The following is a 144179-nucleotide window of genomic DNA, read 5'->3' as shown; positions in this document are numbered from 1 at the left end:
TGTCATTTTGCAACTTTTGAATTTACTAAACCTTTTGTGATTACTTTATTCCATATGCCGAACGAAGCAGACTATTTCTATTTTACTCAGGTACTTTTTTACTGCTAAACTTGAACTGTTGGCGGTGAGGCCCTTTTCATATTTTCCTGTTTTGGAGCCGGAGATTCGCCATTGTCATCTTGCAGTCATGGCAACGCGTCTTTAGATGCATGCGTCTTTTACAGTGCGCTTCCTCCATCTTCAGCGCATTGATTTCTTTGAAAGGTAAGTTTCACAATCCGTATGCCCATGAACAGACGTGTTTTTCACGACTGTTTCAGAAACGGATTTTGAATTCTCTTTTTTTTTGTCACATCATGGGCACTGACGAAGAGTGTGACTTTACCTTTCATTTTTAAGCGTTATGCTCCTTTTAAAATCTACGATTTTATTTCCACGGCATTTACTAAACCTTTTGTGATTACTTTATTCCATATGCCGAAGCAGACTATTTCTATATATATATATATATATATACAGTGGCGTAACTACGGGGGGGCATGGGGGGGCACGTGCCCCCCCAATCGGCTGACCAAAAAAAAAAAAAAAAAAACGGGGTAAAGGAGAAAAAGAGGGAGAAAGGAAGAGAAACTAAATGGGAAAGAATACATTATTGTTCATTATAATGAAAACCTCCCGTTTTCAAGTCAATATACACCAAACTGCCAAATATATTTCCTCGCACTTCGAGTTATTATTGTTTTATGTACAATAGTATGCTTCTTTTTCATGACTACTTAAAGTGATTGCCCCATTTTAAGGTCTTAATATAAAACATTTCCTGTCCGTGCTTACGTTCGCAGTAGTGGATTGGTGAAATAATGTCTGCTCTCCATGAATTCCTAGAATCAGTCCTTAAAATGTCCCTTTTTCTAATCTGAATATAAAAAAATTTCAGCTCGCGCTTCGCGCTCGCATCATTTTGGTTAGTTAACTACGTATTGTCTTCGTGAATTCCTACAAACAAGCCTTATATATGCCCCTCTTCAGGTCTGAATTTCCTAAATTTTCAGCTCAGGCTTCGCGCTCGCAAGATTTGATTAGTGAGATGGGTATGTTAATCATGATTACAAGTTCTTTATGTGCATGTTTAGATGGAATTCTAACAAAATCAGCAAGCGCTTATTGGCACTCGCATTAGATGACTATGGTGAGACGTGTATACTCTTAATGGATTCCTAAAATATAGTCCTTAAAATCTTCCTGTTTTGGGGTCAATATCTACAAAAATTTCAGCTCGCGCTTCGCGCTCGCATTATGTAGCGAGACAGGTACGTATCATGATTACAAAAGATTGATTATAATGTCCCTTTTTATGTCTGAATATCAAAAATGTTAAGCTCGCGCTTCGCGCTCGCATTATTTGACCAGTGAGAGACATATCCGTTTAATGGCACTGTCCTTAAAATGTCTATTAGGTCAGTATACCTGGCAACTGGGTGCGCTTTGCGCGCTCACTTAGTGACTCAAAATTTTTGCTGGTGCCCCCCCCCAATGCCGTGACCCACGGTACGCCACTGTATATATATATATGAGCTTTATTGTATCCCTGAAGAAGACGTGGGATTTACGTCGAAAATTTAGACTTGAAAATGAACTCTGTTGGAACTAGTATAATGCATTACCTCTTTGCCTCTTATATATATATATATATATATATATATATATAGTGTGAAAGAAATGGATGAAGAGAACAATGGTAGGTGTAGCTTAAATCAAGGTTCCCCAGAGCTATCTACCCTTTTGGAAAAATTGGTGATGCCGAAAAAATGTCTCTGCCGGGAATCGAACCCGGGCCCCCAGCTTTGAACGCCGGTGCCTTAACCACTAGACCACAGAGACGGGTTAGTGGCTAGGGCGACCCCGATCCGATTGACCGTCAGATAGACAGATTTTCGACACCATACCAATTATATATATATATATATATATATATCGAGAACCTTGATTTAAGCTACGCCTACCATTGTTCTCTTCATCCATTTATTTCACACTATATATATATACATGTATACATATATGTACTGTATGTGTGTAAGGGTGTGTGTGGGAGGGTGCGTGCGTGTGTATGTGTGTATGAACACAATGAATCAAGTTTCTCTTCTTGAGTAAACACAAAGAAATAAATACAGAATCAGAATCCTTTAAAAATAACTATCATGTGAGATAGTGTTAGATACAACACCCACTGGCATAAGAAGTTGCCCATTACGGCAGCTTAGGAGAACTTAAGGGATCGAGAAATCTGTATACTGTGAGTTAATTTTTGATCAAAATATGGCGCCGGACGCATCACTTTCCATTGTAATTGCAATCATCATGGAGTATGATTAGTCTTTCATCAACAAAATAGCCTTCGACATTTTCAGAACACTTGACCAAGTACTTGACGTACTCAAGACATGAATAATGTGCATGAACTTGAATAGGGAGATTATTGTAAGCATCATCCTACAAGTATATTTTAGATATTGTTTTGTGTTTAAAAAAGATGAATCTCGGTGTAACATTTTTTTCTTTCAAGATGACTGTGCTACTAGTATCAAGGAGTTAGCCAGGGAATCCTTTTTTTCAGGTTTCCGTAGAATAATATTGAATACGTTATCCGGCTTCTCATTCGCTTCGTGAACTTAAAGATTATTCGTTTCGTTTTTATTCATTTATTTTATTTCAATGTGGGGTGTTAAACCAATATTTAAAAATAAATACAGATTATCATAGTGGGAGGAAAATGGATTTCTTTTTTATTAATGAAAAATCCGCATCAACCCCCTCTCTTCCTATCTCACCTCTCTTCTCCTCTAATCCCCTCTTTTCCACTCCCCTTCCTCTCCTTATCCCAGCTCGTCTAAATTCCTGTATCATTAATATTCACTTGTCTCCCCTGAGGTATGTATGATTAAAAAAAATGACTCGCACTCACGTCCCTGCCCTCACCATTCTTGATTACTTCTAAAAAAAAGGAGGACCAGTTTCAGCTCATTTTTTAACAAGCCAAGCAGGGCTAATTGAAATGGGGCCTATATTTAGGTGTATCTGGAATGTAACCTCAATTCCACAATCTAAAAGATATATTAAAAGAATTATTATACAGCGCCTATCAAAATTTCTCTAAGCGCTTTACATCACAAAACCTAACTACTTAACTTGATAAACTAAACTCACTTATTAACTACCTTACATAACTAAACATCCAACGTAACTACCTTACATATCTAAACTACCAACTTAACTACGGGCATATTAACTGTAAAAATTATCTCTTCTTTTGCTCCTCCTCCTCCTCCTACTTCTTCTCCTCCTTCGTCTTCTCCTCCTCCTATCTAGGCTTCTTCTACTTCTCCTCTTCCTCCTCCTCCTTCTCTTTCTTCTTCTTTTTTTCTTTTTTTTCTTCTTCTTCTTCAAGCGCGAGCTGGAATTTTATGTAATGACCTGAAATAATAATAATAATAATGATAATAATAATATTCCGCATTTATATAGCGCTTAATACATCGGAACGACGTCTCTAAGCGATTTACAGACATTATTACCCCGGTCATCGGATCTTTGCATGCCCGCATACAATGTATGCACCTTCTCCACTCCCTGGGGAGCATTCCAACAAGAGTTCCAAGACTCAATTGCTAGGCATACTAAATAGGCTTTCACATCCTACCGGGTACCCATTTAACACCTGGATGGAGAGTGGCAAAGTGTGGATTAACGCCTTGCCAAAGGACGCTAGGCCATGGTGGGATTCGAACGAACGACCCTCGGATTACAAGGCGAGAGTCAGAACCGCTACACCACGACGCTTCCATAAGATATTAATGACTGTTTTCAGTGACTCATGAATAAGATACATAATTATCTCACCAATCAAATAATGAGACCGCGAAGCGTGAGCTGATTTTTTTTTTAGATTCTTACCTGAAAACTGCAGAGGTTAAGAAATTTGGTTGAAATTGGAGGAAAAAAGGGAATCATTTTTTTCAACGAATGCTAGAAACACAATGTTTAATTTGAGTGGAAACTGGACTTGTATCTCGAGTAAGTCATGTATAGGTCGTACAATGACTTATGACATATTATGATCTCGAGATGGCCTCAGAGTCCGGGCTCAGAGTTTAACGCGTCACATCTCTTCTTCGTCAATACGATACTTAAATTGGCACTAATCTCTAGTTGAGGCACTCTCTGTGTACATGCATTATTCATTCCCAGAAAAGTAATGTGAAAGTTTGATTTTAGAATGAGAAATTTGATTGCATTACTCTGTCACTGTGTGTGATTTACACGGATATTTCTTTTCAATCTAAGTGTGTATAAGTGCGCAGCTATCATAGCCATGATCGAAAACATCTCTATCTGAACGCCGCCATGGATATACATTAGGCATGTTGGGTAAAATGATGAAGTCATGTGCACACTTTCCTTTTTCTTTTGCTATTTCATAAAATCGTAATTATTTTATATTTTCATACGTGCATGTGTGCACCAACAAAATATGCTTCAGCAAGGAGTTGGTAACTCCTTGGTTTCAGCAATGGTCGTCTTACACATTAAATCAGTTGCCAGTCCATTTTGTTTTCATTCATGGTGGACAAAATCTTAATAAATACAATTTCATGTAATGGAATGCAAAATAATAAGTGGGGGTATCATCAGCTTGATATTTATTAAGAAACCCATGGATTAACTGTTACATTGAATTAATGCAATTCTTTAAAATGTCATAATTTTTTTATTTCTCGTCCGATTTTGATGAAAACTTTCAGTGTTTCGTTTGTCTAATTTCACTTTATGATCTGTTCATATAAAATCATTTTCAGTCTGGGCTATCCTTTTAAAAAAATGAAGGAAGACATGGATGGATTGTATTTGGAATAATCTAGGAGAGGTTTTGTTGATACAGCAAGCGTTTGATTTTGAAGGTGATGCCGATGATGACCAGGAGATTAATTTATTTTAACGAGTTTGTGGGATAGGCAGGGCCGTCGCTTGGCATTTTGCAGTGGTGGTGGTGGTGGTGGTGGTGGAATGGGGGGGGGGGGAGCCCCTTGATTACTGACACTCGGTACCGACGGGAATACCGATTACCGACGACCATGAGTCATAGAACTGCTCCACATTCTAATCAGCCCCACTGTTTTCCATCATTCCCAGGGACAGATTCAGCTTTCACCATTACGATGAGCATTGTTAATGTACTATAACCTGTGCTCGCAATATTTGATTAGTGAGATACGTATCATGTTCATGATTACAATGACTATACAAAAAAGTTTTCATGTGTTTAGGCATGTTAGGTGTAATTCTAACAAAATCAACAAGCGTTTTGCACTCGCATTAGATGACTATGGTGATGCTATCTATGGTCACAAATCCCTTTACGAACACCGTTCGAACGATTTTTATGAATAGCAATAAATGTTATGAAATCTTTCGTGCAGTGTTCGTAAGGTATTTGTGACCATAGAATATGATATGTCCTTTAAATGTTCCTGTTTGGGGGCAATATATACAAAAATTTCAGCTCGGGCTTCGCGCTCGCATTGCATGCTTAGTGAGGTGGATACGTATCATGATTACAAAAACTTGCTTATAATGTCTTTTTTAGGTCTGAATATAAAAAAGTCTTCAGCTCGCGCTTCGCGCTCGCGTTATTTGATCAGTGAGATAGATATCCTTTTAATGGCACAGTCCTTAAAATATCTCTATAAGGTCGTACCTGTCAATCACGCGCACTAGTTGACTAAAAAGAAATTGCTGGTGCTCCCACCATGCCATGACCCACGGTACGCCACTGCCTGACGGGAGGGGGGGGGGGCGCCATTTTCCAAAAGTTCACAAGGGCGCCAAAATTAGGTCGGGGCCTCCGGGTTGCAAAATCCTGGATACGTGCCTGATATACATCAAATATTGCGAGCGGAAAGCGCGGGCTGAAAAATAATTATATTTTACCTGAAAACTTCATATTCTAAGCACTTTTTGTAACCATGAATAGGATGGACATGTAAGCCCAACAATAATCAATTCATGTGAGCGCGAAGCGCGAGCTTTTAATTTTAATGTAATGGCCCGAAATAAGATAGTAATGACCGTTTTGGTTCTAGGACAATTACCCCCCGGACAACTACCCCCCTGACAATTACCCCCCGAGGACAATTACCCCTGGACAATTACCCCCCGGACAATTACCCCCGAGGATATTTACCCCCGGACAATTACCCCCTGGACAATTGACCCCCGAGGACAATTACCCCCCGGACAATTACCCCCGAGGACAATTACCCCCTGGACAATTACCCCCCGGACAATTACCCCCTGGACCATTACCCCCCGAGGACAATTACCCCCTCGGACATTCACCCCCAAACAATTACCTCTGAGGACATATACCCCAAGACAATTACCCCCAGAAAATCCCCCCTTCTCTCCGGCATCGATGTTAGAATCAAGCGGGACCCATTGTAAGTCTTGGTCGGTGGCACAGTTTTTCGAAATATTTTCTACTTTATCTTATGTTAATAACTTTCTCTCTTATATTGCTCATTCTCCTTTTCTCTCTCTCTCTCTCTCTCTCTCTCTCTCTCTCACTTTCTTCTTTTTTCCTTGCTTTTTCCTTTTTTCTTCCTTTTCCGTCTTTTTTCTTCCTTTTTTTTGTTTAGCAATGCCTTCTGCATCATGAAAAATGGGGGTGGGGGCTTGCTCCCCAAACCTCCCGTTTAGCTACCCATATATACATCAGAAAATATGTAAACTGGCTCTCATACTAAGTTTTCATAGAACAATTGAACATTCATGAAAGGACACGATTAGACATAATAATCACAAATGCCTAATATCTCTGATTCCAACTGATCTGATTTTTCTTTATTTATTTTGGGTTTGATTTCAGGAAAAAATCAGGCAAATAGATAAAACGTTAAAAAGACACCTTCACAGGTAAAAATATTGAAAGTCGATAACGCAACCATCAACACTAAAACTGACAAGTAGGACCTATAAACCTGTTAATTCAAAACAATTCAACTAACGAGAAGCTAAGAATTGTGAAACAATTGGTGCACATTCCAGATTAAGATGTGGCTTTAGTTTATAACTTAAAACAGTAAGCTAAAAAAAAAACTTTATGCAAAGATAATACACACAAGAACACCTTGTAATTTTACCATTTAGGCCCTAAATGGTAAACTTAAAAGGTGTTCATGTGTGTATTATTTTAGATTGAAAGCAATTAAATGTTAAAGAAGGAAATTAAGTACCAAAATAACTAAATTGTAAACAGTATGACATAATCAAATACAGTGTTTTTGCATACAAATTGGCAATCATGATAGTGTTAAGCATATACAATTCGTTTAAGGGGCAATTAAGGACGGTTTGTGAGAATTTATAAAGAAGTAGGCCTATACATAATTATACTAAACAATAGGAACTTCGCAAATCAAATAATGCGACCGCGCAGTGTGAGCTGAAAATATTAATATTTAGACCATAAAACGGACATTGTACAGAGCTCTTGAAAAAATCAGTTTGTAAATGAAAAAATAATGAAATCTCGATATCCGAGCTGAATTATATTTTGTATATTGACTTCAAAACTTGCGAGCGCGAAGCGTGACCGAAAATTTCATATACTGTAGTGACATAAAAACAAAGTCTTCCCCTCACCCTATTTTATTCACTCCTCTTATTTTCCTATTCTTTTTTCTTCTATCCGAGTCCTTCCCCTTCTTTTTTTTCTTTCTTTCTCCCCCTTTTTTTGCTCCGCCACTGCGAAGATTGCCAAAACGAATGATCTTGTGCTACCGTGACATAAAAATTATGATAGAATTCTGGGTTTCGTAAAGATTTGCAGATGGAGCTCACTTTTTACGGCTTACTTACTGCGTTCGTTTGATTCCAAGATACTCGAAAATGCGTTGAGTATTTCTTACGTCAAACGTACGGCCGTCGTATGACTTTGCGCACTCCCTTTGTCTAGAAAGTTATTGTCCCCAGGGGGAGGGTAATTGTTCCCGGTGGTAATTGTCCTCGGGGGGTAATTATCCGGGGGTAATTGTCCGGGGGATATTTTCCGGGGGTAATTGTCCTCGGGGTAATTGTCCGGTGGGGGGAGGTAATTGTCCTCGGGGTTAATTGTCCGGGGGGTAATTGTCTGGGGGTAATAATCTAGGGTAATTGTCCGGGGGGTATTTGTCCGGGGGTAATTGTCTGGGGGGTAATTGTCCTCGGGGGTATATGTCCGGGGGGGGGGGTAATTGTCCTCGGGGGTAATTGTCCGGGGGTGATTGTCCTCGGGGGGTAATTGTCGTCAGGGGGTAATTGTCCGGGGGTAGTTGTCCGGGGGGTAATTGTCCTTGGGGGTAATTGTCCAGGGGGTAGTTGTCCTGATACGGACCGTTTTCAGTGACTAATGAATAGAATACATATTTCACCAATCAAATAATGGAGTGCGAAATGTCAGATGAAGCTTTTTGAGATTGTCACCTGAAAACTGGAGAGGTTAAGAACTTTTTGCTACTATAGGATGCAGTGGCGGATCCAGGGGGGTGGCGCAGGGGGCGCGCGCCCCCCCCCCCCCTAATATTTGAGCGGCGCCGAAGGTGCCGCTCAAAAAAAAATAAAAGAAAAGTAAAAGAAAGAAAAGGCGCTGCTTGAAAAAATAAAAATAAAGGAAAGAAAAGAAAAGGCGCCGCTTAAAAAAATTATACACTGATATAATATTAGCAACAGTAAGGAAAGACTATCCCCAGCAAAGCACAATCATATCATCTTCCTTATCTTTTCTTTAAACTACCCTTTTCAATAATCAGCGCCACCTTAATCTAAATCGGCGCCGGACAAGAATAATCAGCGCCAGTCTAGAAAAATCGGCACTGCCAGAGTCTTAACCGGCGCCGGTCAAGGATAATCTGCGCCACCTAAATCTAAATCGGCACCAGATAAAATAATCGGCGCCATCTGGTTATAAATCGGCGCCGGTACAGAAAAATCGACGCTGCCTGAGTTCTTAACCGGCGCCGATCACGGATAATCAGCGCCACCTAAATCTAAATCGGGGCCGGACAAGAATAATCAGCGCCATCTGGTTATAAATCGGCGCCGGTAAAGAAAAATCGGCGCTGCCTGAGTTCGTAACCGGCGCCGATCAAGAATAATCAGCTCCACCTAAATCAAAATCGGCGCCAGGCAAGAATAAACGGCGCCATCTGGTTATAAATCGGCGCCGGTAAAGAAAAAATCGGCGCTGCCTGAGTTCGTAACTGGCGCCGATCAAGGATAATCAGCGCCACCTATATCTGAATCGGGGCTGGTCAAGAATAATCAGCGCCATCTGGTTATAAATCGGCGCTGCCTGAGTCTTAACCGGCGACCAGGACGATCAAGAATAATCAGCTCCACCTAAATCTAAATCGGCGCCGGACAAGAATAATCAGCACCACCTGGTTAAAAATCGGCGCCAGTCAAGAATAATCGGCGCCTCCTGGTTCTAAGTCGGCGCCAGTCAATTATGAATTGCCGCTGCCTGAATCTTACGTGACGTCGGTAAAAATAATCAGCACTACTTGTTGTAAATCGGCACCGGTCAAGAATAATCAGCGTCCCCTGGTTTCAATAAATAGGCGCCGGTAGAATAATGAAGAAGGGCCTATTGCCAACCAAATCTAGATCGGCGCCGGTCAAGAATGATCAGCGGCACCTGGTTATATATTTTATTGTTGAACAGTTGCCCACAGAATGACAGATGTCATGAAATCTTTAATTTATTTTAAAAATCCCAGAATCATACAAAAGCGTAGAGCAAATCCTTTAATTTTGATCTTATTTCCAATGCTTTAATAAAAAGAAGGTCAGTAACTTTTCTTCTTTACACATTCCACATTGTGCCACCTCTATGGCCTTTAGTTTAAGACAGCTACTATAGTGTTTTATGAAGATGATTCGATATTTTAGCCCAAAACTTTGCTAAAACCCGTTGCTAGTACCGGGAGTGTATAAATACGCAACCAGTCGTATATTGAGATTGAGCTACACAACTCGTTTTTTATTTAAAATCGTGCTTAAATTATCCGCTTCTCAGATTGGAATATAAAAAATTTCAGCTCGCGCTTCGTGCTCGCATCATTTCTGTAGCAAAACCCCATACTTTTCATGATTAAATAGGTGAATAGAATGTCCCCTTTTCAGGACTAAACGTCAAAAGAACTCCCGCTTCGATTTGCAATAATCTTTTGCTGGATATAATCTTGTTCTTTATTACAAACGTCCATTAAACTGTCATTTTTTTTCAGATCGAAATATCAAAATTTTAAGCTCGCGCTTCGCGCTCGCATCTATTGTTTTTTTAGATACCCATCTTAATCATTGGTACAAAAAAATGCATAGAATATCAAGCTTTCTGGTCAGAATATAAAGAAATTTCAGTTCGCCCTCGGCACTCGCATTATCTGTGTAGTGAGATATGTATCCTCCTCATGAGTTACTACAAACAGTCCTAAACAGGCACCTTTTTCCTGTTTTCAGGTCAGTATACTAAAAAATTTCAGCTCGCGCTTCGCGCTCGCATTAATTTGTTGGTGAGATATGTGTTTCTATCTCATGAGTCATATAAATATATATATATATATATGCATTGTGTGTGTGTGTTTGTGTGAGTTTGTTTGTTTTGTGTGATATCGAGCGCCTTTGGAAAGTTGATTCATGATTTTGCCCCCCGAATCTTAAAAAAAGGATCGACGCCCCTGTGTATATATATATATACATATAGTAAAAAAAACTTGTACCTCTATTATAATATACAAAAGTATTGGCCTCATCGCAATAAAAGGGTTAATACACGAGATTTTGAAATCGCACATAACATGCATAATTTGTGTTACTTTTTGCTTGTTCCTGTCTTTAATAAGTTTTTCAATCTCTCTCTATATATGTTTTAGAAAGATAATATGTTTAAATTGATGTATATTTCTGTTATAATGAGATATGTTTAAGTGGACTTCAGGGAATGGTCGTACGCAGCAAGGGAGAAGGGGGGGGGGGGCACATTCGCGATCTGCTGTTGTGAAAAACAATTTTTTTTCCTTAACATTTCATGAAAACTATGAAAAATGTGCAAATTTGAGATATGTGCATAAAATTTTCGAGTCTTGCCCCCCCCCCCGGAAATATCATCTGCGTGTGGTCATGCAAAATGGCATGATTGGAAATCCTACATTTTGAAAAGAGCATTTGACAGGGTCAGACTTTACCCCTTTTTCAACATTTTCTTTTATGGCGCCGGTGAAGTGCAAAAATATGTGCGCCGCTCGGCAGTGCGCCCCCCCCCCCCCTTTCGCCAAAAGCTGGATCCGCCTATGGGATGGGTAACTAATCAAACAATGCGAGCATGAAGCGTGAGTGGACATTTTAATATTCCTACCTGGTAAAGGTAATTTAAAGCATTTTTTGTAACCATGATCCGGATATGTTTATAACTAATAAATTTATGCGAGTGCGAAGCGTACGTGTGCTGTGATTTTGTTAGATATCGATTTGACAACTGGACAGTTCGAGCGGTATTAAAGCTGAAAGCGCTAGACGATTTTTTTTTAAATACATATATTCAGACCTAAAACAGACATTCGAAGCAATGCACCAACAAGACTGGTATAACTGAACAATTGATGCAAGCGCGAGCTGATTTTTTTGGGCGAGTTACCCCTCAACCGGAACATTCTAATCACTGTCGGTACAGAGAGCTCCTAACATTCGTATCGCGAAATAATCACGACAATTTAGGGATAAAGAGTGCAATATATATTTACCCACAATGATGTTTATCTTTTTTTTTCAAATATGCCTGTCTATGCCTACTTTAGTCGTAGGATAGAGAATGCCATTTATATCATTTATTTATATGCTGGATTGAAAGCTCAGTAAAAGAGTGTCCGCTCAATGCTGGGGCTCAACGAGTTAGAAGAGCAATAACATTACTTCAGGAGGGCGCCAAAGCATACTGAATACGTCGTCATGACAACGGGGATGCTGTCGATGAATCGAATGGCAACGTGACAATTGACTATAATGCGATGTTAAAATGTTTTTCAATCAAGTGACAAGGTCTACATATAGGGGAAACGAGGAAAGAGAGAGCGTTTAATGGAGGGGGGGGGGGAGTAGAGGATATGAGAGGGTTAGGGTTAAGGAGGATAAAGAATCTAGAAAGGACCAATGAGCATCAGATTATATTGTATAATAATAACTTTACTTTCTTATGTTTTTCATGAAGTAATGATTCTCTTATGGGTTTCATTCGTTCTCTTTTATTTCTTTTAACGTGATAATTCATAATACCAATTTCAGACCCTAATCCTTTTCGATTTCATTTTGAAATATGTGAATCGTTTTCCATAAAATTTGTTGTCAATGGAGTTACATCGATATTTAGAATGACTTCCTCTCATCTTATCTCCCTTTCTGCTGACGATACAAATATACTGTTCAATTGTAAAGATCTAACTTCTTTGCAAGAACAAGTAATAACATCTCTAAGCTGTGCATGTTGTCACAGCCTTCCAGGCAATGGCTATTTTTTAAACCCCGTAAATGACTAAATGCAACTTCATTATTTTCAGTTATCGTAATAAACAATATGGCACTGAGAATTAAATAGTATTGACATTCCTAAGATTGAAAAAAAAAATCTTGGTGTAACCATTGATTCAAAGTTAACTTGGAAATTTTACATACAAAATTTTGAGAAGAAAATATCAAAGAATATTATTTCCAGAATATATCAAAGATTATTATATCAAAGAATATTATAGTAATAATACGGACGTTTCAAAGCGCTCAGAAAGAAGAAAAGAAAGAAGAATAAAAGTACAAAATATCTAAGTCAAAGAACAACAAAGAAACTGAAAGTGAAACCACCATTACGAAAATAAATTATACATACAAATATAGAGATAATCGGCGAAATACAACTTAAATATAGCAGACCGATAATCATGTGAGTAAATTCAAATAATCCTAATAATTATTATATCAAAGAACATTATTTCCAGTTACTTTTTACTAGCTGATATATTATTGCAAATGTTGTATTCCACGCTTGTATTGCATTATTTGTCTAATATTGTAACTTAGTTTCGTGAAGTACTTTTCAGTCTAACCAAAATAGACTAGTTACAAAACAAAGTAAACTAGTTAGAAGTTAGAATCATAGCTGGAGTAAGCCCAAGATCAAACATTAACACATTATAGTCAGATTTTTAGCTGCTTACTTTAAAAGATATTACAACCTACCAGCAATGTATTTTTATTTATCAGTGTATCAATCGGCTTATGCCTGTTCATTTTTCTCAGTTGCCTTGATACAAATCAGAATTTATATAAATACAATACACACTCCTCTTCAGTGATACATTTGCCAAGACACATGACGTGTTTTAGTCTATTCGTTTTATAGGTCCGAAAAAGTGGAACAATTTAGCTAAAGACATCAGAAATGCACTAACTTTGAATTTCTTTGACAATATACTAAATAAAAAAACTTACATCTGGTCCATAAATTCAGTTATTTGCTTACTTTCAGTTGTGGGATGATTGGTTTGACGATTTATTTATGGTTTTATTCAATATAATGTATATAAAGTTGCCGTCCCCCTTGTAATGTATTTGTTTGGATTGAGTTCTTTTAGTTCTTTTTAATGTATAATGTTTTTAAGACATATTATGATCACTGCATGTTATATACTTATCTTATCTGTCATATTTTATGCTTTTGATTGTGAGCTCACATTGTTAGTCTTCGGACTCTTTAATGAGTATATTTTAATAACACCGAATCGAAGTTGAATGTGACGGTGCTCTCGTCACATGCTCTGCTTACTGAGCTGCTACCACCATTATATTATAACTTTTATCAATGTATTAACGCTTTTATCTTTGAATATGTTTTTAAGCAGCGGTGCCTAATCTAACAAAAATGACGTAGAGGCTGCCTTCATCCTAAGTCTTGATTGGGTACATGACCAAACACTTGAGTTGATTGATGCTTCCAGTAGAGTGGACAAAATTTCATGCATTTATAGTACTCATTTTAAAAGATCGATATTGATACACATTCTCAAAGAGTTATTTCATCTGAATATTTTATCTTCATATTGAAATAATTATATATTTGTCATGATCAATATGCACAGAATGATGCACAGCATTATTATAGATAATCAAATACGCTCCTCTGATCACACCTTTCATTCCGGACACACCATCCCGAACTTTGAAATAGCCATGTGCAGTCACAAAAATGTGCCCTACCTTTTAACCTTACATTTTGGTAACTGCACATTTGGCATTTTATAGGGCAGTATACATGTATTAATGTGGGCAGTATTAACGTTTGGTAAGTTAAAACTTTGGTGGGTGTTTCATTTTATACCAATTAATCTTAGGACATCTTTTTTATAATTTGCATCTAAGTTAAAGCACAAGTCCACCTCAACAAAAAGTTTATTTGAATAAAAGGAGAAAAATCCAACAAGCATAACACGGAAAATTTCATCAAACTCGGATGTAATATAAGAAAGTGATATTTTAAAGTTTCGCTTACTAAAAAGCACACAATTATATGCACATCCTGGTCGTTATGCAATGAGCAGACTGATGATGTCACCCACTCACCATTTCTTTTGTATTTTATTACATGAAATATGAAAATTTTCTCCTTATTGTAATGTGAAACAAAAATTTGTTCCTCTCTGAACATGTGGAATTACCATTATTTGAACAGTTTATGTTAAGTCAAATTTGTCCTTATTGTCAAATCGGTAAAACTTGAAATGAATAATTCAAACAATAAAAAACACACAAGAAATAGTGCAGGGAAATCATCGACTCCCTTATTTGCATATCACAGAGTTGTGCATAATTATGTTTTGTGAAAAATAAGCGAAACTTTAAAATGTCATAATTTTCTTATTTTATATCCGATTTTGATGAAATTTTCAGTGTTATGCTTATTTCATTTTTCTCTATCGATTCAAATCAACAATTTCTGGTGTGGACTTGACCTTTAATGAGCATTTATGTTTGATGTTTTTATGTAGTGCTATGTGTGGGTGTACTTCTGACCCGGGGGGCCACTTACATTGACGAGTGGATACCATGCGTGACCCAAAAAACAGGTAAATAGGATGTCTTTTTCAAGATAGGGCACGTTACGTACGTAACGTAATAAGGGTGTCAAAAACACTAAAATAATGAAAAAAGGGTATCTATTTCGCTTGGAAATTTACGTGTTTAGGGTCAAATTTGTGAGGGTATAAACAATCAAGACTAAAATGTTTTTATAAAGGATGTACTTTTTGCCCCAGGAGTCAACACTACGTGCCTAGAGTACGATTTGCGCGAATTGGGCTGTACTAAACCCAATGATGTAGGTAAAGGTAAAACCGACGTCCGTGTTTGAAATATCGCTGTACTTGTTTAGGGGTACAATTCAGGGAATACTTGCCAATTTAGTATCGTTTTGTTTCCAATACTCGTTAAGGGTTGGGTTTCACACGCCAATACCTGTTAAGGGGTGCATTTTCAGATTATGGAAAAAACGTGTTTAGGGTGCTTTTTGAGATCTCATGGTCGGGCATGGTATCCACTCGTGAATGGAAGTGGCCCCCCGGGACTTCTGACCAACAACTATCACCCCTGCTCATGTAATCTAAAATTTATCCATGTTCATGATATGTTTTATAATTTGGTCAAAGAAAGTAAGGAAACTAATGAAAGAAAAAAAGGAAAGGAGTGAAGAAAAGAAGGGAAGGAAAAAAGGAAGAAAGCAAGCAAGAAAGAAAGCAAGCAAGCAAGCAAGAAAGAAAGAAAGCAAGCAAGAAAGAAAGCAAGCAAGCAAGAAAGAAAGCAAGCAAGAAAGAAAGCAAGCAAGAAAGAAAGAAAGAGAGAAATAAAGCAAGAGAGAAAGAAAGAAATGGATGGGAGGAAGAAAAAGAAAATATCAATAAAATATATGAATTCTTGTTATCATCATCCTCAATATCATTTTATATCAATAATTATCATAATAGTAAAAAATAAATAAAAATTGCTGTTTGTTAGTTACGAATGGTGACCTTTCCTTGCAGTAAATGATATACACCAGATTTTACTTGGTGTTGATAGTTGCAAATGATATAAACCAGATTTATTTCACTTGGTATTGATAGTTGCTGATATACACCAGATGTAATTTACATGTACTTGGTGTTGATAGTCCCTAATGATATAAACCAGATTTATTTTACTTGGTGTTGATAGTTCCTAAGAAAGGGTCATCAGTCATTCATAAAGGTGATGTTACTTAACAAACAGCTTTCGAAAAAAAGATACTTAACATGAATGGAATGTAATTATTCAAACATGCCTCCCATGAGAGCATCTATCGAGATTACTTGTCTTGCTATTTGTGATTACTAAGGTCTATTCATTACTGATACACCATGTCAAACATAAATGGCTACATTATAAAAAGCTACTCACAGAATAACCTATATAAAAACTTCACTGGTGTTATCAGTAACTATATTTATTGCAAAATAAACATCCCAGAATAGAATAACTTTTTAATAATCAATATAAAAATAAAAATGATCATTATAACATGACTTTCTTTGATATAAGGAGAAATCACAATATACAATTCAAGAGTTATTGATGCCAACACCGGAATGACGAAAATTAAAAAAAAGTGTGCATTTTGCAGTTTATCATTTACAAAACTTTGCAATATACAACTCGTGCGGCCCACAAAAAACGAAACCAAGGTTTAGCGATGATTTATCATAACTTAATCATGAATACAATAGACAAATGCATTGTAAAGCTTAGAATGTTTATACTTCTAGCTGGTTTAACATACAAGATTTCTCACCCACACATGAGTAAGTAAGAACAATTTGAAGAAAGGATAGCCAAAAGTCATTTGGCAGGGTATCAAAATTTCAAAAAGAAAATCACATGCCTAAAAAGTTCAATATCTGCTCTTTAATTAGATAGCTAAATCGCAGAAAATGGTAAAGAAATAAAGTTATGTTTCTTCGAATGATTGTATTTCCATATAATTTCATGAAACATAAGTGTTTTCACCGGGTTCCCATCGAAGCTATCGTACGGTTAACAAAATACTTTCTGCATGGCTGTTCGTCAACAAAACAAAATGTCAAGTCTATAAGTTTTCCCGTAAAACCTCTTTATTTTATGAAATTACTGAAATTAAAGCCTTATTTCAAATAAACAGATCTTTGTTATTTCTTGACCGTTTTCTGTATTTGAGGTATCAAATTAAAGAACAGAAATCGAACTTTTTTAAAATGTGATTTTCTTTTTGAACTCAGACACTGCCCGCCAAGTGACCTTTTTTGTTTCCTTTCTTCAAATTGTTTTTTCTCACTTATGCATGAATGAGGAATAATCTAAGTTATTTCAAATGAAAGAGGAGACTCTAAGCTTTACAATGATAGGTCAATTGTCTATAGTATTTGTGATTAAGGCATGATAAATCATCGATAAATCTCTGTTTCGTTTTTTGTGGGACGCACTGTATATTCAAAAGGCAATGAATATTCACATACATATGGCATATCATTTTCAAATGTTATAATCCATCTCAAATTTTAAAATCAGTAACAAATAATTAAAACCATGTAAGGAGTGAACACAACTTGAGTCAAGTTGGGTGAAAACTGCTCAATAAAATGGTTTGCACACAATGGTGATCTTTATGGACAAGTTTTCTTGTACACATGATTTCTGTAGAACTAGCAAATGTAATATCTAGAGACAGGTATCTGCTAAAAGCATGTTTGATCTGTCATTCAAAATAAATCAATTTCTGCTTTTGTTTGTGACATAATTATATTATTGATAGTAATATATGTTTTTACAAGGAAAATTATCGCTGTTTGCGGGGCATTGGAAGGGAAGATAAAATGATCTGTGTGCGGGGGCATTCGAAGGGAAGATAAATTAATTACTCATCTGCTTCCAGAAACAAAAATGCAAATAGCTTGCTACTGCTAATATTAATCAATCAATTGTAGATTTCAAAATCTGAAAGATTGATATGATTGGCGGTAAACTTTTTCAAATACCCTGTGCCAAATCAATGAGGTAAAACAAAACATCTTTCATAAAGTAAATATGAGGTGTAAATGAAATTGTTAGAAGAAATTGATTGTACGAGGCATTCAGTGTAAGATGATCACCCCAAAGGCATGGGTTTGGGTCCAATAAGTTTGTACCTGTAGGCAATGGAAGACAGGACCATTTCACTGATATTTCTTGTAGTAACTACACCAAATTACAATCTGTCATGACAACTTTCAACTGTAGATGGCAGTACAATTAATACATATATATCTATAGAGCCATATATTAATAGAGGGTAAAATACTGTTCATTTTATTTAATTTGGTGGTGCTCATGACTTTCAAAGCAATATCAACATTCCACTCAGTCAATTGATTTATTTCAAATAATTACAGTTCATGTATGTACAAATCATTTACCCTAATATGCAAGGGGGGGGGGGGGTTACTGAATCCGCCCCACAAAATTTTTCACAATAAATCGCGATAGAGTGAAATTTTTCTACTGCGCTGCTCGCCGACTTTTTACTTTCGAATCTCGCACAACTTTTGAGACCAGATTTGCGATGCAAATTAATCAATTCTTTGTCACATTATGAAACCCGAGACTGTTTTGGCAAACTATAAAATTATTTCATAACAGCAAGTTCTTTTTAAAATCAATGAAAATTATTAAAATGAAGGATCAATTTGGCCAATTCAAATACATATTTATTGACTTTTACTGGTAGGCAGCCATGTAGTAGGGGTAAGGTTAATGCCCATAGGCTTAATAAAGGATTGGGATCTACAGTTTACCAGTCAGTTGTCAAATTAGATCAATTGAAATTCATACTTATACAGTAAGACATGAGAAGAAAGCCTGAAAGATGTATAGAGTTGTGCAAAGTATTTACCCTGTAAAACACATATGATAAAAAAGCCAGCGATTGTTAATGATCTTTTTCCCGTGTCAATCGGGCGCCAATAATGTTAAGCTCAGGAGATCATCAGAGAAAACTGATTACAATCATGAGTACATTAATAAAAAGAATATTAATAGTAACTAGAATTTTAATTCGTCATGAGGACGAATTAGGTGATCTGTCTCTGATTTCATGATCACGAAGACAATCAGCATGTTTATTGACATCAATACGATGATCATATTGAAAACTAAACTTCTATTACAAAAAGAACAAGATGAATACTCTTGAAAAGAGAGAAATGAGAAACTTTGGAAAATAGATGTAAATGATACACATGGTACATGTTATATTAAAAGGATTTTTAAAACTATTTTATTGTGCAATGTTTTAACTTATATACCTTGTAATGGTCATGAAGGACCATTTGTGAAATGTTGAAAAGAAAGAAAAAAAAAAAAAAAATCTCATGTTCACCCCTGGGTTCCAACCCTCGACCTTAAGATTGCAAGTCTGATGCCTTATCGGCTGAGCTACACTATTTCCCATAGACTTTTACACATAAGCACTATTTCCCATAGACTTTACACATAGCAAATTGAGAGGATCTCAAATCCAATTTTGCAAGTGAAATACGGGCATGATCTCGGCATCTGATCAGAAAATGAAGACCACATTTGCGATAGCTTATAATCTCAGCTACAACATACTTCAAGCTCAGAGAAAACCGACAAAAAGAAATGGAGATATGGCTCGCGAAATAGAAGAATGTAAAATCCAGTTTTGAGAAAAAGTCATTTCCCATAGAGATTGCACACAAAATGAGCGAAAATGACATGCCTCTATAACTTGCCATTTTTTAGGATGATTCATTCCTTTAAAATCAAATATAGCCATCAAATTAAAAAGAGTATGTCCTCAGCTACAATATATAAGAAACTGAGCGAAAATTGACCAATATTTATGGAGTTAGAGTCAAATTTGCATAATTATGATGACGTCATAGGTAGCAAAGTGGTAATTTTGAGTTTCGACGCCATTTTGATGACGTCATGATAAAATTAAGGGTCAAATGTGGCATGAAATCATATCTCCCATCTATACACTATTGGAATATGAACAAAAAATCGGGGGTCAACGGACTATCTAAAGAGCTATAATGAATTTTGTATAGGCATGTTTTTGCACATATATTGTCTATGGTTAGTGCGCGCGTGCTGTAAACTTTGATGGAGGCTTATTCCGTGATTACTTGTCGTAAAAGGTTGATCAAGGTATCAAATTACTCAGAATTATATAATCAATGCATTGATATAAAGAAAATGGCGATCCTATGTTGTATAGTGCCGTTACGCGCGAGAACGCGCGCGTAACCGTGCTTAAACCGTGAAATGCTTAAAATGACCTGATTCGTACTCTACTTTGGTCAAAAAGTGATTTTGAGCATTTTAAAATTTTGACGCGCGCGTACGCGCACGTCGTTACCTTTACATGACCTTTAATGACATGGACAGTTGACCCTTGACCTGAAGTTACTGTGATGTAAATATTATTAATTTTTGATAATTGATAATGAAGATATGATTGATAATGTGATTTTACAAAATGGCGTCAAGATGACGTCATGATGACCTTTTGACCTTGAACTTGTCTTATACACATCACATGATAAGTCCCCATATCTGATAATATTCTGAAGATAATTAATGATGTAGATTTGGAGATTTTGTGCTAACAAGCAAAGGGTGGAAAATAAAAATAAATAATAAATAAATAAAAAAGAAAATTCGTACGAAATTAATAGTTGATCTGTCGACTGACAGATCACCTAATAACACTGATAGAAGTACTAATTGTAAAAACAACATTACTAAACAAAATAGTCATAACGATAATAGCAGTAGGCTAATAATAGGAAGAAATAGTAATGGTAGTAACGGCGGCAGGCGAAAGTAAAAGAGGAAATGGACGCCAAATTGCGCGATGATCTTGGGATAGTGCGTTCATAGGGAGATGCAGCGCGCGCGCAGGAAAATTGTGTACTGTATATTCGGCGTGCTGGTTCATCGTAATGAACAAGGAAATCAAATGAGTATATCCCAGTTATTGATAGTAAATTACATTAACAACACTGCACTTAAATGTTTAATTTAAGTTTCATATTATGAATATGATTATCATTATCAAACACATTGTCAAAAAAGTACATGTATGATTAGAATTAAAAGATTGAATATTTTCCCAACCTCTTAAGAAAACAGAAAATGAATAAAATAAAAGAGCAAAATATATAATCAAAGGCAAGAAAAGAATTAATGCAATAGTCTGATAAATACAATATAACAAGATGTGCTAGAATAAGTAAAGTTAATCTCAAAGGAATAGCAGCAGCTCTTAAAGTAAATTAACGCTATAAATTACATGACTTTATACAATCATTTGGTATTCTCAGGCTTATATTGATTTAAAAAAATAAAGAAAACAAAATACCGATAGACAGACAGAAAAAAAACCCACTGAAACTTTAATCAAAATTGGACAAGTTAGTTGGATAAAGCAATGGATGAGTGGATATTATCTACCCCAACTTATTTACTTGTATCTTATCACATGAATTCACATTTACTCAAACTCTGTCCCCCAAAAAGATAAAAATAGGAGTAACTACTGATCACTGCTGCAAATTATATTGTTACAAAGGAGACATAATAAATACATGTATGAAAATACAAATAATTATGATTTTATATAATTACTTGTACATCAAAAAGGAAAGTGGGAAAATGAAAATAAAATATTGTCAAAATATGAAAATGCAATAGCTTTGTTCTTTTTTATTCAGACGGAATGTTTTGCTTGTTTAATGTTTACCTATATATTTAGGTATCAATTTGAGCATGGGGTGCCTGTTAAGTATAGTATACAATAATAAAACTATACTGACATAACAAAAAATGAAAGTTATAAATGCAAAGTTGATAAAGCATGTATAATGATACTATATTACTGCCTCAACTAACATTGGTCTCAAATAGTATAATTGAATTCTCTTACAAATACAATACAAAGAAATTAATGTAATTCTGTGAATAACAAAAAAGAATAATGGCTAACATACTATTAAATGCACTTGTGCTAAGGCACAGTTAAAAATAGATATCCTCTTGTAATGCAATATAGACAGAGATCATGTCACCATCAACTTTGGTGAAATAAAGGTCACAGCAAATTCAAAGATCTGATACAATAAATGAAGAATGAAAATCATTTCAAACAATTACGAAAGTAGCTTTTCATTGTAAAATGTTGAAAAATGCAGTGACATCCCTTAACTTATTTCTTACCTTAGGCTTAACTATTGGTTTTACTCACTTTGATCACCATGGCTTAGTACTACTGTTCCAATATCATTATCATTAGTGAATGCTACAGAGGTACTGCTCTTTTCATCATGCATGTCATCATCATTGCTAGACAGTGTGTTGTAGCTGATGGTTTTGGGGTCTTGTCTACTTTTAATGAAGAGATGAGTAGATGTAGTATCACTGGATGACTTGGAACCATATCGTAAGGTTATGATATTGATGGTAATCAGGATGATGAGAGCACCTACCCACTGAAAGAACAACATTTAAGAACAAAAGTTCTATAATTAACTCACATTCATAAAAAAATATTATACGATGTAATTTTTCTGTGAGAAATAATATAAGAGCTCATTATGCGCATGAACGGTTAACTATGTTTTTCACATGGCAATCTTGCTGTACATGTATTTGGTGAATTTGGCTCAATAATTTTTTTCTTCCTCATATACCCTTCATGGCTTGTCACATTCATCAAAATGTATGTGACTATACTCATACAAGTGGGCACATCTTGGACTACATCTTATGTAGAAGTGATGATGATATTGTCAAGTCAGTAGAAGTCTCTACCTTCCTTTGTGATCATGCAGCAGTGCACTGTGATCTTCAGATCTGTAAGCCCATATCAGGTCATAAAGAAATGGTGTACCGAAAACTGAAGGCAATAGATCATAATGCCTTTGCTGAAGACCTGGGCTCGTCTGACCTTCTTCTGGAACCACAGACTGACATCAACAAGTTGATTGACCAATATGACGGAACTCTCTCAGACATTCTCAATAAGCATGCCCCTGTTAAGCGTTGTGTTGTTGCTACACATCCGCCAAATCCTTGGTATTCAGAAGAGATTATAGCAGCAAAGAAGCTGAGGAGGTTAGAAAGGAGGTGGAGAAAGACTAGACTTGAAGTGGATAGACAGTGCTTCAAGACTCAATGCCAGGTTGTCTTGGAAATGATAAAACATGCAAAAGCCTCTTATTATGAGAAAGAGATCTCTGAGTGCTGTGGTCAAAGAGAAGTGTAAAGGGTTATAGACAAGATGATTCACAAGCGCGTCAAATCTATTCTTCCTACACATCGTAATGACCAAGAACTTGCAGAAAAGTTTTGCCTATACTTTTCTACAAAGATAAAGGATATTTGAGAAGGACTTGATGCTGAAGTGGTGACCGGCACAAATATAACAACTGATCAACAGCACTTTGTATCCTCTGGAAAAAGCGCTATATAAATCCAATTATTATTATTATTATCATTCTGCTGAAATGACCAACTTCTTGACACATTTGACTTGGCTTCTGAGGATGAAGTAAAAAGGATTATTCATAATTCTTCATCCACTTGTAGTTCACAAGATCCAATTCTTACCTGGATTTTGAAAAAACATTTATGTCTTATTCTGCTAAGCATAACACTCATTGTGAATAAGTCACTTAAAACAGGTATTTTCCCTGACTCTTTCAAGGAGGCAGTTGTTTGACCACTTCTGAAGGCAAGGCTAGACCCTGATAACCTAAAGAAATATCGACCAGTGTCTAATCTGAAGTTTATCTCCAAAGTCTTGGAAAGAGTTGTTGCCCGGCGTCTTCAAGATCATCTAGATCTTAATGATCTTTGTGAACCATTATAGTCAGCTTATTAGAAGCATCATAGCACTGAATCTGCCCTTATCAAGGTTCACAATGATATCATCCGATCACTCGACCAGAAAAGGGCTGTCTTCTTGGTTTTTCTTGACATGTCGGCGGCCTTCGACACTATCGACAGAGATATACTTATATGCTTGAAGCATTTAAAAGTGTTTAAAATCCTTTCTATTTTCTTCTTATTTTTGTTTATATGTAATTTGTTTTCCCCGTAATCCCTCCATCCCTCTGCGCCTCGGAATAGTTTGCTAGATAGATGGCGCATAATAAATGCTGTGTATTATTATTCATCATCAGAACTTTCCAACTGCTCCCGAAAGAGGATCAGCTATGAGGCTTCGAAGGAGGGTGAAGGTACCGGAGATAAGATTTAGGACAAATAGACTTCGGGATAGCCCGGTACCCTACTTGATCAAGCTGATTAATGAATCGTGATCACCAACAAGACATTGCCTATTTTGATGTATATATTGTATATTCGTATTTAAGTACCTGTAAAATAATATACTTATGACATTCATTTGATTTGCATTCTGTGATTTGGTTAAGTTATGAAATTAAAAATGAATTTCAATTATGATCAAATAACTTCAATAAATACATCGAATGTCCTTACAATTGAAATTTTAAAAAGTTGCAATCTCATTATATTGTATTATATATCTACTTACTGTATTAATTATCTGTATATATTGTACATAAACATTCAATTAATTTGCATTTTGTAATTTGGCTCTAAGATAAGTTTTGAAATTAGAAATGAATTTCCATTATGATAAAGTAACTTCAATCAATCGAATGCCTTCACAATTAAGATTATAATAATTGCAATCTCATTCTTGTACTTTATGTACTTAATAATTATCTAAATCTTAAACAGCTCAATTCACAAACTGATCGATGCATTATTTAGTAGCTAATCGCAGTTATTGACAAATTTGCAATAGTTTCTCAACTTCTCATTCAAATCATTCCTAGTTAATATTATTTCATTCTGGTCGCTATTTCACATTTTGTTCTATACATTCAATTAACTACTTTTCAAAATCAATGTTTATATTATATTTATCAATTAACCCCCAGTTTAATTCAGTTTCCATTCAATTTCTACTAGTTCACAATTATCCAATTGCAATTATTGATGCATCAACGATTATAGTTACTTTTGCAGTCAGACCGCAGGTCCCTATGCTAATGAGCAAAAAGGCCAGATTCATCCAAATCATCTCGTGGCTGAATCCTCCTCCTTGCAAAATCTCGTGATTCGTGAGATTTTCTTTCTCTAAGAATTTACCTGTTTTAACCTCAAGTTAAATGAAATATTATTGCACCATCAGATAGAGTGAATGTTACTCTTTTATATTGGTCATTTATTTTGTATACAATATTTTGTTAAATAAGTAAATTTCTGGCCTGAAAATGTGCCTCAAAACTGAATTTTCTTCCTCTGTTTTCTTTTGCAAATTGTGCAAAACTTTTTATTTTGAGCCTCAATGATATTGATATCAACATAAAGCTGAACTTCTGTACTTTCTCACAATGCCACTCTTGATATGCAGCACCTTTTAATCGGGTCAAGATCACACTTTTCCCACCAAGGTACAAGACGAGATTTCTGAAATTTTGTACTTGCATGAAATCCAGAGTTCTGATTGGCTGGATAAGATTCACAGAACAACAGGCGCGGGGTATTTGAGGAGATTACCACATGGGAAGTGTGACCTTCCCACGAACCAAGGCACTGGGACCGTTGGAATTTGCCATTGTGTGGTCTCTTTGACCAATCAGAGTGCAGTATTCTTGTTTTCAAGCTGCTTTATGTACTTGGCAAATGAAAAGTGTGATCTTGACCCGATTAAACCAATTCTTATTTTGAAACCTATATCATTTCAAAGCATACATATTCAGCTTCATCATGATATAAAAATCATTTGGGCTCAAACAAAAATAAAGTGTGAAAAAAGCAGCTTTTGTCAGGTGAAAATATTTATTTTGTAGCATATTTTAGATCAAAATTTTAACCTATATTACAAAATCTTTGAATAAATCCAAACACATGACCTAAAAGAATGATTCTTCTTCTTTACAATGGTACCAAATTCATGAAATTCGATGCACAATTAGAGCAGCAATGACCGAATGAAAAGAGGTGTTTTGGTCCGCATCAAGCTCATTAAATATGCAAAACATCTCAAGTCATGAATATCACTTGGATGAAAGAAGCCACTTTCTTGGGACCTGCGGTCTGACTGTTTGCAATTATTAATGAATTTGAATTTGCATTTTAATCATACTATTAGGTATTTCTATTCAACAATACTTGCACTTATTAATTATTATTCATTTCAATGATATGTATTCCATTTTTAATGTATTGATTTATTTTAATTTATATGTAAATGCATCACAATTCGGCTTTGCCGCCATGATGTATGAGTTTTATCAAATAAACCATTTATCTATCTATCTATCTATCTATCTACTTCTACTTCTATTTTGGCCCCTTCCTCAGATCTCGGTTGTTGATCACACAATTGCGATGATAATCGGCGCACACGTCTCCCATGACATAATCTCCAAAAAATTATAAATGAACCCAAATTATTCAAATTTATTTTTAATCAGTTATGCTAATTAACACATGAAATAATAATTTGGCTGTAATTCTTTGGATATAACTACAAAACTGTATTCATGACACTCTTCCTATATACAGTGCGTCTCCAAAAACTATACACTTTTGAAATGGCTGTCAAATATAAGATACTGTATATCACTTTGGGGGAAAAAACTTAAATACATAGAAGGTTAATAAAGTCAACGTTCAAATGACACCAAAAAGTTGAAAAACTATTCATGCTTGAGCGAGCACTGCCCACTGAAACAACGGGTATGAAAATTAGGCTGGGCCGGAATTAGCCTTCCAATTTCTCTCAGGTTTTCTTGTTTGGAACTTGCAAAGTTCAGGGTTTGTGATGAGTTTGTTGCTTGAGAAAATTTTATGTGTTTTAAATTGAAATCTAATGCATGAGTGATAATGAATTGCAATTTTGACTTCATCATGTGGATCTCAGCAATGTGTTCATGAGAGTCAGGAGAATAGGGGGTAAGACCCCGGGGGGGGGGGGGGGGGGGGGGCACTCGACCAAAAAATTGGTAGGTGTGTGCCGCGGGCGAGACAAAAACCGGGGGCCTTGGAGCGGACTTATTGTAAAGGAGGGTCCTCGGAACGGGCTTCGGAACTACAAATGCTTGTGAAAACGGGGGTCCTTGGAACGGGTCGCTTGCGTGTGCATCCCTATGGAACGGGCATATACGTGTATGCAGAGGCCCGGGCGCGGGGTGCGCTCGCGCAGAGGCGATGGTCGGACAGCGCTCAGCGGCCGCTTTTCACCAAATCAATGCGACCGGAACGGCGTGACGAAAAATATGCGAAGCTTTGGAGCGGATTTCTTTCTTCTTTTCTCTCGATAACAAGAAAATGCTTTGCTTCGGAGCGGCTTTCTTAGTTCTTTTTCTTAATAAGATGAAAATGCTATGCCCTGGAACGGAAATTTGAGTGTAAAAATGGGGGTCCCCTCCGCGGCACATACCCACTATGCATTATATACTGAGTGCCCCCCCCCCCCCCCCCGGGGGTAAGACAGGACTTACATGTAAGTAGGTGAAGTACGTTGATGGGATAAAGATCAACAGAATATTTAGCAACCCTTTCCTCCATCTCTACCCCTCCCCCCACTTCTCTCCTTCTGAGAGACTAAGCTGGGCTAGGCTGGGCAGGAATTAACCTTACGGTTTTTGTGTGATTAGTCATTTGGAACTTGCAAAGCTAAGGGTGTTATGCTAAATTAATGAGTGAGATAAGTTTTGGTTTCTTAGGCAAATTTCATGAGTTACGAAATTGAAATTTAATGCATAATGATAAGTGAATGGGAATTGTAATTTTAGTGGAGCATATTCATCTTGTGGACCTCAGCAGTGTGTTCGTGAGAGTCAGAGTAATGTGATGGTACCTGATACAAGCAAGAGGGCAAGATATGGTTAGACTTGGTTAAAAAGGCATTTCTCTTCTTTTTGTCCTTTTACAAAATAAAAGTCAAATATACACCCCCTCCACCTCCATTTCACAGGCCCCCCCTGTCTCACTTCCTGAATTGTAGCCTATTCAAACTTAACTGCCAAGTGACTGGTGGCTGATGGTCATTTTTTTTTCATTGACTGATTACCAAGTAAATGACTGATTATGATGATTTATGAAATAATTTATTAAAAAAACCGAATGATTGATTGATCACATTTCACTTTGAATGAGTTGATTTATTGATAAATTTTTGATTAAATGGTTGATAGGAAAAAGTTGATGCCCCAATTCAGAAATTATCATTAAATCAACATTCTGCTCTGAACTTCACATGTGCATGACAATAGCAATCAGTCTCTCAACAGGAGGGGAGGGCGGGAGCGAGAGGGGGGGGGGGGCTAAATGTTCCGTTGACCCTTACTCCATCAACCTACTTCTCCCACTTAAGTCCGATCTCACCCCCAATTCTCCCGACTCCCATGAACACATTACTGAGATCCACATGATAAAGTTGAAATGCTGCCCCAAAAGTGTAATTTGTGTTCACTCATGCATTACAGTTCAATTTAATAATTCATGAAATTTGCCTAAACAGCCAAAACTGGACACGGTTGATCATTAATTTATCACAACACCTTTAACTTTGCAAGTTCCAAAGGATTTGCCTCTCAAAAACTGACATAAATTGGAAGGCTAATTCCAGCCCAGCCTAATTTTCATACCCTTTGTTTCAGTGGGCAGTGCTTGCTCAAGCATGAATATTTTTCCAACTTTTTGGTGTCATTTGAAAGTTGACTTTATTGGCTTCCATTACTATATATGTAAGTGTTTACCCCCAAAGTGTTATATATTCTATTTGGCAGCCATTTCAAAAGTGTATATTTTTTGGGGGGATGCACTGTTTATAAATATAAAACAAAATGCAAGGTGATACATGTATATTGTTGTTTCATCATGACTTTCATTTTGCCTCCGACGAAGATTCTGCTAGGATCGAAAGCTTAGGCCCCTTTTGACTTTCTAATTTACTCAATTGGCTCTCTTTTATTAGATAAGCAGTTTTCAGCAGCTTCTTTTTGCCATTGATCTCCTTTTCTGCTGTTGTATCACTTCCATGTGATCCTCCTTATCTAATTTGCCTTGTTTTATCCATATATGTTTGATGTTTCTGTATATGAATTTTTTTTTTCTGGTATCTTTTACTTTTCAGCTTGATTTAATTATCTTTGTGTATTCTTATTATCATTCTGTTTTAGGTCCAGTTCAAATCTACTCGACTTTTCTCATTCTTTATATTTTGATTTGTTTTGAATTTCCATTTTCTTTTTTTTACACCTTTTTTCATTCTAGGTCTCTTTCAGCTTGATTTAATTAACTTTGTGTATTCTTATTATCATTCTGTTTTAGGTCCAGTTCAAATCTACTCGACTTTTCTCATTCTTTATATTTTGATTTGTTATGAATATCCATTTTCTTTGTTTTACACTTTTTTTTATTCTAGGTCTCTTTTCTACCATGACTAACCATCTATCTTTATTTCACCAGCTCAGGAAGATCAAGCTGAAGGCCCTCAAGACCTCTTTTCACCAGGACAATTACAGATTTTATTTCCTCAGTCGCATTGTACCCACAGGCCTCCAACTTCATTGCACTCCCGGTCTCGGTACGCTCACACCTGAACTTTGCAAACGATGGAACCAGACCTTACATGGAGCTTCAGTTTGACTAATTAACATCCTCTCTGAACAGTGTATTGCTTCTCTTGATTCTTTTTCAGCTGACATCAGTAGCCTGGAAGACGAACTACGTTCTTGCTGTACCCAAACCCAATGGCTTCAGTATAATGATGAAATTGAATCTGATCTCTCTAAACACAGGTCTCTCCTCACTGAACGCAGGAACAAGAAAATAGGCAACCTCACAAAGAAGCGACAATGGTCAAACAGATTTAGACGACATACCAACAACAATGATGCATCCCCCCATTTGGTTGTTAATCTCTCATCCTCCCCTCTCTCCCAAGCAGAAACCTCTCTTCTCTCTAAAGGTCTCAAGTTTTGCCCCACGCCACCAGAAGTTGAACAGATAGCTCTCAATCAAGACCTCTCTACATTCTAACGCAGGATACGTCTCAAAGAGTTCTTTTTAGATGCACCCCCTTCTGATCCCGAGCCCTTCTACAAGAAAAGCACATGGATTCCACCCAAGAATAGAGTTCCTTCCCTTGAAACTTACATTCAAGCTGTCTCATCCCAAGTTCGCTCCACAGATACCCTCTACACCAGAGCACATGACAACCTTCCTCGAGAAGAACGCCAGGCTCTCTCATCACTCAAAAACAGGTCCGACATCATCATCAAGCCTGCAGACAAAGGATCAGCCGTCGTCGTCATGGACCACCAGCAGTACATCGATGAAGCCATGAAATCTCAATAATCTATCTCACTATGCACTCCTCGATTCTGACCCTACTTGTAATTTCTCCCTACAGATCCAATCGACACTGAATGACATGAAAGAACACAAGCATCTCTCCGAGAAGGCCCACAAATTTCTCTCCCCTACTAATGCTAAACCTGCCCGCTTCTATCTCCTCCCGAAGATCCACAAACCTGGCAACCCCGGTCGACCCATCCTCTCAGGAAATGGTTCCTCAACAGAGAACATCTCCCTTTTTGTTGATTACCACATTAAGCCCCTTGTCTCACGTGCACCCTCTTACATCCACGACACTCCAGACTTTCTCAGGAAACTAAATGACATCAAGGACCAGATACCCGAGACTGCGATCATCGGCACTTTCGATGTTTCTTCACTGTACACCAGCATTCCCCACGACGAAGGTATCCAAGCATCATGTGAAGCCTTGGCCGCCAGTGGCCATTCCAGTCCCCCCATATCCGATATCAAATCTCTGATGTCTCATGTACTAACAAAAAAAAACTTCACATTCATGGGCAAGCACTACCTACAGATATTCGGTACAGCAATGGGCACCCGGATGGCTCCTTCATTCGCCTGTCTCTTCATGACCAAGCTGGAACAGCAGATGTTAGATTCAGCCCCCTGTCGCCCATGGATTTGGTGGCGTTACATAGACGACATTTTCTTCATCTGGACCAGGGATGAAGATAGCCTCCATACATTCATTGACCACATCAATTCCTTCCACAGGACCATCAAATTCACTTCTGATTTCTCCCAACAGGAAACCCACTTCCTTGATGTCACAGTCCAGAAAAAACCTAACGGTATCACCACTACCCTATACACTAAACCCACAGATACCCACCAGTACCTCCACTCATCCAGCTGCCACCCCCGTCACTGCAAAACCGGCATCGCTTACAGTCAAGCCATCAGACTTCGCCGTATCTGCTCCGAGGACCCTGATTTTTCCTTCCATGCCAGGAATTTGCAGAAACATCTCTGTGCCAGGGGCCACGGCAGTCCAACTGGCAATTAACAAAGTTCGTTCTCTCCCTAGATCTGAAGTTCTAAAACCAAAAAGTGACAAGGAGACTACCGACAAAATACCGCTTGTGACCACCTTCTATCCCAATCTACCCCCTCTCCGCAAAATCCTGTGTGATAACCACCACATTTTACACACTTCTGATCGTCTCCAACAGGCCGTTCCCGATACTCCCCTTCTAGCATACCGACGCCCACCGAATCTCAGGGACCTCATTGTTCGTGCTGAAGTGCCCTCCCTCACTAACCATTCTTCTCCCATACAGCATGGCACCTTCAAATGCACCAGCAACAGGTGCATCATATGTGAAATACACCTTCACGAGGGCGACACTTCCACCAGCAACTCTACCAGCCTGTCTCACCAAATCAAGGGCAACATCACATGCACTACCACTAATGTTGTATATCTCATCACTTGCAGAGTTTGTAGGGTACAATACATAGGGGAAACCAAGACCACACTCAAGAAACGATTCTACGGGCACAGATCCACCGTCAACACAGCAAAGCTGGACACTCCAGTTGGCCGCCATTTTAACCTCCCCAACCACTCCATCACCGACATGATGCTACAGGGCATCGAATCTTTAGGTACCTGTCCTGACTCAGTCCGTACTAGCAGAGAGAAGTTCTGGATGAGACGACTTCGCACCACCCAACCTCATGGCCTGAACATCCAAGAGGGGAACGACTGATTATTCTTTCCTATCCACTTTCAATTTATATATACATATATTTTTTCCCCTCAGCTCTTTTGAATAGTTACATTATAGTTTCTTCCTCTACTTTCCTCCCATATCTCATACAAGCTCAGCTCCAATTTTTCCTTCCTTATTCAGGCGATATAATACTTATATATTTTTTTTCTCCACTCAAATCTTTTAGATTTACTACATTTGCTTATTTACATTTATACTATGGTTTCTTCATAATACACCCCCCCCCCTCTTCTATATTTGCTTTTACCTTTTTAGGCAATTTGCTTGCTCTTTTTCACATAAACAGGTTTTTTTTTTCTTCTTTTTTTTCCCTACTATATAGTCTTAGGTGTTTTTCCCGTCACACCTAGCGGATTACAATATCAGTTACACCATATGTGTATTTATATATTTTTTCATATACATTTCTTTTTTGGATATATTTATATACATATCACTTATAGATACATATTTACACTTACCTTCTTCTCTTAGTTTGTTTATGCTTTATCATATATACTTATATGTATTTTGCACATTATCAGTTGTTCCCCTTTCTTTTCCTTTTTTCCCCCCACTCGTATGCACCAGTTTATTATGCCTTTATTTGTAACCTGTTTGAGCCACCTCTCACTAATTCTCTTGTTATTCATCTCTTCCTCATACCCTCTATCACTGTTTTGTTCCAGATCCTGTTTGATGTTGCCTGCCTCATTATCTTAATCCCTCTTGGCTCGAGGTCTTTTAGGGTGCGTTTATCCGCCACTTTTTCACCCTAGAATCATGATCTGAATCATGATTCTGCAGAATCACGATTGCGTTTAGTCGAAATTGAATATAATCATGATTAGAATCACAAACATGAAACACGAAAAAAGGGGCGTTTGGAAAGACGTTTCTGCAGAATCACGTACGAAAATTTTCGAATAAACGATATCGTGATTTGAATCATGATTATATGACCTCACTGTGTCGGGCTACTTTCGGTTTGACTCTTGCCAAGCTCAAGGCACTCTATATGCTCATTGTATGTACATGATTACTCTGCATGCATTTCTTGTCATGTTCAAGTTCTGTGTTGGTCATCGCATCGTCCACTACTTTTCATTTTTTGGTCATGTCTTCAACTTCAAGTTCTAGTAAATGAATTAACTGGACAGACAATGATCTCAGTTGTTGTTGAGTATAGAGTGTCAATATTAAATTGGATCTACGCTAAAATTCACTTCCGAACACCATTTTGGATAAACTAACAAGATGAATAGAAGCATATGGACCCTATATGATAGAAGTAAACAAAATTAGGTATAGAGTGAATTCTGGAAGCAAAAGATTTTTCGAGAGCCGAAACACGTGCGAAAAACTTCCTCTGTCAAACTGCGCACTAGTGATGCGCACTGGATTGGCCCGAATCTGAGGAGAAACAGCATTGGAATGAAGGTCGTCTAAACGCTGATTCTGTGATATCGTGATTCATGTTTGTGTTTTGAATCATGATTCAAATCATGATTCAAATCATGATTCTGGCATGAGGTCGCATAAACGCAGCCTTACTGGCCTTACTCACACTAACTTCCCTTAGTGTCTGCCTACTCCTTTTCTTTCATCCCCTTCACTAACCTGATTGGTCTTCTCTACTCACTAATGCCTCTTTTGTCTCCTTGTTTCTAGTGTTGCTGTAGCTTGTTTGTGGTCTATATTATGGTTGTTCCACTTTATATGTTTGTCATTTTGCTAGGATCGAAAGCTTAGGCCCCTTTTGACTTTCTAATTTACTCCATTGGCTCTCTTTTATTAGATAAGCAGTTTTCAGCAGCTTCTTTTTGCCATTGACTTTATTAAAGTTCAAAGACAATGATGTAATATATACGTAAAGAGACCAGGTCCACCGTTTCCATTCCAAACAAATGGCAGGTCAATACATGGATTACAAATCAAAACAAGTAACACGTACCAATATAGAAATTATTAAGAGTAACATAAATGCAGGAAAATAATCAGTTAAACAACTTAATCAATTTTCTGAATTAGAATTGGACATGGAATTATTTAATTATTGCATATAATTTGAAATTATGAGAGGTGTTACGTATATACAATGGGCGAAAATGGTCATCCAATTTCCATTACGGTATCATCTCAATTATTATCATATACGGACGAGATCAATATATGTTTTTTGTGTATTAAGATCAACTTAATTAGCTATTGACATCACAAAGTTATGAAAGTAATACTCATAAAGTACATTTGCCTTACGCTAAAAAAATAACTAGGCAAATGATCTTGGGCCCTTGGGGATGATTATGGGTCCAAGTGTTGTACATGTACCTCCCCCCCCCCAGGTTCGCTCTTTTCTTGCGTAAAATATTGAAAAAGAGGAGAGTATGGCGAGTTTAGAAAGGGTATGGAAAAATTTGGTTGGTCGGATTTTGAGCTTGTTATTCTAAGGAGTTTTTTAAGGCGGTGTTTATTATTCCGGTCTACTAGGCCCCTTGCCCCGACTTCTATCGCGTAGAATGACGCCGTGTAACCCTTTTCCTTGATGTCCCTAACAATCGAGTCATACTTTGTGACTTTTCCTTTGGTGTGCATCATTAATGTTGGTTTCAAATGGTATTGTTAATTCGGTGATAATTACTCTTTCTGTTCTTCCCGTAAAATGACTAAATCTGGGTGCAAAGTGGTTGTGAGAATGTGGGGAGGTATGGTTCCCCGGCGATTGAATGCCCTTCTAAGTCAGTATAAATATTCCTGTGAGTCAAATTTTCCAGAAATGTTTTGTGCATGAACCTCAAAATGTTATTATGACGCCACTCATACAGTGTATCTCTCAAGGAAGACTGGGCAGTTTGAGAGTATATCATGAAGGGTGCCTGTTGTACCAGGACAGAATATACACTTACCCTATTTATATATATAAGTACACTCCAACTGAACTCTGTCTATGGAGAGACTTTGTCGCACCTCTTCCACATCATGTATGCCAAGCAATAACATCATATGGAATTCAGAAGACGTTGCACAAGTCAAGAAAATCAGGCGGGGAACTCGAGGAGGAAGGAAAAGGAATAGTCTTCAACATGCAAAGCAAACATCAAGCAGAACTTCATCACAATTAGACTGTCTTCAACTTTGCTCCATCAATGTACGCTCTGTTCGTAACAAAACAACTGCGATCAATGACTTTGTCAACGAAAGTAAAGCTGATTTAGTTACGCTTATGGAGACTTGGTTGACTGAGAACGACTCTGCAGTACTGCAAGAGTTTGTTCCCTCTGGATATCGGTGTCTTCATCAACCAAGGACTGGTCGCCGTGGCGGGGGTACAGGTCTTCTCTTTAAAAGTCCTATCGATGCTCGTCAGGTAGCCGCTGGTCAGAAGGAATCATTTGAGTTTGCCGAGTATGATATTGTATGCAAATAATTTCATCTTAAATTGATTAATGTGTACAGGCCCCCATATTCAGAGTCTCATCCGGTGTCTGTTGTCTTGTTCACCGTTGTTAAATCTCTGCTGAATGTCTAAAACAAACATCCAGTGGTGCCATGTAACATTGATAGGATGACATTTGTGAATGACATAGGAAAATTCTTTCGTGATAACGTTCTTAGTATTCACAGTGATATTCAATCCAATATAAATTTGATTGATGGTGTTGATATTGATTCATCTGGTTTATCTCCAGCACCCGAAGATATTAAGTTTGATAGATTTAAACTTTTATCAGAACGACAAGTAAGGCAACTCGTGATGAAGCTCACTAAGAAGTCTTGCTCTGCTGATCCACTTCTAACAAATATCATTATGCAACATATTGATGTTATACTTCCTGTGTTTACTTCTATGATCAATGTCTCCCTGTCTACAGGTCATTTTCCTAATGAATGGAAAGTAGCCCTGGTTTCACCTCTGCTGTAAAAGCCAGGTCTGGATCCTGAATTCTGTAATCTAAGACCTGTAAGCAACTTACAATACATTTCAAAATGGGTAGCAGGTGCAGCCACTCAACAAATCTTAGTTTCTCAATAATAATTTGCTTCTTCCATCCAACCAATCCGCATATAGACAATATCATAGTACAGAAACTGCGCTGCTTAGGATCAAGAGTGATATTCTGATGGCAATGGACAATCAGAAAGTCACCCTTCTAGTATTACTAGAAGCGCATTTGATACTATAGACCACGCAAGACTATTGGAAATTTTGCATAATTGTTTCGGTATCAATAGTGTCGCTCTCAACTGGATCAAGTCATACTTATCTGATCGGCATCAAAAGTTTGTTATTGATGGTACTGTCTCAGATTCTTTCCCAGTACCTTGTGGCGTGCCCCAAGGCTCACGACTCGGTCCCTTGCTTTTTGCATTATACACAAGTAGCCTTATTAATAGCACTCAGTAGCCTTATTAATAGCACTTTTCCCGAAGTTTCTTGTCATTGTTATGCCGACGACACACAATTGTATATATCTTTTAGGCCATCTTCTACCTCTGCAGACACAAGTGTTTCAAGGCTAGAACAATGTTTCATTTTTATTCGTAGCTGGATGCTCAATAATCATCTGAAATTAAATGATAGCAAAAGTGAATTTTTGCTCATTGGCACCTCACAGCAGATCTCTAAAATTAATATCAACAGTATAAAAATTGGAGTATCCAATGTCAAACCCTCTGATACTGCAAGGAATTTAGGAGTTTATTTTGATACAAACCTCAATATGGAAACCCAAGTCATAAATGTATGCAAATCAACATATTATCTCCTCTATAACCTTCGGCGCGTTCGCAAATACTTTGATCAAGAAAGTATCAAACTGGTGGCACATGCTCTGATTACATGTAAGCTTGACTACTGTAATGGTTTGTTGTTTGGAATGCCTGATAGTCTCATTTCTAAGTTACAAAGAGTCCAAAATTCATGTGCAAGACTTATCTACTGTTTCCCAAAGTTCAGTTCCACTACACCTCTTTTGAGAGAACTCCACTGGTTGCCTGTATGTCAAAGAATTTCATTCAAAATTCTGTTAATAGTATATAAATCATTAATCGGTCAAGCCTCACATTACATTACAGAATTACTCAAATTTAAAACCCAATCACACAGTCGAAGCCTGCGAAGTTCCACAGATGAATTATTGTTTCAGATCCCTTTTCACAAAACAAAAGTCACACATGGTGATCGTGCTATTGCACTTGCTGCCCCCAAACTATGGAATAGCCTGCCAATTGATATAAGAAGCTCTCCATCCTTGGCTCTTTTCAAATCAAAATTAAAAACATATCTCTTTAGTTAAGAAAATATGCTGTGTAGACATAAGTAAGAAGAGCTCTGAACAAGCGCAGCTGAATATATCCATATAAAAGCTGCACTATACAAATTAATGTTTATAATTAATGTTTATTATATACATGTATATATATATATACAGTATATACATATATATATATATATATATATACATATATATAAATGGTGTCAACAATTTTTTTCTCATGTACTTAATTGTTTTCAAATTGATTATGTATTTATTAGTTTTTTTACTTCCAAATTTTTAATTTTTAAATATAGAAATCATCAACGACACTTTCAGTCATACATAAAATTTGTAAAAGTAAAAATAATGATACATTTATGAAGTTTGGCAACATAGAGAATTTGCATTGGATTGGTACATGAAATCATGTTTTTGAGCAATCTTGGGTCTGACTGACATATACTTACAAAATATTGCATAACTTTGTAACCGCGTACCCCATACCCGAATTAGGTATTACAAGTTGCACGGGACTTGAAGGGAAAAAGCCGTGAAACTTTGCAGCATGATCTTTTCATGCTAAAGCTTTACCATGAAAAGAATTGGGGGGGGGGGGTGTGGGGGCTTTTCTAGTATCCCTCAATTCATAGGGTTAATTTCTCATTAGGTGAGGGAAAAACCCTAAATGAGAAAGAGGTAAAGTAACATCCCCCAGCAATTGCCCATTACTGTCTCTTCCCAAAGTACAGACCTTCAGAGGGTACGACTCTCTCTTACAAGTGGTTTGGTGGCTTTCTTGAGCACTCATGACTCAGCTTATTTTATTTCAGACATTCAACAGCATGCTTTGGCTCTGCTGAGCAATTCTCACTTTGAACTTAACTGGTTGTATAAACACTTGATCAGGCTAGACATGAATGCAAACTTCATGCACCTTTGAAAGCCCACAGTTATTATGGGGAAACAGCTATTTGGCGATGATCTACCAAAGCAAATGAAAGACTTGCAGGAACAACAGTAACTACAGCTAGGGCGATGAGGCCCCTGAGGCTGCAGAGTAAGCTGAGTTCTAGCCAGCATAGCAGCAGTCACTATCACCTCTATGCTAGGGCTACAAAAGTCAAGTACTAGGATGCTGGATGGAAGTTGTTCTATAGGGACTCTAACCACCCAAAGCCGAAGGCTGGTGGTTCATAGAGATCACCTGGGGGGGGGGGGGGGCACCCACATATACTGGTGGTACAGGGACGTGCCGATGATCCCCTTTTCAGACCTAATTTTCAGCTCCCTAGATACTCTGAATGACAAAAATTCCGCTCTCAAGACCCGTGTTTAGCTCTTATTCAGAGTTTATTTGACTATGCAAACCCTGCTTGGTTTATTGGCATAAACAAATCCGATCCAAAGAAATTGAAAATTATACAGAATAAAATGGTTAGATTCCTAACTGTTCTGGTCCCAGAACCCATGTTGGCTACACCGAACTCTCTTGAGCAGATTTTTTTGAAGTCAACAAAAGATCAAAGCAGCAATATTCTGCACCACATGCATAAAATCTATTACAATTGATAGAATCATTATATGGGTAAAACTTTAATCCAGTTACCGAATTACATAACTATAATACAAGAAACAGCCATTTCAACTTCTGCTTACCTGATCTTGTACAATGTTAAAAATAAGTCAAACAATGCTGTTTACTATGTGAATCACACAGTAGTTATTTAAACATTTTAAACTAGTGTTTAGAATATTAAACAACAAAGTTTAAATTCAAATAATTAATTTAATCATAAATAATTTAAGCATGGTTGTTTAAGATTTTAAACTCTTGTTTAAACTGTTTAAACAACTACTGTGCAATTCACATAGTAAACATTGTTGTTAAAATTATTTCTAACAGTGTAGGTAGTATTGGTAAGTTACAATGCTATAAAACTTTGGAATTCTCTTCCCAATTACCTAAAGGAAATAGTAAACTTTTTCCAATTAAAGAGGAAATTGAAAGAATATATTTCACTTTAGACTCAAAGAGAAGATGCAAATGATGTTTTAAGGTTGATTTAGTCTGAATACAGACCACGTTCTATTCTCTTCTCTGCCAGGTATTATTATTAATTTACATAATATGATTAAGTTTTTTTTATTGATATGTCCTTTCTTCTTTTCTTTTCTCTCTTCCTAATATTATGCTCTTTGTGTTGATCTTGCTGTTTTTGATGTTGTTCTAGTTCTTTTTGTCCTTCTCCTTTTTCTTCCGTAATTCTTCTCCTCCTTCTTCTCCTCTCCTTCTTCTATTCCTCCTCCTTCTTCTTCAGTCTTCTGCTTCTTCCCCTTCTCCTTCTTTTTCTTCTTGTTTTCTTCTGTATATACATGTATCACCTCTATATCTTATTTATTCCGATTTTTTTCTTTGTGCAAATAGTATAATTTCACATTTTATCATCTTAATTCTATACATGTCGAGAACCCTACTAGAAATAAGCTTTCAAGCTTTCGTGGGTCATCCTGTGCAAGCCTGTTGTTTATTTATACTACTATATGTTGTGATGACTTGCCAAATAAAATCTATCAATAAATAAATAAATAAATCAAACATCTCAGTTCCCAAGGCCTGTCTAAATTGTCTGGCGCGAGCATCAAAAAAGCTGGCAGCTGCACGCACGGCTTTATATTTCCTCTATACCACTGCGCCAGGCACGCTAGCGCACATATGCACAGCGCAAGCGTGCACCACTGTATACAGTTCAAGGATCCCGCTCCGTAGACCGTTTTTCACACCTTCATGTATAGTTTAAGTTCCCAAGACCCTGTATTTTACCCTTGTAGTCAATTCCTTAGACCCCCATTTCAGGGTTTTGTGAGGCACACCCCCATCAAAATATAATTTGAGTGCCTCCCCCCCCCCCCCCCCCCCCCCGGGATAGAGACCTCTTTTTAGAAAACTAGCCCCATCAGGGGCAAACTTAACACCAGAAGGTGTCAAACATCAGAACAGTGCTTGGCCTTGGCTAGGAGCAAAGCAGAAGTATAAGACAAAATTTATATAACACCAATCTTGAAGAGGTAAGTCTATTCTCTCATCATTCTTAAGATTCAGTTGATAGTAGATATACTGTTGGAGGTCGAGTACAGCAAGTTTACGATAATTAGTGCCGCAATACCTCTGATCCTTTCATTTTGGCTGCTGTACAAGGGTACAGATTTGATTTAGACCAACAGTGCATGCCATCAATAAGATCTTGGCCTTATATTCATCATAGGGGGTGTTGCAAGAAAATATTTGCAAATATTCTGTTGCAATTTTACAACTAATAGATCAACATTAGCTTTAGCAAATCAGATTAAACTTCTTGTTTAAAGGAGCAGATTAGCAATCAATCACGAATTTGCAATTAACTGCAAGGCATATGATTGATTTAGGGACCAAAAATAGACTTGCAATTGATCGCAAGTTGCTTGCAACGCCCCATAAGTCTTGTGAAGGTCCTAAATGCAGTGGTCAGAGGGTATTCCGTAGTCATAGGAAAAGGGCAAAAAAAAATACAAACAAAAAAACCCAGTTGGTCAGTATCTTAGACAAAACAATGATTAGACTAAAATGGTCATTAGACCAGGTGGGTGTCTCAAAAAGCTGTTTGTAAAGTTATGCACAACTTTACGCACGACTGGAACATGATCTTAGGTGCTAATTGAGCTACATAGGGACAGTGTGTCATAAGAAAGGGTCACCAGTCTTGCGTAACTTTACAAACAGCTTTATGAAACACCCACCAGAAGTCTGTCATATAAAAATACAACCAATCTTAAATCTATGGCATACCATTTACTAAAGAGATACAATTGATCTTTAAGATTACGCCTCTTCTTGTTACAGGCCCCGGATGGCTATTGGACCAAATGACAATTAGACCAAATGGGTGTAGACTAAATGATGATAGACAAGTGCCAGCCACACAGAAACGTTGTTAGCCAAACAGAGTGCTAACAGTAAGCCCTGTCACATCTTTTGGGTTGTGAAGTCAAAACATGTAGAAGCAATGCATTGTTGTAACATTAGGTATCACTTCCGACATACTACGTCCCATGATTGCACTGAAAATTGGCACAACAATGCCCATGACATTATATCAACAAACTATTCAATCATGAGGCAAAACCGTCATTGGAGGAGGCAAACCCTGATTATGAACCATGGAAAACCTCAATCACCGCAGGCCAGCAAGTATCTAAACATGTCTTTCTTGACCTCGATGGGTCTGAAAAAACTAAACCGCAATTACATACGCAGCGCGCCGATTCAACCAAACTCGCTCGCCATCGCATACAGTCATTTTTATTTCTCTTTAATAGTCTCCTTATCTTGGGGCCGATTTCTTCATTCGAAACAAAAAACAGTATAACATTTGAGTTCAAAATACAATATACCTTTGAAAACTTGATTAAATATCAAATAAAATAATTCAATTCCAAAAGGCCTACTACAGGCAGAGCTGATCTTACGTAACATCAGCTGTTGTTTATGGTCTACCCTCGGCTTTCCTGATAAGAGGGATTATCGGCGATACAGGGTTGAGCTTGGAAATGAAATATCATGGATCCTCTCTCTTTTTGTCTCTCTCCCTATCTCCTTTTACGTTTCTGTGTTTCCTCTAACTTTTCCTTCTTTACGTTTATATTTGTTTCTTTAAATGTTATTCTTTCTTCTTTCCTTCCTCGGCTCCTATCTTTCTTTCTTTTTTTATTGCATATGCAGCGCCAGGGGGGGGGGGGGGCAGTCAAATATATTGCTCTACACATGCGTGACCAAAAAACGTGTTTAAAGGGGTGCTTTTCAATTTTGGACACGGGGCGCACGGCACTCGTTAAGGGTATAAAAAACACCAATCTATTTAAACAAGGCAAAAGCGATTTTGTGTCTCGCCCACTTATGAAAATAACCAGAAATATTGTGATTTGCGAGGGCACGCAACAGAATTGTATCGATACTTCATTGTGAAATGACTGGGATGGAATACCACTTGTCATAAAAGCCTTGCACGTAAACTTTAATGTTGACCTGAAGATGACCTTTGACCTTACCATGTGACCTCGGACTGCAGCATATCATGCAGGTCGCCTAAGTACATCTGCCATTCAAGTTTTGTTGAAAAGTAACTTCCGGTTGCGGAGTCAGGTGTCATACGAGAGTCTTGCATGTACACTGTAACGTTGACCTGAAAATGACCTTTGACCTTACCATGTGACCTCCGACTGCAGCCTAACATGCAGGTCCCCCAAGTTTATCTACCATCCAAGTTTGGTTGAAAAGTGACTTACGGTTGCAGAGTTAGGTGTCACAAGAGTGTCTTGCATGTAAACTTTAACGTTGACCTGAAAATGACCTTTGACCTTACCATGTGACTTCCGACTGCAGCATAAGATGCATATCCCCCAAGTCCATCTACCATCTAAGTTTGGTTGAAAAGTGACTTACGGTTGCGGAGTTAGGTGTCATATGAGTCTTGCATGTAAACTTTAACGTTGACCTGAAAATGACCTTTGACCTTACCATGTGACCTCCGACTGCAGCACAACATGCAGGTCCCCCAAGTCCATCTACCATCCAAGTTTGGTTGAAAAGCGACTTACGGTTGTGGAGTTATGTGTCATTAGATTTGTGACGGACGGACGACATTTGGATCCCTAAGTCTCGCCTTCACCTCTGGTGGGCGAGACAAAAAGGGGTAGTTTTGAAAGACTGGTCAATAGCAGGGTCAAACATATTTAGGGTATGTTTTTTTTTCCAAAGCTTTTTTTTTAAAGACTAGCCAAACATGTTTAGGGTATGTTTTTTTCCCCGGGTTCATATTCTGGCGACAACTTGTTTTGGGCCAAAATGTGTAAATAAATCCTGCGAAAAACTTGTTAACACAGAGAAAAACTTCGTTTGGGGGTGTTTAGAAATAAATTGGCCACGCGTGTGTACAGCAATACATTTGAATGCCCCCCCCCCCCCACCCGGGACGCAGCGTGACGATTCAATCAAACTCTGCGGCCCACCAGCGCATGCAATAATTTTTATTCTCTTTAACAGTTTCCTTTTTTCGGGGCCAATTTTCTTCGTTCGAAATTGAAAACAAATTAACATTGAATTTCAAAATACAATATGCCTTTGAAAACTTGATTAAATATCAAATACAATAATTTAAGTCCGAAAGGCCTACTACAGGCAAAATTGCTCTTACGTACATGTAATATCACAGCTGTTGTTTATGGTCTAACCCTAGGAAAACACATCGCTACAATTAGCTCCGTATAGTTTCTTGTAGCTCTGTATATTTTTTGATATAGTGTCATGGGCAGAACTGGGCATGCTCGATATTCTCTCTCAACATTGAACTGCGCATGCTCCCTGACTTGACCCAGATCGATCATCCGCAAAAAGAAAAAGTAAAATACAAGCTCTTGCTCAAATTACGGTACCGACAATCTGAAAAAACAGTGTGGAATTGGGTCTAGGTTACAATGCAGAAAATATAATTCCGACGGCCATTCATACAGGATCCTTGTATTTGGAATAAACATACCTAACAAGGTGAGTCAAGATCCGTTACTAATTTTTAGAGCATATATTTAGTCTGCACGCATTTATTTACATTTTGATTGTAACTGCAGCAACGGCCAACGCAGCGCAGCGGACCTCTCATTTACTGCAGTCGGGTAGAAGCTGCGCACAGCCTACCAAGGAACTGTTTAGCAGCTCGACAGGCCAAGAGTAGGACTAGGTCCGGCAAAGTTAGAATCAGACTAGATTGGTTAAGCATCGGCAAGGACCGTAGGTCCACAAGTTAAAGAGGGATATAAACAAATATATCAGGCATTTCTTTCGAAAGCATAGTGGGAATTATTAATCCTCGGTTGGACTGGCAATGTAACTATTTTCCCCTCGGGGCTTCGCCTCTCTGGAAAAATAGAAATTGCCAGTCCAACCTCAGATAAATAATTCCCACTATACTTTCTCAAAGTCTGATTTATTTGTATAATATCCTACATAAATTAAATCCTGTGTGCTGATTGGCTTAAATAGCATCATGTGACCAAACATATTCTCACTATTTTGCGATGATGTAGAAAATGAAACGCCCTCTGATGAAAATTAACTACTCCGTAACGTCAATGATAGAATAGTGAACTATTCCATCATTGACATCACAGATCATGACAGTGCAAGCACTAATACGCGTTCCGGCACGTGGCTTCAGGAGAAGTATGTCATTCAGCGCAGCAGGGAATCTGTATTTGGTTCAGATTAAAAAAGGATGAACGAGTTCAAGTACTAAATCATCAAGATCTATTGCTCTTACTCATTAAAGTAGGATATAAAACAAATATACCAGGCGGCCGTTTCATAAAGCTATTCGTAAGTTAAGAGCGACTTTAAGAACGACTGGTGATCCTATCTTATGCACCAAACCATCGCCAATTCAATATACCGCTTGGGATCACCAGACGTTCTTAAAGTCGCTCTTAACTTACGAACAGCTTTATGAAACACCCACCAGGCCTTTATTTCGAAAGTATAAAAGGAATTATTCATCCTCGGTTGTACTGGCAAAATAGTAATGCCAGTTCAGCCTCGGATGAATAATTCCTGCTATACTTACTCAAAGCCTGGTATATTTGTATACTATTATTATACCCCCCCTCCAAAAAAAAAGGAATAATCACAAATGCAAATATTTCAGCTGAAAACTCAATTGGTATTTAATTTGTACCAAAATCAATTTTGTGAGCAATATCGCCAATCATGCATGTACAAAATCAGGATAAACTCTGTAACCACATACCCAGGTGTCACAAATTGGTTTAAAAAGTGTGAGGCTCATGAGGAAAAAGAAAGTATGAAACATTGTGGTGAGAGATTTTCAAGTTACAGACTTAAAAAATAAATTGAGGAGGAACCCTCACCCCAATGCAGTTAGGGTTTACATATAGTATAAGTTCCACCTATGAAAACGACCATAAATAAATCTGTAAGAATCCAACAAAATGATAGCCTGAGTGTTAAAATGCGCAAATAAGAATAATGTGCAAAAGGATTCGAAAAGAAAAAAGAGTAATTGCAGAGAAATGGGTAAAAATGAAAATGACTCTGACTTCAGTTGAGACTCCATCCCCATAGAATCATATTGTGGCGACAAATATCCAAGGTTACTGTTATATAATATATATAAATTATTTTATGCTTTTTAAAATTTCACCACATAACGATGGTTTTATTACTTTGACATGTCATTTTTGTTATGTTTATTGATATTGTATATATTTTGTGTTTTACTTTATAAAACATTTTGCAATTCAGCCTTTGGCTGCAATGAAATTTTCTTAATAAATCAATCACAAGGTTTTACAGCATTTGCTTTAACTAAATCTCAATTATTTTGCTCACTGTGATAACTAAGCTTACATGTATAATCTTATTCTGGTGATATTATGGGACACAATGGTACCTGAAATATACTTACCTGAACTACAGTTGCCATGAAGCTCTCTGGAAGAAATTGATACCAGTCTTCTTTATTGTCAGATATAGTACCGTATGCCCACCATATAATCAAGATCACTGCCTCAATAGGTGCAATAAACCTGAACAATAAATTCACAGTGAACATCACATACATGTAGGCTTGATTTCATTAAGAGAAAAAATGTGACCAGCTACCTCCAAATCAACAGTAAGTCAATCAAAGTGAATTTCTATTGAGTTTGAAAAAAATGTTTCCACATCCTATGCATAAAAATTGATCAATAATCCACACAGTTATGTGACTGAATGTAGAAGTCAGATTGTCTAGATACATGTACATGTTCAGGTTCAATAATCTCAGTTCGACTAAAGCTATGATACACTTTCAATAATCTCAGTTTTGTCTAAAGCTATGATACAGGACAATAATCTCAGTTTGTTTAAAGCTATGATACAGGACAATAATCTCAGTCTGTTTAAAACTATGATACAGGTTCAATAATCTGGTTGTCTGATGCTATGATACAGGACAATAATCTCAGTTTGTTGAAAGCTATGATACAGGACAATAATCTGTTTGTTTAAAGCTATGATACAGGACAATAATCTCAGTTTGTCTAAAGCTATGATACAGGACAATAATCTCAGTTGGTTGAAAGCTATGATACAGGACAATAATCTCAGTTTTGTCTAAAGCTATGATACAGGACAATAATCTCAGTTTGTTTAAAGCTATGATACAGGACAATAATCTCAGTTTTTTTGATGCTATGATACAGGACAATAATCTCAGTTTGTTTAAAGCTATGATACAGGACAATAATCTCAGTTTGTTTAAAGCGATGATACAGGACAATAATCTCAGTTTGTCTAAAGCTATGATACAGGTCAATAATCTCAGTTTGTCTAAAGCTATGATACAGGACAATAATCTCAGTCTGTTAAAAGCTATGATACGGGACAATAATCTCAGTTTTGTCTAAAGCTATGATACGGGACAATAATCTCAGTTTGTCTGATGCTATGCTACAGGACAATAATCTCAGTCTGTTTAAAACTATGATACAGGACAATAATCTCAGTTTGTCTAAAGCTATGATACAGGACAATAATCTCAGTTTTGTCTAAAGCTATGATAAGGGACAATAATCTCAGTTTGTCTGATGCTATGCTACAGGACAATAATCTCAGTCTGTTTAAAACTATGATACAGGTTCAATAATCTCAGTTTGTCTGATGCTATGATACAGGACAATAATCTCAGTTTGTTGAAAGCTATGATACAGGACAATAATATGTTTGTTTAAAGCTATGATACAGGACAATAATCTCAGTTTGTCTAAAGCTATGATACAGGACAATAATCTCAGTTTGTTGAAAGCTATGATACAGGACAATAATCTCAGTTTTGTCTAAAGCTATGATACAGGACAATAATCTCAGTTTGTTTAAAGCTATGATACAGGACAATAATCTCAGTTTGTTTAAAGCGATGATACAGGACAATAATCTCAGTTTGTCTAAAGCTACGATACAGGTAAATAATCTCAGTTTGTCTAAAGCTATGATACAGGACAATAATCTCAGTCTGTTAAAAGCTATGATACGGGACAATAATCTCAGTTTGTTTAAGGCTATGATACAGGACAACAATCTCAGTTTGTCTAAAGCTATGATACGGGACAATAATCTCAGTTTGTTTAAAGCTATGATACAGGACAACAATCTCAGTTTGTCTGATGCTATGATACAGGACAATAATCTCAGTCTGTTTAAAACTATGATACAGGTTCAATAATCTCAGTTTGTCAAAAGCTATGATACAGGACAATAATCTCAGTTTGTTTAAAGCAATGATACAGGTTTAATAATCTCAATTTGTCTAAAGCTTTGATACAGTTTCAATAATCTCAGTTTATTTAAAGCTTTGATACATGTTCAATAGTCGCATATGTTTTTCCTCCTCCTCCTTGATGCTTTTCCACTCTACGCAATATCTAAATTTATTACTTTGACCCAATTTGTTTAGGAAAAAGGATCAGAAAAAAACAAAACTCACTTGACCATCCAATCCCAGGGAGCATAAAGATGCCAATCGTTGACACTGTACTCATTAAACATCTTCCTACGAAATATAGAAGGTCCTACTCTTATCACTAGATAGAGGAACATCAAACCTGCTATAAGAAGACCAAAACCCCAAACAAAGTCCTGCAATGATAAATAAAGTCAATCATATTCTCAAAATATTATACATCTGATTTTATACCACTCATTACACATCTGAGTGACATTTCTCAAATGTTGAATATATATTTCATAATAATAATAATAAAAATAATAATAATAATTGTACAGATCTTAATAGATGCATAACACCTACAGGTCTTTATGTGTGAGGAAAACGGGAAGAAATGTTATGTTAGAACTGTAGATTGAACAAGTGGAGCACATCTGGCAGTCTCACCCGCATCACGCAATTCAATATAGTAGCAGTGCTGACTTTGAAAACTACTAAAAAATAATTATTCACAAAAAACACCATTGATATAATGATACAATACTATGTTCATTGACAATAAATGACATTTGACCTTGATCATGCGACCTACGACTTGTCAGTGATACTTGATTACCCTACATCCACATTTTATAAACTATATCTACATGTATAAACTTTGAAAGTTATGACAGCAATCTAATAATTACCTCCAAAATGGCCAAAGTTCGTTGACCTTAAATGACCTTTGACTTTGGCCATGTGACCTGAAACTCGCATGACATGTTCAGTGATACTTGATTACTCTTATGTCCAAGTTTTATGAACTCTATCCATACACTTTCAGAGTTATGATGGTTATTCAAGAAATACCCCCAACATGGCCAAAGTCCATTGATCTTGGTAATGTGACCTGAAACTTGAACAGGATGTTCAGTGATACTTGATTAATCTTATGTCCAAGTTTAATGAATCAGATCCATAAACTTTCAAAGTTGTGATGGTAATTCAACAAATACCCCCAACTTGGCCAAAGTTCATTGACCTTGAATGACCTTTGACTTTGATCATGTGACCTGAAACTCACACAGGATGTTCAGTGATACTTGATTACTCTTATGTCCAAGCTTCATGAATCAGATCCATAAAATTTCAAAGTTATGATGGTAATTCAATCGATACCCCCAACATGGCCAAAGTTCATTGACCTTTGACCTTGATCATGTGACCTGAAACTCGCACAGGATGTTCAGTGATACTTGATTACTCTTATGTCCAAGTTTCATGAATCAGATCCATAAACTTTCAAAGTTGTGATGGTAATTCAATAGATACCCCCAACATTGGCCAAAGTTCATTGACCTTTGACCTTGATCATGTGACCTGAAACTCGCACAGGATGTTCAGTGATACTTGATTACTCCTATGTCCAAGTTTCATGAATCAGATCCATAAACTTTTAAAGTTATGATGGTAATTCAACAAATACCCCCAACTTGGCCAAAGTTCATTGACCCTAAATGACCTTTGACCTTGGTCATGTGACTTGAAACTCCGGCAGGATGTTTAATAATACTTGATTAAACTTATGTCCAAGTTTCATGAACTAGGTCCATATATTTTCTAAGTTATGATGACATTTCAAAAACTTAACCTTAGGTTAAGATTTTGACGATGATTCCCCCAACATGGTCTAAGTTCATTAACCCTAAAGACCTTTGACCTTGGTCATGTGACATGAAACTCAAGCAGGATATTCAGTAATACTTGATTAACCTTATGTCCAAGTTTTATGAACTGGGTCCATATTCTTTCTAAGTTATGATATCATTTCAAAAACTTAACCTTCGGTTAAGAGTTGGTGTTGACGCAGCCGCCGTCGGAAAAGCGGCGCCTATAGTCTCACTCTGCTAGGCAGGTGACTGAGACAAAAATAAAACATTAAATAGACATTATAAACTTCAAAGAATAGTAAGACATATACTGACCCTAACTTAGTTTTACCTCATCTTCTGCCTTGCCCATACATATTTTAAACCCTTTAATGCTGTTTAAGTACTAAGAGAACTCAATGTTTAAAATTAGAAATGGATATTTGACCTGCGAACACAAATCAAGCTCACTATAGCTGGTCTCTCTTAAAGTTATGTACTTTGTTGCTTTATGATTTCCTGAAACCATGGCTCAAGTATAGTGCAGAATGATATATGAAGTTAAGGTGATACTTGATGCTAGCTTATTAAAAATTGTCCCCTTCACTTTTCTTTTGCTCAAATGCTCTTTTTATCTTGATACTAAAACAGGAGTTTGCAGAACCCAAATGAATACATGTATCTTGTTTATATGCCTTGATATTGTCAATTGATTATCGATCATAAACCAAAGGATCCTTGCACACTTGCAGGTTAAAGACTGGATTGATTGAAAGAGACATGAGAAAGCAAACTTCTTGGTCGATGACAGGAAGACATGTGAAGAAGTTAAGTCTTTCTTTCATTAAATGAAAGGCCATTTTCTAATGATATGTCCTGCATACTGTCGTTTCCCTGATGGAATGGTCTTAACAAATGATTCCAAAAGGAATGAAATAAACTTTCAAACGATATAAGGTATCCATTCCCTAATAGTGAGAGATGATACAAATTATCAGCTGAACTCATATTTCCTAACTTTTTGCTATGGTGTGAGGTGCACTAAAAACAGAAATAACATTTTTGATAGATGTGGATAGACAAAACTCAAGCAATTTATACCCATACCTGAGGAAAAAGGAAAATGTATATAATACTGACATCATATAGTGTTCAATTATGAAAATACTTACGTTTATTTTCTTATTTACGAGATAACTGGATATACTCATTTGATTTGCTTGTTCATTACGATGAACCAGCACGCCGAATATACAGTACACAATTTTCCTGCGCGCGCGCTGCATCTCCCTATGAACGCACTATCCCAAGATCATCGCGCAATTTGGCGTCCATTTCCTCTCATGAGCCTGCACGCAAGACATGTTGCCACGCAAGGCGAGGGGTAGGTGGGAGGGTTCAAATGAGTATATCCAGTTATCTCGTAAATAAGAAAATAAACGTAAGTATTTTCATAATTTACTATCAATAACTGGGATATACTCATTTGATTTGCTAGACCAACACGGATTCGACGTGAAGGGAGGCATGTCTAGAAACAAAAGTGCGCAAAGAAGGGAGATTAAGACACAGGGGCCGCTGCCCTAAGAGCAGAGGAGGCAAATAAGGCCTCTCCCGAAGGAATGTCCTTTAGATAAAAGGATGTAAAAGAATTGGAAGAGCGCCAAAAGGCGGCTCTTAGAATGTCGTCCAAGGCGACGCCATTGAAGAGAGCCCAAGAAGTAGCGATACTATGAGTGTCATGGTCTCTCGGCCTAGTGTCTGAAAGGAGAGCATCATCACCAGCCGATTTGATCGCTTCAACGATCCAGCGGAAAATGGTTTCTCGTGACGCTGCCGCAAACGGCTCGCGCGACGTGACAAACAACTGGTCAGAGTTGCGAAGCGTCTTAGTTCTATCCAGGTACCATTTCAAGGCCCTGACCGGGCACCAGACTTTGTCCTCGGTAACCGAGGAAAGATCTGATAGAGGAGCTAGGAAGAACTCGATCGAACCAGAGGTGGCAGTCTGGTTCTTGGCAATAAAGGACGGTGTGGGAATCAAGCGGACTCCACGCCGTTCCACCGGATGTGACCGGGGGAAATAGTCAATCTACCTCTACCGGCTCGTTTGGAGGGTAGATATGTGGGAGATATCTATGGAGGATCTCTATGGCGTCCTGAGCCGTACTGCCTGCCGGTTGGGGGGCCGGGCTACCCGGAGGATCGGGATTGAACTCGTCCTCCGATAGGGCTTGTTCCGCCTCCAGAGGGGGGGAACCGACCCAAGTCTCCTCACCGGGCGGAGCCCCGAGGGTAGCAGGCGCCTGTGAAAGGCTCGAGCGGTGTGTGCCATGGCCGGACTCACGGGGAAGAAGCCCCAAGGTCGGCCGAGCCTGAGAACTCACGGGTGTAGCCTGAGTGGGTTCGAGAGCCGGTGATTCGTTAGAATCGCTGGCTGTGTCTCGAGGTGTCGGATGGCCGATGTCCGCTTGTGAAGCAGACGAGCCCGGGGGTAGCAACCCACAGTGCACGAAAGCGCTCTGGAGCAACTTAAGAAGTTGCGAGGCCTGGCCATCTGTAGAAGAGTTAGAAGGCGGGCCACCCGATGGAACGGGGCTTACGGCCGCGGATTTCTTCTTCTTCTTTGGCGGCTCCGGTGGAGGAGCAGAAGAAGGGGCAGGAGGCTGTGCGGGTCTTGATCTCTTCGTCTTAGCTCTCCCACGGGGAGCACTCGTTGACCGAGAAGAACGATTCGCAGAATCTGACAGAGTCAGGTTAAATCTAGAGTCCGACGGGGTCGGGCTATGCTGTCTCCTGCGACTAGGGGCTGATAGCCCTTTGCCGATGCTCCCCTGGGGAGTCTGAAACGGCATCGAGCCTAGTCTCTTGTGCCGGGCGGAGAGGCTGCTCTCCCCCCGGTCTTTGGGTGACCCGATAGCCGGTGGGTCCGGTAGCCCTAGAGGAGTCGGCGTTTTCTGAGCTAGTACGACGCTCCCCGAAAATGGTTCAGGCTCCGGCGCGGAGACCTGGGCTATCACTTTGCGGGCACGTGGTCGCGGATCCACGGTTCCACCCTTCTTAATTGGGGGACGTGGACGCGCATCCACGGCTCCACAGTCAGACCGCAGGTCCCTATGCTAATGAGCAAAAAGGCCAGATTCATCCAAATCATCTCGTGGCTGAATCCTCTTCCTTGCAAAATCTCGTGATTCGTGTGATTTTCTTTCTCTAAGAATTTACCTGTTTTAACCTCAAGTCAAATGAAATATTATTGCACCATCAGATAGAGTAAATGTTACTCTTTCATATTGGTCATTTATTTTGTATACAATATTTTGTTAAGTAAGTGAATTTCTGGCCTGAAAATGTGCCTCAAAACTGAATTTTCTTCCTCTGTTTTCTTTTGCAAATTGTGCAAAACTTTTTATTTTGAGCCTCAATGATATCTATATCACCATAAAGCTGAACTTCTGTACTTTCTCACAATGCCACTCTTGATATGCAGCACCTTTTAATCGGGTCAAGATCACACTTTTCCCACCAAGGTACAAGACGAGATTTCTGAAATTTTGTACTTGCATGAAATCCAGAGTTCTGATTGGCTTTATAAGGTTCACAGATTAACAGGCGCGGTGTATTTGAGGAGATTACCACATGGGATGTGTGACCTTCCCATGAACCCAGGCACTGGAACCGTTGGAATTTGCAGTGTGAGGTCTATTTGACCAATCAGAGTGCAGTATTCTTGTTTTCAAGCTGCTTTATGTACTTGGCAAATGAAAAGTGTGATCTTGACCCGATTAAACCAAGTCTTATTTTGAAACCTATATCATTTTAAAGCATACATATTCAGCTTTATCATGATCTAAAAATCATTTGGGCTTAAACAAAAATAAAGTGTGAAAATAGCAGCTTTTGTCAGGTGAAAATAATTATCTTGTAGCATATTTTAGATCAAAATTTTAACCTATATTACAAAATCTTTGAATAAATTCAAACACATGACCTGAAAGAATGATTCTTCTTCTTTAAAATGATACCAAATTCATGAAATTCGATGCACAATTGGAGCAGCAATGACCGAATGAAAAGAGGTGTTTTGGTCCGCATCAAGTTCATTAAATATGCATAACATCTCAAGTCATGAATATCACTTGGATGAAGAAGCCACTTTCTTGGGACCTGCCGTCTGACTGTCCACCCCCATGGGCACGTGAACTCGGATCCACGGTTCCACCCTTCTTAGAACCCACGAGGGAACTTTCTCCGTTTCCACTTTCTACGTTACCACTGATGGGGAACAAAACCCCAGTGTTGGACACCTGTTCAGCGGCCATTTCGAGCTCTTCTAGGGAGGAATCCGAGAAGCTCATGCTCATGTAGATGTAAATCTAATAGCGAGTAGAAAGAGAAAAAAAAACCCAGAGAGGATGGGGGTAGGGGGGTGAAAAAACCCCAACCCCAGAAGTCAAAGGACTTAAAAAAACGAACAGTGAGAATTACAATAATATAATATCTCTAACGGATAAGTACACGCAGTACTATCCCAGTAAAAGGGAACAGTAATAATTAAAGAATTATTATGAGAAACTCCTCCCTATAAATATATATCTATAATTGTTTGTATGAGAAAACACAACAAGAAGACTGCTTCTGCTAAGTTCCTAAGGAAAAAAGGGAAGAAGCACCTAAAAGAAAAAACACAAAGTTTTTTTTTTTTTTTTTGACAAGAGGTCGAAAAAAAATTATTTAAGTATCCGGAACCGGTAGCTGATCTGAAAAATGGAAAGAAGAAACTGAAGCTTGCTTTCCTGAAAAAAGGAAGACCAGAAGAAAATTAGCGAGGTGGAAACGCTAACAAGAACAGCTTCCTAAAAGAGTAAAATTCTTGTGAAGGAAAAAAACCTTTCAAGACAAAGTCTAAGGAAAGATTTTTTTTATTTTTTTTAAAAATTAATTAATTAAAAAAATTAATTAATTAATTCAAATAATTCATAGAATCACAAGAACAAAGGATACAATAGTTGATTGAGAACAAAGGAGACAATCAACTAACTCGAGACAAGAACAATAGTAGTTGAAACGAGATTAAGTAAATACGACGCTCCTTTCTGTGGAAGAGAAATAAATTCAAGGAAATTCAAGACGGATGCGAAGAAGCGAGAAGTCAGAGAATTAAAATGAATATATAAAGAATAAAGGAGCACGAACTCAACGCCCGCGACACGCAGGAAGGCGCGGAGCTGCGGGGTGGGGATGCGAAGCAACCCGCCTGCGAGAAAACGTATCTTATGTTTTAGACTCACAAGAAAGCAGAACAAAATACGTGAAAATAATATCACGGAGAGCTCCGCGCGATGGGATATGCTTAAAACAACCTTAAAAGGAAAAATAAGATTGAAATAAGGGATAGAATGCACTCGTATAGAAACCAAAATGTAAAACAAGATTGCGTTTTTGAGAGTGTACTTAGCTTTACGTCTGTACTCGACTGCAGGCGAAAGTAAAAGAGGAAATGGACGCCAAATTGCACGATGATCTTGGGATAGTGCGTTCATAGGGAGATGCAGCGCGCGCGCAGGAAAATTGTGTACTGTATATTCGGCGTGCTGGTTCATCGTAATGAACAAGCAAATCAAATGAGTATATCCCAGTTATTGATGGTAAATAAATCAAACTTAACACTTAAATGTAGGAGAATAACAATGAAAGTAATCAGAGGCATGGATGGCAGCCATCGCTCACGATTACTAGACTTACCTGATTGATAAGGAAATTAAGACTTAGAGCAGATCCAATTCCAAGTAAAAAGATGACCAATGAAATCAACACTGTTGAGAGTTTCCTGTTTACTGAAAAAATATAAAATAACAATACACCACATACATTACAAATACAAACATGGTGCAGTTGATTGCAAAATTGTGACATTAAGAAAACCTCTAGAGAGGAAGAAGAGTAGGGATAACATAACAGATTGGAGATCCTTAATCAATGAACATTTTTTTTACTTTCTTGCTGAATAACTATGATAAAATATTTTTTCATCCCTGGATGACTTTAAAGGGCAAATCCTGGTTGAAAGAAAAATTAATTGAGCGAAAATACCAAAAATCTTATAACAAATAATAATTGACTATCAAAGTTTAGCAATTTTGTGAAAACATATTTTTCTTTTTTTTGTTATTAAATGAAATCATTATTATTCTATATTGTCATGAAAGTGTGCACATCTCCCTTCTCACAAAAAATAAGTTGTAGCAATGATTGTCTTACACTAATCAGTAGTCAATCTACATTGTAATTGTTTTCACTCTTGGAGAACAAATTTTGAATTAATAAATGTTTGACATTTCAAATACGAAATAATAAGTGTGGATATCACATCATCAGCTGACTCATAGTATATTCATGAAGACTTGCATAAAATTGTTTCACCAAAATAATGCAAAATTTTGAAAATGTCATGACATAATTGTCTAATTTCTATGAAATTTCCAGCATGTTGTTGTCTTTTTTGTACCTCATTTGTTTGAATCATAATAATTTCAGCATGGAGTGCCCTTGTAAACTAAAAGAGAATGATGTAAAAAAAAAAATTAACAAGTGGAACGCCTCTGGCAGTCTTGCCTGCATTATGCGATTCAATATAGCAGCAGAGCTGACTATGAAAACAGCCATTGAATAATAATTCACAAAAGAAAACAACTATATGATAATAAAATACTATGTCCATTGACCCAACATGACCTTTGAACATGATAATGTGACCCAAGGCTTGTGCAAAACAAACTTGATAACCCTTATATCTATGTTTCATGAACTACGTGTGTGGATCCATATACTTTCTAATTATGATGCCAATTCAACAAATACCCCCAACATGGCCAAAGTTCATTGACCTTAAATGACTTTTGATCTTGGTCATGTGACCTGAAACGCACACAGGATATTCAGAGAAACATGGTTATGCTTGTGTCCAAGTTTCATGAACTAGAGCCATAAACTTTTAAAGTTGTGATGACAATTCCACAAATACCCCCAACATTATTAAAGTTTGTTGACCCTAAATGACCTTGACCTTGGTCATGTGATCTGAAACTCGCACAGGATGTTCAGGGATACTTATTTGCTCTTTTGTCTAAGTTTCAACATCTACATGTAAATCCATAAAATATCAAAATTATGATGACAATTCCACAAAAAACCCCAACATGGTCAGAATTTGTTGACCCTTAGTGACCTTTGACCTTGGTGACCTGAAAACTCAGGCAGGATGTTCAATGATACTTGATTACCCTTATGTCCAAGTTTCATGAAATAAGTCCATATACATGTACTTTCTAAGTTATGATGACATTTCAAAAACTTAATCTTGGTTGAGATTTCAATGTTGACAACGCCGCCGCCGTTGGAAAAGCAGCACCTATAGTCTTGCTCTGCTATGCAGACAAGACAAAAATTCATGAAACTGAAGAACATTCTACAGAGGTATGTACTATTATCAAAATTATGTGATATCAAAGAATTATTGATATGATAATGGTTTTCTGATTATGTTGATAATGTATATCGCGGTATATGCCCAAAATATTGTCAATTATAAAATCTTTAAAGCCAAAGGTCAAGTCCACCTCATAAAAATGGTGATTTGAATTAATAGAGGAAAATCAGACAAGCATAATGCTGAAAATTTCATCAAAATCGGATGTAAAATAAGAAAAATATGACATTTTAAAGTTTCGCCTATTTTTTCACAAAATAGTTATATGCACAATTTTAGTCACATGCGAACGAGAGAATCAATGATGTCCCTCACTCACTATTTCTTTTGTTTTTTATTGTTCGAATTAAACATTATTTCACTTTTCGCAGATTTGACAATAAGGACCAACTTGACTGAACCATAAAATGTTAAGCATTGGTAATTCAACATGTTCAGGGAGAAATAAAACTTTGTTTCACAGGATAATGAGAAAATTAGAATATATCATATTTCATATAATAAAATATAAAAAAATAGTGAGTGAGTGATGTCATCAGTTCCCTCATTTGCATACCGACCGGGATGTGCATGAAAATGTTTTGTGAAATTGAGCGAAACTTTAAAATGTCATAACTTTCTTATTTTGCATCCAATTTTGATGAAATTTTCAGTGTTATGCTTGTTGGATTTTTCTCTTTTTGTTCAAATCAAATTTTTGTTGGGGTAGACTTGTCCTTTAAATAGTCAATCACTATTTTATTAACCACAAAAGCTAGCTGCTCTGTTTTGCTAAACCTATATGTACATGTACTCAGAACTTCATAAAATAGTACCCAAATGCCCATTTTAATGGACAAGCACCAATGGTACTTGTAAAAGTCTTACTTTCCCTGCTCTCAAGGAATTGCAACTCAAAATATTGAAATGAATTTTCAGACTCAGCAATGAAATATTGTGTTAGTGGTAATATATTCCTGGCGATAATTTAATGTCTACTTTGAAATTGAATCAAATATTGACCAGCACTACGATGTGCCTGGATGCACACTTTATTTACACTTTATTTTAGAATACAATATTTCTTTGAAGCTTGGCCCAATTCATGACGAAATACCTCCATTTGATGACACTATACCCCATTTTTTCTCAATGAATTCTCTTCTCCGAATACGAAAACCATACTGCCACAGGCATGCAATGTAATTATCAAAACACCTGTTTCTTGACCTCGGTCCGAAGATAACACAACAGCCCGAGTGCGGTCCGAGAAAACATGTCGCCATTTTTTATTCACTTACTTTCCTTATTTCGAGGTTGATTTCTTCGTTCGAAATTGAAAATGGTCTAGCATTGAATTTCTGAATACAATATGCCTTTGAAAACATGATTAAATATCGAATACAATAATTTAATTCCGAAGGTCCTTCTACAGGCAGAGAAGACTTACGTAATACACAGCTGTTGTTTATCATTTCGTCCTTGGCTCAACGCTCATAATCTGGCCTGTGGGGATTACCTGGCCAAGCGGGGTTGATCAGGCGGGTGTTTCATAAAGCTGTTCGTGAGTTAAGAGCGACTGCATGGTGATCATGTCTTGCGGTAAATGGTACAAACCATTGGCGATGATCACCAGTCGTTGTTAAAGTCGCTCTTAACTTACGAACAGCTTTATGAAACGACCCCCAGGGCTTGGAAATGATGTTTTAGATTTTCAAATGCAAAATGGGGTGAAATACCGCAGTTTGCCATCTGATCTGCGGTCCGTTTTCAAACGGGGGTAAGACGTAATGTAGAGTACAAATATCAATCATAAAATAGCCTTAAAAACGGACATACTGAACGCTAGAGCAAAACATATAATAGAACCGTAACCAGACAATGGACGCTAAATGGCAAGCCGTGATTGGCTGTCAAGCAAACAAGTTAGGCTTGGTACCAGCCGTATATTGAAGCAAAGCAACTAAAATAATGCAAGGGTTCTTACAAACTCCTTCTGGCGGCACGGAATTGGGTCTGTTAGCTGGATATACCCTGCCTCGAGCATGCGCAAATGAGTGAAACTCCTTGCTCGGCTGAGCACCTTAAACCAAGATGAACAGTATTGTTCAGCACATGCTTGGTTGCTCAGCAAGCGGTAAGCAATAACCAAACTACTACCACCGTCTGTCGCAGTACTAGCGGTATGTTTTCTGCATGCTCGCAGAGGGGAGTTGTGAACACGTGCAAATTCGACAATTTCGGATAGAGGCGGGTACATGTTGGCTAATGCAGTCTGCTAAACGTTGGGTTGTACACCCTATGTACCGAGCTTCACATCGGCACTTAGCCTCGTAAATAACATTACTACAGTGAGAGATAGGGAGCACGTCCTTTCGAATAGACGAGATCATTCTGTGTGTGGTAAATACCACACGCGCTTCAACGCTAGAGAAGGCACTAGATATTGCTTTCCTAATTTGCATTTCAAACGTTTGGGAAGCTTTCCCTCGCCACAAAAGTTTGAGATGCAAATTAGGAAAGCCAATCACAGCTCGTCATTTAGCGTCCATTGTCTGGTTACGGTTCTATTATATGTTGTTTTGCTCTAGCGTTTTAGTCATTCAAGCGATTTTGCTCTGATGAGTGCATGTCGAAAAGCTTCAGTACACTGTACAGGTATGTCCGTTTTTAAGGCTATTTTATGATTTTGCAGTACCAAACACTTATTTACATATCAATCAATCACAAAAAGTCAATGACCAATCAAGAACATAATTAAATGGAGGAACCACGTGACTTCGTCCAAGCATGTAGCTAACATTTTTCGCTCTGATCAAAACCCAACAAAGTGTTTTAATTTGAAGCCTTTTCTACGTATTTCGTGAAAATTCTTACAGTGTGATAGTTACAGGATAAAGATGGATAGGAAGAAGAACCAATTATCACCTGGAAAGGACAAAAACCCGAGTTCAAAGAAACCCAAGATAGACGAGAACACATGTGACGAGGCAGGCACGAGTGCAGCGGCCTCCAAGGGTTCGCGATCGTCTGCCCCGACCCTGGCCCCGGCGTGGTTCACAGAATACATGGTTAGCTTTGAATCTCGAATGGAAAACGTCATTGCCAATCAGGTATCCGAACTAACTGCTAGGGTGAGTGAACATGAAGAAAAGTTGACCTCCTGTGCTATGCTTATCTCAGATCTTGAAAAGCAAGTAGACAAGCTGAAATCTGTCAATGTCGATTTGGCGCAAAAAATGGATGATTTGGAGAACAGAGCCCGCAGGAACAATTTGGTATTTTATGGCGTACCTGAGGTATTTGATTCCCCAACCCTTTCTGTAGTGAATGAGGTGTTTTCCTTCGCTGGACTAGAACCTAAGGATCTCGGAATAGAGCGGTGTCATTGTACCCCAACCAGCACCACGTCTAGCAGACAGGCTTTGGATGAGAAACCAAGGATGATTCACATCTGCTTTTCTTCGTTCCAAACAAAGGAGATGGTTCGTCAGAAGTGCGTCAAAGTGTTCAAGTCTACAAAATTCAAGGGAAGGAAGTTGTTTGTCTCTGACGACTACTCCAAGAAAGTCATTCAGCAACGAAAAAACAAGAGAGATGAGTTTCAGAGTCTCAAAGATCAGGGTAAGAGACCCTTCTTTCTCTTTCCCGCCAGACTGGCTTACAAGGATGGTACAGGAAAACTCCACATCGTCTAATATCACTCAAACTTTATGAAAACTGGTTTCAAGTTTTCCATGTTATATATTGTCTCTGTATGCTTTTGCTTTTTGTAATTTGTTGAAAGTGTTGTGTCTTTTTACAACTTACATATACTGAAGTGCCTTTAATTTGTTGGCTGTTGATCAGGTATTTGAAATACACACTTTGTTGGGTTTGGATCCAAATTCTATTGGTTATATGTACATGTATACATGTATGTCGAGGTCTGCAATTCTGAGTAGAGCTGGGGATGATTTGAAGCTCTACTCTCCAACTTTTGCTTTTGTGATCCCACTTTTACTTTTAGCAACAATCATTTTGATTTTTTGGGGGCTTTTTTTGCTTATTTTTATTTTTTCATGCTTTTTTATGCATTGTAGATTGCTTGTACATGTATATTCATATCAGTATCTTGAAAGACAATTTTTTCTTTGTGTAAATGTATGTATTGTATGGTGGCGGTTTTCCTTTTTAATTCTGGTTTTGGGGTGCAGATGTATTTTAGAAGTTCCATGCACATAAAGCTTCATTCATTTAATTGCAGAGGGTTGCAAGATTATTTCAAGAGGAAAAAAATATTTCACTATATGCGATCCCTTAAAACAGATATTTTATTTTTACAAGAAACCCACTCGGAATTAAATGATGAAAAAGTATGGAAAACCCAATGGGGTGAATTTGCCTTTTTCGCCAGTTTTACGTCGAACAGTAGGGGTGTTGCAATTCTTTTTAGAAAGTCCTTGAACATCAAAGTAAAATCCATTACTAAAGATCCAGGGGGAAGATTTTTGATAGTAAGTGCAACATTAAATGATCTCCCGGTTACTCTTGCAAATATATATGGTCCCAACAACGATGACCCTGATTTTTTACTTAAAGTTTTTGCAGAAATTGACAAGTTTGACAATGAATTTACTATAGTTGGAGGAGATTTCAATGCAGTAATCAGTGATCTTGATTATCAGGGTTCTAGAGAACACCACTCCAATATTAAAACCAGTGAGATTTTGAAAGTATTGATTGAGGAATATGGTCTCTGTGATGTGTGGAGATCCTTCCACCCTGAATTGAAAAAGTATACCAGACATCAGAAATTTCCTCGGGTGCTATCTAGGTTAGATTTTATTTTGGTTTCAAATAACTTTTTGGAAAATTGTAAAAAATCAAAAATTTTGCCTGGAATCCAATCAGACCATTCTGTCGTTTTAGTTGAATTTATTGATAACCAACCACTAAAAGGTAAGGGTTATTGGAAACTTAATACTCATTATTTATATCATGATAATGATTTTATTGATCTCATAAAAGACAAAATCAAGGAATTTAAAATCATCCATCTGAATTCTCAGTGCAATGACAATATACTTTGGGACTCCTTTAAATGCTTCATTACAGGTATTTGTATTGAGTATTCAGCCCGGAAGAAAAAAGAAAGAAATCTAGAGAAAAGTCAGTTATTAACAGAAATCAATAGAATAAAAATGTTGTTACCTTCGAGCAACACCCCTACACCTGATGACCCCCTATTTTTACAGTTAGAGGAACTTGAAGCAAAACTTGACAAAATTTATGAATTTGAAACTAAAGGTTTGATAACTAGGTCTAGAATCAGGTGGTTAGAGGAAGGTGAGAGGAGCAGTAAATATTTTTGTAATTTGGAAAATAGAGCTTGGCAGAGGAAGAATATTACTAAACTTAAAGATAACCAAGGCACTTTGATAACAAATTCCAATATCATCTTGAAAAATATCCATGATTTTTATGCCCATTTATATTCAACACCAGATGTTAATTCAATTCCTGTTGATGATAGTGGTCGTAATAATGCAGTTTTTGACAACATCACTATTCCGCAATTATCTGAAGATGATAAACAATTTTTTGAGACTCCTTTCTCCAGGAATGAAATATATGAAGCTGTCAAATCAATGAAAATAAATAAAGCCCCAGGTTTAGATGGGCTCCCTGCTGAGTTTTACTTAGTTTTTTGGAATGATATTTGTGATATGTTAATAAAATCTTTTAATTATTCCTTGCAAAACGGTTTTATGTCCTTATCTCAGAGAAATGGTATTATTGCTCTTCTGCCTAAAAAAGATAGAGATCCTTTGTTAATAAAAAATTATCGACCTATTACTCTTCTGACCACAGATTACAAAATATTTGCCAAGTGTCTAGCTACCAGAGTAAAGCGTTGTTTGCATACCCTTATTCATCCTGACCAGTCTGGTTTTATGAAAGGTCGAAATATCGGCCATAATATTCGTTTAATTTTAGATATTATTGAATATACTGACTTTAAAAATATTCCAGGTGCAATTTTGTTACTCGATATTGAGAAGGCCTTTGACAGCGTTTCTCATAGCTTTCTATTTCAAACTTTGAAAAAATTTAATTTCGGTGAAAATTTTATTAACATTGTTAAGACCTTGTACTCCTCCCGTTTAAGTTATGTCTTGAATAATGGATATTTAACGGAACGTATATCTATGAAGAGAGGTATTTTTCAAGGTTGCCCGATTTCTCCATACCTGTTCTTATTAGTTATTGAAATATTGGCCATTTCCATACGTCAAAATGAACAAATCAAAGGGATTCCATTAGACAATAACATTGAAGCTAAGATTTCTATGTTTGCAGATGATTCAGTTTGCTTTTTAAATGGATCTAGTAACTCGTTTTCTCAACTTTTTAAGTTGTTATACAATTTTGGGAAGCATTCTGGATGTAAAATAAATTTATGCAAAACTGAAGCAATTTGGATTGGTTCAAAAAAAGGAAGCCAAGTTTTCCCTTACACCAACCAGGGCATATCTTGGAAAACATCTCAATTTAAATGTCTTGGAGTAAATTTTTCTTTGAATTTGAGCCTACTTTATTGTTTAAATTACAAAGAAAGGTTGAAAAAAATGGAACTTACAATATCATGCTGGAAAATGAGAAATCTTTCTTTAATAGGAAGGATTTGTGTAATTAAAGCTCTTGTGCTTCCACAATTGATCTATTTATTTTCAGTCCTTTGTATTAAAATACCTCGCTCCTTTTTTAACCAGTTGAATAGCACGTTTTACAAGTTTATCTGGAGTGGGGGTAAAGATAGGGTCCAAAGAATTAATGTTTGTAATGATTATAAAAATGCTGGTCTAAAAATGATTGACCCCTTAAAATTTGCCATTGCCCAGAAGATGACATGGGTCAAATATCTTCTTGATGATACTTTTGATGCTTCTTGGAAATATATTGAACTATCGTTTTTGAAAGATTTAAATCAAGATACCTCATTTTTGTGGAAATGTTATGCCCCAGAATGTGTATTGAACGCCTTGGGCAATGCACAGTTAGCTGATTCTTTGCGTTCATGGTATTTATATCGAGAGGAAGCTGCTAAAGAATTTTACGGCTTCAATTTCTCAGAATTGAGTGCATGTCAATCTTTGTGGTTTAATAAATCAATTCGATCTAAATCCAAACCTTTTTTCTTTTATGATGTATGGTATGATAAAGGTATTTGTACCATTGCCGATTTGTTTAATCCACCCCTCCCTGGTCACAAACTTTTTGAAGAATTGGTATTAGATTTTGACATCCCCTCTTTAGATAGAAGGAAATTTAATTTTTTAATGAAAAATATTCCAGAAGAATGGATGGAGAATTTCGATGTTGATATTGTTGGCGTTCACGACACCATTGTTGTAAACCTATTAAATTACAAAAAAATTCCTAAGAATGTGTACAATGTACTTCTTGGCTCTTATACTCCAGCCAAGAGATATGCTTTTTGGAGCAACAATTTATTGCTCCCTGTTAACATCAACTGGCAACAGGTTCATTTGAATAATTTCTTTTGTTCTCTTGATACTAAATTAAGATCCTTTTACTTTAAAATTTTTCACAAAGCCATTGCTTTAAATAAATTTCTTTTCCAGATCAAACGAAAAGACTCTCCTAATTGCTCCATGTGTGGAAAAGAAGAGGAAACACTAATACATTTGTTCTGCGAATGTGAAAAAGTCACATCTCTTTGGCACGCTCTTGAGATTGTAATCACACAGAAAACAGGTTCTCGCATTTCTATAACTAATTATGAAAAAATGTTTGGTATATGTAGTGATAAATTTGTTTCATATTTGTTTTTACTATTGAAGTATCATATTTATTCTTGCAAATTTAGAAACGAGCTCCCAAACTTTGTCATGTATAAATCTTATGTTAAGAAACAAAAAGAGTTAGAATATTTGGCAGCAAAAAAAAGCAATAAGTTACCTAGTCATTTTAAGAAATGGCGTTTCGATATCTAGGTGTTTTATAATTCTGAGCATTTAGTGCCATTTTATGTGTAACTCTGAAACTCTTCCTTTCCCTTTATTTTATTTTATGTATACATGTTATTTGCACTCCATGTTTGCACTTTTCTTGCCAATTTTTTTGTTAATTTCTGTCCTCTTGATACTTGTGCTGTTATGGCTGACCTCTGTAACCTAATACAACCATTTTAACTCGACACTTTGTTTACTATTCTACCGCCACTGTTAACATGTGCGATGACCCCGGAATGAAAATAGGTCAAATTTTTCTTGGCTTTTCTCACGCTCAGCTTTTATTTTGACCACGTGCAATTCTCCGGCTGGAATGGGCGGGATTGGGGGGGGGGGAATGATCTTTGAGTGTGGAGTTTCTTACAGTGTGTGATGGAAGGGGGGGGGGGGTGCGAGTGTCAGTGTGAGGATACAAACTTTATAAAGGGTATGTCTATGATTCGAGGCGAGGGGGAACGTGTGAGAGAGTTAGAGGGCGGCTGGTCGTCTCCTCCCTCACTTCTGCCCTTTCCAGCCTGAGTAGGTTTTTGTTTTAATGCTTTGCATCATGGTCTTTCTTAATTATTTTTTAATAACTTTGCCAAAGTTTGTTGCTGATTGGTTTTCATTCTAGGGGTTCTTGCTCATGTAAAAATATGATATTGTTTTAATGAAATGATATACATGTACTCCGCTTTCTCCTTGTTGATTTTTTTTTTTTTCTTTTCCGATCACTCCAATCCCTTGTATATATTTTGATTGATTTTTGATTTTTTTTGTAACTTTTATAGTGGAATTTGATGTAAATGATTTGTATGTTGAAGATTTATCAATAAAAACATAAATAAAAAAAAAAAAAGAACATAATTAAATTCACATACTATAGGTTTTCCCGTCCAATTTTGTCAAAATTTCAACCGATTTAATGATGTAATAATTCAATTTGCAACTAATTTGAATGACCTATGAGATCAGCATTTAAATATCCAAATACTTAATTCAATTTGATTCTATTGACACGCGATTTCATGGTTATCTCATTGAAACATGTCTAAAGCACGATCAAATTAAAATAGCTGAAGAAGTGTTTTCAAATTCGCACCGGTACCTTCCTTGTGAACGTTTATGATTTCAAAATCATTAATATGCAATCACTTATAGGATATGGACAGTGTTTTTCGTTGTTGCTGTTGCTGTTTACTTCATTTAAATAATTATGGAAATGGGTTTTACTTCAAATTGGATGTTTAAAATTTAACTGAAATGTATCATCCATCTGACAAACCATCATCGGAACAACAACTTGTTTTTGTTCCACTTTCAATACCATGTTTCTCATCCCTTCCCAAAAGCGATATAAATTACAATTATGTAAAATAAAAAAGAACAAGATGATGAAGAGAAAATACCTGCCATTGGCATAGGTCATCCACCCACTCACTGGCGGATCCAGGGGGGTGGGGGCACAGCCGACTCGTGCCCCTCCCCTTTTTAGAGGCACAATTAATTTTATTTTCGTGGACAAAATACCCTTATTCTTTGGTTAAAAAACATTTTTTTTTGCTAGTTAAATTCCTCTGAAAAATGTGCCCCCCTCTTTTGGGAAATCCTGGATCCGCCCCTGCACCCACTCATCAATCACTAAAAGAATAAGTGTTTACAACCATATCATATAAGTGTTACATGTCAGGGTTGTTGATTTTTTTTTATTTAAAAAAAAAAATAAAAAAAATCAGATTTTTTTTATTTAAATCGGATTTTTATGATTTAAATCAGATTTTTTTTTTTTTTTTCCAACGAAAAATAATGGTCACACTTAACACGTTTTAAACTATATTTAAACTGTTTTACACCAATAATAGTGGTCAAGTAGTCTTTTGAACATTGTGTATTGTACTATTTGACACAATAATCCACTTATATACAGGTAATTTTTTTTATTTTTTTATTCATTTATTTGCATTATAGAGAGGGACATTTTATGGAAGCCCAAGTAATGTTATGTATTATGTATACATTTAAACTCTTGAAATTTTTATATCAGTCAGTTCAAAACATCTGAAGTGTTACTCCAATGCATGAAGTACTCAAAGAACTTGAGAATTTCCGACAAAATTGACATTATTAAAGGCCTGTTAGGGTTCCTATACTGCCCTTGGAAATTCTAGCTGGGAATATTTCCTAGAATTATCACATGGGGGATTTTAGCTAGGAATATTTCCTAGAACTATCACATGGGGGACTTCCCAACTAACAGCTGGTAATAGCTAATAAACAAAGGGTTTTGCAGCTTTTGTGATGCATGAATAAGCATCATGTCTGGAAGAAAATCAGACCCCATTTGGTACTTTTTTGAGAAACTGCCATCAAAATCTGCAACTGGATGCAGAGCAAAGTGCAAACTATGTGGTTTTGAGTTGATGGGGATTGTGAAGCGGATGAAAACACACCATGAAAAGTGCAACAATGATCGACTGGATGTTGCCCAAGATGACCATCAGCATCTTCAGCATACACAAGGTAAATTCTTTCTCTTGGTTTGTTAGCTCATCTGAGTTGAAGGCTGGAGTAAACTTTTTACATTTTCTTTCCTTATCCAAGTTGTGGACTTTGAGCACCTTTGTAGATTGAAGATTTAACAGTTTGGTGTACATACAGAGAGTTATTTATCATTACTTCGTTAGAAACTTGTTGTTTTCATCAGTTTTGCTTGTTTTACAATTTGAAAATAAAACAGTGGTGTTAAATCAGACTCCATGAGGGTGTATCATTCTTTTAAAGTATCTCTAAAGCATGTGGAACAGAAATGAAAATGATTACATTGAAAGTATCTGTTAAGAAGAGAAAATAGAGAAAACTAATTTTTTAAATAAAAGTTGATTTAAATCAGTGATTTTTTTGAAAAAAATCAAGTGATTTAAATCATGATTTAAATCGACATGATTTAAATCAAACAACCCTGTTTCATGTATAAAGTCTTTATCATACATAATGGAATAAAATTATTTTAACTGAAAAGGTCAGAAAAAATAGAAAGATAGGGCAAAGTTTGAAAAAAAATTGTATAACGTAATTAAAAAAATGAACACAGAAACACACTATCTAAATTTGGACGTTTAAAGTGCAATTATGTGTGCCGATCAATGAAATTGAAAATGGTATTTTAGGCGAAATTAAATGATCAGTTTGTCCTTGCGAAATTAAATGACACCTTTGGGCCATTAATTTGAAAGAATTTCTCTCTAAATTGAATTTCTACAAAATTCAAAGGAATGATATAGAACGGAATTGAATGCAAAATAAATGAAAATGAACCATGTGTGCAGAGGGTGGACGAAATATTTCAAATTTGAACGTCCTTTCATCAATTTAAATGCAACTCTGACGAAATTGGACGGGAAAACCTATATTTAACAGGCCTGCTATTAACCAAACAGAATCATTCATACATGTATATTTTTAAGCACGCCTGCTCTTAACCAAACAAAATCACTCATATTCATCAGGCTTGCAATTAACCAAACATAATAACTCACATGTAAACTGTTCAACAGGCCTGCCATTAAGCAAACAGAATTATTCTTTCAAATTGCCATTACTCACCAATCTTAGTGTTACGAGTCTCTGGATAGCTAAGAGGGATAATTCATGAATATACTCACATCCAAAATCTTCCACGACCTTGACAAGTAGTTCAACATTAGCTGTAAGAGAGCTTAGGCCAGCAAAAACAATGGATATGAAGAAGATAACACAGACAAAACGACCTCCTCTCCCAATCTCATTGAAAAATATTGGAAACCTGTGGAGATATTCAAAATTGAGTTCCAATTACAAAACAAAATGGGATTCTTTTTTGCATCAAAGAATGTATTAGCAAAAATAAGTTCTCAGAAAGAAAAATCCATACTTGTAAACTGGGTTCCAAAAGAAACTGATCAAAGTTTTTCAAGGGCACTGCACAAAATCCAACCAGTCAAAATGAACTATATTTTAAACAGAAATGATTGTTTATTAACCTTTACTATTAAAGCACATGTCAATAATCAAGAGATTGGTTCAATCACAGAGAGGCTCTAGACCCTTATATCAATTTGTTTCTGAACCAAAAGTCATAAAATGGAAAATGAAAGGCCAAAGATGTTTTCATGTATACCTAGGCCATTAACAACCTCTTTCTCTTACAAAGAAAAGGTTCCACAACCAAGATAAACAGAAAAGGAAAATAATTTTATGTTATTTTCTGAATATCATAGCAAAATAACAAACTGATCTGTGCTTGCTCACTTCACTCGCTTACAATTTTAATGAAAATTGTGCCCCTTCTGTCATGATCTAAAAGCTCTTCACATGCCATATATCCCTACACAAGAATTGTTGATTCAGGTAACTTCCTGTGTTGTTGAGTAATTTTTTTTCTAATCATTAAAGTGTGGCAGAAATCTTGGAGTAAATTTTTTTTATTGATATATGCAATAATGAAATGTACCTAATGAAAAGATCTTACATGTAAGTCAATCCTGTGCCGTAAAAAATAAAATCACTTCAAATACATGCCATAAAATGTTTAAAACTGCATGTAATTCATTGTGTACATATTCCACTGTGGTAACACAGCTCAAAAATATGTAATGAACACATAATTATTATATATGGCCTGAAAAAGAATGTTCTTTCAAATAATTTGATACTTTATTGTGGTACATGTCTGAGTTAACGCTTGAATGATCAGGAGGTATTCTTTGCAGTGATGTAAATTTTGATCTGTGCCATAAATGAATCCAAATATGACTGCCATAAATGAATCCAAATATCAATGTCAAAATCCTACATGTCCAAGGGTTGCATTAAAATCCATTTCAAAATACTTTTTCAATAATTTACTTTATAATTTTAATAAACATTTCTTAGTATCAATTCTCATCTTAATTTCAATGAAAAGGGATTTGCAAATATGTTTATTAACTCACATAAGATTATGGCATTGGTAAGTGGGGTTCTTTCATTCCAGTCATACCTTACCTTGGCGCAAATTTACATCAAATTTACATCAATTTACAGCAAAGAATACCTAGTGATTATCCAAGCATGAAGATATAACACATGAATATGGTATCAAATTATTTGGGAGAAGATATTTTTTTTTCTTCTTTTCTTCGATGCACCTTTTTTGCAAAATCTGACCCTGCACTTGATGACATCGATCGAACACCGATTTTATAAAATCGATTTGACTCAGGCTTACTTATCAGGTCGAAAGAATCGTATATCCTGCGGTGAATAGCGGCAGAACTCGCTACTTTGTCAATGAGGCCTGCCTCGGCGCCCTGGCCATGCCCCAGGGACCAATGGCTGGAGCCCCGCTAGTGCTGGCAAAGCTTGCATTCATTCATACTGCTCGCTGCGCATACTCCAAATGCAATGTGCGTACATGCGCCTCGCCTCGTTTACCGTTACAGTAGTGTATAATGTATAGACACTCAATGCGCAATGAATCTTTCCAATTGGGGCAAAGATAGCGAACAAATGATTTTGATTTATTTATTTCCGTTTCACAATTGTACATAATACGATGAACATAACATAGCAAGGTCGAAAATACTACAAGACAAAATATAATATATACAGTCAGACCGCAGGTCCCTATGCTAATGAGCAAAAAGGCCAGATTCATCCAAATCATCTCGTGGCTGAATCCTCCTCCTTGCAAAATCTCGTGATTCGTGAGATTTTCTTTCTCTAACAATTTACCTGTTTTAACCTCAAGTTAAATGAAATATTATTGCACCATCAGATAGAGTAAAAGTTACTCTTTCATATTGGTCATTTATTTTGTATACAATATTTTGTTAAATAAGTAAATTTCTGGCCTGAAAATGTGCCTCAAAACTGAATTTTCTTCCTCTGTTTTCTTTTGCAAATTGTGCAAAACTTTTTATTTTGAGCCTCAATGATATCTATATCACCATAAAGCTGAACTTCTGTACTTTCTCACAGTGCCACTCTTGATATGCGGCACCTTTTAATCGGGTCAAGATCACACTTTTCCCACCAAGGTACAAGACGAGATTTCTGAAATTTTGTACTTGCATGAAATCCAGAGTTCTGATTGGCTGGATAAGGTTCACAGAACAACAGGCGCGGGGTATTTGAGGAGATTACCACATGGGAAGTGTGACCTTCCCACGAACCCAGGCACTGGAACCATTGGAATTTGCCATTGTGTGGTCTTTTTGACCAATCAGAGTGCAGTATTCTTGCTTTCAAGCTGCTTTATGTACTTGGCAAATGAAAAGTGTGATCTTGACCCGATTAAACCAATTCTTATTTTGAAACCTATATAATTTTAAAGCATACATATTCAGCTTTATCATGATATAAAAATCATTTGGGCTCAAACAAAAATAAAGTGTGAAAAGAGCAGCTTTTGTCAGGTGAAAATATTTATTTTGTAGCATATTTTAGATCAAAATTTTAGCCTATATTACAAAATCTTTGAATAAATCCAAACACATGACCTGAAAGAATGATTCTTCTTCTTTACAATGGTACCAAATTCATGAAATTCGATGTACAATTAGAGCAGCAATGACCGAATGAAAAGAGGTGTTTTGGTCCGCATCAAGCTCATTAAATATGCAAAACATCTCAGTCATGAATATCACTTGGATGAAAGAAGCCACTTTCTTGGGACCTGCAGTCTGACTGTATATAATATAATCATAGATTTAAGGAACACAATTCAGTAAATAAAGATATCTCAAATGACATTTGTATTTAAAAGTAAAACGGAGGGACTTGCCGAAAAAAGTAAAGCTTGTACAAGAGGCAAGCCCCTTTCTTAGTTACATTACAAAATTACAAAAAATAAATATTGGGTCTTAATAATAATTTTGTTTAAAAATAAATACAAACAATTTTGTGTGCACTTGACAAAAACGTAACTGATGGATCGTGTGAGAAAATATTACGTTTTACAATATTTTAAGAGAGGGGGAGGTGAGGGGGGAGACAGGAGGGACAGAGGAGTGCAGTACACTAAGTAGAAAGAAAGAAAAAAGAAGGCGGGCAGCAGGAGCATGCAGGTACTTTGGTTAATTGCAATTTTAAGAAGAAAAAAATAATAAAACAAATAATATACATGACTATGTATATAATATGAGCGCATATAATACGCATATACACAAAAGTCGAGTACAATTAAATTAGTTATTCAGCTTGACCTGTTTGCAACGAGTATTGCAGAATTAACATGTTCTTCAGTTTGCGTTTAAAAATATTACATTGGGGGATTCTTTGAAATCTTGAGGCAGAGAGTTCCAGTAGGCAGGCCCGGAGAAGACAAATTAATTCTTTGCAAATAAAGTTCTTGTTAAAGGAAGATGATAATATTGTTGTTGCCTTGTTGGGTAGCAATGTATGGATGCATTTTTACGGAACATATTAGAGAAAATGGCGGGGAGGTCGTCCATGCTTAATTTGAACATAAATTGACTAAGTTCGAAAAGATATATGTCACTTACTTTAAGAATGTTATTTTCAAAAAATAAGATATCAGTATGTGATCTAAAGTGTGTTTGAAAAATTATTCTTAGAGCTTTTTTTGGAAAAGTAATATTCTATTTAGTTGTGTTTGCATTGCACATCCCCAGGCAATAATGTCGGATATGGATAGCGCACAGCGTGCAAAACTCGCACGCGGCAGCTTCGAAATCGGTTTATAGTATGGAACGCCAGCCATATAATAAGATTATATGTTCATGATATATTATTTTCTTAAATTGAGGATGTATGACGTGTCAAGTTTTTTTTTTACTCACTTGGTAGTACACAGAAATTTGACCGGAGTTGAAATGACTGGGGACTTGACTTGGTCTTGAGTTTACTTGGATTTGAGCTATGGCCAAGAGATTTCGGATTTGACTTGGACTTGCAAAAAAATGACTTGCATACAACTCTGGTGCTTAGTAAAAATTATTTAAGCTAGCATGTGTAAAAATATAGTTCATTTTGACCAAGTGGAATTTGTGCTGTGCCTATTAAAAGTTTGATCGGTTTCTTTTGGAACCCCTCTTTGGGAAATAGTTCTGAAGGTGCTCAAAACGATTGCTAGCTTGCCTTATAAAATACATGTACCTGGTTTTACTAGAATAATCTAGATGTTTATAAATGACAAATTTTCTTTTAAAAAAACACTGATTGGATGATAGCAAATTGTAAGTCTGACTTTTCAGAAAATTTATATAATTTGTTTTTGTATTAATGATTAAATACATGCATGTTTTTTTCTTCTTGATATAAATAATATGGACTGAAAATCTCAGGATATATAGTCTTTTTTTTTTAGCTTCCTGGTATCCAATCACTAAATTTGTAACATAAGTGCCCAAAAAGCTCCATGTACTACTACTACTACTACTACTACAAATACCACTACTACTACTACTACTTCTACTACTACTACTACTACTACTACTTCTACTGCTACTACTACTACTCCTCCTCCTACTACTACTAATGATAATAATAATAATAAATATTTACAGAAAGAAGACCCTATATATTTGATGAAACAAATATAATTGTTCACACAAAAAAGTGGAATGCCTCTGGCAGAGTTGCCTGCATAACGTGATTCATTATAGTGCCCAGCAGTGGTGTCTTGGAAAACAAGATATTTATTCACAAAAAACACCATTCATATGATTATACTAAATTTGATGACCCTGAATGACCTTTGATCTTAATCATGTCATCTATTTATTATTCTAAAATGTCCATGTTATATCAACTAGATCTGTAAAATTTCAAACATATGATATTTCAAAAAACTTAACCTTGCTTAAGATTTTTATATTGACGACATCGGTGCGTAAGTCTCGCTCTCCTATGCAGGCAGGCAAGACAAAAATGGCTTGGAAAACAAGATATTTGTTCTTGTAAAACACCATTCATTATACTAAATTCTATGACCCTGAATGACCTTTGATCTTAGTTATGTCACCTGAAACTTGTGCAAGACAATTAATGATAATTTATTATTTTTAAATGTCCATGTTGTTCTAGATCTGTAAAATTTCAAAGCTATGATGATATTTCAAAAACTTAACCTTGGCTAAGATTTTTATGTTGACGACATCGGTGCGTAAGTCTCACTCTCCTCCTATGCAGGCAGGCAAGACAAAAATGGCTAAAAAGGTTGGTCGATTACATGAGGCAAAACCGTCGTTGGAGAAGGTAAACCCCTGTTACAAACCATGGAAAATCTAAATCACCCCAGGCCAGTTATTTACATGTAAGTATCTAAACATGTGTTTCTTGACCTCGATGGGTCAGAAAAAAACTCAATCGCAATTACATACGCAGCGCGCCAATTCGAGCAAACTCGCTCGCCATCCCATGCAGTCATTTTTATTTCTCTTTAATAGTTTCCTTATTTCAGGGACGATTTTCTTCGTTCGAAACTGAAAACAGAATTACAATGGATTTCAAAATACAATATGCCTTTGAAAACTTGATTAAATATCAAATACAATAATTTAATTCCGAAAGGCCTACTACTGGCAGAGCTGCTCTTACGTAATATCACAGCTATTGTTTATGGCAGGGGTTCTCAAACTACGGCCCGCGGGCCAGATACGGCCCGCGAGACTCTGCTAGGTTTTTTTTCAATCACTTTTAAGTCACAATATGAAATGTGATTACATTGTGTATCCGTGTAGACCTAACCGTAATAAAATTAATGGCAGTCAAATTAATTTGACTTTTAAACAAAGTTTAGTGTCAGAGTCTTTTCTGTCTGTTCGATCTACTTTCTTATTAGATGACCAGCGCTGTTCTCACCATGTTTGGATCTATACATAGGTATATACATAAGGTGCGAAGGTGCATTTTCCACAATGAACATTTTAAAGAACTAACTCATACCGAAGTACCTTGATAGGGGCCGTGGAACGGTTTTCGAAGTGTGTGTGTGGGGGGGGGGGGGGGGGCTGGCCATGCAAAAAAATCACAATCATATGGTCATTTTTACGTTTTTGTACATGGTTTTGGAAAAAAATCCCCCCCCCCCCCCCCGCGGCCCCTGCTTGACCAGTGAACATTTGCAACAGTGCCTTCATCTGGCAATCACACCTTTTGTGCCAAGATTCAAGCAACTTGTTGCTAACAGACTGTCACGTTTCCCATATTGAAAGTGATTAGGAGACTGACACCCTTGTTAGAGTATACAACAGACATGCTCTATTATTAATTCTACTTTGACTACAAAAAATATTGATAGTTCAAGACATTATCTGTCTCCCCAATACCAGGTATGTATAGGTACAATCTAGATTCCTTTTAACAATTTACAATTTTGTTATCATTAATATTGACTCTCGCTGTATTTGGAAATCTTTTCTAATTTTGCCTGCGTTCCATATGAAACTGTTATAAATTTGTTGGATTGAATGCTCCCAAAGTAAGGGCCCGATTGCACAAGAGAGCATCTAGGACCCCGACTGCAAGGGTCTTTGCGCTTCGCGCACATTTTTTTTCTAAGTATCCAATTCACCCTGGCCCTTTCAGGTTTACTTGGAGTCTCATCTGGCCCTTCAATGAAAAAGTTTGAGAACCCCTGGTTTATGGTCTAACCATCAGGCTTGTGCCTGCGAAGGAGAAATGTTACATAAGAGGGATCATCGGGCGATTCAGGATTGATAGTGCTTGGGAATGAAATATCTTGGTTCCTCCGAGGATTTTGTTATCGGGGTATACGACTGCAGCATGAGCCATGAGCTGGTGCAGCAAATCTGCAACGAGGGTTTGACGTAATGAGATGAAAAGTTATATTAAGGGAAAATCTTATTGACCCTTAATCATACCTTTAGACAGGCTTTAATATCACAGATTTTATATTACATCACTTCAATGTATAGAAATGAATATAATATAAATGGACAGATATCGATTAATTTCTGAACACTAGGAAACAAATATTCATGGATTTTAAACCCATTCCAAAAAAAGGTGATTTTGGTATAATTTTTTTAACATTCCATTAAGTATGTACTACATGTACATGTATGCATATCTAAATGGATGGATGTATGCTTTGGCACGGAAAGAGAAAATATTTAGTTACGGGAGGTGCACCAATATTAGATAATGGCATTGCAACAAACATGGGGCAGAGTTAAAAATACATGGCTACTTTTTGGCTACATGAATAGGGGCACTATCACAACACAAACATAAATCATGGCTGGTGTAAATACAGTGTACAGTCATGTACTTACCAAATAAAAGTTAGTCCCGTGTTTCCTGGGCCATTTTCTGCAAGTAAATCCACTATTTCAGATTTGTTGAGAGAACTTTGAGTTGAAAAGACAGTTGCATATGTCAGCATACCACATATCAAACTACAGGAAAGAGAATACCACAGATCAATCAACATCTAAATATAGGTTAAAAATTAAGAAGATAAAAAATAACTCTCATTTTAGTTCTGTCACTTTGTCTTGACAACATCTTGCATTCATGTATGATGTACATGTAGTCTACAAGATATGAATTCAGACAATTTGTGGCTTTGCCATTTCAAGTTTTGTAAAGTGTAAACAAAAATGCATGCCCAATATGATTTCATGGTCTATTAGTAACATATGTTACTTACGGCATATGTTAACATTAATTTGATAAAAAAAAATCTTAGTTGCAAAGTCCCATTTGTCACCTGTATCTTTGAGATATCATAAGAACAAATCAGATTAAAAAATGCACTCTAATAAAAAAAAAATCAGTGTTTCAAAATGGTGATAAAGTGACTAACATGTGTCATATTAATCTCTTCAAAAGATAGAAAAATTTGAATGATGATTTTCAGTCACAGATATCTTGAAAGTGTCTGGATGAATTTATTGTTACTTTTCTTCCTGGCTGTTTTTTCTTGTTATCCATATGAGAAGTATTAATTACAATATGAATTCAAGGTCCAGTATTTTTTAAAGACCTTTGTAAGGTTAGTCTATGCCTTTAAAATCCAAACAAATAATGAGTGGTTACAAATGATAAACTTGGTTATTTACCTGACAATATTATTTCCAATAGGGACAAGAATACCATATCGTACTATCCCAGTTTCAGCAGTCATATAGGCAGCATATGAAACAAATAGACCAGCAGCTGCACCTGTATCAAATGCATTTTGACTTATGGCATCTACCCACATCCTAGGGTTTCTAAGCTGCACTGTAGGAAATGATAAAGCAATGGTTTTTTTTTATAGATTCAATGCATCATCTCACTTATAAGAAATAAGGAATGGTTCCTCAGACTCAACACATAAACTCACTTATAGGGATTAAGGAAATGTTACTCAGACTTAACACATTAACTCAATTATAGGAAATAAGGAATGGTTACTCAGACTCAACACATCAACTCACTTATAGGAAATAATGAGATACTCAGACTCAACAAATCAACTCATCTAAAGAGAATAAGGAAATGTTACTCAAGATTCAACAAATCAATTCACTTATAGGGAATAAAGAAAGGTTACTCAGACTCAACACATTAACTCACTTATAGGAAATAATGAAATACTCAGACTCAACAAATCAACTCAATTATAGAAAATAATGAAATACTCAGACTCAACAAATCATCTCACTTATAGGGAATAAAGAAAGGTTACTCAGACTCAACACATTAACTCACTTATAGGAAATAATGAAATACTCAGACTCAACAAATCAACTCACTTATAGGAAATAATGAAATACTCAGACTCAACAAATCAACTCACTTATAGGAAATAATGAAATACTTAAGACTCAACAATTCAACTCACTTATAGGGAATAAGGAAAGGTTACTCAGATTCAACACATCAACTCACTTATAGGAAATAATGAAATACTCAGACTCAAGAAATCAACTCACTTATAGGAAATAATGAAATACTCAGACTCAACAAATTAACTCACTTATAGGGAATAAGGAAAGGTTACTCAGATTCAACACATCAACTCACTTATAGGGAATAAAGAAAGGTTACTCAGACTCAACACATCAACTCACTTATAGAAAATAAGGAACGGTTACTCAGATTCAACACATCAACTCACTTATAGGGAATAAAGAAAGGTTGCTCAGATTCAACACATCAACTCACTTATAGGGAATAAAGAAAGGTTACTCAGATTCAACACATCAACTCACTTATAGGAAATAAGGAATGGTTCCTCAGACTCAACACATCAACTCACTTATAGGGAATAAAGAAAGGTTACTCAGATTCAACACATCAACTCACAGGAAATAAGGAATTGTTACTCAGACACAACAAATCAACTCACTTATAGGAAATAATGAGATACTCAGACTCAACAAATCAACTCATTTAAAGGGAATAAGGAAAGGTTACTCAGATTCAACAAATCAATTCACTTATAGGGAATAAAGAATGGTTACTCAGATTCAACAAATCTATTCACTTATAGGAAATAAAGAAAGGTTACTCAGACTCAACACATCAACTCACTTATAGGAAATATTGAAATACTCAGACTCAACACATTAACTCATTTATATGAAATAATGAAATATTCAGACGCAACAAATCAACTCACTTAAAGGGAATAAGGTGAGGTTACTCAGACTCAACAAATCAACTCACTTATAGGGAATAAGTAACGGTTACTCAGATTCAACAAATCAACTCACTTATCAGATTCAAAAAATCAACTCACTTATAGGAAAAATGAAATACTCAGACTCAACACTTCAACTCACTCATAGGAAATAATGAAATACTCAGACTCAACAAATCAACTCACTTAAAGGGAATAAGGAAAGGTTACTCAGATTCAACAAATCAACTCACTTATAAGGAAAAAAGGATATCAACTCTGAGTCCTCATTTGCATGTCACTGAGTTGTGCATATAACTGTTTTGTGAAAAGTGAGCGAAACTTTAAAATGTCATAGCTTTCTTATTTTACACATGATTTTGATGAAACATTAATCTTTATGCCTGTTTCACTTTTAACTAGTGATTCAAATCAACATTTTTCTGGGGTGGACTTGACCTTTAATCTGAAAAGTAAACTCAACCCACAACAATGTTCACCATGTAAATGTATTAAGTAAGCATAGAAAACATGAGCAAAATGAACTCCAAAACACATACAATAAAAGGAAAAGACATGACACTAACCCCAATCAGGTGTGAAGAGGAAGCGAATGCCATCATCAGCATTAGGCAAAGTCAAGCTCCAGATGAAACAAATGACGATGAGGAGGAGGAAGATGGATACAATGATGGAACTGACCAACTCAATGCTCTTGACCCCCCAGAGAACAATCAGTGCTGATAACAGGATGGATATGGCATGAAACAATACTGGCATGGCAGATTCCTGATGAAAACAAAATAAAGCAAGGAGAAGAAGGAAGATCATAGATTATGAAATGTAAAAAAAACTAAATAAAGCAAGGAGAGCAAAATTGACGGTGGGCATGCCTCAGGGCACAAAACTTGGCCCCATACTATTTCTTGTGCTGGCAACTAATGCCTTCTCAGACAGCAACCGAAGGTACTGGAAGTATCTGGATGACTTGACACTAGCAGAATCAGAAAAGCGGGGTGCTACTGGTGAAGTTAAGTGTACCTTAAGTGCACTAGGAAACTGGTGTACAAGTAATAGCATGAAGCTAAATCCAGGGAACTGCTTTGTTATGTGTGTAGATTTTTAAATCTCTCTTGATAACCAAACATTGGTTGAGGTATCTTCGATGAAAATCCTAGGTATCCTCATCTAGTCAGACTTGAAGTAGGATGGCCAGGTGAATAGTATGATTGGCAAAGCTAATAGACGAATGTAAATCCTTAGATCATCGATTCCATTCAAGCTACCAGTCAAAGACCTTGTATAAATTGGGAGTGGTAAAGTTGGTTGTAGGCAATTTTTATTCATCACAGGAAAGCATGATCTAGCAAACCAACCTCAAGACCTTATAGAGAGCAGGTGCAATAAAAAATGTCTCAAATGTGGCGAATCCCTCTTGAAGTCTGACATTTTCCACCATTGGTTCCCTATAAAAAAGAGGAGAAAAGATGGCATTTGAGGAATACCAATATAAATGTGTTGATACCAGTCAAATGTCAGACTGAAGATACAGATCACATCCCATTCCGTTCTAAGTGTCAACGCTGAATGAAAATAAATTTAACTGAATGGTAATACAAGGGGAGGGGTAACTTTTATACATTATGTCTTATCGTAATTGTTTGACCCCTTTTGAATCTTCAGATTATATTTAGCTGTATTTAATATCTTTATTTGTTTTGCTTTGATATCAACTGAACATGCTGAATATAAAAGTCAATGTTTGCCATTATCATGACAATACAGGTATTCCAAATCTAGAGGGCCGATATTTGGATCATATTTAATTTTGTGGAATTATTCTGCATGGATATGAAAGAAAAACTCATCAGCTTTTAATTGATACCCTACAGTGTATTTGTATCATCTGCACCACTCGTGACCAAATTAATTGGTGCTGAAGACAACAGGTGCAGGAACCACTTTATCCAAGTTTAGGTAAAGTGGGTAAAATGTGCGCTTGGTAGAATAAAATGTAAAAAAGTAATTTTTGGAATGAAGAGTCTAGGCATTCCTCTGAAATGGTGATTGAAAGGTTAATGTCTTATTCACCCACACTTTGAACATGGAGGGATTAAGGATATCTTGGACAGCTCATCTTACCATTGCCGGATTATTGCACAAAAAGCATCCACCTCATGTCGAGTCGGCCCTGCAAATCACCGAGATCTTGAGGAGAAATTACAAATACCTTTTTTTTAAAGTGTCCCCAAAGGAAATAATCACAGGCGCGAGGGCAACAACTTGATGTCCAAACTCCAAAGAGTTCTTTGAGTCTATCTAAAAAGATGTTGGAACGATGGGCAGGAGTGCTAGTCCGGAATCCACCAAAGATGCAAGTACACTCCTCGAACCTGCCTCTCATAATGTTGGTCCAACTGTGGTAAAATCTCCTCGTTAATCATTTGCAAGTAAATTCGCCCATTTACACTCCTTTGGAAGAAAAAGGTCCAATGAAGATGTTTGAAAGCTCAGGTATTGATGCATCTGCTCTTTTATCAAGTTTTCAAAAACTTGGAAAAAGTGATATCTGCACTTTTTGTCTTCAACGTCACTTAATTTTGTCATGTTTGGCACAAATGGCTCAAATAGGGTATCAATGGAAAGTTGATGTCTTGATGAGTTACTCTTCCACATCCATGCACAATAATTCCACAAAATTATACGATTTGAATACCAGCCTCTAGATTTGGATTACCTTTTTTCTAAAACGCACTGTAGATTCCCTGTGCAGTTTGAAAAAAAATATGCATTTGACATTTTCTCAAATTATTTAGTATTACTCACTTTATCATCTGATATATTATTATCAATATCATATAACCCATCAACGCAAACTTAATTTGAAGATAACCTCAAGTTGATTCATCCAATGGCTATGAATATTATATTGCTTTCCCAGTTGTGTGAACATGCTTTCCACTAGCATTTGTCTCCTTGCCTTGTCTCTCTCCTTCATTTCCATTCATTTTCTCTTTCTATAATTTTTTCTTCTGTAAAGTGTATCTTCTGTTGACACTTCTTAATATGTAAGTAAAGTAATATGTATTTTGATTGTATATAGGCCATCTATAATTTAAAAATGATATAGCAACAATTCAGAATTCCTGCTCTCATAATAATGTAATGTATTATTAATCATTTATAGTGTACTCTGTAAACAAACCAGAAATATCATGTGGTTTGCGAGTGCACGCAACAGAATTGTATCGAAACTTCATTGTGAAATGACTGGGATGGAATAACACTTGTCATAAGAGTCTTGCACGTAAAGTTTAATGTTTACTTCAAAATGAACTTTGACCATACCATGTGACCTCACAAAACAATAACATGCAGGTCCCGCAAGTACATCTACACTGTACCATCCAAGTTTGGCTGAAAAGTGATTTACGGTTGCAGAGTTATGTGTCATAAGAGTCTTGCACCAAAACTTTAACATTGACCAGAAAATGACCTTTGACCCTACCATGTGACCTCCGACTGCAGCATAACATGCAGGTCCCCTAAGTACATCTGCCATCCAAGTTTGGTTGAAAAGTGACTTACGGTTGCGGAGTTAGGTGTCATAAGAAAGTCTTGCATGTAAACTTTAACGTTGACCTGAACATGACCTTTGACCTTACCATGTGACCTCAGACTGCAGCAAAACATGCAGGTCCCCCAAGTCAATCTACCACCCATGTTTGCTTGAAAAGTGACTTACAATTGCAGAGTTAGGTGTCATAAGAGAGTCTTGCATGTAAACTTTAACATTGACCTGAAAATGACCTTTGACCTTACCATGTGACCCCAGACTGCAGCATTACATGCAGGTCCCCCAAGTCCATCTACCATCCAAGTTTGGTTGAAAAGTGACTTACGGTTGCGGAGTTATGTGTCATAAGGTTTGTGATGGACGGACGACGGACGGATGGACGACATTAGGATCCCCAAGTCTCGCCTTCACCTCTGGTGGGCGAGACAAAAATTCATAGGTTGTAGAAAAGCACAGCCAAAACAAAAAAGAAACTACACACAAAAAACAAAGAGGATTAGAAAACTGAACAGTATACAACATTAAACATCCTGAAATGTCAAGCATCAATGCACTTTCATATTTCCAGAATTTGCTTCCATGAAGGATTGACATGTTTCCTGTGTATATGACCCCCCCCCCCCCCCCCAAAAAAAAAAAAAAACCACCCCAAAACAACAGAAGAAAACAGGGCCGGTATTCACACAAAGAGGTACAAGAAGTATACAAAATATGTAGGAGCAAAGTACTCATAAAATCCCTGTAATCATTGTATTCAATTCGTCTCCTTTTTTTCACTTGTCACGAACTATATAAGCTGAGTTTCAAAAGAAACTTATCAAACTTACAAGGGCACTGCACAAATTCCATTTAGTCAATATGAACAATATTTTTACACATTCTAGCTCCAATAATCTTCCTAAGCACATGTTAATAATTAAGAGATTGGTCCAATCACAGAGCGGCTATAGAGCCCCTCACATCAATCGGTGTCAGAATCCCAAGTCACAAAATGGCAAAAGAAAGACAAATGAAAATGAGATTGGACAGTTTATCACATATGTCCGTAACAGGATTGTTTAAGCTGTTTTTTATTTTGTTTTTTTTGTTTAAAGTTTTTCAATGCAGTTTTTTGTGTGTCTCAAGAAAAACAAGATAACTTTACCTGAAAACTATCTAATTGATTTTACAATTAATTCTTCCCCCCACTGGTCCAAATAATAGACCGGGGGCGGTATTCTGGAACTCTGTCATAACTTTTGTAATTTCTCCCCAAGATATGACACTGCTATGATTGTCACAAATCGGTATTCTGAACATTGTCATTTCTCTGTCATATCTTTCTAAGTACCCGCCCATATTTTCACAGACAGCCAATCAAAATAACCGTTAGTTCCCTGTGAAAGCCCCTTCAACCAATAGCAAAGCTGTAGGAAAATGTTGCGTAACACTTTTTTATTCAATACGCCACTGCGTGCGGTTGCGCAAATAATTAATGATCAAGAGACACCCACGTGGGAGTGGCATGTGTCACTAGTTTATTGGTATTGTGCATACAAATTCGTTGAGTTAAAAAAAAACAAAAAACAATTGTATGCCATGGAGAAGAAGAGACACGATAATTACTCGACAGATGAGGTGGAGACTCTCACCAGCGAAGTAATCGCAAGAGAGGATTCATCCAAAAGCCGATATCATCTTCTTTAACCAATCAAATGAAGAACAATGCATGAGGGATGGTGGCAGAGGTGTCTGTGGTTGCAGGAAGGGGAAGAACTCCCGAAGAGGTTAGGAGAAAGTTCACCATTGAAAAAAGCAAAGCAATGAAGAAGGCAGCGGCTAGAAAGAGAGACTCAAATAGAACCGGAGGTGGTCCTGCTCCTGCTCCAATCCTTCATAGGTGATGATGCTATTAGTGGCTTTGTTGGTGGGATGGAAACGCCTTCCTCCAAACCACAGGATCCAGTCCAAAATGCCCTTGATACATTGCATACATTGGCCAAGCTAGCATCTGACCGAATTCAAGTTGCAAGCGGTGAGTCATTGTTTTTTATTCGTTATTTAATTTAATCTTTTAGAAGATGACTTTGACTTTGCTCTCTGTTCAGAAATTTCCTTTAACTGTAGATTATGTAATTCTTTATCCTCTTACGAAACTTTTTGATATTCTTTCCGCAATTTTTATAAAATTGACATCATTGTTTTGATTTTTATTTTAGTCTGTGGACCATTTTTTGAACTCGGGTTTAATTTAAGCTCGGGCCTAAATTCGGGAAAGTTGTGGGTCAAATAGGGAAAGCCAATTGCATGTGACACTAAACTGGAACAGTAAATAGAGAGACATTTGGTGTCCATTTCATTCATAACTATGGGATTAATAACCGAAATACTTTTTAAATATTTTTTCACCATTTAAATATAAGAAACATGTATAATGTAAACAATGATTTGAAATGTTCAGCTTCCCATAACTTTAGCAGAGTTACATGTACATCATTGGTCTTTCAATGGTCTTTCTATTCAAATCATATTCAGCTGGGATACCCTTGAGACAACAATTATTATTTGTACCTCGTTCTCTTAAGTCTTGTTCGGACCAAATCCATATCTAAACCCCCTCAAAAACCCTCCTCTTCTTCTTCTTTTTTTCTCTCTCTCTGCCCTCTCCAGTTTTCATCTCCCCATCACTCTTCCTTTCTATGCATATCTTCCACACTTCTTATGATGAAACAAGTTCATGAAAAAAAAACAATACATAGCTTATAGCTAGCTGTTGCGTATGGCGTTTGCAGCATTTAATGCTGCAAGTGTATGTATTTCCTTCACTTTGATGAATAAATTCTGCTTTAACATAAATAACTAGAAAAGAAAGTTTTGTTTCCATTTCTTTAAATGGCAAACAATAATTCTTCTAATGATCTTAATTAATCATATCTCTATATACACTCAGCAAAAAAGTTCTTGGACACTTAGAAAACTTAAAATATTTCATATAGATATTTGATTAAAGGCAAATTATTGTATGTCAACATGACCAGACAATATTTCTCTTCCAGTATGACATGACATTTTCATGTTAACAGTCATGCATGGGCGGTTAAATACTTTAAACAATAGCAATGTCAGTAAAAGAAAATTGCAAGAAATGGATCAGTCAGTGCATGGCTGGTTACAGGCATTAAACAATAGCAATGTCAGTAAAAGAAAATTGCAATAAAACGATCAGTCATTCTTTCAGTTGTGAAAGTTTATGTGGCATAAATATCCATTAAATGATAAAAGCAAACTTAAAGTCAAATACCACTCTAAAAGAGAAGAGAAAGTTATCCACCTTGGGTGCATCACTATTCCACTTGAATTTTAAGTCAAAGTTAGTCGATGAAAAAAATGTCAAATTTCAGTATCTTGGCATAAGAAGAATAAAATTTAATATTTCGTTTATCCACCCTGGCTCTGAATGAGTGCAGCACATCGACGTCGCATGCTTGTCACAAGTCGGCGAATTTGCTCTGGGGTGATTTTGTCCCATTCTTCCAGGAGATAACGCCGGACATCTAAAAGAGTGTCTCCTGGTTGAATTCTTTGATTGACCGATTTTCCTAGCTGATCCCACAAGTGTTCAATCGGGTTCATGTCTGGTGAACAAGCGGGCCATGGATCCAAGCGCTGAACATTGTGGTCATCCAGAAATATTTGGACAATGTTCGCTCGATGGGAACAACCCCCTGTTGAAATTGTTGAATGTATGCCTACAGGATGGCCATGAACCTTAGCTTTTGAATGGTCCATTTCTTGCAATTTTCTTTTACTGACATTTCTATTGTTTAAAGCATTTAACCGCCCATGCATGACTGTTAACATGAATATGTCATGTCATACTAGAAGAGGAATATTGTCTGGTCATGTTGACATACAATAATTTGCCTTTAATCAAATATCTATATGAAATTTTTTAGTTTTCTAAGTGTCCAAGAACTTTTTTTGCCGAGTGTACATTAAATTCAGAACCAGGACTAAGCCAATCGACATTGTCTCCTGATGAAAAGCATTCCCCTGAAGAAGGTGACACTCCAAAGAGAAGACGCACGAACAGTGCAAAGGGAAGAGACATCCATGACTTCGAGTCCACTTGGGAGCAATGGTTGAGTATCGAGCGAGAACACCTTCAGATTGAGCAGGAGAGACTGCAGGTCGAAAAGGATCGTTTGGCACTAGAGCAGCGTAGGTTCATCCTTGAGGAGCAACGATACCGGTAAGAGGATCTGAATTGTACAAAGAAATGTTTCGAAATACATGAAACTATGATCATTACAATTTGATATACAATTTTGACGTAAAATAACATATTATCATAGTTTCATGCCATCACAATCTCATCGAAAGTAATACCACAAAATCGCACATTTTAATTTAATTTAATTAATTATCTCATCTATTCTTGTTATTCTCTTTCTTATCATTAGCAATGACGGAGATGGGCCTCACCCAAACCTCAGGTGAAAGATTGTTTCCTGTCATACATATTGGATTCAGATGATGTCATTTCTTTTGCGTGCACAGGCCTACATACAATGTTCACTGGGCGAACCAAGTTGTAACTAGTCTATTCCGAGCTTCAAGTCCTCCACGATGATGGTTGTTCACATGTTGAGGTTTGAAGTGTTCATCAGCGATGTTCTCTTCATTCAACTCTTCTTCCATTCCGGGTAGGGGAATCCGTCTCTCGATGCATACATTGTGGAGAACACAGCAGGTCATAATAATTTTGCATGTTCTGTCAATAGAGAGAGAGAGAGAAGTTAATTAAGAAAGTACTTACTTACGAAGTGCGAAGGAAAGAAAGAAAACAAAGAGAAATAATGAGGAGGGAGGTACTTAAAGAAAAGAAAGTGGAAAAGAGAACTAAATAGTGATTAAAGAAATTAAGGAAAGAAAGATGGCAACGGAAATTTGATAGTGAGGAGAAAGACACAAAGGAAAGAAAGATAAAAGTGAAATGAATATTGAGAGAATTCCGAAGGTGAGAAAGATAGAAGGAGTAGAGAAGTGGGCAAATAGTGTGAGATTACACCGTAAAAAATATTGGGTAAAATTATAACCAGCAGGAGGGTAATTATGTGTCCAACCAATTTAGGGCAGTACATGTATTTTACCAAATGCGGGGAGCATATTGTCCAGTACGGTTTAAAAATTTGCAGCAGTTACTTTAGAATGGGCACAATGTTCATCACACTGGATAAATAAAAATGCCCAAACGAAATGCCCAATGTTGGTTGGACACATAATTACCCTCATGGAGCATTTTTACCCAATATTTTTTTAGAGTGTACGAGCACAGGGTGAAAAGTTAGAGAATCGAGGTTTTAAAGTTAAAATAGCAAGGTCAAAGAAGACCGCAGAGAATGCAAGAACACAAATGATGTTAGGATAGAAGAAGAATCAGTCAATATGAACGATTAATAGGCTTATCGAAAAAATATCAAAAATCAAATTAAACATTTATAATATCGAGATTAATATGGAAATATTAGCAGATATCTTAATTCATTTCCAAGAAAATTTTATCATTAACTATTCTTTGCAGTGATAAAATAATGTTAAGATATTTTTTAAAAAGATGATAGCAATGGATGATTTTTAATGCTTTGTGTGCATAGATTACATATAATGGCAAATATATTGCGTTATAATTGAGGCACATTGGAAAACACAATGTGACGAAGATTTAGAGTTTGTCCTATATTTCCATTGCATTATAGTCAAGAAATTGGGAAATCGATGAACTAATACACGACTTTCAAAAACAAAAGAAAAAATATATTCATCTATTACCTTTCGATGGGGTAGCACAATATACCTCCGGAATCATCTAGGCAACGGAATCGTGACTTGAGTAGACCAAAGGCCCTCTCTACACACACTCGTGTCTTCGTCAAACTTCTATTGAACCGCACTTCTGCAGGGTTCGCTGGCCTTGGGATTGGAGTGAGCAGCCAAGGTTGAAGGGGATATCCGCTGTCACCTAGAAGAAAGCAACAATGATCAATACGGTTGATCAGGATGGTGCCAATGTCAAGGGTGTTATTCGATATTAAAGGAGAATGAAACTCTTGGAGCAAGTTAGCTTTTGTGAAAGCAGAAAAATCAGAGAATAAGATCAACAAAATTTTGAGTAAAATAGGACTAGCAATAGAAGAGTTATGAGCATTTGAATGTCGTCATCACTACTGCTATGGAGATCCTCCCATTGGCAATGCGACCAAGATCTATGATGTCACAGATGAACAACTCTCCCCTTTTGGACGCTGAAAATATACCCCAAAACATCTCTTTTTGCTCATTCTAATCATATGACAAACGATTCATCAATGATATAATGTTGTGAAACCTCTGTACTTGTCCTCTCATAAAGAGAACACCTCACCTTGTGATAGACTCTATAAAAGTGAGAATATAAGTGAAATAAGTACTAAAGTAATGAGGGAGTTGTACGTGTGTGACATCACAGATCTTGGTCGCATTGCCAATGGGAGGAACTACATGGCATTAGTGATCTCAATATTCAAATGCTCATAACTTTCTTATTATTCATTCAATCTTCCTCAAACTTTCAACAATATGTTTCTTTGATTTTTCTCTTTGATATGGATTCAGCTGGTTTCAAGGGTTTCATTCTCCTTTAAAAGTGAAGTGATTTTTTTTGTTCTTGAAAAATAATACAAATGAACAAATATCGAATTGAATGGAGCAATACTATTTTACAAATAAATCAATGTGTTTGGTCTTTGAGTCCTGCATGTATTTTATAATTGTGTAAATACATATTTTTTTATCTAATAGAATGATTAAATCTCGAAAAAAGATTCAGATAGTACATATTGTCGCAATAATATTCCCGAATGCCTTGGTCTTTTAAAACAAGGCATGTTATTGAAAATTATTTTTGAAAATAACAATGAGAACCTTGCCTTACCCAACAACCAACCAGGAGCGATTTGACCTTCTCGAAAATCGTTGTACACTTGACTGTTGTCCCAAATGAACGCATCATGTGTTGAGCCCGGCCATCGGATGACGATGTTCGTCAAATGCATCTGTTGGTCAACGATAGCTTGCATGTTGATCGAATGTCGATCCTTTCGATTAACGTACAGATGCTCGTTCTCTTTGGGCGCTCGGATGGCGATATGCGTGCAGTCTATGCAACCTAGAGTGTTCCGCATCTGGGCCATCACGGCAAATGATGCCTTTTTGGAGGCAGATGACCCATGCCTCCAAAATTGATGAAGTCACCCGCTCTTGCAGATATGGAATCAGTGACAGCGGCAATCGAGCGGCTCTGTGAGCTCTGACATATCCCAGCTACATCGCCAGCTACATTCTGAAAGCTGCCGCTTGCCAAAAACCGAAGTGTGGTTGCCATTTGTAGCTCGACGGTGAGTGTGTTTTCTCGAGACCTTTGAAAGACGTTGTCATTTCTTACGAGATCGCAAAGAAATCTGAAATCATTGAATCCCAGACGATAATTCCTCCGAAATGTGTCCTCTGGAATATCATACATGGATAACCGTTGTCTATCTTGTTGTCTTCTGGCAAGTTCATTCTGTGTTAGAAATATAGCTGCCATGATATCGGCATACAAGTTTAATACGCAAAGCCAAAGAAATGACAAAATTTATGACTGCTCGAACCTGTCACAAATAATTGTCATAAATACGGTATAATAAATAATAAAAGTTACATTTATATAGCGCATTACATCAACATTTCAATGCGCTTTACAATAACAAATTAATATACATGTATATAATACTTTACAAAAATCTGAGTTCAACATAATTATATACATTACTGATAGCATGTTCTGGTATTATTATTACATCAGTTCAAATTCAATCTATTCATTTAAGTAGGGCTAAGGTGAAAATGTTACGCCCTATCATTGAATACACAAAAATTGCTTAAATGTATGCATCATAATATAGTCATAATAATAATGACATTTAAATAACTTAAGTACCACATAATAAAGATATTAAGAAATTAAGGAAGAATTAAACAGAAATGTCTTTAGTCTGCTCTTGAAAGCATTCACAGAAGGAGCATCACGGATTTGGGTAGGAAGTCTATTCCAGAGAGTGGGTGCGATTGAAGAGAAGGCGCGATCGCCGTATCTCTATTACTTTTGAAATGACAAAACTTACGACATCCACCAGAATACCGATTTATGACAATTTTTTTTCCAAATATGCATAAAAATGCGCTTGAATCAAGCGCGTTAATGAAGCGCGATATTTTTGGCGCGCTAAAGAGATGAGACAAACTTTATGACAATATTTGTGACAAAAGTTATGACATCCACCAGAATACCGACTCTGTCATATCTCTGAGATACAAAATATTGAGAAAAGACAGCGTTCAGAATACCGCCCCAGGTTATTTTTTGGTTTTGGTGTTAGCTGATGAGGGGGGGGGGGGTGAATCAACCCCCCTTGAGATCACGGCCATGCAAACGCCGTGAAAATTGGCATGATAATAGTGTGGGATGTAATCTAATAGACTGTATGGTTATTTTTTCCTAAATCATCAGACTTTTATTTATATGGATAAATTATGCTAATTCATGAGTAAATCATTTGCCCGCGGATTTTCATCTCACCGGAAGCATGTACCAAATGACGTCATTTAAACACGTTTACGATTGCGGTCCTGTTTATACTTCCCAGAAAGCCTGATTCTGGTCAAACGACGTTTAGAAATGCACCTTATTGTAAACTTACGATCGGCGTTCTGAAACGTCGTTTAAATGAAAGGAAGCATGGACGCAACCGTATGAAATCACGTATGAAATTGCTGATTCTGGCCTGAAAAGTGGAAGCATAAACACGGCCTTAGTTACATAATGTTGAGTGATTTTTAACCGCATACCCGGGCATCGTAAATTTGGTCCCAAAAGATGCGCAAGACTTCAAAGTAAAAACTTAGCAGGCGGTACAGTCTAAAAATTTCGCGCAGAGGAACGGTCAAGGGGGGGGGGGTGATTGATTCAACCCCTCCCTCTGTTTAACGATTAACCCTAAAACAGAATGGGGGGGCCATCATGGTCCCCCTCAACGTTTCATGCGATATTTCCAAAAAGCAAAAAGATAGCACCACAAAATTGTAGGATTTTTTTCTTTGAAGTCTCGCGCAACTCTTGAGAGACCAAATATGCGACATACGGGTATAGCATCGCGACGTCACGTGACTTTTTAAGAGACAATGTCATGCTGAATATGGCTCATTTTTACGGTATACTTTGTGTACAAAGTCTATGGGAGATGAAATTCATAAAAGGGTGATTATTTTTCGTTCTAATTGGTCTGCTTAATTTATTTAGGGTTTAATTTAGTTGCTAATACCTCAGTCACATTTGCTACGGCCGCCGTAGACTCTAGGGTCGCCGCATGGTGTATTTTTTAATTTATGGAGACAGAAAATCTGCGGCTGACGTATGTCCTTGAAATCATGACGTACAGTCCCCGTAGGGCGACCCTGCGCTGGCCGTAGGTTTTTGACAAATACTACGGCAGACGCGAGGTGGCCGCAAGGCGCACTCACGGCGGCCGCAGGGGGACTATACATGCAGTGAGTATACAATGAATTGCTTGTCACACTCATCATGATATTTTACATTTGACATTTCATTTCAGAAAGTTTCCAAAGTGTACATACCATGCCCACGTGCGTATTCTGGGCGGGAGGGGGGCTTTCGGGGCCCGGGCCCCCGGGTAGGCGAAAAGGGGGGGCCAAAAAGCGGGAGGGAAGAAAGGGAAAGAAAAGGGAGATAAAAAAAGGAGGGGGAAGGAGGAGAAAGGGAAAAGGGAGAAAAGAAAGAGAGAAAGAAAAAGGAAGGGAATAAGGAGAGAAGAGAAGAAGAGAAAGAGAAAATAATAAAGTATCTATGTGCAAAGTATGATGAAAATGACATGGATTTTCAATGTTTGGGAGCAAGACTACGGAACCATTCGCATTTTAGACGGTATTAACAGACTTTTGCTTGTTTTCGGCGCATATTGGGCTGTTTCAAGCAACTCGCTATACTTTTGACACTGATAATTTGAAAACGAGCACATGGACCCCATAGTTTAAATGTCTTGACTTCTCCAAAATATATTCCTCTACAAATCTAGAGAGTATGATGAAAATGACATGGATTTTGAATGTTTGGGAGCAGGACTAAGGAACATTCGTATTTTAGACATTTTGGATGGTATTAGACTTTTGCCCGTTTAAGGCGCATTATAGACTGTTTCAAGCCAATTCGCAACATTTTAGACACTGATAGTTTGATAACGAGCACATGGACCCCATATTTTTAATATTTTAATGTCTTCAAAATATATTCCTCTACAAATCTAAAGAGTATGATGAAAATGACATGGATTTTGAATGTTCGGGAGCAGAACTACGGAACCATTTGTATTTTATACATTTTGGACGGTATTATCAGACTTTTACTTGTTTCGGCGCATTTCAAGCCAACTCGCAATACTTTAGACATGTTAGACACTGATAGTTTGATAACGATCACATGGACCCCATAGTTTGAATATCTTGACTTCTTCAGAATATATTCCTTTACAAATCTAGAGAGTATGATGAAAATGACATGGATTTTGAGTGTTTGGGAGCAAAACTACAGAACCATTCGGATTATAGATGGTATTATTAGACTTTTGCACGTTTTGGGCGCATTTTCGGCGATTTTCATGCCAACTCGCATCATTTTGGACACTGAGAGTTAAAAAACGGGCACATGGACCCCATATTTTTAATATTTTAATGTCTTTAGAATATATTTTTCTACAAATATGGAGAGTATGATGAAAATGACATGGATTTTGAATGTTTGGGAGTGAAACTACGGTACCATTCGCATTTTAGACGGTATTATGCACGTTTTGGACGCATTATCGGCGATTTTCATGCCAACTCGCATCACTTTGGACACTCATAGTTAAAAAACGAGCACATGGACCCCATATTTTCAACGTCCCTACACCTTCGATATGCATTCCTCTACAATTTAACCGAATTTGATGAAAATTACATGGATTTTGAAAAAAGTGCAGCTTACAAAATACTTTTTTTATTTTTGAGTAGATTCACGTCTTTGAAGATTTGTTTTTTCCGAGTTTTTGCACCATTCTTGCCAAATGAGGGCGCTGCTGACTCCAAATAGATATAGTTTTACCAATTAAAAGACTTTCTCTTACTTTGGTATACACTTCGTTTTATATCTTGAAAATTTGATGAAGTTTGATGCGGTATCCACTGAGTAAAGATGATTTAAACTCATTTGGTGAATTCGTGAGGTCTAAGAGAGGCATGATTCTCTTGATTGCGCAAGATTGCATGTCATTCAAATACGGCGACTTTGAAGACCCGTAGAAAAAAAATAAGCACATGAACCTATATTATTTTTGGCATTTTCATACTGCATAGATACCAAAGTAACTCTGCAAAATTTGGTGAAAATGACATGGACTTCACTTTAATTGTGGAACGTCCTTAACATGATGTTTTTATGACCCCGGCTTTAGAACGGCTATACCTTGATCGAACGCTCGAGCATTCGAGGAATTTCTTCCTACCGGGTACGCATTCACCTGACCTGGGTCGAGTGCAGCACAATGTGAGTAAATTTCTTGCTGAAGGAAAACACGCAATGGCTTGGATTTGAATCTATGTCACTCTGATTGAAAGACGAGTCTTAACCACTATACCATGACGCCCCCACGCCCGATCGGGAAAATATGGATGGCATTGAAAATACCCCCTCCTCCCTATTGGCGAAAGCTAAATCCACCCTTGGTAAGAAATAAAAGCTCCCATCCATATAATTCTAGTAGGGCTTACTCTGATGAAAGTGCTTAAATATCTATGCTTCCTGGTCACATTTGTTCTTTTAAAAAAGTGGTATTACATCATATTCATGGATATTTTGATTTTTTATCAACACATCATTAAAAAAGTGGTCTGCAGTTGCCCTTTTTCATGTGATTATGAAATAAGATAATTCAACGTGCATTTGAGGCACCTGTTTGCCTGACAGGGAGGGGGCACCATTTTTTTTTCGAAAAGTACACAGGGGATAAAATTAAAGGTCAGGCCCCCGAGGTGCAAAATCCTAGATACGCGCCTGGTGCCTCCCAAGCAGATAACACAAAAGGAGAAGGGGACAGGAGGGAAGAACACAAAGGCAGCCGCATGACCACCGTACACTCGACGTACGGCCGCCGCAGACCGTTCTACGCCATGGCTACGGCTAGTCCAATTTCTACGGCGAGCGTAGAAAAGAAAAAATGTTATAACTCCGCGTTAAAATTCTACGGCCTGTAAAAATTAGGAATCCGCTGTACGTCGACCCTGTGGCCACCGCAGATTTACTGCGGCCGCCACAGAAATATCTCGAATTCAGGTATCTACGGCCGCCGTACGCCCGCCGAAGAGCAAATGTGACCAAGGTATGAATGGTCTGTAATAATTTTCATTGAAAAAAACAACGAAAAACAAAAGATGAAAAAACAAAGAAATACATACATGTAAGAAAAATATTGGCTTTCGCAATTTTTCGTTGTGGAAACCTTTAAATTAGATTACAAAGATGGCATCTGCAAGAAAATCTGAAGTGAAATTGTATGTTAAATATGCAAATAATGTTTTTCATGAATAAATTTGCATATTTTATTCATATTAAATAAAAATAATTATTTTCAGAATTTTTTATATACATGTACTAGCTTGTAGTTTATGTGGTAAAGAATGTGCATGCCAAATTTCTGTGCGATTGTGCGAATGGCGGCCAAGATCAGAAGGGGGCATCATGGCCACCACCCCCCAGTCCTCATTATCTCAAATAGCCCAGTCCTTTTAGAGTTAAGGTGTGTACTTACATTTGTAAAGCTGTAAAAAGTTGAGTAACTTTCATTATAGTTTCCAGGTAGATCATGACTCACATAAAAGAAGAGATAATAAATGCACCAGCCAAGTATTACACAGTAGTAACCACTGCAGTAGGAGAAAAGAGATTATCAATAGAATAGATCAATGGCATGAACACATGTATGCAGATCTTAAACAACCATCATACTTTCATTCTCTATGTGAAGGTACATATTTATTTTTTAATAATCAAATCAAATTTCTTGGAAGTTTCCTACATAGGTCATTCTGCATAAATGTCTCATTGTTTCCCCTTTTAACTGGAACTAGTTGGCCCTGCAAATCCCCCCACGTACTTCAGTTGTCAGTTTACTGTAGAGAAAACATGCGAAAACTGTATCCTTTACTCAAGTAGATAAACTGAAGTCCAACTCCCAGCTAACCTTCACATTATCTGAAGGCATCGACAGGCGGTTGCCCTCACTAGTTGCCCGGGGGGGGGGGGGCCAGTCAAATATATTGCTGTACACACGGGTGACCAAAAAATGCGTTTAAAGGGGTGTTTTTTCAGTTTTGAAGGCGGGCCGCACGTTCACTCGTTAAAAGGTATCAAAAACACAGATTAAAAAAAGGGGTAGTTTTAAAAGATTGGTCAATGGTCAATCGCAGGGTCAAACGTATTTAGGGTATGTTTTTTTTCCCAAAGCTTTTTTTTTAAAGACAAGCCAAACGTGTTTAGGGTATGTTTTTTTACCCAAGGTTTTCCCCAGGGTCATATTCTGACGACAACTTGTTTAGGGGCAAAAATGTGTATATAAAGCCCGCTAAAAACTTGTTTAGGGAGTGTTTGGAAATAATTTGGCCACGCATGTGTACAGCAATACATTTGACTCCCCCCCCCCCCCCCCCCGGGACTAGTTGTTATGCTGCCCTCACGTTTTCCCCCATCACCGACAGTGGTCCAATGCTTTGCCCTTTTATGAAACCGTCAGTGCCATTTCAAGCTGAAGCACAATAACACATGCAGCGGCAGAGCTTTGCAAGATGGCCGGTGGCCACTCACCGTCTTGCGCTGCCCACGTACAAAGAAAATCGGAGTCAAGAAATGACAAGTTCAAATGAAGAGATGAAGTAAAGTAAAATGTTTTTGTCAAATCACTGTCAAATCAATAAGCTGATATAGTATAATAATGTTGCATCTCTGGACTAGACGACCGACAATGGAGTATAACTAAACCGACATGGCCTACAGCAGCGAAACAAATTGTGATCGAAAAGAACTACACCGCCCGACTGAGCACACGCCCTTTATATCCTTCTTGGCTCAAACACCACATGGCGAGAATCCCTTCCCCAAATCAGTCCTATCACCTTTGTTGCAATGCGCCAAATTAATCCACCTGTAATATTAGGGTATAAAATGGAATTAATTAATGTGCGTATTCTGATTCCAAATCCAAGTTCTTCAGCTTTCCATTATCTTCTCTCTTACGTAACTCTCTCTTCACCACTCCCCTAACTGATCTCTCTATCAACTTTCCTCTCTCTGCGACTCTCACACTCTAACCACTCCCACTACAGCTCTCTCAAGACTCTTACTCAATTCTCTCGTTCTACGACTCTCTTATCTTACAGCTCAGTTATCTCTTGCACTTGTTCACTCTCTCTCTCTAGTTGCTGAAGAATGCAAGCGAGCCGGAAAACAGGAAATCAGAAGCAGAATAGAAAAATATTTAAGTTCAGCTGGACTGTCCATAAATTCTAATTCAGTATTCAATTGTACTCTTCCAAATCCATTGAGTCCCGAGATATACAGTCAGTCCGCAAGCCCTGAAAAAGTAGCTTCCTTTATCCAAGTGATATTCATGACAAGAGAGTTTTTGCATAGTTAATGAGCTTGGTGCGAACCAAAACACCTCTTTTTATTCGGCCATTGCTGCTCTAAATATTGACAAAATTTCATGTTTTTGGTATCTTTGTAAAGAAGAAGAATCATTCTTTCAGGTCATGTGTTTGGATTTTTAAAAGAATTTTGTAATATAGGAAAAACTTTTGATCTAAAACATGAAACAAAATATTTTTTTTTCATGCAACAAAAGTTGTTGTTTTCACACTTAATTTGTGTTTAGGCACAAATGATTTTTAAATCATGATAAAGCTGAAGATCTAAGCTTTAATATGATATAATTTTTATAAGAAGATGTATTTTAGATGGGTCAGCAGCCAGCTTTTCATAGGCAAAGTACATTTTGCAGCTCAAAAACAAGAATACTGCGCTCTGATTGGTCATAGACCACACACCCACGCAAATTCCAATGTTCCCCACACTGGGCCTCTGCAAGGTCACACTCACCATGTGGTAATCTCTTCAAATTACCCGCGCCTGTTTGTTTTGAAAACAGTATTCAGCCAATCAGAACTCTGGATTTTATGTTACTCAGAAATTTCAGAAATCTCGTCTTGCATCTTGATGGAAATAACTGGCTGCTGACCCATCTAAAAGATGCCACATATCAAGAGTGACATTGTAAGAAAGTATAGAGTTTGAGCTTTCTGATGATATAAATAATGTTGGTGCCTAAAACACAAAATGTTGCACAATTTGCAAGTGAAAACAGAGGAAGAAAATTCTGTTTGATGCATCTTTTCAGGTAAAAAATTCACTTATTTATCAAAATATTTCATTCAAAAGAAATGACCAATATAAAAGGGTAACATTTACTCTTGCCCATGGTACAAAAATAATCAATATTACTCAAGGAGAAAGTGGTTAAATTCTTTGAGAAAGAAAGTCTCACAATTCACGAGATTTTGCAGGGACATGAATTCAGCCACGAGAGGACTTGGATAAATCTTGCTCATTTGCTCATTAACACAGGGGCTTGAGGACTGACTGTATACTAATTCTAAATCCCACACAGCCCGAATGCCTAGCAACCATTCAGTTTGAATTCCTTCACTACCACATTCCAAACACAGCCGGCCTGACCCAGAAAACCGGCAACTAAAATTAACACATTATGGAATGTAAACAGTACAAGAAGGCAAACAAACTTTTTACCAAAACAACCAAATCTCTATTTTCCACCCCGCTATACACATTCAAAGAATCGGTACATGTTTAAATACTCTCAAAGACAGACTTTCAAAGAATCAATGTTCTAACATAATCTAGCTCAGCTTGGTAACTAGTAGAAATGGTATGGTACCCTTACCCGACACACAGGTGCAGGGCCCAGGCAGCCGCAATTACTGTGTGTAGAACTCCCAAGATCCGTTTGGACCGCATGCATGAAGGTCTCACGCGCGTAAAACATTCCCCATAGACTTGTGTGTTAAAATGGCACTTAAGAAAAATTCATAAAAAATAAATGTGAAATTAGAGGGTCGAATATTTACTACCTTTGGATAGGATATATATCTGACATTCCATATCTGACCAGAGAAGGGTATAGTAGCCAGCTCATTTTAAAAATAAATCACCATTTATGAAGATAACTATGATGGGATCAAATTCATCAACTGAAACAGTAAAATAGCCCCAATTCATCCGCCAGTCAAAAAATAGTTCCAAATCATTGATATATCTTCCCAATTTGGGCAAAGGAAGTTCAGTAGTTACCATTTCTAGAATCAGTGTTAGATTTTGAATCATATTCATACACTTTTGTCAATCAGCAATATCAAATTTAAACTAGAACTGCAATCGTTTCAGAACGATGTGCATGCATTGACGCGTCTGATTGAAAGGTCAAGTCCACCTCAGAAAAATGTTGATTGGAATCAATAGGGAAAAATCAGACAAGCACAATGCATAAGAAAGTTATGACATTTCAAAGTTTCGTTTATTTTTAACAAAATAGTTATATGAACGAGCCAGTTACATCCAAATGAGAGAGAGATGATGTCATTCACTCAAAATGGCGCATGCACTGTCATGCATGAATGATTTTTGAAAATGAAATAAGAGGTACACAATAATGCATCATAGACAACATGTCTACCAAATCATGAATTTGGATGAGAAGCGGAGGCAGGGGAGGACTAACAAAAATTACATGTTCATCAAAGTGGATTTTGGTACATTTTGCCCTCCATAGGAAGTTACATTCTCGAGTCAAACAGATTTCGTCCATTTTTAGACCATATGGCCGCTCAACAAAGAGAGAGAAGGGAGAGAAAGACACAGAGAGAGTGTTATGAATAAGCATACAAATTTCCCTGACAGTCATTAACGTAACTCAGTGTAAAGTACATAGCAGAACGATGTGCACGCATAATACGTTATGCCATTGACATTGTGTACAATTCTGTTGTTGATAATGTGTGCGTTGTGAGTAGTAGTATACCATGTGTTCAGATTGGCTTATCTTGAAATTTTCTGTTGTAACCTATGTCGTATTTGGTATCACTGGAAAGAGCATTCCCATGCGGTGACATTGATACCCCTTTTAATTGTGCGCAAGCAATAGACCGGAAGTAAATGCCATATAAAGAAAGACATTAAAAATGACAGTTTTGCAAAATAATCTTAAACTGACGTCAGATTTTGTCAGTTTCTGTCACAAAAGGTTAACGAACGGTTAAAGTATATATCAATACTCATATCTGCCAAGTTAGAAAGGATAAGCTTCAATAATAAGGAAATAAGAGCTAGTTGAAGTTGTGCTGGCATTATAGTGCATTTTTGCGTATTTTGCTGATTTTCGGGAGCATTTTTCAGATATTTCGTCAGTTGTAAGGTATATATTTTTCTAAATGGCATGAAAGGGCATATCTTGAACACCCTAAATCTAAAAAAGGGTACGGGTTTGGCCATGCATGACGCAATGAGGAGCATTCAAAGGTAAGTGTTTTTGAAACTTTAGAGGGCGCTATTTCAATAACGGAAAATCAATGATGCGTATAAACTATACCGTATGTATGATATGGTACCAGTTTCAATTCCTGAGAATATGAGCTCAAAATGAATAAAAACAAGAAAGTTATGGCTATTTTACGATTTTTTTACTTTACATTTCAATAAATATGACGTTTTTGAAGGAAGGCTATTTCGGATTTGAATTTAGGGCATGAAGATGGCATTTTGAAGGTCAGGTTATACGTCGCAGATGATGGAGCAATTCTTTGACTATCTATAGCAATTTGTTAGTCCAACACCCACTTGGTCCAATTGACAGTTGGTCCAATATCCACGTGATCTGACATTGGTCCAATGCCCACTTGGCCTAATGCCCATTTGGTCTAATGCGTATACAGTCATGTAAGTCTACGCAATGGCGTAGTAATATCAGGTGTGAACGCCCCGGCTCTTGCCTGTCATGCCACCACACATGCACACATTCACCCCTTTTGTGAAAACTACTGACTTTCCCAATGTTAGATATACAATTACAACACCAAAAGTGATTAAATTTGAGAAAACTGGGCATAAGCTGAATGCGTTGCAGAGATGGTAATCAAAATCAGGCTAATAATATATAAATTGCTATTTGCGTCGAAACAATTGTCGTTCATCCTATATTGTGCTGTGTTTTTTCCTACCACTCTTTTTTTTACCGGGGGGGGGGGGCCTATTCACCCCCTGGATCTGCACCTGCCCCAGTTATTAGACCCAAGTGGGAATGGACCAAATGGGTATTGGACCAAATGGCAATGAATTTAGATGAACTGGCTATTGGGACAAAGAGGGTATTGGACCAAGTGGGTATTTGACCAAATGGGAATTGGACCAACTGGCAATGAATTTAGACGAACTAGCTATTGAACGCAATGGCTCATGGAAGAAGTGTCTGTTAAATGAAGTTGCATTTAGATGAAATGGCTCTTCGAGGAAGTTGCCATTGGACGAAATTACTATTTTATAGACGAAGTGGTTTTGCGAGAAGTGCCTCTCAGACAAAGTGTCTACTGGACGAAATGGCTCTTAGACGAAGTGGATTTTGGGCGAAGTGGCTCGTAGACCAACTGGCTATCGGACGAAATGACTATTGAACAGAATGATAATGGACCAAACGGCATTAGACGACATAATCATTGAACAAAATGGCGTTGGACAAAGAGGCAAATCACCCCCCCCCCCACACAGACAATACTACCACTGACTTTGTCTCTATTAAACTCAATATCATAATCATCAGACTTTACTCCATTATAATCGTGAAATCTGGTTTTTAATTTGTTATCAAAATATGCATATTGTCCAAAATGTGCATGCACATCACGTTTTAACTGCACATTTTGGTAACAAAAAATCCTGACAGTCATAGGTGCACAATTGGCACATTTTGGTAAATTACCAAAATGTGCCGTAACACTCCTCTTACCTAAGTCAACAGAAGAGAATACTTACCCTATTCCTAAGTTGATGATTGCAATCCAACCCCCAGCCCATGCACTCTTTGGCCCTGCAAGCTCTTTGAATGAAGATATAGGACCCTTCTTGGTGTATCGACCGGTACCATACTCAATCAGGATAATAGGGATCGACCAAATGAACAGGAATACTAACCATACCAGTAGGAACTGCAAACAACCTGACAAAATAGAAAAAAAAAATATAACATTCTGACTAAACAGGCATGGGTTTGGCATGTCTATTCAAATGTTGCATTCCTTTTTTGCGAATCACTTGATGGCTCTGCACAGTCAAGGGATCACCCTATGGTCTACCCTAGCTTTGAGGACTCCGTCACGATGGTGATATTTTATTAATATTTTTGACATTGTATTTACATCACGGAGCCTTGAGACGGTGGGCACATGTATAAAACTGTATTGCGAGGGATGTAAACAGGCCATTCTCAGATAAAATGTTCAATTCTAAAGCCCAAGGGGGCCACTTCCATTGACGAGTGGATACCATGCGCGACCATGGGGTCTCGAAAAGCACCCTAAACACGTAATTTCCATATTCTGAAAATGCACCCGTTAACAAGTATTGGCGTGTGAAACCCTACCCTTAACAAGTATTGGAAACAAAACGATACTCTTGGCAAGTATTCCCTGAATTGAACCCCTAAACAAGTATAGCGATATTTAAATTATATGCCACGGACCTTTACCTATACATCATTGGGTTTAGTACAGCCCGGCCACCTCCCCACACCTCATGCAAATCGTACTCTAAACACATAGTGATGACTCTTGGGGCAAAAAGTACATCCTTTATAAAACATTGTAGTCTGAATTTTTTTATACCCTCGCAAATTGGACCCTAAACACGTAGCTTTCCTATCGAAAATAGATACCCTTTTTTCATTATTTTAGTGTTTTTGACACCCTTATTACGTTACGTACGTAACGTGCCCTATCTTGAAAAAGACATCCTTTTTACGTGTTTTTTTGGTCGCGCATGGTATCCACTCGTCAATGTAAGTGGCCCCCCCCCCCCCCCCGGGTTCTAAAGTTAACATTGGTTGAAAAACAAACAAGAATCACAAAGAAAGACGGAGTCGAGAAATGACAAGTTCGAACGAAGAGATGAAGTAAAGTTATATGTGTTTATTTTGAATCAGCATCAAATCAATAAGCTGGTGTAATATAATAACGTCGTACCTCTGGGTAGGACAACCGACAATGGGGTAAAACTAAACCGACATGGCCTACGGCAGCAAAACAAATCGTGAACGAAAAGAACTACCCCGCCCGACCTAGCACACGCCCTTTTTATACATCTTGGCTCAAACACCACTTGGCGAGAAAACCCTTCCCCCCATATCGGTCCTATCACTTTCGGTGCAATGCGCCAAATTAATCCGCCTATAACATTAGTGTTTAAAATGGAACTTATTAAAGGACAAGTCCACCCCAACAAAAAGCTGATTTGAATACAAAGAGAAAAATCAAACATGAATAATGCTGAAAACTTCATCAAAATCGGATGTAAAATAATAAAGTTATGACATTTTAAAGTTTCGCTTATTTTTAACAAAATAGTTATATGAACGAGCCAGTTACTTCCAAATGAGAGAGTCGATGATGTCACTCACTCACTATTTCTTTTGTTTTTTATTGTTTGAATTATACAATATTTCAATTTTTACGAATTTGACAATTAGGACCACCTTGCTTGAACCACAAAATGTTAAAATAATGGTATTCCATGTGTTCAGGGAAGAATTAAACTTGTTTCACATGAAAGTGACGAGAAAATCAAAATATTTCATATTTCATAAAATAAAATACAAAAGAAATAGTGAGTGGGTGATGTCATCGGTTCCCTCATTTGCATACCAAACAGGGTGTGCATATAACTGTTTTGTGAAATTAAGCGAAACTTTAAAATGTCATAACTTTCTTATTTTACATCCGATTTTGATGAAATTTTCAGTGTTATGCTTGTTTGATTTTTCTCTTTCTATTCAAATCAGCATTTTGTTGGGATGGACTTGTCCTTTAATGTGCGTATTCTGATTCCAAATTCAAGTTCTTCGGCTTTCCATTATTCTTCCCTATTACATGTATGTAACTCTCTCTTCACCACTCCCCCAACTGCTCTCTCGATCAACTTTTCCCCCTCTGCGACTCTCACACTTTAACCACTCCCACTACAGCTCCCTCATCCATTCTCTCACTCAATTCTCTCATTCTACGACTCTTGTACATGTATCTTACAACTCAGTTATCTCTCCCACCTGTTCATTCTCTCTCTCTCCCTCTCTCTAGTATGGTGGCCCTGAAGGGACATCGCAAATAGACCCAATCGCGAATATTCACGACGAAATTCACGACGTCGCCAATTTCGTCGTGAATTTTGTCGTCAATTTGAATATTCACGACGAAATTGGCGACGAAATTCGCGACATCGTGAATTTCGTCGCAAATTATTCACGACGTCGCCAATTTGAATATTGACGACGAAATTCGCGACATCGTGAATTTCGTCGCCAATTTCGTCGCGAATTATTCACGACGAAATTCACGACGTCATGAATTTCGTCGCCAATTTCGTTGTGAATTTTGTTTTGCTTGCCTGGGCGGTATACGGGTTGAAACCAACTCGCCTGCTGCTAATTCCTCCACTCACAACAGGGTCTACATTCATTTAGTCTTATGCAATTCTGTCCATAAACTTTTCGTCTAACAACCATGGTCCAATAACCATTTGGTCCAGTCATCACTTCGTTTTATTACCAGTTCATCTATGACCATTTCGTCTCATAACTAGTTGGTCTAATGTCAATTTTATTTTCCTTCATTTCGCCCAATTAACACTTAGTTCAATTCGATGTCCACTGCTATCCATATGCATAGGCGGATCCAGGGGGGAGGGGGGCCGAGGGGCCCGCCCCTCCCCCCTCCCCCCTGTTGGCATAGCAAAAAAAAAGGAAAAAGGGAAAGAAAGAAAAAAGGAGGGAAAAGAGAATAGAAAAAAGGAAGAGGAGACGAGTGAATAAAATAAGATGAGGGAATTAGACATGGAAATAAAAAGAATCTTTCATGTCACATATCTCACATCAATTGTTTATTATATACCTATTCTGTTTAAGTTACAAAAAGTCCTTAGAATTTTCATTTTTTAAGGGAAAAAATGTAAAAAAATTCAGCTCGCGCATCGCGCTGGCATTATTTGATTTTTAAAATATATAATGTCTTCATGACTAACTGCATGCAGTCTTTAACAGGTACCTTTTCCACTAGTTAATTTCTGATCGCGCTTCGCGTTCGTAGTAATTATTTATTTGCATACACATCTTTTTTAGGAAAACAAACATTGCCAAGAATGTTAAAATTTTAGGAAAAATACATCAAAAAAATAGTTCGCGCTTCGCGCTCACATTATATAAATAAGGATTATGATATTATATATTTATGTTGATTTATAAGAATAAAGGTAAGAAGACTACCTCTTCACAGAAACCAACAATCATCTTCGAGCGGCCGATCGGGGAAAATATTGCTGAAAAATGATTCCCCCCCCCCCTTTTTGGTGAAGGCTGTTTTGTGTTCGACACGTCTATTACTATAACACTGTAGTCACAAACACTATACACACATGACTGCTCTCTCTGCTGGTCAAAGAACAAGTGCTTTATTCATACATATGAAACATGTGGTACCACGCAGGGTCCAGGGTATTATATAACTCTCTACACGGTGTTGAGGGGTAGCCATGGGAACAGATTAGATAGGGTAGGGGATGGAATGTGCTGACCCAGGGAAAAGTCTGCTACTGGGAAATGATGATATGGAATGAATGGAATGATTATATGCCAATGCATGGAGGCCTATACAAACACAATCCGCCCCTGGAACACCTATAGGCAATGCAAGCGCGAGCGAAAATTTGATATAGTGACATGAAAGATTCTTTTTATTTCCATGTCTTCCCCTCATCTTATTTTTTTTCACTCGTCTTCCTCCTCTTCTTTTTTCTCCTCTCTTTTCCCCTTTTTTTCTTTATTTCTTTCTTCCCTTTTTCATGTTTTTTGCTCCGCCAATAGGGGGGGGGGCGGGCCCCTCGGCCCCCTCCCCATGGATCCGCCTATGCATATGGATAGCAGTGGACATCGTTCTGTCGTTTCAATGGTTTATTTTCAATTGGTCTAATGCCAACTCGTCTGCTATCATTTGGTCTACCATCAGTTTGTCCACTATCCACATGGTCTAACTGCCATTTCGTCTAACAAGTGGAATGCCTCTGGCCGTCTCACCTGCATCACGCAATTCAATATAGCAGCAGTGCTGATTTTGAAAACTACTATAACTCGCACAAGATGTTCAGTGATACTTGGTTACTCTTATTTCCACGTTTTATGAACTAGACCAATACACTTATAGAGATATGATGGCAATTCAACAAATACCCCCAACGTGGCCAAAGTTCTTTGACCTTACATGACCTTTGACCTTGATCATGTGACCTGAAACTCGCACAGGATGTTCAGTGATACTTGATTACTATTATGTCCAAGTTTTATGAACTAGACCAACACACTTTCAAATTTATGGCTGTAATTCAACAAAAACCCCAATTTGGCCAAAGTTCATTGACCCTAAATGACCTTTGACCTTGATCATGTGACCTGAAACTTGCACAGGATGTTCAGTAATACTTGATTACTATTATGTCCAAGTTTCATGAATCAGATCCATAAACTTTCAAAGTTATGATGGTAATTCAACAGATACCCCCAATTCGGCCAAAGTTCATTGACCCTAAATGACCTTTGACCTTGGTCATGTGATGTGAAACTCATGCAGGATGTTCAGTGATACTTGATTAACCTTATGTATAAGTTTCATGAACTAGGTCCATATATTTTCTAAGTTATGATGACATTTCAAAAACTTAACCTTAGGTTAAGATTTTGATGTTGATTCCCCCAACATGGTCTAAGTTCATTGACCCTAAATGACCTTTGACCTTGGTCATGTGACATGCAACTCAGGCAGGATGTTCAGTAATACTTGATTAACCTTATGGCCAAGTTTCATGAACTAGGTCCATATACTTTCTAAGTTATGCTGTCATTTCAAAAACTTAACCTCAGGTTAAGATTCGGTGTTGACGCCGCCGCCGTCGCCGTCGGAAAAGCGGCGCCTATAGTCTCACTCTGCTATGCAGGTGAGACAATAACCAAGTTGGTCCAATTGCCATTTATTCCATATGCCATTTGGTCTAATTGAACTAAGTGTTAATTGGGCGAAATTAAGGAAAAAAAAATTGACATTAGACCAACAACTTATGAGACGAAATGGTCATAGACGAACTGGTGATAAGACGAAGTGATGACTGGACCAAATGGTTATTGTTCGGACAGAATTGCATTAGACTAAATGAATGTAGACCCTGTTGTGAGGGGAGGAATTAGCAGCAGGCGAAATGGTTTCAACCCGCATACCGCCCAGGCAAGCAAAACAAATTCACGACGAAATTGGCGACGAAATTCACGATGTCGTGAATAATTCGCGACGAAATTGGCGACGAAATTCACGAATTTCGTCGTGAAAAGTGAAATATGAAAGTGAAATATGAAGGCTTTCGTGCACACTTTTGGTGAATTTTGTGATAATTTTCAATAGAAAAATAAGTTTTCAAAAATTTAGGGGTCATCATGCCCCCGTATTGTCGTTGCGAGCATTTTGGGGAAAAATTAACTTAACAAAAACAAAAAAACAAAAAATTATAGAAAGTAGAAGGGCCTGATGCACTTACACTCACTCTCTCAGCTCATATGCACTTGATCCACTTCCATTAAGGATCCGGATTTCGGGCTAAATTCCGCCCGACAGTTCCGGGGACCAACCAACGTAATATTTCGTATTGCGAGGTACCGTATACTAAGGTCGCACCATGAACTGCATTTTTCAGTGGATTTCTAACAAGTGGGTCTCGCGTGCTGGGATCTCACTTCTGGTGTCCACAACACGCAACTTCCATGGCTTAATTTTTCTGTGCGCGACAACATGTAATGAACCCTTGGGTTGTTCCTACGATCAGAGAGAAAAGGTGAAATACACGCGCGCCTATGGGGATTGTGAACTGTAGGAAAAATCGTATAAAATTACACTTTTTGATATTTCTACGAAGACGAAGTTATATAGAAAATGAAGAATATTACAATCAGACCATATCCCTACAAAATTGCTTCAAGAAATGCCATTATGAAGAGGAAACGGAAAAAATTTGTGAAGAAAAATCACGAAAAGGAAATCGCATCATGAATATTCATATCATGGGCGGTCCCACATTTGCGAGTTTTCCATTATTTAATAAATAATGGTTATTTGTATATAAATAATGATTATTTGTATATAATGGCAAACTGTAAAAATTGTTTATAAATAATGATTATTTATAAATAATGGGATATTGAAACAAAATTATTATTTATAAATAATGAAGAAGATATTTCATTATTTAACAAATAATCATTATTTATAAATAATGGAAAAATCGAACATTAAATAATGATTATCTATAATTAATGAAAATAATGGCGCACTCGAAAAAATTATTTATAAATAATGAAGTAGACGTTTTCATTATTTAACAAATGATCATTATTTATAAATAATGGGAAACTCAACAAATTATTTATAAATAAAGAAATGTGCACTGGCATTGTTAATAAATAATTATTATTTATAAATAATAGAAAACTTATTTATAAATAATGGAAAAACGAATTGCAATTATTTATAAATAATGAAGTATGTAGTGTCATTATTTATAAATAATGAAAAACGAAAATCATTATTTATAAATAATTAAAGACAAATAATCATTATTTATAAATAATGAAAAACAAATAATTATTTATAAATAATGAAAAACAAATAATCATTATTTATAAATAATGAAAAACAAATGATCATTATTTATAAATAATGAAAAACAAATAAAAATTATTTATAAATAATGAAAAACAAATAATCATTATTTATAAATAATGAAAACAAATAATCATTATTTATAAATAATGAAAATCAAATAATCATTATTTATAAATAATGAAAAACAAATAATCATTATTTATAAATAATGGAATGTCGATCTATTATTATTTACAAATAATGAAGTATTACTTGGAATTATATATAAATAATTAGAAATGTTATTTTATATAATAGTAATTATTTACAAATAAAATGTAAATTATATATAAATAATAGTTATTATTTAATAAATAATGATTATATAACAAATAATTGTTCATATAACAAATTATTGGTACAATCGGCGCCTCATACTATACAAATATTACATGGTTTTTTATAGCCTATTTGTTTTTGTTTTCAAGTTCAAAATATTAAAAGTGAATTTGTTGAACTTTATGTTTTTTATTATAAAGCCACTCACGCAAGCCGACTGTGTAGTAGAATTCCGCGTATTTGTGTGTGTTTGATTTTACATGCAATTAAGTGTATTATCAGCAATTTCATGTACTTCTGCATCAAATTTACATGACAAAAATTAATTGTTTATATTTTTCAACTAATTAATTATGCAAATAAGCATATAAATTTGCCCTAAATTTGTTTTTTGTATGTTTTTGCTTTTAAGTCTATTTATTAAGCTAGTAGAATGCTTATTTTTGGTGAGAGTATCAATTTTTACATTTATAACAAATATCCACAAAAAATTGCAAAAAATATAATTTCTGATGTATTTTTTGTTTTTTCGAACCTTTGTTTTTTATTGTTTTTTTTCGATGAACTTTGTCGGGGACTCTTTTGCGATCATAAATAGCATATAAATAAATCCATTTGAACCAACAAAAGTAAAAATAATCATACATTTATGATTTTTGGTTGAAAAACACAATTTGCATTGACATGGAATCACGTTTTTGAGCAATCTTTGGTCCGACATGCATGTACAAAATGTTGCGTTATTTCGATACTGCGCACCCAGGCATCGTAAATTTGGTCTCAAAAGATGCGCAAGACTTGAAAGTAAAAAGTCAGTGAGTGGTGTCAAAAAATTTTGCGCGATGGCGTAGTGATGAAATTTGTCGAGGGGGGGGGGGCTCAAATTGACCCCCCCCATTTGATAAGGATTAATATAGCATTAGGGGCCTACAATAGGCCTTAAATGCACACTCAGACCTAACCTGACAAACAAAACAAGCATGTTCAGACAAGTGTGAAATACTGTATACATTTTTTTTCTCATATCCAATGTTTTTATTCATAATTATTTTGGGGTAAGTTGGGACTCCAACTAGCCCTTTCAATTTTGTTCCAACTAGCCCCAGAGGCCCATTTGACAATTAAAGCTTACAGCACAAAAAAGGGACTTCACCATGGCATATTAATAACCTTATTTTGTAGTTTGGTACAAGTGTCTATTATACCCCCAAACTGGCCAACTTGATCTATAAACTTCTCTGAGATAATAAAACATTTCTGAAAGAGAAAAAAATTACTCAGAAGGTGAAAAAACAAAAATTCCTTTCTAACTTCACCAGGCTTGTTGCACATGTGGTGTCTGTAATATCATGGAGCTATTAATAGCTCCATGGTAATATGGTGGATGACTGTTGATAATGGCAATATATTGAGGGCAGTATTGCATAAATTTATTTAAAGGCGTCAAAGAAAATAAAAATGTTTCAACTTATCCCGCATTCCAACTAACCCTAATCTCCCCTACCTGTTTTAGTACTGCACATTATTCAATCATTGTTCATTTTGTTCAAATTTGAATGATATTCAGCCCCCAAAATACAGTTATTCAAAAGTTTGAAGTCTCGTCTGTTGAAGACATAAACCGTGAAAATGAATTACCGTTACCCAGTTCAAGTTCAAGTTTATTCAAACCAATCAAAACAAGAGACATATTACACAGTTTAACAAGAAAATGAGAATACATGATAGGTTTGGGACCACATAGAAGCAGAGCTTGCGAGAGGGGCCCCTTATACAGAACATTACAGCAAGAATGAGATGAAAAATATATACAATGATAATCTAGAGAGTAAATAAGAAAAATACATACAAAAATCCACACACACACACACACACACATACACACGCACACATATGGTTTATCAAGATTCAATTTAAGATATTTTGTAATCTTTCAAATAAATATTTCGACATGAATTTTTAAATATGGGCAGTGTTGGACTGGATCTAAAGCTTTGTGGTAAATTATTCCATTCTTTGATACAAACTATCACAAAAGAATTCAAAGCAGTATTTGTTCTTGCAAGTGGTTGGTGGATAAGATTTTTCTGCCGTGTATTGTACAAAGGACATTCGAGTTAACAACAAAAGCATCTTTTAAAAATGAACAGTTTTGAGAGGATTGTGATTTGTACATAAATATCAAACAATTGAAGGAGACTAAATCATCAAGAGGCAAAATCTTCAATTGCAGAAATAAAGGAATACTTGGACATCTGTAATTCGAATATGTTATGAGCCTCATAACTTTCTTCTGAAGAATTAGCAGTTTGTTTAAATGGTTCCTATATGTATTTCCCCATGCAACATTACAATAATTTAAGTGTGGCATAATAATAGCATTGTAAACAGTTACTAAGGTCTACTGAGGCAGAGAGAAGCGTAACTTATAAATGACATCAACATTCCTTGATACCTTAGTACAAACATATATAACTGAGGTGATTTTTCCATGATAAATGATCATCAACTACAACTCCCAGAAACCTTACATCTTGACTTCGATTGATCTGATGGCCACCTATTGATAATGGATTAGTATCTTCAGGGACTCTTTTACCCCTTGTTTTAAAGACAACATATTGAGTTTTACTAGCATTTAATAAAAGCTTGTTACAGCAAAACCATTTAAATATATTTTTAATTTCATCGTTAGTTGAGAATATAAGAGTATGCATATCCTTGTGATGGGAAAGTAAGCAAGTATCATCTGCGAATAGTGAATAAGTAAACAATTTTGATGAATTTATAATGTCATTACTATAAATCAAGAACAATAATGGACCCAGAACCGAGCCTTGGGGTACACCACATTTAACCACCTTAGATTGTGATTTAACTCCATAAATCATTACATACTGACATCTATTCTTTAAGTAATTTTTAAACCAACTCAAGGCTGCCCCACGAACACCATAATGCTCAAGCTTGAACAATAATATATCATGATCGATAGTATCATATGCCTTCGATAAATCTAGAAACACACCAATACAAAAATTTCCACTATCAATTGCACTTATAATATAATAATGGTATTTACTAAATTAAAAACACCCATTACTGGTTCTGAAATATTAGATCCGTCATCCATGATGAGAGATTTCAACAAGTAAACAATATATACCACAACAACAGTTTTTAAACCAAATCCGTCACAGACCATACAAATATAAAATATCAACAAGGATAGATGAAACAAGGAAATCTGAGGACAACCATTACACATATTCACATACACCCTCACACACACAGACACATTAACACCTACGTGATGAATATATAAAGGTACTATGTACATAGTATATTGAAGAAAATAAGTGCAAGGGCACATAGTAGGTGGTTTCAAACCGCCTCGATCACAAGAATCCCCGTCAAATTACAAGAACATTTACATGCTAAAAAATACCAGATAATTAATCCCATATTCAGACCGCCCCGAAACACACTCTTTGGGGAAATTTCTCGAAGTTATGAGCATGCGCAGTACTGTCTGGTAGCAGACGAAGAAGCGCGCGCTTTTAGCGGTACGATTGGGGGACGGCCGGCGTAGCTCTAGCACGTACTAACAATACTCGATCGTATGCACAAATCATTTGTTCCCTTGATCATCTGCAATTGCACTAGATTTCTCTCCACATTGAAATCAAGGCCTTGGTGGCCTCCTCACTCCAGTGCGATGTCATCTGGTATGAAAATGTAGAATACGGGTAAATATCACCCTTAATTCGTAAAACTATTTTTTTTAAGAAGAAGAATCAACCGCCTAATCAAAGTCGAACCCCGGGTCACGTCGCATGAAAATTGTACGTATGTTTATCGCTGCATGTGCACTGGCGCTGGCTTGCTGGTAGGCCTCGCATATCCATGCATATCGAACAGCGCGGGCTATGAACCGGAAATTCACTTATGGCGGTGATCGATGGGATACAAGTTCCCGTAGTTTGCTTTCAGATTGCCAAAATACCCACGACCTTGGAAAAATCCCCACGAAAGTTCTCGTAATTTCGCCAAGTACCTACTATTTAGCGGGTATTTTCTTTCAGGAATATTACGCGTAGTATGCTTTCACATTACCAAAATACCTGGTATTTTCTGATCGGGATAAATTTCCGATCAGAGAATACCTGAACTGACGAACTTCGAGGCGGTCTGAAACCACCTGATGACATAATAAATATACAATGAGACACAAGTTAAAAACAAAGAAAGAAAAGAATGATAAAAGAAACATTAAGTGATTTATTAAACAGACCTTTATGGAATAAACAATTAACATCCCCTCTACCAGCCTGTGTGCAAAGTCAATGTTGATTTACATGTACATTGAGGTAAGTTTCATGGCCTAAGGCTAGTTTGTTTTGCAGTAGTTCATAGAAGTCTATTCCTTCAGTTTGTCTAATTCTGCAATGTCCTTTTCGCTTGTTATTTTTACCTTTTTTCCTGCTTTATTCCTGGCCATGATTTTCCCGTCTTGCGTCCAAACTCTTTTAACATATTTGTGGTTGCTTTTCTTCACTTTCCAGAATAACTGGGCTTGCTTCCTTGTTAGATTTTCATTTATGAAGATGAAGGTATCCTTGCCCTTTAGCTTGCTTCTGCCCTGTAGATTGCATCCCGGGCATTGTAGTTGGAGAATTTTATGATGATATTCCGTGGCCGTGGATTCTCCTTTCCCGTAGGCTTGGAGTCAGATCTTTCCTTCATCCCACCATGGTTCGTCAGACGATGGGACCTGTCGATGTCGGATGATTTAAGCTTTATCCCGAGATTCTGCTCACATATTCAACGATCTTTTCGTCTGTATTCTCATTATTGGATTCAGGCACACCGCTAAATACCAGGCAGTTTTGTCGCGAGTACTGCTCGGCCTCTTCAGATGTCGATTCCAGGTCTACCACTCTCCCTTGCAAGCGCCCTACTTCATCTCAGAGATTCGCATTTTCAAACTGAAGGGATTCTACATGATCAGAAACTGTTGCTTCGATTTCTTTTACGAGAAGGGATTTAATGGAGCTGACAAGTTGTTTCACAAATGACTCTTCCGTTAGGATATCTTGCAGTGCCTGCCTGATTGCTCCCGCTATTCCAGACTTAGCAGAAGCTTCGTCTTCCTCGGCCTCGCGAGAGTTTGTTGTCAGAAGAATGTTACAATAATAAAATTGATGCAGGTAGTTCAAAATACTCTGCATCAGTGAAGTGTCATTAGTCGTTTTCAAACAAAAGTCTCTTCTTCAAACGTGATAGCTTTATCACATGAAACTATGAAAGTGAAAAAGATAAGTTCCCAAAAAGTAAATGTATGCTCAAATAAAGAATGTTTAAAGTTTGAAATAACAGTTCAAATGCACACATCCAAAAGACCATGGATGAAAATATAAAGGTTTGTTCAGAACCTGTTTTATGTAGAACGCTAAAACATAAGGTCATTTTCAAACTAAAGTAGACATGGGGTTGAAAATTAAAACTTGCTAAAAATCATTAGGCTTTAATGTTTTTTGAAACTAGACATCTTAAAGTATATTTTTCCATTTCAGTTACATAAAATTATTCATTATGTCTTGAGATACAGTGAATTTAGTGCAAGGGAAATTTAATGTCACAAAATGTTGATTTTTGCATTAAAATTCACATATTGGCTATCACAATATAAAATTTGTATTAGAAGCGCATTTGTTGGCAAGATACAAGCTGTGTATTCTAAACTCCTAAATAGCAAAAAAAAAACTCTCTTAAGTGTTTTTCTGAAAAAATAGGGCTTCAAAGTTTTCAAAACTGGTTGTCGTGTCACTCACGTTTTAAAGACAAAAAGTTTTCTAGAGCTGTGTATTCTAAAAATTAATTTATCCCAGTACATGAGCAAATACAGTTTTCCTGTACCTTATTGTATATAAAGTAACTTGGTCCAATGTGTTAAGGTAATCCTAAAATTAACTGTTAAAGGCCGTGTTTATGCTTCCACTTTTCAGGCCAGAATCAGCGTTTCCAAACGTGATTAGTCCAAAACACGGTTGCGTCCATGCTTACTTTAATTTAAACGCTGTTTCAAAAGGCCGATCGTAAACTCACAAAAAGGTGCGTTTGTAAACGTCGTTTGACCAGAATCAGGCTTTCTGGGGAAGTATAAACAGAACCACGATCGTAAACGTGTTTAAATGACGTCATTTGGTACATGCTTCCGGTGAGATGAAAATCCGCGGGCAAATACAGTCGCATTGTTCCATGGTCGCATGTTACCTCCACGGAATTACCTCTCATCTCCCTTGTTTTGCATGTGTAGTACTATTACTAGTATTACTCTTCCAATTTGTCATCACGATGAACATTAAAGGATTTACAAAAAAAAAACCTGGAACATGAGTTATAATGAGGAGACATCGCCAGATGCCCCAGTATAGCATAAAGAAATATATATTTTATTATTTTGTGTACTTAATATTCTTTATTTTTCTTACTATTATCCTCACCATGGTGGAAATTATATGGCTATATCAAGAAGCTCAATGCAATGACTAAAATATCGGAAATTGTTTGATGTTTATATAACAGTCGACGTACCTTCCCCATAACAACACTCGGAAATTTTTTTTTCGAAAAAGGGCGCGCCCAATTTGACCTCGCTTTCCTGCTCAACGAAAATTACGATGCGAAGCCAGCTGGAGATCGTGATTTTGCCTCTGAAAAGTTAGCATAAACAGCACTCCCAGAACCACGTTTACGATCAGCGTTTTGGATCGACGTTTGAAAAAGCTGATTCTGTCCTCGCAATGGAAGCATAAACACACCCAAAGTTGTGTCGTGTCACTCACAATGTTGTGTCACTCACGGTATCATATTGTGCATAAAAAAGGACATCCAATAATTTTTGAAGCATTTTACTAGATCTATATATATTCAGGGATACAGTCAAAATGTTGTTCCTGACATCATTTAGGCCTATTTTAGGCTAATAATTTTCTCAATTTTCCTAACTTCACTCCTTTAAATGGAAATATTGAATTTGACATTGAGTTCATCTACTTTCTCTCCTCTCCATGGTCACCTCGGTTTCAAAAATTCTGACAACTTTCCATTGGTGTGAAGACTCAGATCCTAATTCATATTTTGGTGAATGTACTGACATTAAGAATATACATGTAACAACAAAATCAATCAACAAAAAATTATGAATGTTTCAAGAGAAACACCAAGTATACTTAGAAAACAGCATATTTACAATAAAGAGTTGGTGATGGTTCAAGTCATACAGGCATGACTTGAACATTCTTCTGTCTCCATTTACTGAAATGAGCAGAAAGTTCACCTTTCTTTTTAGCAATGTTATTTATTTGTTTTACTCATTAAGAAAGCTAGCAATGTCAGGGATCTTATTATGAAATTTGCAGAAATTTTAGTGGTAGAGAAGTGTATGATATATAAGAGATCTCCGTGAACACCAAACATTCTTTCAAAATCAGAAAAGAAAATCTTTTTCTTTCCTTCTGATTGATCAACCTTCTTTTGCCACAAAGCTTGTATTCGAGGACATGAAATAAACAAATTTGCAAGAAAATTTCAGGTGAGAATGTACTGAGATTTGATAGAACATTTTGGATATTACTTGAAGCAGCTACATGCCAAGTTCAAAATCATTCTTTGTTCGGCCACCATTCATACCACTTGTGATTAACTACATGTAGGCGCTGAACAGCAAACTACCGAAAGCGGGCCGATGTGTGTTCAGAGCAGATTTGCATTTTATTCATACAACAAAATGATATATGTTCATGTAGGTCCCAACAAGTCCCAACCAAGAGCACATTTGGATTTTAGCAACTTTGGATGGGTTGCCGTGTTTTCATGTAGATCAATTGATTGTACCCTGGTTAGAACAGAGCTGGACCTTGAGGGAAAAACGCTATGGAGGTATAGAGGGAGTATTTGAAGGTTAGGGATGCTGAATTGAATTTCGGTGTGACATCCAAGGGCTTAGAAAAGGAAAAGCTAATGACTTGTAGGTAATATTAACAGACTGCAAGAATCAGGTACTGACTATGCGTCTTTCATCTCGTGGCTTTCCCTGGATTCCCTGTGGTTTTGTTTATGATCAAATAATTAGCCATGAAAAGCCGCTTGCTAGATTCCTGCTAAAAGCACAGCTCTGAATTTTGGTACAGTGCCTACTGCCTTGGGAGGGTCCATATACAAGCCGTGTTCAGGAAAAAAAACCAATGCTTGATGAGTTGAAATTGATCCCCAAGTTTCTCAAGGATTTGCTGATCTGAAGTGTGCAGCGAAGTAACTGTGGTTTGGTACGAAAAAAGACATTGAAGCTGCCAAGTCCTATTTGGACAATGCCTAAAATATTAAAGGAGGATAATATTGTAGTCCAATATTTCAAGAAAAAGGAGTCATACATGACATCATAGGCTACCAGACCATGCTAGATGATGTGAGTGACTATGGAGAATATCCCTTTCTTACAAGGAAAAATTATTCCATCAGTTGTGGATGTTGAGTTGTAAACCTGTAAACTGTCATTTATGGATAGGGAAAAAAAGAGTATAAATTTTGAATGACATCAAGCCACAAAAAAAAAATGTTGGGAGTTGATGTCAATGCGAAAGCCACATAACACCTCCTTCAAGTGCCTCCTTTAAAGAGGAGAGTGGTAGAAGCCCGAGTGTGACAATGATGCGGTATGGTATAGGGAATGTGAGTTGATGGGCAAATATGACCACAAACCAAGAATAAACCATCAGGATGAAATATCAACTTTAAAGAAAGCAGTTATGTAATTAAGCTTGTTTTTTGGTTGATGGTATTTTTCTCTTACATTGTGCCAAAATACTTTCATTGTTGAGATAAATGTTGTATTTTTGCACTTGTCGTGTCACTCACGTTTTGGATGTCGTGTCACTCACATTATATAGGAGGGTACCATTTTCCATAGAGGTTTGATTGATTTTGACTATATGTGTTAGATAGGTACACTATTTAGGTCCATTTACTGGTACTCACAGTACTCCTTGACAACTACTTGGGCACGAATGCAATCATAGGTGATAATGGTCAGAAACCAATGTCCAAAATTTTTTGTGTCACTCATCCACCATTTTTTAATCATATCTACTAAACGAATTGTAGAATTCAAATCAAACTGGTAGTGGCCCATGCCAGTCCTACATTGTATATAATATAGTAGTCATAAAGTTTGATTCATAACCTTTAAGTTTGAAGATATGAGCCCTTAACCCTTTCCGATTGTCGTGTCACTCACGTTTGAAAATGACCACAATTGTTCAAAATACCATATCAATTAGGCAGAAAAACACTCTCTGTAATTGTGTCATTTTACAACGAGAGCTTCAAGTTTTTAATCAGGCTAAGTGTTTCTGCAGGAACCTTGAAAAATCTCTGACTTTCCAATGGGAGTTGGAGGCGGAACTCTGGTCAGAATGTCATTGAATGGGATCCACAATTCATCTTTACTCTGTGGCCATTTGAATGCCAGGCACTGCAGCTTTGAGTGAGCCATAGTCATGAAGGTGATCTTGATCTTCCTTGTCTACCTCTACCACCTTACCAATGTACCAGTCATCCGAGTAAGTGGCAGCAACAAACATTCCAACTACAGGTATGTTTGAAGGCACTTGTGGTTCACCAGCCTCAGTTGTGGAACTACAATCAGATTCTTTGGGCTTGTTTTTCTTTGCTTTGAGTCGTCGACTGACCCATCCTTCACATCTGCGGGAACCGTCCATACAGTTCTTACAGTAACAAGACACGGATCTCACAAGCATGTGCGATTCGCTAGTGGGAATAACAGCATGCACTTTCATCATGCCTGGAATGGGTTGGCAATTGGCTTTAAAAAGCATTTCCGAAGCATCAGCATAGTCCTGCTGTGAGTACATGATGTATTTGATTTCTTCTCATTGGTGGAAGCCCAGGAGAAACCTGTTTGACAGCGTCGCTAGCTTGTCGCCTCGCAGTGCCTCCAAGGCCATCGCAGACACTCTTAATATGTCCGCACTCCACTGGGCGCTTACCCCGTAGAGGTTCTGGTGCTGACAAAGTGTGCTGAATATGTACCAATTGCGATACTGGGATGAGGGACTGTCTGTCCAGTAGTGGACAGCAGTCAGATCGGGAAGTAGCTCTTTCAGTAGTGGGAGTTGCTTGTTGGGTATAGCGACGGCAGCTTTGGCATTGTGATCTCCAAGATCTGACTCAAAGACATAGCTTTTGTCCTTGAGTTGCTCGCCATCATGGGTCTTGTAGTATACGACTACTGGGTGCAACATGACGCTCGTACTGTGCCAATATGCACATTGCACTTCGTCGGCATTCTGGCAAACGAAGTTCTCCGAAAAGTCCATTTGAACTATGGCCTGATTTACTGGGAGTGATCTCTTCAGTTTAGCCAGTGCCTCGAACTGCTGACGGACCCTCCTAACATGAGATAGGAAAGATGCATATTCCTTCCTCATTATTTCAATAAAATCTGTGCGATTTTTCTTGAGTTTTCGGATCCGCATCTTCTTGATTTCATTGACATCCACTTTTTCCCATGCTTCATACTCTATCTCATCTTTAGACAGCTGTGATATCAGTTCTATCATCTGTTCGTTGGTTACTTCCTTGCTCGCTGTTTCAGGGTTTACTGGGACGTCCAATCCAAGGGAGTGTAAGCATTTCAATTTCATGGCCATGTTTTGATGAGTAGTACAAAGACATGTATTTCTGGAGAGCAGTGATGTGAGTTTTACATGTCTTGGTCTGAGCTTGCAGAATTTGGAAAAGGAGATTGTGACGTCTGGGTTATCAGAGCAGAACTTTCCATAGATGTTGGTGAGATAGTCAGTCGGATGCGAGTTTGAATCTTCTGTTTCTCGTCATTCTTCGTTGCAACCCATTTACCAGGCATGCATCTACTGACGTCATCTCTTTCAAAGAAGCTTATCACTTTCTCCTGAAGGACTGCTGTTACTGCAGATGAACGGTGCAATTAGCGGGATAATTTGTAAAATAGCATGCTGTTTTGCAAATAAACACAAGTTGACTTGGGATTGCAATCTCGAGATTAATCCAGCGAACTAGCGCGATAATTGCGTCTTCATTATAAATAATCTCGAGATTGTTCAGATCGGGATAATTTGCCGGATCAGAAATAGCGTGCTAATTTGAAAACTCAGGGTGGTGCAGACGGCCCTACTGTCCTCTTCCCTGATTGGCTAAGTCATGTAAGGCTCTCTGTGATTGGACCTTCATGATACTGTTGTGATACTGCAACAAATAACAAGTTAGATAAATAATAATTTGTTTCCTTTCTTTATTTACAGGAAATACATGTAGATCATACACTAAACAAAACAAAAATTATCTTACATATCATGAAGAGTCGGTTCTGAATAAAACTATATTTTGATTTGGCTGGCAAGGAGTTCCCTATTAAAGTTAGAGTCCACAATGCTGGCGATGATAAAATTGATGTTGAAACGTGATGAATAATTACAGTCACTGTAGTGAGTTGAAATGTCCATGAAGACGAAGTGGATGATGATAAACAGTCAATTTCAGCATTCCATGGGTTGATAAATGTTCTTTGAAACAGGTTGATGATCTCGATGAGAACTAAGAATTCTTCTCTCAAATTAACTGCAAAAAGTTCATTGATGGTGTGCAAATAATTCCACAGAAGTTAATAACATTGTATTCCAGGTGGAGATAAACTATGCTCTGAAATGAAGTCTCGCCTCTGAAACTATATCTTTCTTAAAGAAACTGCCAGCTTATAATGTCCACTATTCTGGAAGCTTCTAGAATTGCCTCTATAAAGATAATTCTCCTTCTTTCTAGAGCAGTCCCACTCTAGAAGACTCTTGAATGACCTCAGTGAAATGAAGAATGTAAACAACATATTAAACTAATCCTATTGTCCTTTTTCACTGCAAGCTGGCAGTCACTATCATAAATTACAGATACAGTCCAACCTCTCTTATCCGGATACGTTGGGACCAGCACCAATCCGGATAAGGGATTTATCCGGATCTGGGAGACCCAATATCAAATACAAGCATCTGCCTCCCCTATGTTAGCTACACGTAGTCTACTGTAGTGGGCGTAGACACAGACAGTATTCAATGCAGTGTCAGTGCAAATTATGCGTTTTTACGGAAATGAAATTGATTGGTTACCAAAAATCTTGGAAAATTTACACTGTAAAAATGAAGTGCTAATTTAGCACTTACAGTGCTTGTATAGTGACTGCGCTACGAGTGCTGATTTTCTAGTTTAAATTTGAACTAGAAAATCGGCACTCGTAGCGCAGTCACTATACAAGCACCATAAGTGCTAAATTAGCACTTCATTTTTTACAGTGTACCTGATGAATTGATTGAAGTTTTAAAATTTGATCATCGCAGTTCGCAGCTTCGCAAAGTCAGCCATTGTTATGACTGTAGGCTCAAACATGATAGATGGCGCTGTCCGTATTGAGGCCTGGCGCTAGCTAGTGTGCCATATGTTTATTCCCGGGAAAAAAAGGAGAAAGTGATGAAATGGTTGCGCTGCGCCCTGATTTACTGGAAAATTATCCTGCCCATTCCTTTCCGTGATTTGAGTAAGACATTTTCGTAAAAAATAATATGGCTGTTGGTAGGGTTTACTGACGGATGGTCTAATATCACTTGGTCTAATCATCAGATGGGCTAACAACATTCGGACGAAACCCACTTAGTCCAATTCTCTTTTGGTCTAGTGACCACTTGGCCTAATAGCCAATAAGTGTAATGACTACTTGGTCTAGTAGCCAATTGGTCTAATGACCACTTGGTCTAATAGCCAATTGGTCTAATGATCACTTGGTCTAATAGCCACCTGGTCTAATGGCCAGTTGGGCTAATCGTCACTTGGTCTAATTTTCATTTGGTCTAATTGCCATTTCGTCTAATGAATTTTATTGTCACTTGGTCTAATACTAGTTGGTCTAATACCAGTTGGTCTAATCCTCACTTGGTCCATTATTCAGTTGGTCTAATGGCGGTTGGTCTAATTTCCATTCCGGCTAATATCCACTTGGTCTCATTTCCACTTCGGCTAATTTCCACTTGGTCTAATTTCCAGATAGTCTACCATTCATTTCGTCTAATTTGTAAAGTTTGCATGGTGACTTGTTTTCAATTTTCTGGTGAAATTTTTAAAGTAACTTTCCGCTCGCCGGCTTCGAATTTTCAAACGCGCGCCCCTCGATATTGGAGTGCAGTTGGAGTGACTATATTTCCATTCCCAAATATGGGGATTTTCAAAGCCTGTGGAGATGAAAAAAAAGTTTGGAGATTATACAAACTTTGGGGATTTTTGAAGGTTTTGATTTGGGGAAAAACAATAAATTTTGCTATTTTTCTGTAAAATAACGCTGTTTATTTGATCATTGAGGTGGAAAAATATGATGTTTATTTATCCACCTCTATGTATATGATCTACTGTAGATAGTTAACAGCTATAGTGTAATCAAACTATATCTAAGTGGTCTGTTATTTGCCTCCAAACTAACTATTGGAATAACTTAACAAAATATTCATAAAACAATTACATGATATAATGGCTTTGTAACTTTTGATGCATGGTATTTATCCACTACGTACCATATTTGTTAATTCTAGATTAAATAAATAATGAATGATGTTATGTTAGAATAAATGGACATTAGACCAAGTGGCGATTAGACCAAGTGGTCATTAGACCGTTGGCTATTAAACCAAGTGGTCATTAGACTAATTGTATATTAGACCAAATGGAAATTAGACCAAACGGTCATTAGACCATGTGACAATTAGATGAAATGAAAATTAGACTAAGTGGAAATTAGCCAAAGTGGAAATTAGACCAAGTGGTATTAGATCAACTGGAAATTAGACTAAATGGTTTTAGCCCAACTGCTCATTAAACGAATTGGATATTAGACCAAGTGGGAATTAGACGAATTGGATATTAGACCAAGTGAAAATTAGCCCAACTGGTTATTAGCCAAATGGAAATTAGACGAATTGGATATTAGACCAAGTGGGAATTAGACGAATTGGATATTAGGCGAACTGGTTGTAGACGAAATGAGTTTAGACTCCGTGAAGTTGGACGAACTGATAAGTAGACCAAGTGGTATTAGACCATCCGTTGGTAGACTATATTGAAAAATGTATGTAATCAAAGTGAAATTGCATAGGAATTTTTAGTTTAGATTGAAATCTCATTTCCCCATGTATTCGATTGAAAAAAAAATCTCGGCAAGTGTGCGTCTGGATAATATAGAGATCCGGATAAGGGGAGGCCAAACATTAGAGAGGTTGGACTGTATACCAGACATTTCAGTGTGTCATGCGTGTACAAACTTTAAATTCTGAAATATTCTTGTAAATGCAATGAACTTCCTTAGAGAAAAAATAACTAAATGGAATATAAATGTAATTTCTCTTACAATTCTTCTTATACATACAGTGTAACAATGTATATATTACTTTTGTATTACTACTCTGAACTTAATTTGAATGTTCTTTGTACCTTGTGCAAAAACAACCAAGTGTTCTTTTGAATAATGATGCCCTGCCCAGATCAGGCAAGAGAACACTGGAGTTCAAGCTAGCAAGATGTCTCCTTCCTGTTCTTCTTCACGTATGTTCACGGCCTCAACTCAGTGGAGCGCGCCATTGAAAGGCCTTTTCGCCTAGCAATATTGTTAGCGACGTTTGTTAGCATCACTTTGCTCACTCTCCAAAATGTCCGCGACAATAAAATTCTAAAAACAATGGATTTGTTGAATTTTAGTGAGGCTATGAATGTTTATCATTTACATTGACTATCAGTGTACCAACATATACCGAATTTACAAGCAAGTGTGGGTAAGACTTTGAATTATCAGTCATTTCGATGCAATCCCAAAATTGATGAAAATATAACAGAAATTTGATATAGCATTGCAAAATCCTTATTTTCATATCCCCTTAAATTTTAATTATTTGCAAAAGCATCTTAGTACGTTTCCTAGAATTTTTCACAACTGATAACGGTGGTGGCTTATTGATTCTAGTTTTTTTTAAGAAATGGCAGGCATTTGAAATCAGGTAAATTGTTGTTATATTTTTAAAAGAAAATTGTTAGATTCGAACAACTTACTAATAGTTCTCCAAAAGAAGGGTTATATTCTATTATCTGTGTGTAAATGATACATGACGACAAATTTTACGAGTATATCATTGCATGTTGGATAACCTTTTCCACGATGAGTTTCGTAATTGAGAGAAAAATCAAGTTCATTCCTAGCACGCGAGCCGCAGAATGATAAATTTTAGCGTGCGCACACGGGCTGATCGCCGTGTCTGCGGGGACGGATATCTAGTCCCATACTGGTGTAAGGTGGTATTTTCCACGTACCTTTTCCCCTTGTAATGACCACTTCGCACTTTAATACTTAATTTTGACACTTAATCTGTGAAATTAATGGTTTAACGATTTTGGAAAATGTTCGGAATATACCTAACACATAAATGATTTCATTTTCTAGAATTATTATTTCTTTCCTGAATTACCAAAAGGCAAATTTAGGTCAAGATTGCATATACTCACATTGACTGTTTAGCATAGCGCATATCTATTACAATTTCTATTATGTGTGTCTATATTATATAAATTGTCCTGATGTAAATATATGTTATAGAATCATATTGGATACAAAAATCATGACGGGTGTCATGGTCTGAGTTTTCTTTGTGTATAACAAACAAAATACTGCATGATTCCAATTTTATTTGAACATGTCATCGTATGCAACGGCAATTTCAATCAATCAGTTTATAATTTTCTTTTGCTTAGTCAGCGTTTATTTTTCAATGTGCAGAATTGGTTCGCAAGCGGTTTTTACACCAAAGAGCTCATCCCTGGCACTTCGACTAAAGATGGATATGATTATTTTGTTTCTCATGGTTATCCATTTTAAAGAAAATATTTATTTACTGCAGCCAACGAGTTCCTGACACAATTTATTTTTTGACTAAAAACTACATTATGAATGTCCCCCGAGCGGTCTTAAGATAAAAAATAAATACCCTTTTTCGCAAATGAATCATAGTTGTAGCTGTAAAATTACTTTGTCTTAATTCCTTTCCTCTTAATTTAATATTTTAGTATTTCATTTACATAACCTAAATGAAGGAGGATTCGGAACGATTATTGTCTGATGATTATGGGTGTGAAAGGACCCCTCCCCAAAAATAATAATGAGTAAGAATAAATAAATAAATGAATAAATAAATGAAATTAAATTAAATTAAAATAAAAGTCAGTAATCTTTAACAGGATAGTTCGAAAGCTTATTTTCAGTGGGGTCCTCAACACGTATAGAATTGTAATTATAAGAGGTAAAATCTGTTTACACTATAAATATGAATATGAATTACTATTAAAAATAAATAAGATCTTGAGATGGTATGTACAAGAAATATATAAAAAAGAGAACGAAGAAGAAAGTTGAAGGTATAATGTTGTCTCAAGCGGATCGGGAGAAGGGGGTGCTCCTTTCCCTCTCTTTTCCAATACACCGGGGGAGCGTTTCATGAAAAGACTTGTCGGACGTTTTATCCGACAAGTCCCATTTTATCCGACAGTTACAATAGTAACAGTACCTCTCAGCCAATCAACATCAGAGAAAGATGTCAGATCTGACAACTTGTCGGATGAAAATGTTGATGAAACACTCCCCGGGTGAGTTATGTATATCTCAATATTGATTTTATAACAAACTACTTAAAATCTACTTATTATTATCACGATTACAAAAAGTGCTTAGAATTTCCATAATTCGTCTAGAAATGTCAAAATTTTCAGCCCACGCTTTTCGCTCACATTATTTGATTGTTGAAAAATGTAAGGTCTTCATGGCTAACTGCAAGCAGCTGTTTTTGATCAGATCAAAACATATATTAAAATTTTCTGTTCCCGCTTCGCGCTCGCAGTAATTATTAGGTGGTCTGTCTATGACAGATCACCTATTGATTTCGTCAGAATTTTCTTTCTTTATTTATTTATTTATTTTTATTTCTTCCGTACACTTTTTTGTACACACGTTCACTCGAAATCGACATGGTCAATTTCCTTCAAATTTCTGTCAGTCATTAAGCCTTATGATTTCAAGTAAAATCAACTTTTTCAAGGTCATCAGGTCATCGTGACGTCATCCAGGCGCCATTTTGTGAAATCACATTATCAATCATATCTCCATTATCAATTATCAAAAATCAATCAAATTCATATCACATTAACTTCAGGTCACGGGTCAACAGGTCATGTCATCAAAGGTCACCTGGAGGTCACGACGCGCGCGTATGCGCGCGTCAAAATTTTTAATTGCTCAAAATCACTTTTTGACCAAAGTAAAGTACGTTTCAGGTCATTTTAAGCATTTCAAAAATTTGCGCTCGCACACGTATGCGCGCGCGTTTCCGCGCGTAACGCCTCCAACGCAACGCAGAAACACGTTTTTTTTTTATATCATTGCATTGATAATATAATTATGAGCAATTTGATACCTTGATCAACCTTCTACGACCATTAATAACGAAATTAACACCCGTTGAAGTTTGCTGCACGTGTGCGCGCGAGCTCTCACTATAGGCCATATATGGGCAAAAACATGCCTATTGAAAATTCACTGTAGCTCTTTAAATAGTCCGTTGACCCCCATTTTTTTTTCATGTATCAATAGAGTATGAGTTGTAGTTTTGATTTCATGTAACCATTGTCCCTCAATTTGATCATGACGTCATCAAAATTGCGCCTAAACTGAAAATTTCATTTTTTCAAAAATGACGTCATCAAATTTATGCAAATTTGATCATAACTCCGTGAATATTGATCATTTTTCGCCCAGATTACATATAAGATGTAGTTTAGAATGTACTCTTTCTCGTCAGTCACCATGAATTTTCATTTTGAAAAACGCATCATGGTGTAAAATTGCGATGAAAAGAGGCATGTCATTTTTCCTCATTTTACGTGTAATCTCAATGGGACATGACTTTTTCTCAAAACTAGATTCTACATTCCTCTATTTCGTGAGCTATATCTCCATTTTTTCTTGTTAATTATCCCTGAGCTTTTGGTATGATGTAGCTGAGATTCTAAGCTTTCGGAAGTGTGCCCTCCATTTTTCGATCAGATGCCAGAATCATGCCCGTTTTTCACTTGCAAAATTGGATTTGTAATTCTCAAATTTGCTTACGTGTAATCTCTATGGGAACGTGTAATCTCTATGGGGAATATCGTGGCTCAATGGATAACGCACTTGACTTGAGTTCTTGGGGGCGCAGGTTCGAGTCCTGGGGGTGAACAAGATAATTTTTTTTTTCCATTTTTTTTTTCTTTTTACCACCTCGTACATGATCCTTTATGATAATTAAAAGGTATGAAAGTTAAAATTTAGCAAGATTAAACAGATTATAATTACTTTTTTCATATCACATGTATTTTCATATATCAAAGAGACCCTTTTCACAGTGCTTTATCATCTCCCGTCTTTCACAAGTATTCCATCCATAATGAACATTCCGTTGTCATCATGAAGATCATATTGATCTGCTTGAACATGGTAATAGTGATCATGATGGCGAGAATAAGGACAGACCACCTAATTCGTCCGCATGATGAATTAAAATCTAGTTATGTAGTTGCGGTGGATACACATCTGTCTTAGGATCACAAACATTGCCCAGAATATTTAGATTTTAGGACAAAATACTTTGCACTCGCACTAATCAAATAAGGCTTATGAGATTATTATATATTTATGTTGATTTACAAGAATAAAGCTTAGACTATTATAATAAAAGACTACCCCTTCAAAGATACAAACAAAAATCAACTTCGAGTGGCCGACCGGGAAAATGTGGCTAAAAAAATTCGGCCCCCCCCCCCATATTGGCAAAGGCTGGATCCGCCCCTGTCTACTGATAGCTCTTGAAGGGGGGGGGATGAGTTACCCTTGAATATTATTGTTGAATATTCAGCTCAATATATTGCTTTGACCCCCATCCCTTCACACACGTTTTGTATCCCCGTCTACTAACAGCTCTGGGGGGGACCATTTTTTTTAACTCAACATAATTATTGCTCTCACACCCCCCCCCCCCCGATCAGATGAATTACGCCACTTGACGTGCGTGATTTCAATTGCAATATAGCCCCAAGATCCACTGACTATTTATTTAGCTTACACATTAAAAAAAACTGGAGAGTTGTCAAACTCAACACAAATATACAATAAAATAACAACAAAATAACATACTATAGAAAGAAAGTATTACAAAAATTGAGAACTTAGTACAATAAAGATAATAAAATGTTGAAATTTTTTACCCCCGTCTCCCACACTCGATCTATTACGTATTAGACAATGATATGAAATTATGCTGACCTGCCTTTATTTGTGCATGATATTCTTAACTAAAGTCATGATATGACCATTGATATAATGGATTATAAATTTTCATAGTTTGATCACACCATATCCACTTTAAATCCCTGGAAATTCCAGCAACAATTCATGTTGTCATGGTACGACACACACTTTCTTTATTGAAAAGTATCACGACACCAACGTTGAAACTGTGCAAAGGCCTTTAATGGCGAACTCCGCTGGGTTGATACATAGCCTATGGGTGATAAACATACGTGTCTTCTGAGTTTGGGAGAGCCTACAAATAAGAGCTAAATTCTAAAATATGGCTCCCACATTGGCATTTGGACAATTGGCACTTCCGCCTAAATGATATTTTGTGGTGAGCAATGTTCCTCCCACACATTTTTTCATTTAAAGAAAAGGCATGATCTTTAGCAATTTCATTTAGTGAGTTCACTATTTTCCATCTTTTAAAATTTTTTAACAAAATATTGCATATTTGTGTCATTTTATGTCTCTATTAAAGCTTACTGTAATTCTGTATAATTGCTGAGATTCTAAAGTTAGATCTAAATCTTCGTACCTGAATGACAGAGTACGAGCTGCACTTGTTTATTTCTTTGAAGATTGGCATGGACAACGGCCACTCCCTTTGCACAAGCGCACATTGCTGGGGATGAACAGCTGAATTTTACAATGTAAGCTTGCACGGGTCAACCCCGGGGGGGGGGGGGGGGCACTCAGTATATATTGCGTGGTGGGTATGTGCCGCGGAGATGACCCCCATTTTTACACTCAAATTTCTGTTCCAAGGCATAGCATTTTTATCTTATTGAGAAAAAGAACAAAGAAAGCCGCTCCAAAGCATAGCATTTTCTTCTTATCAAGAACAAAAGAAGAAATCCGCTCCAAAGCTTTGCATATTTTTTGTTACGCCGATCCGGCCGCATTGATCCGCTGCAAATTTGGTAAAAAGCGGGCCGCAGAGCTTGAACACTGTCCGACAATCGTGAGCGCACCCGGCGCCCGTGCTAGCTGCATGCACATGTGCCCGTTCCATAGGAATGCATCATAGCCAAATAACAACGCATAGATGGAAAGGTAGCATCCGCGGAAAAGCTCGCACGTAGGCGACCTGTTCCAAGGACCCCCGTTTTCACAAACATTTTTAGGACCCTCCTTTTTACAATAAGCCCGCTCAAAAGCCTGGTTTTTTGTCTCGCCCGCGGCACATACCTACCACTTTTTTGGTCGAGTCCCCCCCCCCCCGGGGGGGGGGGGGGTCAACTAGACAGACAGAGAGAGGAAAGGGGGGGAGGGAGAAGGGGATGGGCACAGTGGGCATGTAAAAAAGAAAAGATAGGACAGGACAAAATCTCAGGGCTCCGACTTTGAAACATGCTCACATGTGAAAACATTACGTCAAACCCCCGTTTGGAGAAAGACCGCAGTTCAGATTGCAAACTGCAGTTCTATACCCCATTTTGCGTTCGTAAATCCCAAAATCATTTCCAAGCCCAGGGGGCCGTTTCATAATGCTGTTCGTAAGTTAAGAGCGACTTTAAGAACGACTGGTGATCCTTTCTCGCGCGCTAAATCATCGCCAATGGTGTGTACCATTTACCGCAAGACAGGATCACCAGTCGCTCTTTATTTACGAACAGCTTTATGAAACACCCGCCTGATCAACCTCGCTAGGCCAGGTAATCCCCGCTGTCTCAATTTTATCTCCACAGGCCAGATTATGAGCGTTGAGCCAAGGACGAAATGATAAACAACAGCTGTGCTATTACGTTAGACTTCTCTGCCTGAAGTACTGTAGGACCTTCGGAATGAAATTATTGTATTCGATATTTAGTCACGTTTTCAAAGGCATATTGTATTCAGAAATCCAATGTTAGTCCATTTTCAATTTTGAACAAAGAAAATCGACCTCGAAATAAGGAAAGTAAGTGAATTAAAATGACAGCATGCATGTTATCTTCGGACAGAGGTCAAGAAACAGGTGTTTTGATACTTAAATTGATTGCTTGGGGCAGTTATGGTTTGTCGTACTTGGAGAAGAGAATTGATTGAGGGAAACTGGGGTATAGTGTTCTCAAATGGAGGTTTTCGTCATGATTGACCAATGCACTGACAAAATTTGCTCTGCCCTTTGCACCCATTCAGGAAGAATTCAAAATTCTTGACAAGTGTTACCGTTCTGCAAGTACAGTATGTGTAGCTGTTCATATTAAAGTAAAATAACTGTAACAACCACTACTATAATATTTGGCTCTGATACAAGTAAATACACTCTTTCAAGAACTAGAGGTATATCTATGACCTTTTTTAAAGCAGTGCACATTTTTCAGTTGTGATTATGATACCATCAAAATAACTTGTCAAGTTTTTTTCCCCCCAGGCGATATGAACTCAAGGATGAAGGGCTCCCTTTTTTAGTTAGATATGAAATTTATCAAAATACATTTTTTAAACTTGAAAATCAATATGCACTGTCAATCTAATGCATGAAATGTACACCCCATGGCCAAGCCTTGAAATAAGCGGGCGCTGAGCGCAAATTCGCGCTCATAAAGCCATCAATTGCGCCCATAAAGCCCCAAAATCATCAAAATTTTGACGACCGGACGCAAATATTTTCCAGGTAATTGCGCCCGCCGTGAGTGAGCCGTGAAGCCATATCATACATGTAATTTAAATATCTGAAAGCCAAAATCAAGTAACTTTCAATTTACGATAAACACATAAGTGCATAGTTTTTCTGTACCATAAAAAGTGAGCTACGTCCGTCTTTTTTTTCTTCTGTAATACATGTGCGCGTGCTTCCGGTAGCGGTTTTTCCATACTTCACCATGTGCAATTTCTAATGCACACATTTCCAGTTGGGATATCACCATTCTGCGATATAGTAATTCGAATTGCACAGGAGATAAATTCCTGTTCACAGCACATACGATGTGCGAGTCTTTTATCCTCACAGTCGCCGACTTTGCTTGTCAAAACGGAGCCTTAATAATCCAAAATCACTTAGCTTATAGTTATGAATTGTAGCTTTTTAATTTCTTTCTTGGAGAGGGGTAAATATCAGACAATAAATCATCAAACAAGGCTCCATCTAAAAAAAAAAATAGGAGGACGCCGTGCACTTGAGTTTGGTGTTAGAGCTAGCCAGTTTGAGCTCATGTTCTCTGCCAGAGCTCTGGGTGAGAATTCTATCAGTAATGGCCTAAGTGATGGTGATTTTCCGTTTCAGATAGAGTTTAGATTTCATGTTAATTTTTTAACACTGTCAAAAAACTTTATGATTTCTTCATTGTGATGAATATTTTAGTTATTAATGAATACATTTTCACCGAATTTAGACTCTCCCAGAATGAAAGGCATTTTCTGTGGAAATCTGCGTTTTCAAATAACTTGTGAAAAACTTAAGGTTCATGAACCTACAATACATGTACATAGCTAGCCTGTGGCTATGTGCTGGAATTTGAATAGACTGAGTTCGATATTGATTTCATTTCTTCATTTCTTCATTTCTTTAACATAATTTATATGCAATCCAAGTGCACCTCACAGTCACAATGACACAATCACACACAAACACTCACCCACACCCGTGATTCATGAAAAAAAACCTTTTAAACTATTTTTCTTTTCTAAATTTATTATTATTTGATCTGAATTCTCTCTTTCTCCATCTCTCTCTCTTTTTTTATATTTTCATTTTATTCATTTATTTAGATTTTTTTTTTTTTTTTTGGGGGGGGGGGTTCATTGATCGTGGTTCATTAAAGATGAAAAATAGATAAGCCCATGTGTGTGTGGTTGTAAAGGGGATGTGGAGTGAGGGTGTCCAAACACACTTGTGACATGGTTTGTCTAAATCAGACAGAAGTCGCTCGATACCGAATTGAGAAAATGGGTAAAATGCAAAAAATCTTCAAAAATGTCGAAATTTTTATTTTTACATTTTAGGGATGTTTAATGTTTCAAGTATACTCTGTCAAAAAATCAATCGAAAATGATAACGGGAAATTGTCGAAAAAGCCGTTTTTCTGCGAGTGTTTTTTTTTGGTCAGTTCGAACTTTTCTGACACTCCGCTCGTTCATCAAGCTCAAATCTTCGCGCTGTACTAAGCTCCGCCCCTAGCAACGTACACCATTTTTTATTGGCTATTCATAGTACTCGCACGCAGCCGGTGCATGAAGGGGATTATTTAGCTGAAATCGATGAGCTGGAGTTAAGAATTCGCATCCCGTTAGTAAATCTTTCTTAATTAAAGGTAAATGCTAGTTTTGGTAACGATATCAAAATGAGTTCGTACAGAATCCAATGAAATGACCACCAAAGTGTCTGTTTGTATAAATAAAACGCACGTGCCAAAGGATTCTGGAAGAAATTGTGTAATTGCTGAGAAATCAGCAAATAAGCACAGGATTCGGGTAGAGCGTCGGGCCCGATGCTCAAAGCAATAAGTATACACTGTCCCACGTGCGCTTATCTGTGTTGGGGAAGTTCAACCTGAACATTTTTCAGCGTAGATTTCAAGATTTCACAAAGTTCAGTTTATGTAACTGTACCAGATCTAGATCCTCGATGATATACTGACAATTAAGCCTGGTTTTACAGACTTTATCATGAAATCAGTGTTTACTGCAACTACTGGAATTTATCTTTAACAGGCATGCTTTTGAAAAGCGATGCTTTTGATCTATCTTTTTGAAGCGCGGGCGGGGAGGTTGTAATAGAACTGGGAAGGGCGGGGGCGTGGGCGATGAGCTTGATTATTGGGTCTCAATAACAGCCGAGGACAAAACGTATTTAAAACACGGTTTGTAAGTGAGGATTAATTTCATTGAAATTACAAAGGATATGCTGAATTGAGAAATAATCTTTTATTTAATCTTAGGCCCATTATCAGGATTTTTTCATTAAGCGTTAAACGTGAGATGGCATTTTCAAAAGAATGATTCTCAAATCCTTTAAAATATTGATCGTCAGTGAACGCGTGTTGATTTATTAAGTTCAAGAGAACGAAAGAGATCAAATCTATCATTCTCCCCTCACTATGTTGGTTCACTGTGTATTCCCATGTCTTTTTTTTTATGGTTCTCTCTGTTGGCCATTGTCATAGGTATTTATTTCATATGTAATTCATTATAACTATTGTTATCGGAGGGGTCTACGATCCAGCTTCTAAGTGGACCTCTCCATTTCCAGCGAAATATTATTAATTCACCATAGTTTTTTATTGCAATGAGTTTTTATCAATTTTGGTTTCACATTTATAAATGTAACTGAAAATATATAAATATAACTAAAAGGTAGATTACATGTATTCTACTTTGCATTATTGTCATGATACTTGTATGAATATTGTATTTTTTGGGAAATGAGAAAAAAATAAAAACTGAACTGAACTAAAACTGTAGCGGGAATAATCATAATCACTTATTCAAGATAGGGAAAGCGGGATCTGGAAATGTATACTGTTTACTGTACACTTTGTGAACTTATAGGGATTAGAATCATATCAAACCCTTTATGATTCAAACCTCTCGCCGTCAAATTTTCTCATGTCGTTTGAAGAAACAATAGCATTGGCGAAATGTTAACAAAGATACCAACAAATCCAATAGAGAGATGAAACAAGAAAAAAAGATCGATTGCTTAATCAATCACAATCACCAACGATAATCGTGATTCAGGGTAACTACAATGATAATGATAGAATAATACTAACGAAGATAATAATAATGATAATACAAAATAACAATTATAATTACAGGGATGATGGTGATGATAATCGTCAAAATGATAATTATGATAATTAAAAGAAAATCAATAATTAAATATAAAAATCAATTTGAGCTTGTACTGCCTTTTCCGTATCTCAACAGTTATGGCTATCAAAATAAAATAATTCAAGATAGGGAAAGCGGGATCTGGAAATGTATACTGTTTACTGTACACTTTGTGAACTTATAGGGATTAGAATCATATCAAACCCTTTATGATTCAAACCTCTCGCCGTCAAATTTTCTCATGTCGTTTGAAGAAACAATAGCATTGGCGAAATGTTAACAAAGATACCAACAAATCCAATAGAGAGATGAAACAAGAAAAAAAGATCGATTGCTTAATCAATCACAATCACCAACGATAATCGTGATTCAGGGTAACTACAATGATAATGATAGAATAATACTAACGAAGATAATAATAATGATAATACAAAATAACAATTATAATTACAGGGATGATGGTGATGATAATCGTCAAAATGATAATTATGATAATTAAAAGAAAATCAATAATTAAATATAAAAATCTATTTGAGCTTGTACTGCCTTTTCCGTATCTCAACAGTTATGGCTATCAAAATAAAATAATTCTAATCAATTTAAGAATCATAAACTACTAGGCTTAATCTGAGTGTTTTCTTGCTATATGCCTATAGGCATAATAACGTTCTCTGATGGGTGAGAAGAAACATGGTATTAATACTGAATCTTGCTTGTGGTTTAATGTTATTGTGATAGAAAATAATAATAAAAAACAAAACAAGCATGTTCGAGTTAGCATCTGTGTCTGGCTTTGGTAGGCCAATTCATGACTAAATGCTAACAACGCAATCATTACAAAAATAAATAAAAAAAACACAATCTGTTACGATTCCTATTTTTTACTTTTGATGGTGCAAGCATAGGCCTTTACGTAGAAAAAAAGACAGATTTGATAATGAACAATGAAGATAGTCCAGGGTGTAGCGATGGGGGTGGAGATGCTCCCGGCCTGCGCCAGGTGCAAATTTTGTGTAAAATACTTCAAAAGGCTTAGGTTTTTTTTTTTTCTAATTATAAAAGCTAGATTGTGGTAAAGAAAGGAAGCATCCCCCTCGCCTTCCCGCCCGCGCTTCAAATAGATAGATAAAAAACATCGCTTTTTAGTGTTCTCAAAAGCATGTTTTTAAGAAAAGTTTACAGAGAGGATGCGAATTCTAAAGGCGTAGGTGTGGCGATAATGGCACTGGGCCGGGCGGGGGCGCGGGCGATGGATTATGAGCTCGAGTATAATCGCGAAATAAAAGCCAAGGGCAAAACGTATTCAAAACACGGGTTTTTTATGAGGATTAATTTCCTTAGAATTACAAAGGATACTATCAAGGAGACAATGATAACAGGTACTTTCTCTATCATAGGCCATGATCAGGATCTTTTCATTATTTAAAACGTTTTTTTTTTCGGAGATGGCATTTTCAAAAGAATTAAAGATTTTCAAATCTTTAGAAAATATTGATAGTCCGTGAACGTGTGCTAATCTATTAGTTTTAAAGAGAATAAATAAAGAAACTAATTCGAACGTCAAAGTTTGCGCTATTCAAGTGAAGCCCCTTTCACAATGGTGAATTATGTAAGAAAAAGAAAGAAATTGATGGCTTAATCCATCACCAACAATAATCATGATAATTGAAAAAATAATAACCATGGAAATAACAATGACAGTAATACAAACGATAATAACAGTAATCATAGATATAAAATAACAATGATAATGATGATAGGCCTGTAATGGTAAAAATGTTGATTATGAATGATGATTTTTTTTTTAATACAATATAAAAAATATATTAGGAGCTTGATATTTTATCCGTATCTCAATATTACTGGCTATTAAAATGAAATATCTTCTAACCAATTCAAGAATAATGACTAATAAGCTTTATATTAATTTGTCATAGGCATAATAGCGTTCTTTGATGGTTGATAAAAAACATGGCATCAATACTGAATCTTGCTTATGATAGAAAATCATATTTAAAAAACAAACAATCATGTTCGAGTTAGCATCTGTGACTGGCTTAAGTAGGCCTTCATGACGAAATACAAATAACACAATCATAACAAAAATAAATAAGAAACCAATCTGTCCATATTCCTATTACTACTTTTGATGGTGCAAGCATAGGCCTTTACGTAGAAAAAAAGACAGATTTGATAATGAACAATGAACGCGAAATAACCAAGGACAAGACGTATTAAAAAAAACCGGTCGTATGTGAGGATTAATTAATTTCATTGAAATTATCAAGGATATGCAGAATTAAGAAAGTTTCTTTTAATCATGATTACAATATTTTCATTAGCGTTTTTAACATTTTCAAAAGAAAGATTTTCAAATCCTTAAAAGATTGATCGGCAGTGGAAGTGAGTTTTGTTAATCAATTTTAAAGAGAACGAACACTAAGAGATAAACGTAACACGTTCTTAACAAAAAGCGGGGTCTATGAGTGAGGGGATGTTAGACTTCTTGCATGATTTTAAGAAACACATATGTGAAAATATCCTTCATGGAAGAAAAATAAAGCGGAATAAAAACAAAGACGGCGTGTGCCTCTGTGTGTTGGTTTTTACGGTGGTATAAACACAGTTCGCTTTACTCATTTTACCCCGGCATTTTACGTTTTAAACTCTTCTCATAAAGGTGATGAAAGTTCTTAAGATGCCACGAAATTGATAATAACTTCAAAAAAGAAGGAAGAGAAGAAGGAGAAGAAAAAATGAGGAGATAGCAGATTAAACTCCCGGATTAGACTCATGGTAGTATAGGGCCGATACAGGCGCTGGTATAGACTAAAAAAGGTTCAGTCCGCATTCAACATGGACGCCACGCACAATCGCAACTGAAAGCACAATGTGACAATAGACAGAGAACAATACCAGACACGGCAAAAGCCACGCAAAATGCCTCACTCAGTCACTGTCCAATAAAATAGCTTGTATTTCTCTCTTAAGAAAACGTATAATTAATGGTTGAAACGATTACAAAAACTTATTTTCTTTGAGGAGAGATCTCAAGGATTCAGGAAAACCCAATTTTATTGTAAACCATTGACGGTTGCTAAGCACTTTCAGTCAATGAAGGGATGAGTTTCCGCGTGAAACATGTGAAAAAGGCTCCGAGAAGTCTGAAAGCGGGCGAAACTTCAGAAGCGATTTTCTCGTAAAAATACTTTTTATGAACTCTCGTACCTGGGACATTTAAAGACTATTTTCTCAGCAAATACTATGTCCCTTAGCATGTGCTATATACCAAATTAAAGCTTGAGAAATGGAAAATCATAATCTAAAAAAAAATTATATTTAAAGAAATCGAATTCTGTCTGCTTTTGACAGGACGAGTCACACTTAACATTTAAATCTGATTTCTTAAATGTTTGAATAAGCCTAATACTTAGCATATGCTATTCATGTACTAATTAAAAAATTGCAGGAGCTGCGCTTACTATAAACAAATTTGCGGTGTGGTTCACCGTTATATATTTTTTTAAAATTGCCCCCGATTCCAGAAAATTGCCCCCGGTTCCTGTAAAAAGCCCGTGAGCCGGGGGCAATTTAAAAAAAATTGCCCCCGGCTCACAGGTGCTTATTTCAAGGCTTGCCCATGGCACATTCATGTATTACTGATTGGAAAAAAAATTCTCACCTTCATCCCCGCTGTTATTTGCTAAGATCCTTGGGAATCGCCAAATATTACCGGTTCCTACCATGCACCCAATACATGTTAGTATGGTACCAAAGGTGGTTTTGAAGGTACCGCCTGGGTTCACCTTGTCCCGGACATCTTGTACATCAGAACCCTGAAATATTAAAATCAAATGCTCAGATTTGTTTGAAACAATATTCAGTAAAAAAAACTTAAAGGGATGGTCCATGCTGGAGATATTTATATCTCAATAAATAGAGTATGATTCACAAAGCAAAATGCTGAAAATTTGATCAAAATCGGATAACAAATAAAGTTATTGAATTTTAAAGATTTGCATTTTTCCGGCAAAACAGTTCTAGGCATGTCTTTATGAATAATAATAATAATAATAATAATAACAATATAGGTATATTTACCCAGTGTAGCCACTTCAGTTTCAAAAACTGTTCTACCAGCGGGCCCTGCTATTATTATTACCCCGGCTTTAGCTGAGCTGCCTAGGCACTCAAGCATTCAAGGAATTCTTCCTGCCGGGTACCCATTCACCTCTCCTGGGTTGAGTGCAGCACAATGTGGATGAGTTTCTTGCTGAAGGAAATTATGCCACGGCTGGGATTCGAACCCACGACCCTCTGTTTCAAAGTCAGAAGACTAATCCACTGGGCCACAACGCTCATTAGGTGGGCTGATGATGTCATATGCCCACTTGTTCTTTTGTATTTTAATATGAAATTTGGTTTTTTCAAAATTTTTCTACAGAGAACTAAAATAATTGGATTGATAACTAATTAAGTGCATTGGTTATTTATTGCCGCAACTTATTTCATCATAATGGAGACACATCATTAGGTGGTTTCAGACCGCCTCGAAGTTCGCCAGTTCCAGGTATTCTCTGATCGGGAAATTTACCCCGATCAGAAAATACCAGGTATTTTGGCGGTGTGAAAGCAAACTACGCGTAATATCCCCGAAAGAAAATACCCGATAAATAGTAGGTACTTGGCGAAATTACGAGAACTTTCGCGGGGATTTTTCCAAGGTCGTGGGTATTTTGGCGGACTGAAAGCAAATTACGGGAACTTTTAGCCCAGCGTGTCGTTGGGTGCGGCGCCGTGCATGGGTTGCTGCTGGGCTAGTGATTTTGAATTTCGCGCCTTGCTGCTTATCAGACCATACTGCGCATGCTCGTAACTTCAGGAACTTATCCCGAAGGGTATGTTTCTGGGCGGTGTGAATGCAGGAATAATTAATGGGTATTTTTCAGCCTAAAAAAGTTCTCGTAATTTAACGGGGATTCTTGTGATCAAGGCGGTTTGAAACCACCTATTTACTGATATAATATTAGCAACAGTAAGGAAAGACTATCCCCAGCAAAGCACAATATCATCTTCCTTATCTTTTCTTTTAACTACCCTTTTCCCAACAACTTCGCCGGTTAAAAATAATCAGCAGTGCGCTGCCTGCATATAACTGGCGCCAACCAAGAATAATCAGCGCCACCTTAATCTAAATCGGCGCCGGACAAGAATAATCAGCGCCATTTGGTTATAAATCGGCGCCAGTCGAGAAAAATCGCCACTGCCAGAGTCTTAACCGGCGCCGATCAAGGATAATCTGCGCCACCTAAATCTAAATCGGCACCAGATAAAAATAATCGGCGCCATCTGGTTATAAATCAGCGCCGGTACAGAAAAATCGGCGCTGCCTGAGTTCGTAACCGGCGCCGATCAAGGATAATCAGCGCCACCTATATCTAAATCGGGGCTGGTCAAGAATAATCAGCGCCATCTGGTTATAAATCGGCGCTGCCTGAGTCTTAACCGGCGCCGATCAAGAATAATCAGCTACACCTAAATCTAAATCGGCGCCGGACAAGAATAATCAGCACCACCTGGTTAAAAATCGGCGCCAGTCAAGAATAATCGGCGCAAGTCAATTATGTATTGCCGCTGCCTGAATCTTACGTGACGTCGGTAAAAATAATCAGCACTACTTGTTCTAAATCGGCGCCGGTCAAGAATAATCAGCGTCCCCTGGTTCCAATAAATAGGCGCCGGTAGAATAATGAAGAAGGGCCTATTGCCAACCAAATCTAGATTGGCGCCGGTCAAGAATGATCAGCGGCACCTGGTTATACATTTTATTGTTGAATGGTCATAACAAAGCTTATCGCATGCCTTTACAAAGTGGACTGGGGCGGGGCAGTTGCCCACAGAATGACAGATGTCATGAAATCTTTAATTTATTTTAAAAATCCCAGAATCATACAAAAGCGTACAGCAAATCCTTTAATTTTGATTTTATTTTCCAATGCTTTAATAAAAAGAAGGTCAGTCACTTTTCTTCTTTACACATTCCACATTGTGCCATCGCTATGGCCTTTAGTTTAAAGAGAAATTCCAGTAGTTGCAGTAAACACTGATTTCATGAGAAAGTCTGTAAAACCAGGCTTAATTGTCAGTATATCATCGAGGATCTAGATCTGGTACAGTTACATAAACTGAACTTTGTGAAATCTTGAAATCTACGCTGAAAAATGTTCAGACTGAACTTACCCAACACAGATAAGCGCACGTGGGACATTGTATAATTATTGCTTTGAGCGTCGGGCCCGACGTTCTACCCGAATCCTGTGCTTATTTGCTGATTTCTCAGCAATTACACAATTTCTTCCAGAATCCTTTGGCACATGCGTTTTATTTATACAAACAGACACTTTGGTGGTCATTTCGTTGGATTCTGTATGAACTCATTTTGATATCGTTACCAAAACTAGCATTTACCTTTATAAGACAGCTTCATGTACTATAGTGTTTTATGAAGATGATTCGATATTTTAGCCAAAAACTTTGCTAAAACCCATTGCTAGGTGAGCGTGATCGGTTCTTCACGGACGGACATTTGACAGATTTTGAAAACTTTGAAGGCTTGTAACAAATTAGGAATAAGATGAACATGGTTCCTTTGTGTTTTATAGTGAAGGGTAGGACAAAGTATGCTGAATGATGAAAAAAGTTTGTTGCCATGGTTACCTACAAACATAGGTAGCCACTAAATGTGCCATATCACGGACGGACATGATAGAAATGTGGTTTTCAGAATCTTTGAACATTTTTATTGTTTCTATCTAAATAGCTTAACTTTGACCAATAATTGTTAATGCAACTTACACTCAGGATTGTTAGCTTCTATGTTCAGCATATTGAATTCTTAACCAATATCAAACTTCTGAGAGAATTGCAAATATTTTCCATCTCGGACGGACATCTCGGACGGACATCACGGACGGACACAATTAAAATACATTGGAAGTACCTTGTAAGAAGTTCTTATTACTTGTTTGGGGGAACAAATGCTATTGTATTGATGATTTGTACATTTTTTATATGATTCAACAATATTAGTTGCACAATCAAGTTGCTACAACTTGATTTAAGTTGTAGCAACATGATTTCTATGCTAGACACACAAAATAATCTAGCCATATGATTGCTTTTAAACACAGTTCTTTTCAAAATCAAATATCCTAATGCACATTGTCTTCTTTTAAATTTAGAGAATACTATAGTTGGTACCAAATCAACATCCAGTGGATCAATGATCATGTTGATACTTTTTATGATATATCATGATGATACATGTTCATACATTTTTAGGCATTAATTTTCAAAGAGCACATATTTTTTTTATGTCCATAAAGTAAATCCAAAATACTGTAAAACCGGTAATTTTCGCGCGACATTTATTTTCGCGCTTTTCGCGCAGCTCACAGCAAGCGCGAATTTAACATCACCGCCAATTTAAAATCACACGCATTGATTTTACATCTTGTCAACAACGTGCTATTTTTAGGCAGTCCGACTCGCGAACGCTTCAATGGGGATTCCCTTTTCCTTATTAGGCATGACCTCCGACCTGCTTAAAACAAAGGGGAGAGGGCGAAACCCGTCACTGTCAATGCACTTCCGAATTCCATGCTTTACAGTTCAGTGCTGCACAATTTCAATTTCGTACTTACGTAAGAAAAAGGAAACCAAAATGTATCGCTATTTCAAACCTGTTAGTAAATCTGACAGTTTGAAGCAGTGTCTACCAAAGCCTGACAACAAAAAGCTGACTGAATCAGGGATTGACAGCGCCATGGCAAATGCAGCAAACGAGGAGATTTTGAAACTTGAAGAGCCTAGCACCAGCAATGGAGCACACAATCGAAAGCGAAAGCGGGGTGAATATACCCATTACACTGCTGAGATAAGGGCTAAAATTGGAAAGTATGCAGCAGAAAATGGTGTTATCGCAGCTTCTAAAAAATTCACAAAGGAGTTGGAGAGACCAATAAATGAAAGTACTGTGAGAGGTATGAAAAAGGCGTATCTCAAAGTGAAAGGATCTGCACCGGAGGAAGCTGTGACACATCTTCCGAAACAACCACGGGGCCGACCGCTGCTGCTTACACAAGAGGCTGATCAACAGGTGAAGCGATTTATCCGGAGTATTCGTGAATCTGGAGGTGTTGTTTCGACCAGGGTTGTGATTGCTACAGCAAAAGGCTTGTTTAAGAAATCCAATCCTCCTATATTGGCAGAATATGGAGGCCCATCAAAACTTGAGAAATCATGGGCTCGCAGCATTCTTCAGCGTATGAACTATGTCAAAAGAAAAGGAACAAAATCCGCCAAGCAACTGCCAGAAGAATTCGATATCATCGAAGGCAAATTTCATCGCCGTATTGGACGCCGTGTTCGAAAATACGAAATCCCGAACGAGTTAATAATAAACTGGGACCAAACGGCGGTCGAAGTTGTACCTAGTGGAAATTGGACACTCAACCAAAGGGGTGACAAACAAATCGATGTGAAAGGCATCGACGACAAATGTCAGTATACTGCACTGCTCGCCTGCACCATGTCAGGAAAAATGCTACCACCTCAGATCATCTACCAAGGCACAACTGACAGATGTCACCCAAATATCGCCTTTCCAGAGGATTGGGATGTTACACATACGGCTTCACATTGGAGCAATTCTGAGACTATGGGACAATATTTAGACAAAATAATAATTCCATACGTGAAGCATACCCAGGAGCAGCTTAACACCACAGCAAAACCACTGCTGATATTTGACGTCTTCCGTGCTCACAGAACTGATGACATGCGCAAGAAGATTGAAGAATCAGGTGCATTGTCCGTGTATGTCCCCGCTAAATGCACAGATCAGTTGCAGCCACTTGACGCCACAGTCAACGGCAAGTACAAGGACCTAATGCGTGGTCAATTTCAAGAGTGGTACTCGCAGAAAATTACCAGTGGTCTTGAACAAGGCAAAGAAATCGAAGAGATCGCAAAATCTGTGGATCTACGCACCAGCAACATCAAGCCAGTACATGCTCAGTGGCTGATTCGAGTTCAAGATGCCATCAATCATGAAACTGAGCTCATCAAACAGGGATTTACTAAAACTGGAATAGCGAAAGCTGTTGAGAATGCAAGGAAAGAGCCAGTTCCAGCATTTGACGACAGTGATGCTGAGGATGGTGATTGGGAGTAAACTAAACTCATGAACAAGCTTTGTAAATATGTAAATATGTTGAACTTCATGAACTAACTGTCTGTGAACTTGTTTACTTCTTCGACCAAGTCAGACCATGTCCATGGTCAGACACATGTAACTTTTTAAAGATATGTTGAACTTCATAAACTAACTTTTTTTGAACTTTTTTTACCATTTGGACCATTTATTGGATACATTTTGGAACTAACGTGGATTTATCTTGGAATATATTTGCTTTGCAATTTACTGGAGCTGCATGGAATTTCAATCTACAAGCATTTGGAGACTGGAGAAAGACTGTCTGCATCGGTGAGTACATATTCACCCCATACACTCACTCAATCTCGGCACTGAACACGTGCGCTGTTGTGTATTGTGACATAATTCGCACAGGCATTTAAAAACCTTTTGCGCACGGTCATTCAACACCGCTGCTATGAAACACGTGTGCTTTACCATGCGGTGACATTATGACAGCCATTGACCGATATTTCTCGTGCGCGAAAACAACATCCCGCGAATATGTTGTTAGCGTTCGCTGGCGCGAAAATTTAATCGCGCGAAAATTACCGGTTTTACAGTATTCACAGGTTGCTGATCATTATGCTTGTTTGGTGGATCAAGTACGACCACAACACTTGTCCAGGCTCTCTTCAAATTCATCTTTTGTCCATATTAAAGTGGAGACACCCCTTCACATCAACAGCCCTCATGTATTTAGGCCCTGACCGAATCCAAAATTGAAATCAGATACCAATTAAACT

General features: G+C 37.0%; 2 protein-coding genes across 4 annotated transcripts; both read right to left on the bottom strand.

The window, feature by feature from the left end:
• Nucleotides 1-45309: 45309 nt before the first annotated feature.
• On the bottom strand, nucleotides 45310-79736 carry LOC129255375 (uncharacterized sodium-dependent transporter HI_0736-like). Its single transcript, XM_064100851.1, has 7 exons — nucleotides 79410-79736; nucleotides 77276-77438; nucleotides 76487-76609; nucleotides 68870-69009; nucleotides 55488-55579; nucleotides 48154-48305; nucleotides 45310-46213 (listed from the first exon to the last, which is right to left on the bottom strand). Exons 1-7 carry the CDS (start codon nucleotides 79651-79653, stop codon nucleotides 46045-46047), a joined length of 1083 nt encoding a protein of 360 aa, XP_063956921.1. The 5' UTR covers nucleotides 79654-79736; the 3' UTR covers nucleotides 45310-46044.
• A 2124-nt stretch (nucleotides 79737-81860) lies between these two features.
• On the bottom strand, nucleotides 81861-101843 carry LOC129263841 (putative nuclease HARBI1). 3 transcript variants are annotated; one of them, XM_064100685.1, is made up of 6 exons: nucleotides 101658-101843; nucleotides 95317-95431; nucleotides 89352-89998; nucleotides 88211-88400; nucleotides 86949-87152; nucleotides 81861-86640 (listed from the first exon to the last, which is right to left on the bottom strand). In XM_064100685.1, exons 3-5 carry the CDS (start codon nucleotides 89608-89610, stop codon nucleotides 86954-86956), a joined length of 648 nt encoding a protein of 215 aa, XP_063956755.1. In that variant the 5' UTR covers nucleotides 89611-89998; nucleotides 95317-95431; nucleotides 101658-101843; the 3' UTR covers nucleotides 81861-86640; nucleotides 86949-86953. The 3 variants fall into 3 exon arrangements, 2 of the variants coding, with proteins under 2 accessions (XP_063956755.1, XP_063956805.1); XM_064100735.1 differs by having other exon boundaries at nucleotides 86221-86640; nucleotides 89352-89981; XR_010293860.1 differs by having other exon boundaries at nucleotides 86316-86640; nucleotides 86864-87152.
• Nucleotides 101844-144179: the final 42336 nt, after the last annotated feature.

This window comes from Lytechinus pictus, chromosome 1 (assembly GCF_037042905.1).
Source record: "Lytechinus pictus isolate F3 Inbred chromosome 1, Lp3.0, whole genome shotgun sequence".
Taxonomy (NCBI): domain Eukaryota; kingdom Metazoa; phylum Echinodermata; class Echinoidea; order Temnopleuroida; family Toxopneustidae; genus Lytechinus; species Lytechinus pictus.
The sequence above is the reverse complement of the archived record's forward strand: the minus strand, read 5'-3'. Positions and strand labels throughout refer to the sequence as shown.

What these genes read in the sequence shown, in the direction of transcription:
- LOC129263841 (XM_064100685.1), bottom strand. Translation starts at nt 89,610, where the DNA reads ATGGCCCAGATGCGGAACACTCTAGGTTGCATAGACTGCACGCATATC. An exon ending in CGCTCCTGGTTGGTTGTTGG is followed by an intron (nt 88,401 to 89,351) that starts GTAAGGCAAGGT and finishes GCTTTCTTCTAG; the next exon opens with GTGACAGCGGATATCCCCTT. An exon ending in TTGTGCTACCCCATCGAAAG is followed by an intron (nt 87,153 to 88,210) that starts GTAATAGATGAA and finishes CTCTATTGACAG; the next exon opens with AACATGCAAAATTATTATGA.
- LOC129255375 (XM_064100851.1), bottom strand. Translation starts at nt 79,653, where the DNA reads ATGATCTTCCTTCTTCTCCTTGCTTTATTTTGTTTTCATCAGGAATCT. An exon ending in ATTGGAAATAATATTGTCAG is followed by an intron (nt 76,610 to 77,275) that starts GTAAATAACCAA and finishes TCTTTCCTGTAG; the next exon opens with TTTGATATGTGGTATGCTGA. An exon ending in GGTCGTGGAAGATTTTGGAT is followed by an intron (nt 55,580 to 68,869) that starts GTGAGTATATTC and finishes ATATTTTTTCAG; the next exon opens with TAAACAGGAAACTCTCAACA.